This window comes from Oncorhynchus nerka, linkage group LG27, assembly GCF_034236695.1.
Source record: "Oncorhynchus nerka isolate Pitt River linkage group LG27, Oner_Uvic_2.0, whole genome shotgun sequence".
Taxonomy (NCBI): domain Eukaryota; kingdom Metazoa; phylum Chordata; class Actinopteri; order Salmoniformes; family Salmonidae; genus Oncorhynchus; species Oncorhynchus nerka.
Genome location: NC_088422.1, coordinates 48,120,139 through 48,242,034, shown reverse-complemented (window position 1 = coordinate 48,242,034; position 121,896 = coordinate 48,120,139). Strand labels below are relative to the sequence as shown.

The window sequence follows — 121,896 nt, the reverse complement described above, 5'->3', positions numbered from 1 at the left end:
ATCGATCCAGATGGTCAAGGTAATGAGTGAGTCAAGATCCGTCGGTAGTTCCTGGACTGCTAATTCATCCTTAACTTCCTCCGATAATCCGTGCAGGAATGTGTCAAACAGCGATTCCGGGTTTCAGTCACTCTCAGCTGCCAACGCATTTAAATTCAGCTGGATTTCCCGTTGTAGTCCGTAATAGTTTTCAATCCCTGTTACATCCGACGAGCATCAGAGCCGCTGTAGTAGGATTCAATCTTAGTCCTGTATTGACGCTTTGTCTGTTTAATGGTTTGTCTGAGGGCAACTATACAAGGGGTCAAGGCTGGCAAGGAAGACCGGGAAGCCACTCCCCAATTGTTTTTTTGGGGGGGGGCACACGGGGAGGTTGGTGGAGCTAACTCCCCGTGCTCACGGCAAGGAGTGTGGTACTGGTCAGGCACCGTGTTATGCGGTAAAGCTCACGGTGTCTCCAGTGCGCGTGCACAGCCCAGTGCGCTACATTCCAGCTCCCCGCATTGGACGGGCTAGAGTGGGCATCCAGCCAGGACGGATGGTGCCGGCTCAGCGAGCCTGGTCTCCAGTGCGTCTCTTCGACCCAGGATATCCTTCGGCCCAGGATATCCATTAATGAGAAGGGGATTTCCTGTGGTATCATTGTAAGAAATAATACACAAAAAAAACAAAATACTGCATAGTTTCCGAAGAACGCAAAGCTAGGCGACCATCTCTGTCGGCGCCATGTTGCATTTGGCTGCCGGCCAAAAATAATAGAATATGTTTCCAGTTTGCATAAAGTCCAGTGAAGCTCCTTGATGGCCGTCTTGGTATCCGCTTGTGGGGGGATATACACGGCTGTGACGATAACCAAGGAGAGTTGTCTTGGGAGATAATACGGTCTATTTGATTGTGAGGAATTTTAGGTCAGGTGAACAAAAGGACTTGAGTTCCAGTATGTTGTTACAATTACACCATGAGTTGTTAATCAGGAAACATACACCCCGCCCTTCTTTTTACCGGAGAGATGTTTATTCCTGTCGGCGCAATTCACTGAAAATCCCGTTGGCTGTACTGACTCTGACAGCATGTCCCAAGCTAGCCATGTTTCCGTGAAACAGAGTATGTTATAATCCCGGATATCACTTCGGAAAGCAACTCTTGCCCTGATTTTGTCAACTTTGTTAACTAGGGACTGGACATTTGCATGTAATATACTCAGAAGCAGTGGGGGAGTGTGTGCGCATCCGAAGCCTCACTAGAAGAAGTCTCCGGCACCCTCTCCTCCGGCAGCGTTGTTTTGGGACATCCTCTGGAATCAGTTCAAATGCCTTGGGAGGTGCAGGCAAATGATCCGCTTTGGGAAAGTCGTATACCTGGTCATAATGCTGGTTGTGCTGGTAAGTTAACGTCTCTCTGATTTCCAATAGTTCTTCCCGGCTGTATGTAATAACACATAACCTCTTACTAGGGTAGCCTAGTGGTTAGAGCGTTGGACTAGCAACCGGAATGTTGCAAGTTCAAACCCCTGAGCTGACATTGTACAAATCTGACATTCTGCCCCTGAACAGGCAGTTAACCCACTGTTCCTAGGCCGTCATTGAAAATAAGAATTTGTTCTTAACTGACTTGCCTAGTTAAATAAAGTTAAAATAAATTACAGGTACACCCCTACTTTTTTAAATTTTCGCCTGAAGACACACCCAAATCTAACTGCCTGTAGCTCAGGCCCAGGACCAAGGATATTCATATTCTTGGATTCATTTGAAAGAACACACTCTGAAGTTTGTGTAAATGTGAATTGAATGTAGGAGAATATAACACAATAGATCTGGTTTAGATAATACAATGAAAAAAAACACGTTTTTTCATTTTATTGTTGTATCATCATCTTTAAAATGAACAGGACAAAACAAACATTCAGATAGGATGATGGGGACAATTTCAGTGAAAAACATAAGAGGGCAACAGTACTTGTGCAAAGTTTCAGAATGATAACTTCCAAAATGAGTGTGCTACATGACATTTATCATGAAGTCACCCAGGTGTCCCACACAAGTAGCCCAAATGTACCCAAGTGGCCAAATTGGTGAAATGATACATTTTGAATGGAATAACTATATACAAAATACCAAAATGGTACTCTAACACCCCCCAAAAAATAGAGAAAAACATGAAAAAAATATATACATTTACAAAATAACACTTTCAATATTTGGAAGACCCTCAGTCCTCTACACAATATTGTACTGCTGATGCCAGGCGCCATAGCAGTCTCTTTCTGCTGTAAAGCAGAGGGTCACCAAGCATGTGGTGCAGGTGATGGAGGACTTCATTTTGCAAAGAACACAGCAACGCCTCCATGCTGTGCCCTTTTGGCCCTGAGGCACATCTATGCCTGCAGAAATAAATTTGTGCAGATGAACACCACTTGTGGCAGGAGCTGGATGAACCAGCTTCAGTGGGGGATGGACACCTTGGCACTGGGGGCTCCCATCCGGAGTCAGTGTCACTGTGAAAGATAATGTTCAGTTAGAATAGTTTCACATATGAGCCCTGTATCAACAGGTATAATAAACAGATATATATATATAGAGTACAGGGAACATAAGGTTGAATATATTATTTTAGACCTGCTAGATCTACTGTCTCATTTATATTATGACAGACCAGCTAGATCTACTGTCTATTTTATATTATGACATTTCAGCTAGATCTACTGTCTCTATTATATTTTGACAGACCAGCTAGATCTACTGTCTTTATTATATTACAACAGACCAGCTGTATCTACTGTCTCCATTTCACTTTGGCCATTGTTGTGGGCCTGCCCTCCCCTCAACAGCCTCAAATAGGCTATTTCATGTGGGGGTGGGGTGGAGCGGCAGACACACGCATCTCGGCCATACACCCTCTAATCCACAATATGTTTATATACACACACAAACATAGGCTATGGGTCATAAACATATATGCAAACATACCCCCACCCACAATGTATAGCCAACGTGTACTTTACACATTTCATTACATTTTTATATATTGCTACTAAAATTTTTAAAAATCACAAATAATATTTTACATGATTAATTTCAAACAACGGCATTAGCATGAGAAGAACTTACCAGTTCAAAACGGTGTCCTCTCCGTTCAAAAAATATTCCTCCATTTGGGAATCGCTAAACGAGTGGTCCTCCAACAATCTCTGTCTCACTTTCCTGATCAATTTCTTCTAAAATTGTGTGTACATCTGTATATCTAGACTTAGATTTAGCTTTCCCTGACTTAGTCGCCATACTGATTGATATATAAACAGCTGAAGATGCCCTTTACCAAAACAATGCTGTGCGTAACATCCGTGGCTCCTTCCGGAATGACCCTCTTTACGCTGGAGTTTACTACATGGGTTGGTCTTCCAACACATAAACATTACATATTGCAGTTTACCTCAGTTCATTGGCTATCTAACCAGCTAGATTTCAAGACGATCAGTGGTCATTGGGTTAAAATACAGTCAATTAACGAAACAGCGGTCATATCATTGGTGCACAATGATGTCAATACTTGTTGTCTTCAAATCGATTTATTTCAGTCAATACATCCCGCAAAATGACCCATCAGGTTTGGTTGTGTTACAAACAAACCAGTTGATTGCAATGAAACCAAACAGGACTGGAAAAGTCACGTTTAGTATGTGTATTTACATCGAATGTGTCGACTAAAATGGAATGAGACGGAATTCACGACACAAGCTGTTCACAAAATGTTTTGTGTTAGGCTATAAAAATGGATTTTATCAAACAAAAGACCATTCATTGTGTAACAATGAGCATTGGGATTGCAAACAGAGGAAGATCGTCAAAGGTAGACAATTTATTATATTGCAATTTGTGATGTTGTTATGCCTGTGCTGTTTGAAATAGTTGTTTTTTATGGGACTTTGTTCTCAGATAATTGTATTGTATTCTTTCGCAGTAAATCGTTTTAAAAATCTGACAACGCAGTTGGATTAGCAAGATTCTAGGCTTTCGACCCATGTGAGACACTTGTATTTTCATGAATGTTTAATATGACTATTTATGTAGCGATCATCGTATGTTGTCGAATTTAATCCCGCTAACGGGTTTGGTGCGCAGAGAGGTTAAGGTTTTCTGGGCTAACAATGTAAGAAATAATAATACTGTTTTATGTTACAGTTTCCTAAGGATTAGAAGCGAAGCTGCCATCTCTATCGGCGCCATCTTTTCCAAATAGCCTACAGTTCTTTGAAATACATTTTATTTCATATTCTGTGACTTAAGACCTTCATAAACACAACCAAATTCTTATTTTTGTGATAGAATATATTAAATGTATTTATGGTGAGAATGTTGACATTTAAAAGACCATCATTGGCCTGAAGGTGACTGCCCTCCCGAAGCATCTTAAAAGTCGGTGCCAACGGTCAGTTAACAATTCGGTGGTGCATGTAGCAACACTTCAGGCTGAGGAGTAAGTTTCACACACCCCATGAGCTCATGTGCTACATTAACAAGACAGAAAAATGGTCCAATTCACGCACTTACAGTGTTTTCATAAAGCATTCATACCACTTGACATATTCCGTATTTTGTTGTGATACTGCCTGAAATTCAAAATGGATTAAATCAATTTTTTTCTCATCCATCGACACACTATACCCAATTATGACAAAGTAAAAACATGTTTTTAGAAATGTTTACACATTTCTTGAAAATTAAATACAGAAATATCTCATTTACATAAGTATTCACACCCCTGAGAATCACCTTTGGCAGCGATTACAGATTTAAATCTTTCTGGATAAGGCTCTAAGATTGCACACCTGGATTGTACAATATTTGCCCATTATTCTTTTCAAAATTATTCAAGCTCTTTCAAATTGGTTGTTGATCATTGCTAGACAACCATTTTCAAGGATTGCCATAGATTTTCAAGCAGATTTAAGTCAAAACTGTAACTTGGCCACTCAGGAACATTCACTGTCTTCTTGGTAATCAACTCCAGTGTAGATTTGGCCTGCTGAAAGGTGAATTAATCTCCTAGTGTCTGTTGGAAAGCAGATTTAACCAAGTTTTCCTCTATGAGTTTGCCTGTGCTCCGTTCTGTTTATTTCTTATTTTGAAAAACTCCCCAGCCACTACTATGCTTTAAAATATGAAGAGTGGTACTCAGTAATGTGTTGTATTGGATTTGCCCCAAACATAACACTTTGTTTTCAGGACAAAGTGAATTGCTTTGATTAAAATGTTTTGCAGTATTACTTTAGTGCCTTGTTGCAAACAGGATACATTTTTTTGAATATTTTATTCTGTACAAACTTCCTTCTTTTCACTCTGTCATTTCGGTTAGTATTGTGGAGTAACTGCAATGTTGTTGATTTCTCCTATCACAGCCTTTAAACTCTGTAACTGTTTCAAAGTCACAATTGGCCTCATGGTGAAATCCCTGAGTGGTTTCCTTCCTCTCCGGCAACTGAGTTAGGAAGGATGCCTGTATCTTTGTATTGATAGACCATCCAACGTGTCTTTATCAATCTACCAATAGGTGTGCCCTGGTCTTTGTGGTTGAATATGTGTTTGAAATGTAATGCTCAATTGAGGGACTTTATAGATAATTGTATGTGTGGGGTACAGAGATGAGGTAGTCATTCAAACATCATGTTACACTATTATTGCACACAGTGAGTCCATGCAACTTATTATGTGAGTTGTTGAGCACATTATTACTTGAGAAGAGTCTGAAGCTTTCAGCATCGATAATCCTCATCACTCTCCAGATACAATTACCAAGTAACACACACACACACACACACACACACACACACACACACACACACACACACACACACACACACACACACACACACACACACACACAGGAAGACAGGAAGACAGGAAGAGTAAGCAGAGGAAAGACAGGAAGAGTAAGCAGAGGCTTGAAAATGAACGATCATTCCCCGTGACAGCAGACAGGCTGATTGGGAGAAACATTGTCATGTACATAAACATTTATGTTTTCGCTTTTATTAACTCATTTATTCAGCATATTCATTGGCATAACATAACGTTGCATATATAAATTCGATTTTTAAGACAGATACATCTCCACTTCATGTAGAATTGGGTCCACTGTACTGTACATTCAACATTTTGGGTTAAGTGCTTTTGTCTTTAACGTTGTACTTAAACTTAAGTTACTACTAACACTTAAGTTACTACTAATAAAAAAAAATTGCAAACTGACTGAAGTGAACCCATGACTCTGTTACTGCCCATATATTGCCCACTGTTGGCCACAAAATACCAGTGTGATCAATATCATTCTCATCTGTTGGCATTTTCTAACCAAAGGATGGCGCTGGATGCACAAGTTTACAACCCAAAGAAGAATATTCACATTACAGTAAAGATGGTGAGTAAATGAAGATTGGTCACTCAGGTCATTAACCATTGAAAAAAATGTGTAAGTTCCGGTCTACTTAATTGGGTGTATCTCCAGTAGACACCAACGCAATAGCAGCTGGGTCTGGTCTACTTAGTTAATTGGCTTACATTGACCCCCCTCCCCCCAAAAAACTATTGCGAGTGGGGTGTCTCGCTTCCTCTTCTATCTCTGATTACAGCCAGATATGTTAGGACCGCCCTCAATGAATGAGGAAGTTAGTTAGCTGCTAGCATTGTATGCTAATGGGGTTCAGATTTTTTGTTATTGTAATTAAAAGGTTTCAGAAGACATACATCACCTTCCATTAGTGCGAGGATACTTTACTTTAGGACGAAATTACTGTTTCAACGGGGAACCCGTTTTCCGAGTATGAAACAACCGAATTTACGAGTTAGCGCGTGGATATGTTTACAAAACAGGTGAAGCTCCCCATCCGAAAGTTCGCTAGGCGATCTAACTCGCTATATCAAGCCAATTAGCTTTCCAAATAGCACAACTGGAAGTAAAATGTGTTGGATAATGCCATAGTGAATATATTTTACCAATCTAGATTTAAAAATCTGGGTACAGTAAATTGCTGAAGTTATAGCTAAAAAGCTAAATTAGCTAAGTTAGCTTGCGAATGTTTTGGCGCAACCCTAAGGTTCCCCACTCGCAGAACTGTGATTACACTGAATATAAAGTATGTAAATTAGTCTGTTATTATTAGACTATTATAAATAGCCTCTAAAAAAAGACTACGAATAGAATGGGAAAGCACATGATATTCTTGTTATGACGCCATTGTGTGCACCTGTTGACGTCGTCACATTATACCTGTACACTAGCTATAACTAACGTTATAGTCAGTCTAGCTAAACAAATTGAGGGTTTGTCAACATGGCAAGTGCCTTAGCAGCTAAAATGGGACTCAACTCATTGAGAAGAAAACAAGCCAAGAACTTCAATGTCAGGATCACCACAATGGATGCAGACATGGAATTCAGTTGTGAGGTGTGTGCTCCCTTTCTGTATGTGTCAATGTGTAGCCTAGTTGCTACGAACATGAATAATGTCGTTGCTTGCGGGCTCCCAAGTGGAGCAGCGGTCTAAGGCACTGTGTCTCAGTGTTTGAGGCATCACTACAGACACCCTGGATCGAATCAAGGCTGTATCACAACCGGTTGTGATTGGGAGTCCTATTGGGCAGTGCACAATTGGCCCAGTGTCGTCTGGGTTTGGCCGGTGTAGGCCGTCATTGTAAATAATAATTAGTTCCTAACTGACTTGCCTAGTTAAATAAAATGGTGTTCTTCTTGGCTATCCCTCAGACTATGTCCCAATGGCACTATATTCCGTATGCAGTGCATTCTTTTTGATCAGATGGTCCTGATCAAAAGTAGCACACTACATAAGAAATAGGGTGCCATTTGGGACACACTAGAATCTACAGGTGTCAGTCAGTTTAATCTGTTTCAAACACAGCTGACACTCCTGTTTTACTTTGACCCTATAGGCTACAGCATTGTTTCTCAATTCTGGACAAGCACACCTGATTCAACTTGTAAACTAATAATCAAGCCCTCATTGAGTTGAATCAGGTGAGTTTGTCTTGGGCTACAACAAAAATGTGTGCTGTTGTGGTTACTCAAGGACTGGAGTTGGGAAACACTGGGCTACAGTAACTACATCATTTGAAACTACCTGTGTAATAGCAATAACTTAGTAGGCTATGTAATTGAAAAACAATAACCATGTAATGCAAGAATGATTCACAGTGTAAAATCTGCAAGATATTTTCTTCATATTAGGCTCAAGAGGAAACAACAGTATGCAGATAGATAACCTCTGTTACTCTTTTTAAGATCACTTCAATACAATCCATTAACCAAAAGAGGGTAATGAAATGTAGATGTTGTTCTCGAATCCAACTAAAGAAGAAATTATAGGCTTTAGGATAATACCTATGCAGATGTACAGTATAGAATAGGCCTAGATTACTTTTAGTCCTTTGCCTTTCAGCCACTGTAGTGCAATTGACTAACATAACAGTCAACTTAACATTGCCTTGGGACTTAGTCTATGTTAAGAATGCATCATAATAATAACTTGGAAAGGCCATCAGTACTTAACAAGTGAGGGAGCCTGAACGCTACCACTGTTGGAAATTGTTAATAACACAGACCTATAGAACATCAATTGCAGGTTTGCTTAGATTACTGTCTGTGCCTGGATGATAATTTTATAAATGATATGCTTGATAAATAGTAATTATTGAGTGTTTGCATTTTTGAAGTACATTATTAAATTGACCTTGACTGTACTTCAGTTGTCCTTAATTTCTTTCTCATATTGAGCTGATATCCTAGGCACTTTTCTCTCTTGCTCAGCCTTAATTGGCGTACTGTTAAAGTTCTATTGGTGCATTTTAAAGTTAAACAATCTGAGATTAAAGCATTTTTAATTGAGAATGAACGTGCATCTGATATGCCTCTTTGAGCTGAATGGTTATAGAAATACTTTTAGCGGCTCCCTGCTTATGAAAGATGGACTGTCTATGTCCAGCCTGAGCAAAGGCATTTGTCGCCTCTCATGACTCTCATCATGACTATTATGACTTATCTTACCCTCTGCTTTATTTCATACTGCCCTCGGCAGATGCTATTTGCTCTGTCAATCATTCACTCCACCCACATCATGAGACTATTCCCATATTTATCCTAATATCAATTCACGCTGCTATCCTGTTTTTCAGGTCAAATGGAAGGGGAAAGATCTTTTTGATCTGGTGTGCCGGGCTCTGGGACTGAGAGAGACGTGGTTCTTCGGGTTCCAGTATGATGTCAAAGACACTGTAGCCTGGATCAAGATGGACAAGAAGGTAAATCTCAGCAACAGATGGACTTGCTGAAGTAGATTGATGTGCTGGTTGGTACTCAGTGTCCCTTACATTGTTTGTGAACACTGTGAGTTGAATCGAGATGTAGTCTTCTTCACCAGCCATACATCTTCTAGGGATGTCAGGAGCCTGGCAAGAAACTGTCTGACTAATTGAGTTGTCCATGTTGTTTTGGTCTCTGTTGCAGGTTTTGGACCACGATGTGTCCAAGGAGGAACCAATCACCCTTAATTTCCTGGCCAAGTTTTACCCTGAGAACGCAGAGGAGGAGTTGGTTCAGGACATCACTCAGCATCTCTTCTTCCTACAGGTGACTACACTCATTCTTTCTCATCAACTCAATCCATATGTTTCACTGTAAAAACTCTAGGCTATTTTTTTAAATGGGAGTTAGCCACCAAGAAAGTAGCTCGTCAGTGTAATTTTCACTGATATTATCATTAATCGTTTTGGAGATACATTATGAAAGCCTCTCATTTTAAAAACTTTTCATCTAGGATCTTTGAACAAGCATGCATTTTTCCCTTTTGGACCGCCTCTTAAGAAAATCTGGTTTGGATTCTCAATTGACACCTATCAAGACACTGCTATAAAGTAGTGCACTAATTAAGGAATTTGGGACAGACAGTTCTTCTTCCAAGTCCTGCATGTACACTTCAAATCCAACTGACATGCCTCTCAGAAAATGCTGAACATGCTCATATATTACAGATGGATTTATGTGTTGGCAATCTTTCCAGTGGCTTGCCTCACCTCGCTAGCAGCTTTTAAAGAATGTTTTAAATTGTTTTTCATCTCAGAAATACCTAGGGGAATTTTGGTCAGTTAACTTATAGAAAGCTCTCAAATGTTTCTGTGAGAATCATACAGTTATATTACAGATCTTGAAACACTATGCACATACATTTATCTCTTTAGGCACTTAGTACATCAATGTAATAATACTCCACTTGTGCGCTCATGTACTTGACCAGTGATCCCATTGAAATGGGCAATATAATACACCTGCAGCTACATTACTGTTCTCTGAAGTTATATCACGGGTCTCTTCAGGCAGACTGCCAATAGAGGGCAAACTTTCACATCTACTTCCTTTGACTGCTATGGTTGGTGAGCACCAGAGCCAAAGCCCTCTCAGTCCAGAGCACTCTCAGTAATACACTTTCCCATTGTCCCTCTCTGATTGTATTCAGCCATGTGGAATCAATGTACTGCATTTTAACAGTGCCCTTTCTCCCCTGCCCTAATACTTTGAAGGGAATTCCTTCCCAGTACTGACACACTGGCACCCTATTCCCTATGTAATGCACTACTTTTGACCAGAGTACTATGGGCCCTGTCAAAAGTAGTGCACTACATAGGGAATCGGATGCCATTTGGGACATAACCCCAATTCCCTTATCCCTTCACGCGAGATGAGATTTGTTACAATGGTCTCCCTGCTATCCAATTCAACTAATCACATTTATCAATTAGGTTTTAAAGGCCCAGTGCAGTCAAAAACATTGGTTTTCCTGTGTTTTATATATATTTCCACACTATGTGTTTGGAATAATAATGGTGAAAATGAGGATAATGCCCTGTTTGAAAAGCTTTGCCTGTGTTGGTGGGATGGAGCTTTGGTTGCCCCACTGAACCTTGGTGGAGTATATGGGAGAAATGAGAGATCGGATGGCAACCCTGTGGCCCCTGGTACGGGAACACATGCTGGAGGCCCAGGAGGCCCAAGAGACAGATGGGCACAGTGAAGGGACTTTCAGCCAGGAGACAAAGTGTTGGTGTTGGTCCCCACCTCAGAATATATGTTTTTGGCCCGATGAAGTCAACTATAGGGTCAGGACAGCCGGGACGTAGGTATCTGACCCAGATTTACCATGTGAACCTGCTAAAGAAATGGAATGCACGTGATGTACTCTATTTCCCCGAAGAAGGCTACCACAGAGACCGAGCCGGCAGAGGTGACAATGGAGGAGCAGCTGAGCCAAGTCCAGAAGCAGGAGCTGAGGGAGTTGGTCGTCCGAAACCAGGATGTGTTCTCCAGTGAACCAGGACACACCGATCTGGCACAGCATCATCACCGAACCCAGGAAAAATGTGAAGTTGAGACCCATACCGCATACCGGAAGCAAGGAGAGAGGCTGTCAGGACCAAGATAAAAACAATGTTGGAAGCTGATATAATCGAAGAGTCGAATAGTGAGTGGTACAGCCCCATAGTGTTGGTGCCAAAACCAGACGGCACCATTCGATTCTGTAATGATTTTAGAAAAGTAAATAAAATCTCAAAGTTTGACGCCTACCCCATGCCCCGAATTGATGAATTGATCGAACGGCTAGGGACAGCCCTATTTATCAGCACGCTCGACCTGACAAAGGATTATTGGCAAATGCCCTTAGCTCCCGAGGCACGGAAGAAAACTCCATTCGCCACCCCGGATGGACTGTTCCATTATAAGAAGCAGCCCTTTGGGCTGCATGGGGCCCCGGCCACCTTCCAGAGGTTGATGGACCGGGTTCTCTGATCCCATTGGAAGTACGTGGCGGCATACATCGATGATATTGTGGTCCATGGGAGTGAGTGGGAGACCCATCTAAACCAGGTGAGGGCGGTAGTGCAGGCCTTACGGAAGGCGGGGCTAACAACAAATCCAAAGAAATGTTGGCTCGGCCTGCGGGAGGCTGAGTATCTGGGGTACACGATCGGGAGGGGATGTGTCAAACCCCAGGTGAAGAAAGTGGAGGCGATTCAGGACTGGCCCCGCCCCCTCACCAAGAAGCAGGTACACACGTTTGTGGGGTTGACTAGTTACTACCGTAGATTTATTCCCCACTTTGCCTCCGTAGCCAGCCTGACCGATCTGACTAGGAGCCGTCTGCCCGCCCAAGTGAAGTGGACCGAGGAGACAGAAAGCCTTTCAGGACCTAAAGGGAGCACTATGTTCTGAACCCGTGCTGGTGACACCGGACTTTTCCAAACCACTAGTGGTTCAGACCGATGCATCTGAAACGGGTGGGTGTCATCCTATCACAGCTCCAAGAAGGTGAAGAACACCCAGTCATGTACATTAGCCAGAAGCTGTTGCCACGGGAACAAAGATATTCCACAGTGGAGAAAGAATGTCTAGCGATCAAGTAGGCGCTAGAAACGCTGAAGTATTACTTATTGGGACGGCACTTCACCCTCGTAATGAACCATGCACCACTGGTTTGGATGTCACAGAATAAGGACAGTAACTCCCGGGTCATCCGCTGGTTCCTATCCTTACAGCCCTTTGCTTTCTCTGTCGTCCACAGATCAGGTGCAGCCCATGGAAATGCCAATGCCCTCTCCAGGAGGGATGCTCTAGGGGTGGCAGACGGCAGGGAGAGGTGAGGGGAGTGGTAATTGAGGGGAGATATCTTGCAGGTCGCTGGCTCCACCCCCGAGCCTTATATGGACTTTTTGCCCCAACGAGATGAGGCTGTAGGTCGTTAAGCCAGGGAGTGCTTGGGGATAAAGGAGGAAGCAGCCTGCACAAAGGGGCAGAGTAGGAGAGAGCCAAGCGCGTTATAAAGAGTGAGAGAACTATGTGTGATTACCTGTTGTGACCTGGACATTCGGACCAACCCCCTTGTATACCGGATTGACTGAGGACCCGAGTGTGAGGATTACCCCTGGAAAACGGAACGGACACCGAGAACGGCTTGTGGACTGTGAGGTGATTGGTGAATTCCCCAGTGTACCAATATCTCTAATAAACTCCCCATTTCCCTTCTATTTGTGCTGCTGGTGTTTTGTTATTGAACTTGGTGGCGTGGAACCCCACACCCTTGAGCGTGCTACAATATTTATAAAAGTCACCTTGTCCGAAACAGAACTTCACGCCAGGATAAGCTCGACCTTATGTGTGTTTGTAAAAGCCCCTATGGGAAAAATAAAAGGTGGAAAACGATTGGAACCATTTTCCTGTTTGACCGCTAGGGTTTATGACACCTCCACTGTGGGGCTGTATTAGGTCAATATTACCAGAATGCTAATAAAATATATTTTTGACGATATTGAAAAACTATCCTGTGGCTTTTTCCAAATACCCCGGTATATATGGTATGAAGTGGTGTTGGAGGGCCAGTAGGAGGCACTCTTTCCTCTGGTCTAAAAAAATAACCCAATGCCCCGGGGCAGTGATTGGGGACACTGCCCTGTGTAGGGTGCCGTCTTTCGGATGGGACGTTAAACGGGTGTCCTGACTCTCTGAGGTCATTAAAGATCCCATGGCACTAATTGTAAGAGTAGGGGTGTTAACCCCGGTGTCCTGGCTAAATTCCCAATCTGGCCCTCAAACCATCACGGTCACCTAATAATCCCCAGTTTACAATTGGCTCATTCATCCCCCTCCTCTCCCCTGTAACTATTCCCCAGGTCGTTGCTGCAAATGAGAACGTGTTCTCAGTCAACTTACCTGGTAAAATAACGAATAAATAAAATACCCCCCATGCCGATTTGAAAACAAATTCGACAGATCAATGTGATATTTGGAAATGAATGACAGCTTCTAAATTGCTTTCAACACCTCATGCGCATTGAATAGCGGTGGGGCAATGTAGCGATAGCAGCCTATATGGAGAGTTGGGGGCGTAGCTTTCAGTTTGTTTGTTTTAGCCACCCGGTGAGAGTGAGTGTCATTCCAGTTAATGTGGTCTATTGTATTCCTTAATGTACGGGATAAACGCAGACCTTCTACATTATCTTGGAAATAATGGATGATGATTTCTAAGTTAATGTACAGAATCCTGCTTATACTACAGTTGCCAAAGAAAACAATATGAAAGCACATTTACAGGTATAAATACTTTTCCCCCCCGTTGATATTACATTTTTTCTAAGCAAATAAATACTTTCTCATCTTTTGGTTGCTGGAGATGCGACCCAGTCCTTCATTCGAATAGATTGATATTTACAGACCCACTCCTTCGTTATCTGCTTTTAATGTCCATTCTAGAATGGCCTTCTAGACAATTAGAAATGAGTATTCAATAATGCTGTGGTATAGTCAAACTTAAACTTGTTCACTGCCAGCATCTGTAGTGTTACAAGCTTACTATGTTAAAGTAGCCAATCCATGGTTATAATATTGTGGCTTCTATACATGCGAAAGTCTTGTATAAAGAAAATATTTTGAAACATTATCTCAAGTTATTGAACCAATTAAATGTCTTGGATAACAGTGAAGTTATTCAATTGCTTGTAACACGATTGAATACTGTATATTTACATAAGTATTTCTAAATTAAAAAGTGAGTTGGGTTGTACAGTGCATTCGGAAAGTATTCAGACCCCTTGACTTTTTCCACATTTTATGTTACAGCCTTATTCTAAAATGGATTTAATGAAACATTTTCCTCATCAATCTACACACAATACCCCATAATGACAAAGTGAAAACAGGTTTTTAGAAATGTTTGCAAATGTATGAAAAATTTAAAACTGAAAGAACTTAATTACATAAGTATCCAGAACCTTTGTGATGAGACTCGAAATTAAGCTCAGGTGCATCCTGTTTCCATTGATCATCCTTGATTGAAGTCCCACCTGTGGTAAATTCAATTGATTGAACATGATTTGGAAAGGCACACACTCATCTATATAAGGTCCCACAGTTGACAGTGGATGTCAGAGCAAAAACCAAGCCATGAGGTCAAAGAAATTGTCCCTAGAGCTCCTTAGACAGGATTGTGTCGCGGCACAGATCTGGGGAAGGCGATCAAAAACAATTCTGCATAATTGAAGGTCCCCAAGAACACATTGGCCTCCATCATTCTTAAATGGAAGACGTTTGGAACCATGGAAGAACCTTCCAGAAGGACAACCATCTCTGCAGCACTCCACCAATCAGGCCTTTATGGTAGAAACCTGGTACGATCCCTACGGTGAAGTATGGTGGTGGCAGCATCATGCTGTGGGGAGATTTTTCAGCGGCATGGAATGGGAGACTGAGGAAAAGAGGAACAAAGCAAAGCAAGATCCAGGATGAAGAACGCTCTGGAGCAGGTTAGGACCTCAGACTGGGGTGAAGGTTCACCTTCCAACAGGACAACAAACCTAAGCACACAGCCAAGACAACGCAGGAGTGGCTTCGGGACAAGTCTCTGAATATCCTTGAGTGGCCCATACAGAGCACGAACTTGAACCCGATCAAACCTCTCTGGAAAGACTTGACAATAGCTGTGCAGCGACGCTCCCCATCCACCCTGACCGAGCTTGAGTGGATCTGCAGAGAATAATGGGAGAAACTCCCCAAATACAGGTGTGTCAAGCTTGTAGTGTCATACCCAAGAAGACACGAGGCTGTAATTGCTGCCAAAAGTGCATCAAAGTACTGAATTAAAGGGTCTGACTACTTATATAAATGTGATATTTCATAAAAGTGATTTATTTTGATGCATTTGCAAAAATGTTTAAAAAAAGAACTGTTTTTGCTTTATCATTATGGGGTGTTGTGTGTGTGTGTGTGTGTGTGTGGTAGATTGAGGATCTACTGGTAATTAGTTGAAGTAGTTTTTTGGGTTGATCCGAAGAGTAACTTTTTATACTCTAGGTCAGATTTTGTCACTCTTCTGTTTCCATTCAGGTGAAGAATAAGATCCTGGAAGAGGAGATCTACTGCCCTCCTGAAGCCTCGGTGCTGCTGGCCTCCTATGCCGTCCAGGCCAAGGTCTGTATCACTAACTCTGTTTTCTCCTCTTACAATCAATAAACCTGTCTGTCCACACATCCATCTGTCAATTCCATGCACTTGTCTGTTCCTCAGTCTATTAATCCATTTATCCGTCTATAATTAATTGAAAGCCCTGCTGAACAATATAGTGTCAAGCTCAATGACCCTCCTGACAGCAAGCCTTGGGAGTCATTTGCAAAGAAAGACTCTCCAAATGAACTTCCCCACACCATTCTGCTGAAGGATTGCATCCCTCCAAACCTGTCTGTCTCCAGATTCCCCCAACTGGATTCTCTTAAACAACAAGTTGCAGGTTTTGACAGCGGTCCTCCAGAGAAACTACTGATTCATCTTAAAGGGCTTGTTGGCTGAGTACCCACGCCTCACCACCTAATGCCAATTTAGAATCCTGGGGGTGAAAGAGGACGACTGTTGACCAAGCCTGTGTCCAACATTTCACCAGATTTCCTTTATAGTGCAGTACTTTTGACCATGGCCATATGTTTGTGGTCAAAAGTAGTACACTATATATGTAATAGGGTGCCATTTGGGACACATCCCATCTCTAATCCACAAATCACATCAGGCCAGCTCTCCTCTCCTGTCAGATCATTTGAACTGGACATGGCAGAAACGGTAACATGCTCTCAGTGGATCAGCAGTCCACGTTGATGGTCTTTTAGTTTATCTGCTTAACTTTATTGACTTCACATACATGTGTTGTGTGACACAAATTCACATTTTAGAGTGGCCTTGTATTGTCCCAGGCACAAGGTGTAATGATCATGCTGTTTAATCAGTTTCTTGATATGCCATGTAGGACAAGCTACCACTGAATGAAAAATATTTTCATATGCACCCATATTGCATAACCTCTAGTCATGTATCTTCTATATTTTTGTACAATTGTTAATATTAGTTTGACAATTAGGGGGTTTAGTCCAGTGTTAACACTTTAATATTTATCTATAATAATCAGTTCTAATGACTTATTTTCCCATTTTGTAAAAAAAAAATTGCCACAGTATTTAACAGCGGTACACAATAGGAGAGAGACATATCTCCTTTCATCGTTAATATCAACCATAAAGTAAAAGGGCAAAGTACGAGAGTCATGTTATTAATTGTCCAAAGGCGGGATGGAGAGTGAGGTAGGCTGTAGTGGGTTTGCTGGTCAATACATATACTGAACATGTAACCACAGTAATGGTGGCCAGAAAATCAATTAATAAAAATGGAATATTTACAAATTTAAACAAAAATTGTAGACCTTTAATTTTTTCCCAACATGTCAACAGACACATTACTTCAAATAAGTACAAAACATTTCAGTGTTAACTTTCTCTTTATCCCTGGTTGATGTACATTTCAGAGCCTCTTCAGTGTGGATAGGGTATAGCATACATTTTCACAGCACTTCCAGTTTGTGTTCTTCACTCTGAACTCTTTTTTTCTCCATTCCTAGGCACAGCACATGGAACCACCGTTGGCATGAAAAAAACATTCAATCTAAAACAAAGCGTAAAACGTTATAAATAATATGAAATATCAATTCAGTATGACGAATTAGCCATCCACTGTGTTATAGCATAAAATGCCTTACATGCCGTCACTGTTGTCAAAAGATTATGAACATGTTAAATTAAGTTACTAACCCAGTCAGTCCTTGGGCCACATCCAGGTTCTTTCAATGACACACAAGAAGCAGTTGTTGGCTTTGTTGAACTCTGAAATCATAGGCATGAACTGAACATATGGTTGTCCCACACAACTACATAAAAATAAAGAATATACATTTACTTTGAATTAACTGTCATTACATACCAGACATTTTTAGTATATCCTCAGCCATTTCTTTTCGCAGTTGCTCCATGTGTTTTTGTGAAGGTTCTATACCAATTTGGGAGGGGATGTTGGGAAATCCTGTGCAACTTCCTTGGCCATCTACACCAAAAAATAAAATAAGAGTTTTGTCACGTAACCGCTAACCATTCATTATTGAAAATATCACTAATCAAACCTGCATTAAAGACCCCGTAGCTGATGATGTGTGTTATTTCCCTTCCTTTCCACTTTATGTCCACCCAGTCGGCTTTTCCATGGCAGGATCTTCTCATTTTGAAAGTATTCTCTTTTTTTATGGAAACATAATGGAGTTCTGATTAGTTATAGGCTAATGAATACACAGGCCAAAACACTATTCTGATTTCCTTATCACTATAATCTAGTAGAGGTAATTTCCTTTATGTCCCATTCTACACACAGCCTAAATTATAGGTACTGAACCATTTACAGGAGAATAATAAAAGTAGCATATAGGATCCAACCCTATTCAGCTATGATTTTACCACTCAGAATCCAGAATGGATATGACAATGGGGCCAGCACAGAACGTAATACACCCTTACTACAATCTACTTTCTGATCTTCTTGACTTCTTATCTGGTAAACTGCTACTGTGTGTCAAGAAAAGAGCCCCAATTAGGGGTTAGTGTACTCCAGTAAAATAAGGTCTGGTTTAGATTAAAAACTACTGCCCTGCGTCTGTGTTCATAGGGGCATGAGAGCCTAGTCAGTGGTAGAATTGGCACTTTATTGAGTAGGCACTTTATTGGCCCAAACACCCACAGATCCACAAGGTTAAGCTTACTCTTGGACAGTAATTAGTATTTTTTTGTTTGTTGCATTGACGCATTGTGTCTTCTAACTGTCCAAGAATAGGATCCAAAGTGGTGACATGACCAAGGAGCAATTGAAATTTGAATGTTTACAAAGAGAGATGAAAATGGACAAACTTAAGGGTGTGCAATGTGTAGGGCCACTGAGTGTACATTCTGAACCTTGTTTGAAGTCATTAGGTCACATGACCAAGGAGCTATTGGAAAAAAAAAATGTAAATAAATAATTTAGTGCGAGATGTAATTCGACAAAAAAAGTGTGTGCAATGTGTGTCTATGCCATCGGGTTAGCTACAACCAGTTTTGAACGTTTTAGGAGTAATGGTTAATTAAAGAGCTATTGAAATTTGAAAAATGTGATTTGTCACTATGTTGACGGTCCCTAACTGCTGTTGGTGGACGTAAGGAAAACTACAGGCGAATATTCGTTGAATATCCAACCTGAAACTGTCGTTACCTCGGTGTATACCTCGGTGTAGACTCCTTGCCGTTCCTCAAATTATAACGTGTTAGTTGCTTACTGGACCCTGGCAATCGGTGAAATGTTAATTAGCTAATGATCCAACCACTTTCTGTTAACTAATGTTTTCCCTCTACAGTATGTGGTTCATTTTGAGGATGAGATAATTAGGTGAAAATGAGGCATTGCATGTTAAACAAGTTGATTCAGGGATCAAGTGTAGCTGCCAGGAGCTGGGCCTGGCTTAAGCTATATGCCACTATTGAGATGAAAGGAACATCACATACTTTTCCTCTTTCTCACTTTTGTTGGCACATTGTAGAACCTATGTCCACAGGCAGAAAGTGTACAGTGTAATAATGTGCAGTGTAGCCCAAAGATATTGTTTTTGTTGTGTTGAACTTGACAGTAATGTGTTTTTTTACTCAGTGAACGTTATGTTTGCACACATGTAGACTTGGGCACTTGATCAATGTCAACTATAGTGGCCACTATAATAGAGCAAAAATAGAATGCCTGTTTGTTTAATTTTATTTCTACTTTAAGATGTTTTTTTTCCCTCAAGTGCAATATTTATGTGTGGTCACAAGCGTTCTATTATAAAGGCTGTCATGGCTAATTGCAAATTAGTGTATTGTTTTTTTTCTCAAGACCTAAGTGTCATTTGCAGTAGGTCTAGGCAACGAAGAACATTGGATTGCTTTCTTTACATTTTTTTTTTTTTAGCTGTGAGTTAGGTTCACATTAACCACTTTTTATTTTACACACAGAGACTGATCATGTAGATCATATTCTTTATTGTGTAATTAGTTAAAACATGCATTTCCCCCTTGCAGGGATTTCTTTTTGCATGTTTCAGTGCAAAAAACAAAATGTCACCTTTTTGGGCCCTCAGCATTTTGTATCCCTGAAATTGTTTAATATTATAATTATTTACAAATCGATACTTGGAGTCAAAATAATATTGCGATATGTAACTACATCGATTCCCCCACCCCCCACGTGTGTGTGTGGAATGAGATGTTCTCTATGAAGAATATGAGGGCGAAGTGAGTGGGGGAAAGACAAGTGATTCTAACTGGCATGGTTTAACCTATAGACAGGTTGCGTTAAGGGCAATGTACAGATTTAGATTTAAGATGTGTAGTCTGATTTCAATGACAGCAGATACCACTGAACATAAGCAGTGGAAAGCGTAATTGACATGCAAGAGATGGAGAGCGATTGAAGGAGGGTAGACTGAAAAAGGGTTTATAGGAAGCAGAAAGGTTTGTGTATTTGTTGGTGTGTATGTACATGCACGTATGTGTGTAGGCTAAAGTATCATCCTGCTAGGCAGTGCAGGATAGACTCGTGTTTGGTATTCAGCGGGGCACCTCGCTCCAGAGACATGTTGACAGGGAGTTTCAAGCAACTGCTGCTTAAAAACAAAACGCAGGAAGTTGCCTGGCCAGGCATCCACTCACTGGCTGTAGGTAGAGCAGGGGTAGCAGAAGAAGAATAGAGGGAGTGGGGTAGCGAGTGGAGAGAGTGTGACACACCAGGCAGCCTGCAATGTAACCCCACTGTGTGAATACAATACAATACACAGAATTGGTCTGAGATACGATCGACCAGTTATTACTAGTCTGCTCTGGCAGGTGACATCGATGATTTGATAAATTGGCATATAAAAGGGATTCTTGTCAATTGAATGTCTTGTAATTCAAGGTTTAGAATTGAAATACAGTAACAACACACCCTCCTATACAACTACAACAACCAACAGTATCCAATACACTTCCAAAACTACTACTGTGTTCTTTTTCTGAATGATGATGAATTTGACATTAACCATGATTCCCTAGTTACCAGGTAGAAACTCACATTCAGTTCCAACTGATGAAAGCTAAATGGTCAGTTGCTGTTATTTAAATTGAACCTTTATTTAACTAGGCAAGTCGGTTAAGAACAAATTCTTATTTACAATGATGGCCTACCGGGGAACTGTTCAGGGACAGAACGACAGATTTTGACCTTGTCAGCTCGGGGATTCTATCCAGAAACCTTTCGGTTACTGGCCCAACGCTCTAACCACTAGGCTACCTGCCGTTATCATCAGGTCCCATCAGTTTCTGGTCCATACACAAATTTTATACCCATTTCCTTTGGCCTTTTTGTACCAGTCCTGAAACTGTGTTCCTGACACACGCGCATACACATAAACAAACACTGCATTATAAAGGAACTACCACAGTTTTCTCTAGCCCGGGGGTGGTAATTTTTGTGTCACCACTGAAGGTATTTGACATTCCCTTCTCTCGTCCATTGTTATTCCTCTCTCATTTGTGAACCATATCTTAATGACATTATGTAATTGTCACCATTTCCTGACGACCAGGAAGGGGTGTGTGTGTGTGCTGCAAGTAAATTAGTCTGTGTGTTGATGGAAGACCTAGCCCTGTTCATTTTGACCGATTCATCTCTCATCTTACGACTGTGACTTTATCACATCATAAACTTCATAAAAGGATAGAGATATACTATCATATTATCTCTATTGGCTGTTATCCTGGCCTGACCATTTCCTTTTAACTGCTTTTGCTCTCTTGACTTTGCAGTATGGAGACTATGACCCCAATGTCCACAAACTAGGCTTTCTGGCTCAAGAGGAACTCTTACCAAAGAGGGTGAGTGACTGCCATTAGTCTTTTAGCTGCAATACATAAGCACCATCGTAGTAACCTTGTAGTTTTAATTTCTGCCAGAAATGGTAAGGACATTATCAATGACGGTAATAACGTTACCGTCATTGGCGCAGTGGCTTAACCACTGGCGCAGTGGTTAAGGGCGCTGTACTGCAGCGCCAGCTGTGCCATCAGAGACTCTGGGTTCGCGCCCAGGCTCTGTCGTAACCGGCCGCGACCGGGAGGTCCGTGGGGCAATGCACAATTGGCCTAGCGTCGTCCGGGTTAGGGAGGGCTTGGCCGGTAGGGATGTCCTTGTCTCATCGCGTACCAGCGACTCCTGTGGCGGGCCGGGCGCAGTGCGCGCTAACCAAGGTTGCCAGGCGCACGGTGTTTCCTCCGACACATTGGTGCTGCTGGCTTCCGGGTTGGATGCGCGTTGTGTTAAGAAGCAGTGCGGCTTGGTTGGGTTGTGTATCGGAGGACGCATGACTTTCAACCTTCGTCTCTCCCGAGCCCGTACGGGAGAGTAGTTGTAGCGATGAGACAAGATAGTAGCTACTAAAACAATTTCTCCCCACGAAATTGGGGAGAAAATAAATAACGTTTTCCTTGGATTTCCTGGAACACATGTACAAAACACGTTTCTGTTATTGTACTGCATATATTTTGAATAAACGTTTGAGTGATTGTTGTGACTACCTATCCTCTGTTTTTTAGGTGATCAACCTTTACCAAATGACAGCAGAGATGTGGGAGGAGAGAATCACTTCTTGTTATGCTGAGCATAGAGGGAGGACAAGGTAAGGCTGCAATGTCATATACCTGTCTAGGAATAAAGGGTCTGTATTCACTGATTCCCTATGACAGTTTCCAGTGCTTAGGAGTTTTTTCCTCCCTTGCTTAGAAAGGCAGACATGAAAATGCACTTGTGGATCTACCCTCTTGCTTGTATTTGCCAGCCACATCAAAAGAACATCAGATAAAAGTGAAACAAGTGTCAACGTTGTGTTTTTTGTCAAAGTATGCAAATGTTGTTTCTTGCTGGAGATGACCCAGAAGAAGAGTCAGGTCTGACAACCTAGAAGGAGAAAAAAGCTATTTAATTAACTTTCATCACGACATTACAACGTAACTGGCTGTTTGAAGTTGCAGCAGAATATGTTTATCTGCCTAAACCACATAGTGTGACTTCAAGTGCATTTAGGGAATTACTCTCTACGTTAGTGTGAAATCCCCTGCTGATGTTGAATCAGGTGTGCTTGTGCGGGGCTACAGTAAAAATGTGTCCTGTTAGGGGTACTGGAGTTGGGAACCACTGCTCTATTACACATGATGATGCATGAGTTAGAAAGAGGTCTCTCTCTCATTGACACATGATGTTCTGATCTCGTCTTCTCTTCTCCTGACACAGGGAAGATGCTGAGATGGAGTACTTAAAAATAGCTCAGGACCTGGAGATGTACGGCATCAATTACTTTCCCATCAGGGTGAGCCTGAACATTTTCTGCTTGTTTCCAATCAAAGAGAGAGGTGTTAAGCCCATACAATAAGCCCATAGAAACGTTAGAAGCGTTAAGCTCATGGAAAGTTATGATCAACATCATCCTGGATGATTCATCCATCAGTAAGCCAATAAAAAGCTATTATCCTCAAATTAAGAAATAAGATGAAAGTTGAATCCTATATTAATTTGTACTTCAGGAGGTTGTAGTATAACATATCTGGATCCTAATATAGTGGGATTGATTTAAGCTTTATAAAAGTAATCTCAGCACCGAGAACCAAATCTAACAGTCTGTCATGAGTGACTAATATGAAAAGTGACCATGGTTTACTGCAGTATTACTACTTCAGCATGATGTTCTTTAAAGGGATAATCCACCCCAAACAGTGTTAAATTACATTTTGGGGGAAAAAAGGTTGGTAGCAACATGTGGAAATCTGTTGTAGCTCAAGTACTACAAAACCCACAATGCAATGCTCTATTTGGGCTTGCTAGCTAGCTAGCAAATGTAGTTACACACAATAATACCAGTCAATATCAGTATATGAAGTACACTGAACAAAAATATAAATATAAATGTCATTAGTAAAAATAAGAGCCAGAAATGTTAAAATGTGTCTTACATTTTTTTGCACAAATTTGTTTACATCCCAGTTAGTGAGCATTTCTCCTTTGCCAAGATAATCCATCCACCTGACAGGTGTGGCATATCAAGAAGCTGATTAAACATGATCTTTACACAGGTGCACCTTGTGCTGGGGACAATAAAACACCACTCTGAAATGTGCATTTTGTCACACACACGTTGCCACAGATGTCTCAAGTTCTGAGGGAATGTGCAATTGGCATGCTGACTGCAGGAATGTCCACCAGAGCCGTTGCCAGCGACTTAATGTAAATATCTCTACCGTAAGCCACCTCCAATATCGTTTTTAGAGAATTACATCCAACCTGTCTCACAATCACAGATCACATGTAACCATACCAGCCCAGGACCTCCACCTCTGGTTCCTTCACCTGCCGGAATGTCTGAAAGCAGCCACTTGATTCAACTGTGGGTTTGCACAACTGAAAAATGTCTGCACAAACGGTCAGAAACCGTCTCAGGGAAGCTCATCTACGTGCTTGTAGTCACCAAGGTCTTGACCTGACAATAGAGATACCGTGATGAAATACTGAGGCCTATTGTCGTGCCATTCATCCACCGCCATCACCTCATGTTTCAGCATGATAACGCATGGCACCATGTTGTGAGGATCTGTACACAATTCCTGGGAGCTGAAAATGTCTCAGTTCTTCCATGGCCTGCATACTCACCAGACATGTCACTCATTGAGCATTTTTGGATCGATGCGTACGACAGTGTGTTCCAGTTCCTGTCAATATCCAACAACTTCGCAGCCATTGAAGAGGAATGGGACAACAATCCACAGGCCACAATCAACACCCTGATCAACTCTGTGAAGGAGATGCATGAGGCAAATGGTAGTCACACCAGATTCTGATTAGTTTTCTGATCCATGCCCCTACTTATTTTAAGGTAAGTGACCAACAGATCAATCAATCAAATGTATTTATAAAGTCCTTTTTACATCAGCCAATGTGAGAAAGTGCTATACAGAAACCCAGCCTAAAACCCCAAACAGCGAGCAATGCAGATGTTGAAGCACGCATATCTGTGTTCCCATTCATGTGAAATCCATAGATTAGGGCCTCATGAATTTATTTAAATTGACTGATTTCCTTATATGAACTGTAACTCAGTAAAATCTTTGAAATTGTTGTATTTTCTTTTTTTTTCAGTGTAGAAACGTAACATGCAAACAATTTCAAAGATTTTACTGAAACACGGGACCAGCAGTTTACATGTTGCATTTATATTTTTGTTCAGTGTTGCAAGCTAGCTATACAATCGCTTAAACAAACTGCACTATCAATTTAGGAGTCTATCAGAGTTCAACTTGCAGTTTGCTCTGACCAGAGCGATTGCAGTATGTTGCTATGGTGAGAGGGGACCTTTCCCACGTTTCCCACAGACACACAGGGTGCATTGCTAGATGGTGCATTGCTAGATGGTACTTGAAGGAGAAACTAAGTTGAATAAATGCATACACTGTTTAGATTGAGCACATCTAAGCAAAATATATACTTTGTCATGACGATAAACTGATGGATGTCTTCCAGACAGGTATGACCATACAATTTATTGGTTGATTTGGCGATCTTTTGTATTTTACCCACTAATAGTACATAGGCTTTCATCAAATTGACAGGAGTATCGTCATTTTTATTTCTGGGGGTTGATTATCCCATTTAATATGGAATCAATTTCTCTCTTGAAGTGAGATAATATAGACAACTGCAGTGATCAATGTCTACTCTAAAAGACCGAGGCATTCTAAGTACCACATCAAACTTTTTCAACATGAGTAATTCATGTAGGTTAAGATGAACGGTACCTTGTATTTATCAGAGAACTGAATTAGAGCTGGGAAGATAAACTGAAAATTATCGACACTTATCGCAGGCATTTTGCTGATATTACGATGAGTAGCCTTTGAAATTAAATAAGTTTGCTAATATGGGTGATTGTTAATGGGACAATTTGATGTCTACAACCGTCAAAGTAGAAGTAGTAGTTTATCATTTAAAAAAATGATTATCCTTTAAACTTATTAGGGTTTTCCCCGAAAAAAAAAAATGTTGGTCGACTAAAAGTCGTCAGCTTAAAGTTTACAGTTTGATGAAATAAGATAAATGCCTTGAGGGTGCCAGAGATCTAGATAACCAGAAGGAAAAAACCTTAACTTGACTTAACTATTCTCCTGAAGTTGCTGGTAATTGGCTACTAATGTGGAATGCCAATTTATGTGGAATGCCAATTTATCTTACCATTTCATATACACATTTTCATGAAACAGTTTAATTTAAAGTAACGTCTTTATATCTATCATTGTCATGTGGTTAATTCAAATTATATATAAATAAACTATACAAACCTACAAAGTAAATTCTATTGCCTTTGCCAACTATGTAAAAATAGCCTACATAAAGCCAACAAATAATAACCGTACAGGTTATTATTCAACATTAACAGGAGTGCTCCAAACAAAAGACAATGACTAAATTGAGAACTCATCAATCAAATGTATTTAAAGCCCTCTTTACATGAGCTGATGTCACAAAGTGCTGTACAGAAACCCAGCCTAAAACCCCAAAACAATGCAGATGTTGAAGCACGGTGGCTAGGAAAAACTCCCTAGTAAGGCAGGAACCAGGCTCTGAGGGGTGGCCTGTCCTCTTCTGGTTGTGCTGGGTGGAGATCAAATCAAATTATTTAACTAGGCAAGTCAGTTAAGAACAAATTCTTATTTTCAATGACAGCCTAGGAATAGTGCCTGCCTTGTTCAGGGGTAGAACGACAGATTTGTCAGCTCGGGGATTTGATCTTGCAACCTTTTGGTTACAAGTCCAATGCTCTAACCACTAGGCTACCCTGCCGCCCCAATATACGATGAGTAATGTAGGGTATGTAAACATTATATAAAGTGGCATTGTTTAAAGTGGCTAGTGATACATTTATTACATACATTTTTCCATTATCAAAGTGGCTAGAGTTGAGTCAGTATGTTGGCAGCAGCCACTGAATGTTAGTGATGGCTGTTTAACAGTCTGATGGCCTTGAGATAGAAGCTGTTTTTCAGTCCCTCGGTCCCCGCTTTGATGCACCTGTACTGACCTCACCTTCTGGATGATAGCAGGGTGAACAGGCAGTGGCTCGGGTGGTTGTTGTCCTTGATGATCTTTTTGGCCTTCCTGTGACATTGGGTGCTGTAGGTGTCCTGGAGGGCAGGTAGTTTGTCCCCGGTGATGCGTTGCGCAGACCTCACTACCCTCTGGAGAGCCTTATGGTTGTGGGCGGAGCAGTTACCGTACCAGTCGGTGATACAGCCCGACAGGATGCTCTCAATTGTGCATCTGTAAAAGTTTGTGAGTGTTTTTGGTGACTGAATTTCTTCAGCCTTGAAGAGGCGATGCTGCGCCTTCTTCACCACGCTGTCTGTGTGCGTGGACCATTTCAGTTTGTCTGTGATGTGTATGCCGAGGAACTTAAAACTTTCCACCTTCTCCACTACTGTCCCGTCGATGTGGATAGGGGGCTCTCTCTGCTGTTTCCTGAAGTCCACGATCATCTCCTTTGTTTTGTTGACATTTAGTGTGAGGTTATTTTCCTGACACCACACTCCGAGGGCCCTCACCTCCGCCTTGTAGGCCGTCTCATCGTTGTTGGTAATCAAGCCTACCACTGCAGTGTCGTCTGCAAACTTGAGGATTGAGTTGGAGGCGTGCATGGCCACGCAGTCGTGGGTGAACAGGGAGTACAGGAGAGGGCTGAGAACACACCCTTGTGGGGCCCGTGTTGAGGATCAACAGGGTGGAGATGTTGTTACCTACCCTCACCACCTGGGGGCGGCCCGTCAGGAAGTCCAGGATTCAGTTGCACAAGGCGGGGTCGAGACCCAGGGTCTCGAGCTTAATGACGAGTTTGGAGGGTACTATGGTGTTAAATGCTGAGCTGTAATCGATGAACAGCATTCTTACATAGGTATTCCTCTTGTCCAGATGGGTTAGGGCAGTGTGATTGTGATTGCGTCGTCTGTGGACCTATTGGGGCGGTAAGCAAATTGGAGTGGGTCTAGGGTGTCAGGTAGGGTGGAGGTGATATGGTCCTTGACTTTTCTCTCAAAGCACTTCATGATGATGGAAGTGAGTGCCACGGGGTGGTAGTGATTTAGCTCAGTTACCTTAGCTTTCTTGGGAACAGGAACAATGGTGGCCCTTTTGAAGCATGTGGGAACAGCAGACAGGGATAAGGATTGATTGAATATGTCCGTAAACACACCAGCCAGCTGGTCTGCGCATGCTCTGAGGACGCGGCTGGGGATGCCGTCTGGGCCTGCATCCTTGCGAGGGTTAACACGTTTAAATGTTTCACTCACGTTGGCTGCAGTGAAGCAGAGCCCGCAAGTTTTGGTAGTGGGCGGTGTCAGTGGCACTGTATTGTCCTCAAAGCGAGCAAAGATATTGTTTAGTCTGTCTGGGAGCAAGACATCATGGTCCGCGACGGGGCTGGTTTTTCTTTTGTAGTCCGTGATTGACTGTAGACCCTGCCACATACCTCTCGTGTCTGAGCCGTTGAATTGCGACTCTACTTTGTCTCAATACTGACGCATAGCTTGTTTGATTGCCTTGTGGAGGGATTAGCTACACTGTTTATATTCGGTCATGTTTCTGGTCACCTTGCCCTGATTAAAAGCAGTGGTTGGCCATTTCAGTTTTGCGTGAATGCTGCCATCAATCCACGGTTTCTGATTGGGGAAGGTTTTAATAGATGCTGTGGGTACAACATCACCGATGCACTTGCTAATATACTCGCTCACCGAATCAGCGTATTCAGCCATGTTGTTGTTCGACGCTATCCGGAAAATATCCCAGTTCACGTGATCGAAGTAATCTTGAAGCGTGGAATCCGATTGGTCAGACCAGCTTTGAACAGACCTGAGCGCGGGTGCTTCCTGTTTTAGTTTTTGTCTAAAGGCTGGGAGCAACAAAATGGAGTCGTGGTCAGCTTTTCCGAAAGGAGTGCGGGGGTGGGCCTTATATGCGTCTCGGAAGGTAGAATTACAATGATCCATGGTTTTGCCAGCCCGGGTAGAGCAATCGATATGCTGATAGAATTTAGGGAGCCTTGTTTTCAGATTGTTCTTGTTAAAATCCCCAGCTACAATACATGCAGCCTCAGGATATGTGGTTTCCAGTTTACATTGAGTCGAATTAAGTTCTTTCGGGGCCGTCTGTGTCTGCTTGGGGAGGAATATACACTACTGTGATTATGATCGAAGAGAATTCCCTTGGTAGATAATGAGGTCTGCATTTGATTGTGAGGAATAACAGTACATGGCCAAGATGTTCAAACATTCATAGATGACCAGCATGGTTGGATAATAATAATCAGTGGTTGTAGAGGGTGCAACCTCAGGAGTAAATGTCAGTTGGCTTTTCATAGCCGATCATTCAGAGTTAGAGACAGCAGGTGCGGTAGAGAGAGAGAGTGTCGAAAACAGCAGGTCCGGTACAAGGTAGCATGTCCGGTGAAAAGGTCAGGGTTTCATAGCCGCAGGCAGAACAGTTGAAACTGGAGCAGCAGCACAACCAAGTAGACTGGGGACAACAAGGAGTCATCAGGCAGGTAGTCCTGAGGCATGGTCCTAGGGCTCAGGTCCTCTGAGAAAAAGAGAGAGGGAGCATACTTAAATTCACACAGGACACCGGATAAGACAGGATAAATACTCCAGATATAACAGACTGACCCTAGCCCCCGACACAAATTATTGCAGCATAAATACTGGTGGCTGACCGGAGGGGTCGAGAAACTGTGGCCCCATCTGACAATACCCCCGGACAGGGCCAAACAGGCAGGATATAACCCACCCACTTTGCCAAAGCACAGCCCCACCCCACTAAAGGGATATCTTCAACCACCAACTTACTACACTACAAATCGGAAGGATAGGTTGGAGAACGTCCATGTAATGCTTCTTAGGTTAGCAGTAAAATCTTAATCAGCCCTAGCCTTAACAGGGAGTCAGTGTAGAGGCTAGCACTGGAGTAATATGGTATTTTTTGGTGCTAGTCAAGATTCTAGCAGCAGTGTTTAGCACCAACTGAAGTTTATTTAGTGCTTTATCCGGGTAGCCGGAAAGTAGAACATTGCAGTAGTCTAACCTAGAAGTGACAAAAGCATGGATTATTTTTTCTGCATAATATTTGGACAAAGTTCCTGATTTTTGCAATGTTACGCAGATGCGGAAAAGCTGTCCTTGAAACAGTCTTGATATGTTCATCAACTGAGAGATAGGGTCCAGAGTAACGCAGAGGTCCTTCAGTTTTATTTGAGACGAATGTACAACCATCAAGATTGTCAGATCCAACAGAAGATCTCTTTGTTTCTTAGCATCTCTGTTTTGTCCGAGTTTAAAAGTAAAACATTTACCGCCATCCACTTTCTTATGTCTGAAACACAGGCTTCCAGGGAGGGGCAATTTTGGGGCTTCACCTTGTTTCATCGAAATGTCAGCTGTGTATTGTCCGCATGGCAGTGAAAGTTAACATTATGTTTCCGAATGACATCACCAAGAGGTAAAATATATAGTGAAAACACTAGTGGTCCTTAAACGGAACCTTGAGGAACACTAGACATTTACAGTTGATTTGTCAGAGGACATACCATCCAGAGACAAACATATCTTTCTGATCGATAAGATCTAAACCAGGCCAGAATTTGTCCGTGTAGACCAGTTTGGGTTTCCAATCTCTACATAAGAATGTGGTGATCGATGGTATCAAAAGCAGCACTAAGGTCTAGGAGCATGAGGACAGATGCAGAGACTTGGTCTGATGCCATTTAAAGGTAATTTACCACCTTCACGTGTGCAGTCTCACTGCTATGATGGGGTCTAAAACCAGACCGAAGCATTTCATATACATTGATTGTCTTCAGGAAGGCAGTGAGTTGCCGTGCAACAGCTTTTTCAAACCTTTCAGAGGAATGGGAGATAGTTTTTTATATTTTCTGGGTTAAGGTTTGGCTTTTTCAAGAGACGCTTTATTACTGCCACTTTTAGTGAGTTTGGTACACATCCGGTGTATATGGAGCCATTTATTATGTTCGACATAGGAGGGCCAAGCACAGGAAGCAGCTCGTTCAGTAGTATAGTTGGAATAGGGTCCAGTATGCAGCTTGAAGGTTTAGAGACCATGATTATTTTCGTCAATGTGTCAAGGGATATAGTACTAAAAAACTTGAGTGTCTCCCTTGATTCTAGGTCCTGGCAATGTTGTGCAGGCTCAGGACAACTGAGCTTTGGAGAAATACGAGGATTTAAGAGGAGTCCGTAATTTGCTTTCTAATGATCATGATCTTTTCGTCAAAGAAGTTCACAAATTTATCACAGCTAAAGTGAAAGCCATACTCTCTCCGGGAATGCTGCTTTTTTGCTAGCTTTGCGACAGTATCAAAAATACATTTAGGTTCTTATTCTCCTCAATTAAGTTGGAAAAATAGGATGATCGAGCAGCATAAATGGGATGAAATAAGCTTGTTTCTCAGAAGTTTAGCATAGGTTGTGCACTCTGCAAACAATGTGTCCACTCTGACAATGATAATGGGAAGTCTGGAATAATATTGAATGCATTAACAGAAATGACTGTAACCATAGTAACAAACATTGTAGATTAGGAATTAACGGTAAATGTACTACTGGGAATTGATATACACTAACAATCAAACGCAAATAACACAATGAAGTTATGAAACAATTTATGTGCACAAATTGGCGGGAGAGAGCGCATTCTGGAGTAAGAAGGGCATTGTGCATCTGAGTGCATGGTCAATCCGACGTCTGCATTGGCCATGGAGCATTTATGGTGATATGGCCTCAGCAGAAGTCAGGGCATTCGTACTTCTTGAGCTTCGTTGAGCAGTGCAGAGCTGTTGTCAAGGAAGTGAGTTTGTGTTTCTACCGTCAACCAATCATGTCAATGTGGAGCTATACAGAGTTGTTACAAAATTTGGGAGTCTTGTGGCGATGCGGTACGGAATTCGATTTGGCTTCTCGAGACTCTGCAATTGCGTCACACCGTCCATATGGAGCCGAATTTTCGGATCAAGCATAAATCGGCTTTTAGTCTAGGCCTCCACAATGGATTAGTTCACTGAGATGGGCACAAATAAATACACACATATAGTGTGTTGAGCAGTAACACAATCTCGGTCGACTAACAGACTAACGATCAAACAATCGACCAGTCGACTAATTGGTGTCAGCCCTAAACACATCATTCTATTTATCGTTATTGCATCAATTTATTGCAATCTGGATTTTTTTTCCATATTGCCCAGCTCTATAATTAATTGAGTTGCCAGCAGTGGAGGCTCCTGAGGGGAGGACCGCTCGTACTTCATAATAATAGCTGGAACGGAGCGATTGGAATGGCATCAAACACATGGTAACCCTGTGTTTGATGCATTTGATACTGTTCTACTCCAGTCATTACCAAAAGCTCTTTCTCCCGAATTATGGTGCCACCAACCTCCTGTGGTTGCCAGGCTGTGCCACTGCCACTACTGCCTGTCGGATAGATAGACACGAGTGTAGAACAGTCAACAAAGAGCACTACTTTGTAACGCCGCTGGTATTTATTAGCGTAAAGGAGAGTAATGAATTGTCTGTCAGAAAGACAAACACACTAGAGAAGTCTGGTAATCTCACAGCTACTGAGGGCTTTGTTTCCTCTTCTCATTCACCACCCAAAACTTCCTGGAAAATAGTGGAAAGTGTTACTAAGTCACTGATTTGGACTATCCTGGTTAAATAAATTACATGGAATTAAATGTTCTTTATTAGGGTCATTGTAAGTAATTTGTTCTTAACGGACTTGCCTAGTTAAATAAAAGGATACATAAAAATAGGGTGTGTGGGTAACTTTCTTTGTTTCATACTCACTTTCTTCATTAGTCACTCTGTTCTTTTATTTCCCCCAGAACAAGAAGGGAACAGATCTCCTGCTGGGAGTGGATGCCTTGGGTCTACATATCTACGATCCAGACAACAAGTTAACCCCCAAATGTTCCTTCCCCTGGAATGAGATTCGCAACATCTCCTACAGCGACAGAGAGGTACTGGATCGTTACTCCTACAGCCTCTGAAATTGGACCAGGATTGGGATCAGTTCCATATCAATCCAGTCAACAGGAATTAGGAATTAAACAGAAATTCAAATTGAATGTAGTTTACTTTCTGAGTTGACTGAATTTAAATGGATTTGACCCCAACCCTGAATCGAACAAGTCTGTTTTTACAGTTTGTGTAACTTCTTACTTTGAGGTTTTAATGTGTCTTGTCAACTTTCTGATTAAGTTTGCCATAAAGCCTCTGGACAAGAAAACAGACGTGTTCAAGTTCAACTCCTCCAAGTTGAAGGTTAACAAGTTGGTGAGTACAGTGATGACAATAAAACATGTTTTTTTGTTGTTGTTGACTGTATTATGTGAGAGCTAGATTCTTGCTTTTAAAGGCCCAGTGCTTGATTCTGAATGTACAAAACTCTTTCCATGACATAGCTTTCACCTGGATTCACCTGGTCAGTCTATCCCTTATTGATGTCACATGTTAAATACACTTCAATCAGTGTAGATGAAGGGGAGTATTTTTAAGCCTTGAGACATGGATTGTGTATTTGTGCCATTGAGGGTGATTTGGCAAGCCAAAATATTTAAGTGCCTTTGAACAGGGTATGGTAGTAGGTGTGAGGTGCACTGGTTTGTGTCAAGAACTGCAACGCTGCTGAGTTTCACGCTCAACAGTTTCTTGTGTGTATCAAGAATGATCCACCACCCAAAGGATATCCAGCCAATTTGATATCCAGCCAACTTGTGGGAGGCGTTGGAGTCAATATGGGCCAGCATCCCTGTTAAACGCTTATGACACCTTGTAGAGTCCATGCCCTGATGAATTGAGGCTGTTCTGAGGGAAAAGGGCAGGGTGCAACTCAATATTAGGAAGGTGTTCATAATGCTTTGTACACATTGTACATATTTCCACACTATAATAGACCAATACGAAAGAGTTCCCAACCTCTCTGCCAATAACAGACCGTTTTCAGTTTCCCCATCCCCACCCATGCCACTCTCTTGCTTGAGAAATGTATTTTTGCTATTTTTGCTATTTTTTTTATTCAAAACAATCACAGTAAGGTACTTTGTTGTTACCCAGAAATTATTTGATATTGAGATGAAAATGGCTGCATTGGACCTTGAAGTGTACTTAAACTCACCTAATTGTTCCTCTCTAGATCCTGCAGCTGTGCATGGGGAACCATGACCTGTTCTTACGGAGGAGGAGGGTAGACTCTCTAGAGGTGCAACAGATGAAGGCACAGGCCCGAGAGGAGAGGGCCAGGAAACGGGTATGAGCAATGGAGGCTGAGTCGTTGGAAGAGACATGGTGGTTTACCACCCCTACGGTCTCTGTGCTCCTCTTTCTGCCCTTACAGATGCAGCTTTTGTCCCCCTTGTTCCTCATTACCTCTGTCTCTTTGTGATCCTGACTATGTCCCTCTCGGTCAAACCGGTAACCTGCTCACGCCCCCGCCCCCGCCTCTCTCTGTCTGTGTCTAGGTGGAGAGGCAGCGGTTAGAGAGGGAGAAGCACCTGAGAGAGGTGGCAGAGAGAGCCAGGGACGATCTGGAAAGGAGACTGATACAGCTACAGGATGAAGCCCACATGGCCAATGACGCTCTGGTAAGAACAGTGGGGTGTTCCTTTTTTTAAACCTAGTGGGGTGTTCCTAGACCCAGACACATCTTATATATAAATAGATGTTTTACTTGGAAAGGGGATGGTTTACCCAGGAATTTTGGGTCCTGATGCTTAAAGATTGTTAGTCAAAATAATGTAGTTTTTGTAATTGTTCTGCTATGACACAACATGTGGTTAATGATTTGTGTGTCTTAGTCTCTTTCCCTCCCTCCGTCTTACTGCTTTCAGATGAGACAGCAGGCCCACGTAGCTGCTTTATGAATGTTTGTGAACTGCATATGAAGGCCTTGTCTCTTTACATCCCTCTATGTAGCTGCATAGTGGGGAGACAGCAGACCAGCTGAGGAGGAGGCTAAACTGCTTTACAAATGTTTATTAACTTCTATGAACATGTTATGTCTGTTTCTGTCCCCCTCTCTAGCTTCGTTCTGAGGAGACAGCAGATCTCCTGGCTGAGAAGGCCCAGATAGCTGAGGAGGAAGCGACGCTGCTGTCCCAGAAGGCTAGTGAGGCCGAGGCCGAAATGCAGCGTATCAAGGTGACCGCCATCCGCTCAGAGGAGGAGAGGAGAATGATGGAGCAGAAGATGCTGGAGGCGGAGATGATGGCCCTCAAGATGGCTGATGAGTCCGAGAGGAGGTGAGTCGAATGGATGGTCCCGTGTGCCTCAGTTGGTAGAGAATGGCCCTTGCAATGCCGGAGTTGTGGGCTCAATTCCCATGGGGGACCAGTGTGAAAATGTATGCACTCACTACTCTGGATAAGAGCGTCTGCTAAATTACAAAATTGTAAAGTAAAATAAAATGTTTCTCAACTTCAATTTATTTTCTTTGGGTGAAAAATAGCACAACCAATATGGGTTTTTAACCTCTAGTGACACCCCATCCCGGATCCGGGAGCGTAATCATCGACTGACACGAATTAGCATAACGCAACGGACATAAATATTACTAGAAAATATTCCTATTCATGAAAATCACAAGTGAAATATATTGAGACACAGCTTAGCCTTTTGTTAATCACCCTGTCATCTCAGATTTTCAAAATATGCTTTACAGCCAAAGCAAGACAAGCATTTGTGTAAGTTTATCGATAGCCTAGCATAGCATTATGTCCAGCTAGCAGCAGGTAACTTGGTCACGGAAATCAGAAAAGCAATCCAATTAAATCGTTTACCTTTGATGAGCTTCGGATGTTTTCACTCACAAGACTCCCAGTTAGATAGCCAATGTTCCTTTTTTCCAAAAATATAATTTTTGTAGGCGAAATAGCTCCATTTGTTATTCACGTTTGGCTGAGAAATCGACCGGAAATTGCGGTCACGAAAACGCCAAAAAATATTCCAAATTAGCTGCATAATATCGACAGAACCGTGGCAAACGTTGTTTAATATCAATCCTCAAGGTGTTTTTCAAATATCTATACGATAATATATCCACCGGGACAATTGGTTTTTCAGTAGGACCGATTGGAAAAATGGCTACCTCTGTATTTTACGCGAGAATCACTGAGAGCCATCAGGTGACCACTTACACAATGTAGCCGCTTACGGGTATTCTTCAACATAAATGCGTAAACTACGTCACAATGCTGTAGACACCTTGGGGAATACGTAGAAAAAGTAATCTGGTTGATAGCCCATTCACTGCTCAATAGGGACGCATTGGAACGCAGAGCTTTCAAAACAGGAGGCACTTCCGGATTGGATTTTTCTCAGGCTTTCGCCTGCAATATCAGTTCTGTTATTCTCACAGACAATATTTTTACAGTTTTGGAAACTTTAGAGTGTTTTCTATCCTAATCTGTCAATTATATGCATATTCTAGCATCTTGTCCTGACAAAATATCCTGTTTACTTTGGGTACGTTATTTTTCCAAAAATGAAATACTGCCCCCTAGTCACAACAGGTTTTAAGGGCGGGGACTGATTTTTGGGGACAAGGGGACCAATGGCAGATATTTTATGATGATAATAAATATAATTAAATTTAAACATTTTGATGGTACATTTTTCCAGAGACAGACATGTATGCATTAACAAATCAATAATACAACCAATTTTGGTTGCATTAATAAATCAATAATTACAACCCATTTTAACTTTTTTTTTAACAATGTAACAACAAATTGGTAAATCTCATGATAAACTGGGTAAATCAAGGTGGCATAGGCCTACTCACAATACAGGTGAATTCATATTCAATGCAGTGAGTTATTGAGGTCGTTTTGGCTTATTTCAGTCTATGGGGCTACAGATGACAAATAATCCGTGTTCCTTTTAATTTGGGACCATGTTAGGCCTACTAATCAACACTTTAGAGGAAAACTAAGTCACTTCTGTGAAAGAGAAAAGACACCACTTGTTAATCTTGTAGCCAGGCATTTTGGCTCAGCAAGGGAAAGTTGTGGATAATCAGCTTTGAAATTAGTATATTTAGCATTATTAGCTTTCAGTTTTAGGGTAGTGAACTAATGTTAGCGTCATAACAATCAAAGTTAGCTTTATGAATGCTGAATTTTGTTAACCTAGCTAGTTAGCAAGCAAGCTACCGGTATGTTGCTTTGTGAAGTGCTGCAGCCTGTATGGACATTGTTTTTTTCTAACAGCAGTGTTGTGTTCGAGATCACCTAAAGACATTTACATTTAAGTCATTTAGCAGACGCTCTTATCCAGAGCGACTTACAAATTGGTGCGTTCACCTTAAGACATCCAGTGGAACAGCCACTTTACAATAGTGCATCTAAATATTTTAAGGGGGGTGAGAAGGATTACTTTATCCTATCCTAGGTATTCCTGAAAGAGGTGGGGTTTCAGGTGTCTCCGGAAGGTGGTGATTGACTCCGCTGTCCTGGCGTCGTGAGGGAGTTTGTTCCACCATTGGGGGCCAGAGCAGCGAACAGTTTTGACTGGGCTGCGCAGGAACTGTACTTCCTCAGTGGTAAGGAGGCGAGCAGGCCAGAGGTGGATGAACGCAGTGCCCTTGTTTGGGTGTAGGGCCTGATCAGAGCCTGGAGGTACTGAGGTGCCGTTCCCCTCACAGCCCGTAGGCAAGCACCATGGTCTTGTAGCGGATGCGAGCTTCAACTGGAAGCCAGTGGAGAGAGCGGAGGAGCGGGGTGACGTGAGAGAACTTGGGAAGGTTGAACACCAGACGGGCTGCGGCGTTCTGGATGAGTTGTAGGGGTTTAATGGCACAGGCAGGGAGCCCAGCCAACAGCGAGTTGCAGTAATCCAGACGGGAGATGACAAGTGCCTGGATTAGGACCTGCGCTGCTTCCTGTGTGAGGCAGGGTCGTACTCTGCGGATGTTGTAGAGCATGAACCTACAAGAACGGGCCACCGCCTTGATGTTAGTTGAGAACGACAGGGTGTTGTCCAGGATCACGCCAAGGTTCTTAGCGCTCTGGGAGGAGGACACAATGGAGTTGTCAACCGTGATGGCGAGATCATGGAATGGGCAGTCCTTCCCCGGGAGGAAGAGCAGCTCCGTCTTGCCGAGGTTCAGCTTGAGGTGGTGATCCGTCATCCACACTGATATGTCTGCCAGACATGCAGAGATGCGATTCGCCACCTGGTCATCAGAAGGGGGAAAGGAGAAGATTAATTGTGTGTCGTCTGCATAGCAATGATAGGAGAGACCATGTGAGGTTATGACAGAGCCAAGTGACTTGGTGTATAGCGAGAATAGGAGAGGGCCTAGAACAGAGCCCTGGGGGACGCCAGTGGTGAGAGCGCGTGGTGAGGAGACAGATTCTCGCCACGCCACCTGGTAGGAGCGACCTGTCAGGTAGGATGCAATCCAAGCGTGGGCCGCGCCGGAGATGCCCAATTCGGAGAGGGTGGAGAGGAGGATCTGATGGTTCACAGTATCGAAGGCAGCCGATAGGTCTAGAAGGATGAGAGCAGAGGAGAGAGAGTTAGCTTTAGCAGTGCGGAGGGCCTCCGTGATACAGAGAAGAGCAGTCTCAGTTGAATGACTAGTCTTGAAACCTGACTGATTTGGATCAAGAAGGTCATTCTGAGAGAGATAGCGGGAGAGCTGGCCAAGGACGGCACGTTCAAGAGTTTTGGAGAGAAAAGAAAGAAGGGATACTGGTCTGTAGTTGTTGACATTGAGGGATCGAGTGTAGGTTTTTTCAGAAGGGGTGCAACTCTCGCTCTCTTGAAGACAGAAGGGACGAGCCAGCGGTCAGGGATGAGTTGATGAGCGAGGTGAGGTAAGGGAGAAGGTCTCCGGAAATGGTCTGGAGAAGAGAGGAGGGAATAGGGTCAAGCGGGCAGGTTGTTGGGCGGCCGGCCGTCACAAGACGCGAGATTTCATCTGGAGAGAGAGGGGAGAAAGAGGTCAGAGCACAGGGTAGGGCAGTGAGCAGAACAGCGGTGTCGTTTGACTTAGCAAACGAGGATCGGATGTCGTCGACCTTCTTTTCAAAATGGTTGACGAAGTCATCTGCAGAGAGGGAGGAGGGGGAGGGGGAGGAGGATTCAGGAGGGAGGAGAAGGTGGCAAAGAGCTTCCTAGGGTTAGAGGCAGATGCTTGGAATTTAGAGTGGTAGAAAGTGGCTTTAGCAGCAGAGACAGAAGAGGAAAATGTAGAGAGGAGGGAGTGAAAGGATGCCAGGTCCGCAGGGAGGCGAGTTTTCCTCCATTTCCGCTCGGCTGCCCGGAGCCCTGTTCTGTGAGCTCGCAATGAGTCGTCGAGCCACGGAGCAGGAGGGGAGGACCGAGCCGGCCTGGAGGATAAGGGACATAGAGAATCAAGGGATGCAGAAAGGGAGGAGAGGAGGGTTGAGGAGGCAGAATCAGGAGATAGGTTGGAGAAGGTTTGAGCAGAGGGAAGAAATGATAGGATGGAAGAGGAGAGAGTAGCGGGGGAGAGAGAGCGAAGATTGGGACGGCGCGATACCATCCGAGTAGGGGCAGTGTGGGAAGTGTTGGATGAGAGCAAGAGGGAAAAGGATACAAGGTAGTGGTCGGAGACTTGGAGGGGAGTTGCAGTGAGGTTAGTGGAAGAACAGCATCTAGTAAAGATGAGGTCGAGCGTATTGCCTGCCTTGTGAGTAGAGGGGGAAGGTGAGAGGGTGAGGTCAAAAGAGGAGAGGAGTGGAAAGAAGGAGGCAGAGAGGAATGAGTCAAAGGTAGACGTGGGGAGGTTAAAGTCGCCCAGAACTGTGAGAGGTGAGCCGTCCTCAGGAAAGGAGCTTATCAAGGCATCAAGCTCATTGATGAACTCTCCGAGGGAACCTGGAGGGCGATAAATGATAAGGATGTTAAGCTTGAAAGGGCTGGTAACTGTGACAGCATGGAATTCAAAGGAGGCGATAGACAGATGGGTAAGGGGAGAAAGAGAGAATGACCACTTGGGAGAGATGAGGATCCCGGTGCCACCACCCCGCTGACCAGAAGCTCTCGGGGTGTGCGAGAACACGTCGGCGGACGAAGAGAGAGCAGTAGGAGTAGCAGTGTTATCTGTGGTGATCCATGTTTCCGTCAGTGCCAAGAAGTCGAGGGACTGGAGGGAGGCATAGGCTGAGATGAACTCTGCCTTGTTGGCCGCAGATCGGCAGTTCCAGAGGCTACCGGAGACCTGGAACTCCACGTGGGTCGTGCGCGCTGGGACCACCAGATTAGAGTGGCCGCGGCCACGCGGTGTGGAGCGTTTGTATGGTCTGATTCACTGAATCAAGAAGACTGATTCAAGACCAGAGCAAATCGAGTCTGAGTGAAGACCGGAGGGGGACAAGGGGTCCGTGACCAAAAAAATGCGTCCAATTCAAGACTGCGCTGGCAATTTAGTCAAATCACCATAAGAGTTCAAAATGTATAGTATTTCTGTGTTCATATTTCAGAAATGTTTTTTTTAATGGTTGTTTTTGTATTACGATTGGGAGCTACTGGCTTATTATGTCAGAGTTTATGGACTGCTTGTCCTTTATCATCATGTTGTGTGTGACTGCTATCTTTCCATCGCCCATATGTAGTGGTGCCTGGAGAAGTGGGTATACTCAAATTAACAAAAAGTTCTCAAACGGCCAGCCCAGCGAAGGATTTCAGTGTTTTCCTTTTTTTTGAAAACCCCTATAGATTTTTCAGATTTTCATTCAAAACAAAACCAATGGGGAAAAAAAGTGGGTATATACGGCTTATACCTGCGTATAGCCTCAACTACACCACTGGCCCTTTGCGTTTTATAAAAAGCACTCCTACATGAGTGCACTGGTATTAGTTGCTGTCTTCAGAATCAAGAACATGAAGGCCTATAGGTTCGCCACTGCGCTAATGTGTATAATAGATATAAAGGCTGTTAAGATAATGTTTCAAGAAAGGAGAGTATATATTTGGCCTGGTAAGTGGTTTTATGCACTGATTAAATGGAAGCTGATTGAGATTTTTACTCACTGTCATAGGCGGAGTCAAGATCGAGTACAAATGTATCCGACACAGACAAGACCGAGACACTCAATATGTGGTCTCGAGACTGGACTCGAGTACAACACTGCCTAACAGTAAATTAATTAATACTTTCTACATTCTATGGGGCATTATTAAAGTGTGCTACATTTATATTCATCATGAGTGGGTAGCTGGGCAAGCAGCCCAGAGGTTCCTCGAGGACAGGCTAACTAGCAATGAGTTGCTCCGGAGGAGCTCTGCAGGAGTTTCACATGAGGCAAGTGCGCTGGCACTATAAAGGGGAGATCAGCTGCGCCAATACTCAAGGGCCGATAGGCTAATACGGCCATAGGCTAATACGGCCATAAATATCGTCCCGACCGATTATTGGTCATCTAATTGGATCCCCCAAAAAATGAAAAGAAAAACAAAGTTGAACACATGCTTTCAATGTGGTGCTCAATGGTAAAACAGTTTAAAGTTTAGCCAGACTTTTGTTGTGAAGTTAGATTAAGTTTAAATTTGAGTGTTTTGTTGTGATACAAGCAGGGCGGAGTTTAGCTTTCACTCTCATCGGTGCAAGGCATAGCCACGGCCCCCCCCTCCTGTGTAAAATGTTATTCAGGATGGGCAATCGCTACCTGATTTACAGAGTATTACTTTTTTTGTTGTAATACCGCACCATCTATTCTTGTGACCATTTTTTAAAAGTGATATGACATGTTTTTTGGGGGCCCTTTGCATTGGCTGCCATAGGTGCGGCGCACCCATTTAAGTTCCGCCCCTGGACACATGCACGCTATTGGTGCGTGGGCCAGATGTTTGTTCACCCACACCCTCCCACAATTGCTAATAACCCATCCGTAACCTCCTGAATGCTGTATGTGATGAAGTTGTTTAAAAAATATTTAAAAAGTGTTGCCTAATTTAGATATGTTCCTGCTTATCAGTTTGGTAGACTGTTAGTTAACTTGTCTATAATTAGATAAATGCAGCTTCTCTTCTGTCATTGTACACCTAGTCTACAAAACATTAAGAACACCTGCTCTTTCCATGAGCCTGACCAGGTGAAAGCTATGGTCTCTTATTGATTTCACTTGTTAAATCCACTTCAAACAGTGTAGATGGATTTTTAAGCTTTGAGACAATTGAGAAATGGATTGTGTGCTATTCAGAGTGTGAGTGGGCAAGACAAAAGATTTAAGTGACTTTGAACGGGCTATGGTAGTAGGTGCCAGGCGCAGCGGTTTGTGTGAAGAACCGCAACGCTGACGGGTATTCACACAACAGCTTCCCATGTGTATCAAGAATGGTCCACCACCCAAAGAACATCTAGCCAACGTGTGGGAAGCATTGGAATGCTTTTGAGACCTTGTGGAGTCCATACCCTGATAAATTGAGGCTATTCTTAGGGAATAAGGGGAGTGCAACTCAATATTAAGAATGCATTCTTAATGTTTTGTACACTCAGTGTATGTTGCCCTAGAAGACTAAATAAACCGTTGCTCACCGGAAGGTAATAAATGATCAAATGTCAACTAGATTGAAGCATACATCGATAAAGTTCTGTCAGCTCTCCTTTCGCAGCGCAAAGACATTTAGGGACCAGGGAGAAAATGCAATAACCCAACAACAAAAAATATGGTAAAGATTTTCTGTGCAAAATGTCCAAATGGCATCAGTTGGACCGGTTATAAGTAAATGGAAAGCTGTGAAAACAACGTAACACGTTTCTGATTAGATTTCAGTTCAGTTTGGATGCATATTTGCGGCTCTCCAGTGGCGCAATGGTCTAAGGCACTGCATCTGTGCTAGAGGCGTCATTACAGACCCTGGTTCGATTCTAGGCTGTATCACAACCGGCCGTGATTAGGGGTCCCATAGGGCGGCGCACAATTTTTATTTGATTTTATTTCACCTTTATTTAACCAGGTAGACAAGTTGAGAACAAGTTCTCATTTACAATTGCGACCTGGCCAAGATAAAGCAAAGCAGTTCGACACATACAACAACACAGAGTTACACATGGAGTAAAACAAACATACAGTAGAAACAAGTCTATATACGATGTGAGCAAATGAGATGAGATAAGCGAGGTAAAGGCAAAAAAAGGCCATGGTGGCAAAGTAAATACAATATAGCAAGTAAAACACTGGAATGGTAGATTTGCGGTGGAAGAATGTGCAAAGTAGAAATAAAAATAATGGGGTGCAAAGGAGCTAAATAAATAAAATAAAATAAAATAAATACAGTAGGGAAAGAGGTAGTTGTTTGGGCTAAATGATAGATGGGCTGTGTACAGGTGCAGTAATCTGTGAGCTGCTCTGACAGCTGGTGCTTAAAGCTAGTGAGGGAGATAAGTGTTTCCAGTTTCAGAGATTTTTGTAGTTTGTTCCAGCCATTGGCAGCAGAGAACTGGAAGGAGAGGCGGCCAAAGAAAGAACTGGTTTTGGGGGTGACTAGAGAGATATACCTGCTGGAGCGCGTGCTACAGGTGGGAGATGCTATGGTGACCAGCGAGCTGAGATAAGGGGGAATTTACCTACCAGGGTCTTGTAGATGACATGGAGCTATTGGGTTTGGCGACGAGTATGAAGCGAGGGCCAGCCAATGAGAGCGTACAGGTCGCAATGGTGGGTAGTATATGTGGCTTCGGTGACAAAACGGATGGCACTGTGATAGACTGCATCCAATTTGTTGAGTAGGGTATTGGAGGCTATTTTGTAAATGACATCACCGAAGTCGAGGATTGGTAGGATGGTCAGTTTTACAAGGGTATGTTTGGCAGCATGAGTGAAGGATGCTTTGTTGCGAAATAGGAAGCCAATTCTAGATTTAACTTTGGATTGGAGATGTTTGATGTGGGTCTGGAAGGAGAGTTTACAGTCTAACCAGACACCTAGGTATTTGTAGTTGTCCACGTATTCTAAGTCAGAGCCGTCCAGAGTAGTGATGTTGGACAGGCGGGCAGGTGCAGGCAGCGATCGGTTGAAGAGCATGCATTTAGTTTTTACTTGTATTTAAGAGCAATTGGAGGCCACGGAAGGAGAGTTGTATGGCATTGAAGCTTGCCTGGAGGGTTGTTAACACAGTGTCCAAAGAAGGGCCAGAAGTATACAGAATGGTGTCGTCTGTGTAGAGGTGGATCAGAGACTCACCAGCAGCAAGAGCGACATCATTGATGTATAGAGAGAAGAGAGTCGGTCCAAGAATTTAACCCTGTGGCACCCCCATAGAGACTGCCAGAGGTCCTGACAACAGACCCTCCGATTTGACACACTGAACTCTATCAGAGAAGTAGTTGGTGAACAAGGCGAGGCAATCATTTGAGAAACCAAGGCTGTCGAGTCTGCCGATGAGGATGTGGTGATTGACAGAGTCGAAAGCCTCGGCCAGATCAATGAATATGGCTGCACAGTAATGTTTCTTATCGATGGCGGTTAAGATATCATTTAGGACCTTGAGCGTGGCTGAGGTGCATCCATGACCAGCTCTGAAACCAGATTGCATAGCAGAGAGGGTATGGTGAGATTCGAAATGGTCGGTAATCTGTTTGTTGACTTGGCTTTCGAAGACCTTAGAACGGCAGGGTAGGATAGATATAGGTCTGTAGCAGTTTGGGTCAAGAGTGTGTCCCCCTTTGAAGAGGGGGATGACCGCAGCTGCTTTCCAATCTTTGGGAATCTCAGACGACACGAAAGAGGTTGAACAGTAATAGGGGTGGCAACAATTTCGGCAGATCATTTTAGAAAGAAAGGGTCCAGATTGTCTAGCCTGGCTGATTTGTAGGGGTCCAGATTTTGCAGCTCTTTCAGAACATCAGCTGATGGGATTTGGGAGAAGGAGAAATGGGGAAGGCTTGGGTGAGTTGCTGTGGGGGGTGCAGTGCTGTTGACCGGGGTAGGGGTAGCCAGGTGGAAAGCATGGCCAGCCGTAGAAAAATGCTTGTTGAAATTCTCAATTATAGTGGATTTATCAGTGGTGACAGTGTTTCCTATCTTCAGTGCAGTAGGCAGCTGGGAGGAGGTGTTCTTATTCTCCATGGACTTTACAGTGTCCCAGAACTTTTTTGAGTTTGTGTTGCAGGAAGCTAGCCTTTGCTTGAAAAAGCTAGCCTTGGCTTTTCTAACTGCCTGTGTATATTGGTTTCTAGCTTCCCTGAAAAGCTGCATATCACGGGGGCTGTTCGATGCTAATGCAGAATGCCATAGGATGTTTTTGTGTTGGTTAAGGGCAGTCAGGTCTGGGGTGAACCAAGGGCTATATCTGTTCCTGGTTCTACATTTCTTGAATGGGGAATGCTTATTTAAGATGGTTAGGAAGGCATTTAAAAAATAAAAATAACCAGGCATCCTCTACTGACGGGATGAGATCAATATCCTTCCAGGTTACCCCGGCCAGGTCGATTAGAAGGGCCTGCTCGCTGAAGTGTTTCAGAGAGCGTTTGATAGTGATGAGTGGAGGTCGTTTGACCGCTGACCCATTACGGATGCAGGCAATGAGGCAGTGATCACTGAGATCTTGGTTGAAGACAGCAGAGGTGTATTTAGAGGGCAAGTTGGTTAGGATGATATATATGAGGGTGCCCGTGTTTACGGCTTTGGGGAGGTACCTGGTAGGTTCATTGATAATTTGTGTGAGATTGAGGGCATCAAGCTTAGATTGTAGGATGGCTGGGGTGTTAAGCATGTTCCAGTTTAGGTCGCCTAGCAGCACGAGCTCTGAAGATAGATGGGGGGCAATCAGTTCACATATGGTGTCCAGAGCACAGCTGGGGGCAGAGGGTGGTCTATAGCAGGCGGCAACAGTGAGAGACTTGTTTTTAGAGAGGTGGATTTTTAAAAGTAGAAGTTCAAATTGTTTGGGTACAGACCTGTATAGTAGGACAGAACTCTGCAGGCTATCTTTGCAGTAGATTGCAACACCGCCCCCTTTGGCAGTCCTATCTTGTCTGAAAATGTTGTAGTTAGGGATGAACATTTCAGAATTTTTGGTGGTCTTCCTAAGCCAGGATTCAGACACAGCTAGAACATCCGGGTTGGCAGAGTGTGCTAAAGCAGTGAATAAAACACACTTAGGGAGGAGGCTTCTAATGTTAACATGCATGAAACCAAGGCTATTTCGGTTACAGAAGTCATCAAAAGAGAGGGCCTGGGGAATAGGAGTGGAGCTAGGCACTGCAGGGCCTGTATTCACCTCTACATCACCAGAGGAAAAGAGGAGGAGTAGTAAAAGGGTACGGCTAAAAGCAATGAGAATTGGTCGTCTAGAACGTCTGGAACTGAGAGTAAAGGATGTTTCTGTTTCAATTGGCCCAGCGTCGTCCGGGTTAGGATTTGGCCGGGGTAGGCCGTCATTGTAAATAAGAATTTGTTCCTAACTGACTTGCCTGTTTAAATAAAGGTTAAAAAAAATATCTACAGATATTTTGTGCTTTAACGATGGCACCTCTTCAGACGGTACTTAACTCCGCATTCTCGCAAGATGCCGAAATAATAAATCATTTCTCCGCTCCTGTTCCTGAGTCAATTCACATTGTGTATAATTTTACTGCAAGAAATGCTTAATTCTGCAGGAGTTAATATTAAGACTGTGACAGAAAAGTCCGTCACTGGCCGAAGGCAGCGTTTGGTACACTAACACACACACACTCATCGCCCCCTCCCTGCTCAGTTATCAGCTACGTTATAGCAATGTGGGTCGACACAGCGAAGTTAACTTCTATCTTAGTACATACATTACACACTTTATTCTTACCTCCAGTAACAGTTTGTTATAGTATAAACAATATACAGACAAGCGTTCATGTTTTATTTAAGCAATGTTTATTGTACTTATCAATGTTATGATGAGCACGCTGTTTGTTTCTGTTTCTCTCTCTCCGTCTCTGTAACTTCTGGGTGTGCTGAGATAAGGACCAGAGCTATGGCAATCGGGTTGGCTTTGTAGTGCCTGTCCCGAATGGCTCGTTTATGGGAATGGGCGTATTGGAAGACACCGTGTCAGTAGTGATGGGATTTTGTAAATGTGTTATATTGTATCATGATAAACAGATTTCAAAGGTGCAATGTATATAGTTCATGATATGTTTAGCTGAGTGAAAAAAATGTAGGCTTGGATGTTGGTAATTGCTTAATTAATTAAAGTGTTTGGTATGTTCTGATGGGAGGGGTTTCCCCTACAAAAGTAGCCTCAGTTCAAAGGGAGGGCCATTTTGATTGAGCTGTTGTTGGGTCAGCATTGTTTTTAAGCTGTCCCGTAATGTATACCTTTGGTGGCAGTACTGTTTTTCTCTTCCGGAATCACTATGTAAAGAAACACCCTTGCGGCTCTGCAATCATTTTAATTTGATAGCGGTTCTATTTTTCAGTTTAGCCTTTTGGCCTACTCTACACAGCAAAGACAGAGTTTATCGACCTACAGTTGGTTTCCAGATTTCAGTTTCCATTTAACCCGTCTGAACAGTATGCTACTGTTCCCTTGACGTATAATAGGTGTCACGCCTACTCCTGCTCCCTCCTGGGCTTGATGTCGCCAGTCTACTAACCACCGGTCATGGCAACCCACATTGCATACCTGGCAATCATTGCTCACACCTGCTCCGCATCATTAAGCACACCTGGGCTTCATCACCACCCTGATTACTCTCCAATCATATAGCCCTCACCAACCTCAGTCATCAGGCAGTATTAGTTCTGTTTTCATGTAACTCTCTATGTTCGTTATTATTAAACTCACCATCTGCTTCCTTACTCCCAGCGTCGTCGTTACAAATAGGCCTATTTTGAAGTCCCCGTCTTGTGACTCAAATGTGTATAGCGTCTCACAAATTACACAACTGCTATCATCCTCCTTTTCCACTTCACCAAATTCTCCCGAACTTTTCTCTCTCCCATTCTCTTTATTTTTAACTCTCCATTTCACAGCTTTTCTCTCATTAAATTAAACTCTGACGTTGTCCTTTTTGTCTCAGTGGATCGACTTGAACTTTCTGCCTGTTCTCAAAAGTGATTGGCGTGTAGGCTATTTGGTGCAGGTAAAGTTAGGCCCTGAAGCATAGACTTAAGCACTAATGCCAGATAGACTTAAAATAATAAAAGAACCTCAATGTAGCCTAATAGATATAAATAGCACAAGAATGATTTATTGATACAATTTAAAAAAAAAAAGATTATCTTTAGATTATCAACCCACCCGCCCTTCACCCACACAGTATTTCATGACCCTAAACCCATCCGCCCCACCGGTACTGCGGGTTATGATTCAACCCGTGCATTACTAACATAAATACAGAGTAAATAGAATGTGTGTAATGAAGAAATGGTAATTACATGGTATAAAAAGTGTACATGCAATGTTTCTATACAAATCGTCTATTTACTTCAGCCTCTTGCTGACCCCCTCTCTCCCCATCTCCCTCCCTGCCTCCTTTCAGGGCAATGGAGGCTGATCAGCTGAAGCAGGACTTGCAGGAAGCCAGGGACTCTGAAAGGAGGGCCAAACACAAGCTGCTAGAGATCACCAGCAAGTCTACCTACTCGGTAACAGCCTGGATACACACAGGCACACACGTTTGTGCGTTCGCGCAAACACACACACACACACACATATTCACAAAAATGTGATTGCATAAGGGCAGGCAACACACATATCCTCCTACACAAGAACAGCTCTTACACTCAGAAATCCATCCACAGAAGGATGCAACCCACACACACCCGCTTACACAACAGCCAACATACACTTACAAACCCGCCTACACATCAACCCAGCTACACAAGTCTACTCTCTCCCACACACACACACATACATATATACATATACATATATATACACTGCTCAAAAAAATAAAGGGAACACTAAAATAACACATCCTAGATCTGAATGAATGAAATATTCTTATTAAATACTTTTTTCTTTACATAGTTGAATGTGCTGACAACAAAATCACACAAAAACGATCAATGGAAATCAAATTTATCAACCCATGGAGGTCTGGATTTGGGTCACACTCAAAATTAAAGTGGAAAACCACAATACAGGCTGATCTAACTTTGATGTAATGTCCTTAAAACAAGTCAAAATGAGGCTCAGTAGTGTGTGTGATCTCCACGTGCCTGTATGACCTCCCTACAACGCCTGGGCATGCTCCTGATGAGGTGGCGGATGGTCTCCTGAGGGATCTCCTCCCAGACCTGGACTAAAGCATCCGCCAACTCCTGGACAGTCTGTGGTGCAACGTGGCATTAGTGGATGGAGCGAGACATGATGTCCCAGATGTGTTCAATTGGATTCAGGTCTGGGGAACGGGCGGGCCAGTCTATAGCATCAATGCCTTCCTACATTACATTACATTTAAGTCATTTAGCAGACACTCTTATCCAGAGCGACTTACAAATTGGTGCAGGAACTGCTGACACACTCCAGCCACATGAGGTCTAGCATTGTCTTGCATTAGGAGGAACCCAGGGCCAACCGCACCAGCATATGGTCTCACAAGGGGTCTGAGGATCTCATCTTGGTACCTCATGGCAGTCCGGCTACCTCTGGCGAGCACATGGAGGGCTGTGCGGCCCCCCAAAGAAATGCCACCCCACACCATGACTGACCCACCGCCAAACCGGTCATGCTGGAGGATGTTGCAGGCAGCAGAACGTTCTCCACGGCGTCTCCAGACTGTCACTGTCACATGTGTTCAGTGTGAACCTGCTTTCATCTGTGAAGAGCACAGGGCCGCACAGATTTGCGTTGATCTTGTTGTTCTCTGGCAAATGCCAAACGTCCTGCACGGTGTTGGGCTGTAAGCACAACCCCCACCACCCTCATGGAGTCTGTTTCTGACCGTTTGAGCAGACACATGCACATTTGTGCCTACTGGAGGTCATTTTGCAGGGCTCTGGCAGTGCTCCTCCTTGCACAAAGGCGGAGGTAGCGGTCCTGCTGCTGGGTTGTTGCCCTCCTACGGCCTCCTCCACGTCTCCTGATGTACTGGCCTGTCTCCTGGAAGCGCCTCCATGCTCTGGACACTACGCTGACAGACACAGCAATCCTTCTTGCCACAGCTCGCATTGATGTTCCATCCTGGATGAGCTGCACTACCTGAGCCACTTGTGTGGGTTGTAGTCTCCGTCTCATGCTACCACTAGAGTGAAAGCACCGCCAGCATTCAAAAGTGACCAAAACATCAGCCAGGAAGCATGGGTACTGAGAAATGGTCTGTGGTTATCACCTGCAGAACCACTCCTTTATTGGAGGTGTCTTGCTAATTGCCTATAATTTCCATCTGTTGTCTATTCCATTTGCACAACAGCATGTGAAATGTATTGTCAATTAGTGTTGCTTCCTAAGTGGACAGTTTTATTTCACAGAAGTGTGATTGACTTGGAGTTACATTGTGTTGTTTAAGTGTTCCCTTTATTTTTTTGAGCAGTGTATATACACACATACATATATATATACATATATATACAGTGGGGAGAACAAGTATTTGATACAGTGCCGATTTTGCAGGTTTTCCTACTTACAAAGCATGTAGAGGTCTGTATTTTTATCATAGGTACACTTCAACTGTGAGAGACAGAATCTAAAACAAAAATCCAGAAAATTACATTTTATGATTTTTAAGTAATTAATTTGCATTTTATTGCATGACATAATTATTTGATACATCAGAAAAGCAGAACTTAATATTTGGTACAGAAACCTTTGTTTGCAATTACAGAGATCATACGTTTCCTGTAGTTCTTGACCAGGTTTGCACACACTGCAGCAGGGATTTTGGCCCACTCCTCCATACAGACCTTCTCCAGAACCTTCAGGTTTCAGGGCTGTCGCTGGGCAATACGGACTTTCAGCTCCCTCCAAAGATTTTCTATTGGGTTCAGGTCTGGAGACTGGCTAGGCCACTCCAGGACCTAGAGATGCTTCTTACGGAGCCACTCCTTTAGTTGCCCTGGCTGTGTGTTTCGGGTCGTTGTCATGCTGGAAGACCCACCCACGACCCATCTTCAATGCTCTTACTGAGGGAAAGAGGTTGTTGGCCAAGATCTCGCGATACATGGCTCCATCCTCCCCTCAATACGGTGCAGTCGTCCTGTCCCCTTTGCAGAAAAGCATCCCCAAAGAAGTATGTTTCCACCTCCATGCTTCACGGTTGGGATGGTGTTCTTGAGGTTGTACTCATCCTTCTTCTTCCTCAAACACGGCGAGTGGAGTTTAGACCAAAAGGCTCTATTTTTGTCTCATCAGACCACATGACCTTCTCCCATTCCTCCTCTGGATCATCCAGATGGTCATTGGCAAACTTCAGACAGGCCACATGTTCAGATGACACAATAGTAATGGGCTTGATTACCAACAACAACAAGACAGCCTACAGGGAGATAGTGAGGGCACTCGGAGTGTGGTGTTAGGAAAACAACCTCAACGAAACAAAGGAAATTATCGTGGACTTCAGCAAAGGGAGCGCCCCCTATCCACATCGAAGGGACAGCAGTGAACAAGGTTGAAAGTTTTAAGTTCCTCGGCGTACACATCACAGACATACTGAAATGGTCCACCCAAACAGTGTGATGAAGAAGGCGCAACAGCGCTTCTTCAACCTCAGGAGGCGGAAGAAATTTAGCTTGTCACCCAAAACCCTGACAAACTTTTACAGATGCACTATCAAGAGCATCCTGTCGGGCTGGTACGGCAACTGCACCACCCTCAACTGCAAGGCTCTCCAGAAGGTGGTGCAGTATTCACAATGCATCACCGGGGGCAAACTACCTGCCCTCCATGACACCTACAGCACCTGATATCACAGGAAGGCCATAAAGATCAAGGACATCATCCACCAGAGCCACTCCCTGTTCACACCGCTACCATCCAGAAGGTGAGGTCAGTACAGGTGCATCAAAGCTGGGACCGAGAGACTGAAACAGCTTCTATGTCAAGGCCATCAGACTGCTAAACAGCAATCACTAACTCAGATACTTCTGCTTACATTGAGACCCAATCACTGGCCACTAATAAATGGAGCACTAGTCACTGTATACAATGTCAATCTAAATAATGCCACTTTAATAATGTTTACATATCTTACATTACACATATGACGTGTATATACTGTATTTTATACCATCTATTGCACCTTGCCTATGCCACTCGGCCATTGCTCGTCCATATACTTACATGTACATATTCTCATTCACCCTCAGATGTGTGTATTATGTAGTTGTTGGGGATTGTTCGATTTTACTGCACTGTCGGAACTGGAAGCACAAGCATTTAGCTACACTCGCATTAACATCGGCTAACCATGTGTATGTGACAAATATGATTTGATTTGAAACGTCTTTTGACTGAAAGTAACTTAACATTGCAGAGAGCAATATAATTTAGTACATCAATGGAAATAGCAAACTAAGACACACCAGCTAAGTGCATCGACCCAAGTGCATACGGTGTCTACGGATTTACAAAACGGTGGGAAACCAGGTCATCAAGCAAAGGAGTGTTGGTACTTAGACAGCAGAGGTTGTGAAGAAAAGGGTCACATCGAACGTGCATGTAAAAGCAAAAAGGCACAATCAAACAAAAGTACTTAACAATGGAAAGTGCATAAATTGGAGCACACAGAGGATGAACAAATTGATACCCTGTCAGAAGGGGACGAATCTTTGCATGTTTTGTCCATTTCAGACAATGGACACAGATATTGGGTGACACCGCTACTGGTTGGAAAAGTAGTACGGATGCAAGTGAACACTGGAGCAGCTGTATCTTTGCTGTCTGAGGCGGTATACAAGGAGAAACTACATCACCTCACACCACCGCCCACAAAGATGACGCTGAAAACATACACTGTTGAGACTGTTCCAGTGAGAGGAAGCGTGATTGTTAATCTCTACTGTAACAAACAGAAGTTAAAGCTACCAATCTACATCGTGAAAGACAACCATCCAGCTTTGCTAGGATGCACATGGCTGAAAAATATCAAACTATAAACTGGCAAGAAATTCACATGGTTGCAGAAGAGGACACAAAGCTTGAGGAAATTAAGGAAACGCGGATATGTTCAATGGAGAACTTGGCAGTATGAAGGACATAAGTTAAACTGACCATGTAACCAGACAGCAAGCCAAAATGCTTCAAAGCGCGTACACCATAAAACCAAAAGTTGAAACTTAGCTAAAAAGACTAGTCGAGAGTGGAGTATTGGATCTAGTGAATGGGCTATACCTGTTGTTCCAGTCATTTTAGATGGATCACTCAGACACTGTGGCGATTTCAAAGTCACCGTTAACCCCGTCTTCAGCAAATTTGACCACGACTCCATTTTGTTGCTCCCATCCTATAGACAGAAACTAAAACAGGAAACGCCCGTGCTCAGGTCTGTTCAACGCTGGTCCGACCAATCTGATTCCACGCTTCAAGATTGCTTCGATCACGTGGACTGGGATATTTGCCGGATAGTGAGTGAGTTTATTAGCAAGTGTGTCGGTGATGTTGTACCCACGGCGACTATTAAAACATCAATCCCCAACCAGAGACTGTGGATTGATGGCAGCATTCGTGCAGAATTGAAAGCGCGAACCACTGATTTTAATCAGGGCAGGCGACCGGAGACATGACCGAATACAAACAGTGTAGTTGTTCCCTCCGCAAGTCAATCAAACAAGCTAAGCGTCAGTATAGAGACAAAGTAGAGTCGCAATTCAACGGCTCAGACACGAGAGGTATGTGGCAGGGTCTACAGTCAATCACGGACTACAAAAGAGAACCAGCCCCGTCGCAGACCCTGAAGTCTTGCTCTCAGACAAACTAAACCGCTTCTTTGCTCGCTTTGAGGACAATACAGTGCCACCGACACAGCCCGCTACCAAAACCTGCGGGCTCTCCTTCACCGCAGCCAACGAGAGTAAAACATTTAAACGTGTTAACCCTTGCAGGGCTGCCGGCCCAGACGGCATCCCTAGCCGCATCCTCAGAGCATGCGCAGACCAGCTGGCTGGTGTGTTTACGGACATATTCAATCAATCCCTATACCAGTCTGCTGTTCCCACATGCTTCAAGAGGGCCACCATTGTTCCTGTTCCCAAGAAAGCTAAGGTAACTGAGCTAAACGACTACCGCCCGTAGCACTCACTTCCGTCATCATGAAGTGCTTTGAGAGTCTAGTCAAGGATCATATCACCTCCACCCTACCTGACACCCTAGACCCACTCCAATTTGCTTACCGCCCAAATAGGTCCAAACATGACGCAATCACACTGCACACTGCCCTAACCCATCTGGATAAGAGGAATACCTATGTAAGAATGCTGATCGACTACAGCTCAGCATTTAACACCATAGTACCTTCCAAACCTGTCATTAAGCTCGAGTCCCTGGGTCTCGACCCCGCCCTGTGCAACTGGGTCCTGGACTTTCTGACGGGACGCCCACCAAGTGGTGAGGGTAGGAAACATCTCCACCCCGCTGATCCTCAACACTGGGGCCCCACAAGGGTGCGTTCTCAGCCCTCTCCTGTACTCCCTGTTCACCCATGACTGCGTGGCTATGCACGCCTCCAACTCAATCATCAAGTTTGCAGACGACACTACAGTGGTAGGCTTAATTACCAACAAAGACGAGACGGCCTACAGGGAGGAGGTGGTGGGCCCTCGGAGTGTGGTGTCAGGAAAATAACCTCACACTCAGCATCAACAAAACAAAGGAGATGATTATGGACGTCAGGAAACAGCAGATCCACATCGACAGGACAGTAGTGGAGAAGGTGGAAAGTTTTAAGTTCCTCGGCGTACACATCATGGACAAACTGAAATGGTCCACCCACACAGACAGTGTGGTGAAGAAACCGCAGCAGTGCCTCTACAACCTCAGGAGGCTGAACTTTCACAGATGCACAATCGAGAGCATCCTGTCGGGCTGTATCACCACCTGGTACGGCAACTGCTCTGCCCACAACCGTAAGGCTCTCCATAGGGTAGTGAGGTCTGCACAACACGTCACCGGGGGCAAACTACCTGCCCTCGTGGACACCTGCACCACCCGATGTCACAGGAAGGCCAAAAAGATCATCAAGTACAGGTGCATCAAAGCTGGGACTGAGAGACTGAAAAACAGCTTCCATCTCAAGGCCATCAGACTGTTAAACAGCCATCACTAACATTGAGTGGCTGCTGCCAACATACTGATTAAAATCTCTAGCCATTTAATTTTAATAATAAAAGATTGGATGTAATAAATGTATCACTAGTCACTTTAAACAATGCCACTTTATATAATGTTTACATTCCCTACATTACTCATCTCATATGTATATACTGTACTCTATACCATCTACAGAATCTTGCCTATGCCGTTCAGCCATCGCTCATCCATATTTTTATATGTACATATTCTTATTCATTCCTTTACTCTTGTGTGTATAAGGTAGTTGTTGTGAAATTGTTAGATTACTTGTTAGATACTGCATGGTTGGAACTAGAAGCACAAGCATTTCGCTACATTCGCATTAACGTCTGCTAACCATGTGTATGTGACCAATATAATTTGATTTGACTGCTGAAAAATAACCACTACCCCTCATTGATTATCTCTTTTCTGGTTTACCTGGAGGACAGAAATTCAGTAAGAAAGGTCTGTCTACAGATGCATGTGGATTAAGATTTACAAGAACTGTAGACCATAGTGACTCACAAAGGACTGTACAGGTACCGGAGGCTTCCTTTTGGAATCACCTCAGCTCTGGCCTAAGGACCAGATACTGAGCGTGCTCACCAGGGTCCAATGCTACCTTGATCTATTCATCACCAGGCAAAGATGAGCATGAGCACCTGAGAAACCTGGACGCTACACTACAGAGACTGGAGGAGTATGGTCTGAGGGTCCAGAAGGACAAATTCACGTTTTTCCGGCCTTCTGTTGAGTACCTGGGCCACGTCAGACAGTTCAGCGCTCCACAAAGTGACATCAAAGGTGAAGGTCGTTGCAGAAACTCCATCCCCACAGAATGGGAGCTTTCGCATCACGGACCTTAAATAAAGCCTAGAGCAATTATGCATAGATGGAGCGTGAAGCACTCGCCATCGTGTTTGGTGTTAAGAAATGTAATCAGTTTCTGTTTAGCCGACGGTTCACACTGCTGACGGACCATAGACCCCTCATCTCCATCTTTGGTCCCCACACCGGTATTCCGTTGCTCGCAGCCAGCCGCATGCAGCGATGGGCATTACTGTTATCTGCTCACCAGTACGATATCAGCAGACGGCCTCTCAAGGCTTCCCTTACCTGTCACACACACTGAGCACTCCCAGGCTCATATCTTCTACTTCAGGGAAGTGACGCACACCCCAGTTACATCTGTCCAAGTGAAAAAGTTCACCCACACTGATCCAGTGATGTCTGAGGTTGTGTACATTGTCACTCGTGGGAAAGGAGGAGAGCTGTTGGACAGCCTAAAGCCTTACCTGGTGAGGAGAAACGAGCTCACACTTCAGTCTGGATGCTTGCTGTGGGGCTTTCGAGTCATCATACCGCTACTCTGAGAAGGCAGGTGCTTGAACTTCATTCAGGGCACTGTGGCATGGTGCGAATGAAGGAGATTGCACACAGCTACTTTTGGTGGCCAGGTTTGGATGCTGCTATCAAAGACAAGGCCAAGTGACGTTCTGCATGTCAAAAGATGAGCAACATGCCTCAGCTATGGGACTTCTCAGAGGAGCCTTGGCAGGGAGTCCACATAGACTATGCAGGCCCACTGGAGGATAATATGTTCTTAGTTGTAGTCGACGCACACAGCAAATGGCCTGACGTTGCAGTGATGAAGAGATGAAAGTTTTGTCCAGACAAAAGGAGCAAGCTTTAAAAACATCACAAGAGAACAGGGCCCTCAATAGACGCCTAAACACCTTCCTGTTGACCTACAGAAACACCCCCCCATGCTACAAAAAATGTGTCATTTTTCCATATAGACACACCCTATGTGTTTTTTAATAAAATCAACAATATACATTGTGCTTGTCTGATGCTTTAAGCTTACGGTTTTATGAAATAAGACAAATGCCTTGAGTGCGCCAGAGATTTAGATAACCTGACCCAACTATTCTCCTCCTGCTCTTGCTCGCTTTAGCAGATTCTGCCATTGCTCTCCTGAAGTTGCCGGTAATAGGCTACACTTATGTGGAATGCCCATTTATCTTACCATTTCTACCTATCTGGGTGCCAGTTTTGGTTTTCGTGAATCAGTTTGTTTTACTTTATAATAACTTCATATCTAAATCATTGTCATGTGGTTAATCTAAATTATATCTAAATGAAAATGATACAAACCTAAAAAGTAACTCCCATTGCCAACTATGTAAAAATAGCCAACAAATAAAAACATTGCAGGCTGCAGGTAGAAAATATCCTGAATTTAAAAAGAAATATCCTATAAATCACATAGGCCATGTGTAGTGTAGCCAATCTGCAAGGAACTTGAAACATTGTAACTATTAACTTGGGTCCTGCTTGAAGCTTGCCTATAAAATATTCTGGGCCCTCAGAGTTTCCAGTGCCAGTGAGCTTGGGACAGACACAGCTGTAGGCTATTTGCGCAAAGGATAAGAAGCATTGCTTGACTTGGCAGGAGCTCACCGGGGCTGAGTACCGGCACCTAAAATGTTCTGCTGCTTGAGTTCCAGTTCCTTTTTATAGAATATTAGCTCACATATTGTGGAGCTCCTGTAACTAAATATAAACAGTACCAGCAATCAAAATGAGTACCAGAATTGATTTCAATCCAAGCACTGATCCAAGTAATCAGGTAGGCTTATTTTATGACGTTTCTACCCAAACAGAGCATGACATTTTTCCCTTTCACACTGATTATCGAAACAGAGAGAGCTAGAAAGGTTTTTCAAATACATTGAGGAACTATTGTAATTCTCAATGGGTGTAAAAACAGACTTTGTTTGCTTGCTATTTGAGGTGAAGAAAACATTACTTTGAGAAGCTCCACAGGTCATTAGTGGTAGTGTGTTAAGCCAATCAGAAATACTATCAGATCCCCAAATGGGCACATTTATATGCCTACATTTGCACGCAGGCCAGGAAGCCTATCGCCCTACTTAAATGCGTGTGCGTCTCAACATTGACTCAACATTGACAGGAGCTCTCCAAACAAAAAGACAATGACTAAATTGACACCTCGTAAATGGAATGAAATAAACCAAAACGTGTTTCTCACAAGTGTTGTGTACTTTGCAGATAATGTGTCCACTCCGACAATGATAACGGGAATAATAATATTGTATGGATTAACAGAAATGACAGAGATTAGAAATTACTGGTGAAATATGTAATGTGGAATTGATATATGCTAAAAATCTAGCGCAAACAATTAACAGAATTAAGCTTTGATACAATAAATGTGCACAAATTGGCGGGAGAGAGCGCATTCTGGAGTAAGAAGGGCATTGTGCATCTGAGTGCATGGTCAATCCGACGTCTGCATTGCCCATGCAGCATTTACGGTGATATGGCCTCAGCAGAAGTCAAGGGCATTTGTACTTCTTGCACTTTGCGGAGCAGTGCAGAGCTGTTGTCAAGGAAGTGAGTTTGTGTTTTTTTACAGGATATAGAAAACCGTCAACCAATCATGTCAATGTGGAGCTATACAAGAGCCCTACAAAATTTGGGAGGAGCATGGTGATGCTGTATGGAGCTCGATTTGGCCTCTGGAGGCTCCGCAATTGCATTACACCATCCATATGGAGCCTCGGACCACATTTTGGGATCAAGCATAAATTGACTTTTAGTCTAGGCCTCCAATGGACTAGTTCACTGAGATGAGCGCAAATATATATACTACCGTTCAAAAGTTTGGGGTCACTTCGAAATGTCCTTGTTTTCCATGAAAACATACATGAAATGAGTTGCAAAATTGTTATTTTATTTTTACCTTTATTTAACTAGGCAAGTCAGTTAAGAACAAATTCTTATTTTCAATGATGGCCAAGGAACAGTGGGTTAACTGCCTGTTCAGGGGCAGAACGACATATTTGAATAGGAAATATCGTCAAGACGTCTAAGGTTATAAAGGTTTTTTAATTTAAATAATAATTGTATGTCAAAGAATCCTCCATTTGCAGCAAATACAGCCTTGCAGACCTTTGGCATTCTAGATCATTTGAATGTTATTCTTTGTGATCCGAACACCTCAAACTTATATTCGTCTGTCCGTAACACTTTTTTCAAATCTTCCTCTGTCCAGTGTCTGTGTTCTTCTGCCCATCTTAATCTTTTATTTTTATTGGCTAGTCTGAGATATTGCTTTTTCTTTGCAACTCTGCCTAGAAGGCCAGCATCCTGGAGTCGGCTCTTCACTGTTGAAGTTGAGACTGGTACTATTTAATGAAGCTGCCAGTTGAGGACATGTGAGGCGTCTGTTTCTCAAACTAAACACACTAATGTACTTGTCCTCTTGCTCAGTTGTGCACCGGGGCCTCCTACTCTATTCTGGATAGAGACAGTTTGTGCTGTCCTGTGAAGGGAGTAGTACACAGCGTTGTATGAGATCTTCAGTTTCTTGGCAATTTGTTGTTTCTGGCCATTTTGAGCCTGTAATCAAATCCACAAATACTGATCCTCCAGATACTCAACTAGTCTAAAGAAGGCCAGTTTTATTGCTTCTTTAATCAGAAAAACAGTTTTCAGCTGTGCTAACATAATTGCAAAAGGGTTTTCTAATGATCAATTATCCTTTTAAAATTCTGAACTTGGATTAGCTAACACAACGTGCCATTGGAACACAGGAGTGATGGTAATAATAATGGGCCAAAAAAACAAGGATATTTCGATGTGACCCCAAACTTTTGAACGGTAGTGTATATGTGTTACTGCTTGACATTCTCGGTCGACCAGTCGACTAATAACGAGAGAGAAAGATGACTTCCTTAAAAGATTGAACATTTAGTTCTGACTAACCTCCGACATTGGGGCAGAATACACCCAGGGTTAAGTCTGGGAACTGAGGCCATCTACCTTCTTTGCCTAGTTCAGAAATGGTTATTCTAAAAAGTTCCTTTATTTACATTAAGAGAACTGTTATGTTAAAAATAAAATAATATGCGAAACAGTGAATATTCACTTTTTCCTTATGAGGCATCAAAAGTAAAGGGAGAGGAATATGTTGTGCATTGATATTCTAGTATGTTCCTTTATTCCACCTGTAACGCCCACCTGATTAAATACATTGGAATGCTTGGGATGTTTTGTCTTGTGAAACGCATTAAACAATGCCCACGTTAGTTTTTACTCATGTCCAGTACTTATATTATACAGTATATTAGTTGTATAAGTAATACAGTGTGCTATACAGCAAATTCTGTCATTGATGCAGCAGCATTCACATCCAAATCTCTTTACATTAAATGACTGACTTGTGTAGATGAACTCATCACCCTTCCACCACTTAGATGTACAGTAGCTAGTCCACCTCCAGCACAGTAGCCTTTGCACTCTGCCTGCCTGCCCGCCCACAAGAGAATTGTGTTCATATATTACATCACTTCTCAGTATTACAGAGTACAGTACATAACATGCAGTACAGGGCCTGTCTCAGAGTTTCTCAGAGTAGGAGTGCTGATCTAGGTTCAGGTCTTCCCTCTTATTAATTATAATCTAAAGGTTAAGCTTATCCTAGATCACTCTTACTCTGAGACACTTTATACAGTGACTTGCGGAAGTATTCACCCCCTTTGGCATTTTCCTATTTTTTTGCCTTACAACCTGGAATTAAAATAGATTATTTAGGGGTTTGTATCATTTGATTTATGTGACATGCCTACATGTTTTATTGTGAAACAAACAAGAAGACAAAAAAAACTGGAGTGTGCATAACTATTCACCCCCCCCCCCCCCCCCTTTGCAGAAATTACAGCTGCAGGTCTCTTGGTATATCTCTATGAGATTGGCACATATAGCCACTGTGATCTTTGCCCATTATTCAAGGCAAAACTGCTCTAGCTCCTTCAAGTTGGATGGGTTCCTCTGGTGTTCAGCAATCTTTAAGTCATACCACAGATTCTCAATTGGATTGAGGTCTGGGCTTTGACGGGTGACGAGTGTTGCTTTAGCAGTATGCTTAGGGTCATTGTCCTGCTGGAAGGTGAACCTCTGTCCCAGTCTCAAATCTCTGGAAGACTGAAACAGGTTTCCCTCAAGAATTTCCCTGTATTTAGGGCCAATCATCATTCCTTAAATTCTGACCAGTTTCACCATCCCGGGGGGATTAGAGGTGTTGGGTTTGTGCCAGACTTAGCATTTTCCTTGATGGCCAAAAAGCTCCATATTAGTCTCATCTGACCAGAGTACCTTCCATATGTTTGGGGAGTCTCACGCATGCCTTTTGGCAAACACCAAATGTGTTTACTTATTTTCTTCTTTAAGCAATGGCTTTTGTCTGGCCTCTCTTCTGTAAAGCCCAGCTCTGTGGAGTGTACGGCTTCAAGTGGTTCTATGGACAGATACTCCAATCTCCGCTGTGGAGCTTTGCAGCTTTTTCAGGGTTATCTTTGGTCTTTTTGTTGCCTCTCTGATTAATGCCCTTCTTGTCTGGTCTGTGAGTTTTGGCAGGTTTGTTGTGGTGCCATATTCTTTCAAATAAAAATCTATTTAAATTACAGTTTGTAATGCAACAAAATAGGAAAAACGCCAAGGGGGATGAATACTTTTGCAAGGCACTGTAAATGGGTCTTTCTATAAATAAAGCGACCAATGTGACATCAGGGTCAAATGTTCAAAATGGATAGATATACATTTAAATATTATTTTGTTGCTGAGAAGCTCCGGCGTTATACATTTTTTCCTGCTGCTGTAGCTTTTTTGCCTTCTCACAGTCACCTTGAAACGTTCCTCTTTTAGTATACTACAAGCAAGGGACATCTCATGTCTGTTTTGTTGTAGTTTTGTCCTTTGTTTAATATGTCCTCAATTTTTCTCCCCGCTCTGCTCATACAGGAGTATAAATATACATTTTTATTTTAATACTGATTTATCAGGAGGTGCTGCATCACCCCTACTTCCTGCAACTATGCTTATGCCATTATGTAACTTTGAACTTTGAAATACGGCACACAAAATCCAATCAAATGCTTTAAAGTGTATTTTAAAACTGTCTAACAATGTATTCTGGCAGGCTATGTACAATTATAATAATATCATATACTGTATATTAATCATAAATAAAGGACAACAAGTCGGCCTATGGAATACTTTAGGAAATGTTTACCAAAAAATCTGATTTTCCCTCTAAAAATCACTTTTTACAGATTAACAACAAATGCTTAAACCATATCAGTAGACCCACTGAGTAAAACAAGTTTATATAATTGGTGTAGTTCCCCTTTAATTCAATTGTGCGCCTTGCAAAAAATGCTGTAGTTCCCCTTTAATTCAACTGCACACCTTGCAATTGACTGTTTCGCTAGGGTGTTTGTTGGCTACTAGACATGTGATGGGAGAGTTTGCTAAATTAACGCCCACCCAATTGATACCATTCTGCCAGTTCTTTTTTAAATTGCAGTCTACGTTTAATTCGGAACGTTTTTTGGGAAAGCCTTTAGAAGTGTATGTTTTGTATGCACATTGCACTCATGTTGTGCATGACGATGGCTCTACCACACAGACTCACTGTCCCATCACAAGTCAGCTAGCGTTCCATCGCCCATCACTTTTTCTCATGAACTTGACACTATCTGCTCAATGTAACAAATCTGCCATAAGTCAAACAGACAACTAGACTACAGCTGGCATTGTAATCTTACCTCAAGAATCCTCAGGAATAGACAGGCTATTTATCTTGACCCCGTAACAACACACACACAAACGTTGTCAATCCTTATGATCAACATTAATTCCAACACTTTGGCTGTTGTTCAATCGCCTGCCATATCACACAAGCTCTTTATCACTTGATTGTCATTCAGAAAAATCTTTCCTGAATCAACTGATGTAGTGTGAGAATGTTCTCTCGTAACTTAACAGCTAGACCTCAAATGCGCATCAAACAACTATTATGGATAATTATTGAAGAACCCTGTTAATGACAGAATGGATTTGAGTTTTGTTAATCATCTTTAAGTTGCTCTTTCGGTTAGAAGCATTAGATTTTACAATCTCCAACATTATTTTGGATATGTGTGCCCATGAAAACTGTTTTTACACCGTAACATAGAAAGATACGAAATGTTACGAGGTTACAGTGCACTTCCCAGATCTCCATACAAAAAGTGTCCGACAGCAAAATCCAGTTATTTTACAGGCTCAAGTTCAATGTATAATTACATTTTTAAATGCTTGGAATATGATATAACGACAAACAGTGTCATAAATGCAAGGAAAGATAGGTCGTGTTTTATGTAACACGATTAATTAACATCCAATCACATTAACCGTTACTCTCTCACAGGAAACCTTCACTCTTTCGCAGACATTTAGAAACCAAACATTAGAAACCAAACATGACCATTTGAAAAATAAGCCACGGGAGTTGTTTGAGTGAGAATGAAGACGACTGTCGAGTCGTAAGACATGTATAAAAGCAACAGACACCATTAATAAGAAGGGGCTATAAGCATCTTATATGGTGAGCTATCGACTGGCTAGGACAGGCAAGCACCATACTATTGTTGAGTACTTAATTCTTCCTGCTGCCGTGGATATGGCTGGGACAATGCTGGGGGAAAAGGCCCAAAAAACTATACAGACAATTACTTCATCAAACAACACTGTTTCACGACGCATCAATGACATGGCAGGAGATGTTTTGAAACAATTACTGCTTTGCGTACAAGCCAGTGAATTCTACAGTTGGATGAGTCAACAGACGTGGCTGGCCTGGCACAGCTCCTGGTATATGGCGGGCCTGGCACAGCTCACGGTACATGTCCGTTACGTTTATGGGGGGTCAGTTAAGGAAGACATCCTCTTCTGGAAACCAGGACAACATGAGAGGATATTTTTAAAGTACTGGACATCTTTGTGACATCAAATGGACTTTGGTGGTCAAGATGTTTTGGTATCTGTGGTGCAAAAGCCATGACAGGGAGAGCTAGTGGAGTGGTAACACACGTGCAAGCAGTTGCTCCCGATGACCACTTGGATATGCTGCAGCATTTACCGAGAGGCTCTTGCTCCCAAGGGAATGCCTGATAGCATGAAAGACGTTTTGGACACTACAGTGAAAATTGATAACTTTGTTAAAGCAAAGCCCCTGAACTCTTGTGTATTTTCTGCACTATGCACTGATATGGGCAGCGACCATGTAACGCTTTTACAACATACAGAAGTGCGCTGGTTATCAAGGGGCAAAGTATTGACACGTTTTTTTGAATTGAGAGACAAGCTTAAAGTTTTCTTTACAGACCATCATTTTCACTTGTCTGACCGCATGCATGATGACGAGTTTCTCACACGACTGGCCAATCTGGGTGGTGTTTTTTCTCACCTGAATGACCTGAATCTAGGATTACAGGAACTATCCGCAACTATATTCGATGTGCGGGACAAAATTGAGGCTATGATTAAGAAGTTGGAGCTCTGTCTGCATTAACAAGGACAACTCACAGGTCTTTTCATTATTGAATGTTTTTTTGTGTGCAAATGAACTCCTGGGTGAACTGGGTACGCAATTACGCAGGCACTTTCCCGAAATGGACGACACAAACAACTGGATTAACAAATCCTTTCATGCCATGCCTCCAGTCCACTTACCAATATCTAAACAAGAGCGCCTCATCGAAATTGCAACGAGTAGTTATGTGAAAATGTAATTGAATCAGAAGCCACTGCCAGATTTCTGGATAGGGCTGCGCTCAGAGTTTCTTGCCTTGGCAAATTGCGCTGTTAAGTCCCTGATGCCCTTTGCAACCATGTACCTATGTGAGAGTGGATTTTCGGCCCTCACTAGCATGAAAACTAAATACAAGCACAGACTGTGTGTGAAAAATTATTTAAGACCAACTCTCTCCAATACAACCCAACATTGCAGAGTTATGTTCATCCTTTCAAGCACACCCTTCTCATTAACCTGTGGTGAGTTATTCACAATTTTTTGATGAACGAATAAGGTTTTATATGTAAGATGGCTAAATAAGTTGTCCAGTCATATGGCCAAGTGCTACAAAGAAGGTCCTAATTTAGCTGCAGTTGTCCCAGAACTGAGTGGCACGTTTTGCTCTTCATTGTAATCAAAGGGCTATTATCAATAGAAAGACTGACGCATCACTTCTTGTTTTTATAAGAAACATTGTATTGGAGATTCCAAATTGTTGGTAGAGTCTTCTTACACACAGCACTGACACACACACACTTACCACTAGACAAGCCACCTGGGGTCTTTTCACAGTCCCCAGGTCCAGAACAAATTCAAGAAGACATACAGTATTATACAGAGCCATGATTGTATGGAATTCCCTTCCATCTCGTATAGCTCAAGTGAACAGAAAACCTGGTTCAAAAAAACATGTACAAAACACCTGTCTGAGTCGCACCTGTCTGAGTGGACTGATCCATTGTAGAGGCTGTGGGGATGGTACAGTCATAAGTCTAAGACTATATGGTTATGTAATAACAAAAACATTTTTTTTTATAACATGCACTTTCTCCCGCGTTGGATAGTGGTCTCTGTCCATGGTTCTGAAAGACATCAGTGCGGGTTGAATTGGTGACTTTTCCTAGACCATGTTGCTGTGTGCATAATAGCAAAGTTAACCAGCATATTGGTCGGACCCGCTCTAGTAATTTATGTCTTAATTATTTCATCAAACATTTAGCTTAAAGCATCAGACACGCTCAGGGCATATAGTTGATCTGACTAATGCATTCTAGGGTATTTTGCCTCCGTCACCATTCCGAAGTGTGTTACGTGTGTCTGCGCTCATATCAAAGTATTCATCCAAATCTGTCACTCCATCCCTCTCTCTGTCATCCTATTCTTCCATCTATCCTCTCTCGTCTACTTCTCTCTCTCTGTCACTCTCTTCTGCTGCTACTCACTATCCCCCTCTCATTTTATATTTTCTCTCTCTTTTCCCTCCCCACCCCTCTACCTCTCTTTCTCTCCTCCCAGCCCTCGACCGTCCCAGGTGATGCGATGCCTCCAGACCTGAGCTTCAGCAGAGAGAACCTGAGCTTTGACTTCAAAGACACAGACATGAAGCGCCTCTCCATGGAGATCGAGAAGGAGAAGTGCGTGACTGACCACTTCGCTCTCTCTGTCTTCTCATCCTTCTCTTTCTCTCTCTTGCTCTCTGTCTCTTCTCTCCTCTTTCGAGGAGGATAAGGGAGTGACTGACCACCTCGCTCCATCCTGCAGCATTAACAATCAGATGTACACCACTATTACAGACTTGTCCCTCTTTCCGTCTCTGTTCTATTCGTCCCCCTCTCTCTTTCTCTCTTGCTCTCTATCTCGAGGAGCTGGCTCTCTTTCTACCTGACTTCATTACTGCCTTTCTTTCTGCCTGACTTCATCCAATCAGATGTACTTACTCTACAGTAACCTTCCCTCTCTGTCCTGTATTCACCTGTCACTTTCTTCTTCATAGCTCTCTTTCTCTCACTCTTTCTCCCCCTCCTTCTCGGACTGCCTGTCTTCGTCTTTGTCAACCGCATCTCCTGCTCTTGCTCTGTCGCTCTCTCCGACTCCCTGTCTAATTCTCTCCATCTTTTAATCCCTCTTCTCCCATCTCTCAAGACGGAAAAGTGAGTCACTCACGTGCCACTCTCTCTGTCCTGCCACCTGACTTCATCCAATTAGATACTGATTGATTGTACACATGTACAGTACACCACAGAATGAGACATGTCCCGTGTGCTCTATCACGCGTTGAGCACAGAAATGTCATGGACCGTGACTCATGGGGGTACAATGTTGACGCATTCCAGTCAGAAGCACTCATTTCATAATTAATGGATATTATAGTGTACGGAAATGTCACAATACATTGATATTTGTTTGTAAAGATGTGGCACAGATTGTACTAGTTCATGATGTTTAAGTTCTGAAAATAATGATGTAGACATGTTGTTTTATCATTCGTCTTGTTTGTATATCTATAACTTCATGTTAATCAATGAAATTCAAGCAGCTATTCAAGATTTTACAACCGTTTTTTTGTCATATTCATGAATCAAAATGACAGATTGTCACATGGGAAGACTAATAACTCAACCATTTTCATCTGTGGAGGTCTTGATCAGGATTCTATTCATTAGGGCAGAACTAATTCAAAACATTGTGGAACAGAGAACGGGGAAAAAATTCTTATCCTTAAGTTTGGATAATATTTTCTTGTTTCGGCCTGTATGACCCAGGTGGAGGATTGTCATTCTTATTTCTGTGGTCCTCTCAGGGTGGAGTATATGGAGAAGAGTAAGCACCTTCAAGAGCAGCTGAATGAGCTGAAGACAGAGATAGAGTCTCTGAAGCTGAAGGAGCGAGAAACGCCTCTGGATATACTCCACAACGAGAACACTGAGAAGGGCACCAGCAAGCACAGCAACTTCAAAAAGGTAAGCCCTATAACTCCTCAGACAGACACGCACGCGCACACACATACATAGGATTACGTTCTACACAATCGTCATAAACACCTAACACTAAGAGAGGCACCAGCTGGCACAGCAACTTCAAAAAGGTACAGTGATGTCTGTCGCTAACTTATCCAGTGTCAATGACACATGCATTGGTGTATCTCACACAAACAATTGTCATACAGTCTTCTCACATCACTCCTTACAGACTGCTCCCACACACCTCATATATAGCCTACCACTCAAACACCACAGACTTGCATATCAAACATAACCGTTAGATAACCGTCTAACTACTTTCACATAGAGATTTATTCTGCTATCATCAAGAGGAATTAACAAATTAAGCTCACAACCTGAACCGTTATCTGCAACCCTCAGATTCTTTGCTAAATCTGTAAAACCATTGAGGTGAAATGTGAGCTTTGGCACATCCATACAAAATGCCTCTCCCTCCCCCTGCCACCCCTTCTGTCTCCGTGTGTAAAATAAACTTGTTTGAGTAGCACTAATTGATTTTAGCACTGAGATCAGTCATTGGAATGGATGGGAACACCTTGGGTGTTCTGAGCTTTAGCTGGGCTTAGTCACTGCTTGTTTAATTGAACTGGGGCCAGTGAGCAATACTCTTTGTGTTGGGGACTGAGACTGCACTGCCATTGCAGTGTGGCTCTCTGGTATGTCTATCTGTGTGTTTACCCTGAGAAAAATAAGGGGAGGCTGCGAAGGGGTGAGGAGAAGAGAGGAAAGGGTGCAGACGGGTTGAGAGAAGGTGGGAGGAGAGAGGGAAGGAGGCAGAGAGGGTAATGGAGTAAAGGGAGGGAGGCCCGGAGTCGACAGGGACCACTGGTTTAGGGGCCCTATAAAATCAATTATTTTTTGCCTGATTTAAGTTTTTTCTCAAATTCTATTTTCTCCGTTTTGTTTTTCCAAGTTTCAATTTCCCCCTGTTTTTTTAAAATTATTTTCGCTCTCAAAATCACACTTATTTAATAGAAAAGCAACTCAATTGGATGTTCTAAGTTCACAACAATGCTTAAATCACATCAAGAGACCACTTTTTAGGTCTGGGAATAATTTTGGACAATGTTATTTTTGGGTGTAGTTACCATTTAACTCCAGTGCAGCACCTAGCAAGAGGCTGTTGTTTAGCAGTGATGGTAGAAAAAAAAACAAATACCCACTGGATTAATGCAAATAATCCTGATATCATTCTGCCAGGTAAGCATGGTCTACTTTGTAGTTAACATTTAATTGAGAGGTTTTTGCGAAAGCCTTTTCATCTACCAGAAGAAATGTCATTAGCATCATCGCTAACGGCTACACAAAGTACTGCACATTTACAGACACAGGGAATTTTCGTTGCCTCTTCAGAAAGTTGTAGGAAATAACTATCACTAACCATGTTTCCTTCCACAGTTTTTATGCAAGTAACAGCATACTGTATGAAAAAAATCTCGACAGCTGTGATGGAAACAATTTTATAAATGCCGCCATACAATTTTTGTCGTTCGACACGGTGGGATCTTTTTGTGTCGGTAAAATTAATCATGCGAGAAATGGTGGTGGAAACACCTTTATGCGCAAATATTCATATAATAACACATATTGAAGTAAACTTGGAGTCACGCAATGATATTGTGTGTGTTCCTCCCACTACGACTCTGTAAACCATGCAGTTTATTTGGCTACAAATGAAATAAGTTATGATGAACTTCACACTGTGGGTTTCGGAAGAGTAGCTAGGAGGTAAAGATTAGGTTGATTTTCTTAGGCTGGTACACAGCTATGGACTTTGTCGTGATTGAATAGATAAAAAGTAGATAAAAAGTCTTTATTGAATAACCTTACTTACTCTTCAACACTCTTAAAACTAATATTATCTTTTTGCGAAATGGCTCATTGTAAGTATCTGTATTAATATCAGCATGATGAGGAAATGGAAAATATAATATGGTGACACACACACGTTATGTTCTTCTATCCTCGTGGGGACCTAAAATTAATGCCCATTCAAAATGATGTTGTTTTCTCTAACCTTACCATAACCTTAACCCAAACCCTAACCTAAGCTTAAAATCGCATTTGTCCTCATGGGGACGTCTCCACGAGGGATAATTTTCCTTGTTTTGCTATCCTTGAGGGGACATTTGGGGATTTTAGGTCCGTGCAAGGATAGAAGATGATAAACAGAGACTGTGCACATCCATTTCTCTCCCTCATATTGTATATTTTGATGAGCTTGAACACCCGTGTCTACAGATTTAGCTAACAGTTTAGCACCAATAATGTATTCCAACCCCCCCGACTCTAGTATTTAAGCTGGCAGTCCCCCTGATAAGATGGAAACATCCCGTTTTCAGGGGGAAAAGAAGAGAGTCTGTGATGCGACTTCCACTTTTGGACGTGTGCCTCGCTATTTACAGTCCCCAGAAGAGAACCTCCCCCGACAGTTTCTCTCTCTCGCCATGACCAGAATGCGGGGCATCCTTTCAAGTGTTTATTTTATGCCTGTTACATTAGGTTAATCGGGGACAGGAGAAAAAAACATTTTCTGTTTTACCTGACTGAATTAGGTTTCAGTTTGTAGAGGTTTTAGGGGGGGGGGGGTTGTTAAAATTCTTGTCCATCAAGAATTCCAACAGACTTAAGATAAGGTGATATAACTCATAATCACGCATTGATATCAATGGGATATTTGTTCAGAGAATTGAGTTAAAGTACATGCACAAATCTCAGCTTTGGATTCATCCCGTAGTGCTTCAAACCTCCACCACTTGCTGCTCCCTCTGATATTTTTTATTTCAATTTTTATTAGGCTCCCCGTTAGCCGACTCCAATGGCGACAGCTAGTCTTACTGGGGTCCGACACACAACGAAAAAGACATTACAGACAAAATACTTTACAATTTACAGTACATACACACAGAAAGTAGGTCACATTGGGGAGAGGCGTTGTGCCGTGTGGTACTCTCCCGAACTTCTGAGACGGTTTCAAAGTATATAGCAGAGGTAGACTAGAAAGACATGTCAGTCATCGTGACCCCCTTAGATCACAGTCAGAGCTGTGTATTTGACAGGACAAGAAAATCATGCCCATTAAGTGTCCGGCAAGACGACAACGCTCTCTATTCGATTTGTCCTCCCCATAACGTCTTTAAACGTTGAAACTTGTGTTCAACTAAGGGAACCAGGAGTAAACAAGTGTCTAGATTAAGTCAGGATTCTAAACGTGTCAGCGTTCCATAAGGATATGGTCGGGGGTTCAATCAAAATAACAAACAAACAATGACTTCAACGTGTTCTGTCAGAATGCTGAATGTAAACACAGACTGTCAAGAAGGTGAGGTGGTACATGCAAAAGCATTATCCTAGGTGGATCATGTCACCTCACAAACAGCCACATTGCCAGCTAACAAGTCACTTCTAGGTATCAAAAAACCTGTCCAAGTCTGTTTTTGTCAATGGATATGGCACCTTTACAGTCTTTGCCACTTTGAAACTAACCCCACCTGCTATTTCATGTGTGACGTAGCACTGTTGTACAGCAGTAGAACTGCTCCTGTTCAGATGTTTATGGTGTTTTGGAGATCTAATGAATGTATTCTTCTCTTACAGCTAACTCTACAGAGCACCAAGACCAGAGTGGCTTACTTTGAAGAACTATAGATGTCACCAGGGACGTGTGTGTGCGTGCTTGACTGTGTGTGTGCGTGCTTGACTGTGTGTGTGCGTGCTTGACTGTGTGTGTGCGTGCTTGACTGTGTGTGTGCGTGCTTGACTGTGTGTGTGCGTGCTTGACTGTGTGTGCGTGCTTGACTGTGTGTGTGCATGCTTGACTGTGTGTGTGCGTGTGTGTCTGTTTGCGTGCGAGTGCGTCTGTTTACGTCCGTGTGCGTGCACGCGTGTCTGTGTGGACATGTCTCTGGAAAAACTTTATCACTACAGTACATTCCATACTACGTGGCCTTTGGCTCCATTTGCTGGGAGATACTCACCACAACTGTGGTCAAACAATGGACCACTGCCTAGGTCAAAACTAATTTCAGAACTAGAGTTTACATACTGTATAGGCCAAGAGAGACAAATCATGAGTTACACTTTAATTTACATTCCACTACTTCTTACCTGATATTTACCTTAAAATAACCAAACAATACTTACAATAACTATAGTTTGTGTTATTTGTGATACATTGAAACGAACATACTATTCACCATTCACTAGCAGATAGGTAAAGTATGTTTAATTATGTATCAGTATCCTTACCACTCAAATAAGTGCATAATGAGTATTAACAGGTAAATACCACTGAAAAATTACAGTAAAATATTATCAACTCGTATCACGTCACCTCAAGCCTCTGCCTGCCGTAAGTGAATTTCTGTATAGGTGTTCTCTAGTACGAAGGTACCAAGTGCACTATATTCTGTTCTACCCTTTAAAAGCAGAGTGGAATAGCCTTTGAACTCAGACTGGGTGAAGATGAAGGAATGGTAAGAGTATTACAGTACAATAATCTGGTGTACTTCTAGCACATTTTTCCTGAATCCTGATACTGGGGACCCACAGCGATGCACATTTTTGTTGTTTTGCCCTAGCATTAACACACTTCATTCAACTAATCAGCTCCTCATCAATGCTTAGATTAGTTTATTCAGTTGGGATGGGGAAAAAATGAAAATGTGTGGGGTGAACATTTTGAATCCCCATGACCAGGATTGGGAAACACTGATCTAGCCTATCGTTGGTACTTTTGGGAAAAATGTTAGGGTTATGTTTATTTTTTAGCTCCTTGAACAAACTTGAGTTTGCATTCCATTCCATTGTATTGATCTAATACAGTGCACTCTGAAACGGTTTGCGTATTTTGTTACATTACAGACTTATTCTAAAATATATTAAATCATTTTTTTGCCTCATCAGTCTACACACAATACCCCATAATGACAGAGAAAACAGGTTTGTATAAATGTTTGCTAATGTAAATAAGGTATTTCTGTGTTTTTATTTGTAAAAGTATTCAGCCTGTTTGCTATGAGACTTGAAATTGAGCTCAGGTGCATCCTGTTTCCGTTGATCATCCTTGAGATGTTTCTACAACTTGATTGGAGTCCACCTGTAGTAAATTCAATTGACTGGACATGATTTGGAAAGGCACACACCTGTCTATATAAGGTCCCTCAGTTGACATTGCATGTCGGAGCAAAAATCAAGCCATGAGGTTGAAGGAATTGTCAGTAGAGCTCAGACACGATTTTGTCGAGGCACCGATCTGGGGAAGGGTACCAAAAATGTCTGCAGCATTTAAAGTCCCACAGAACACAGTGCCCTCCATCATTCTTAAATGGAAGAAGTTTGGAACCACCAAGACTTCCTAGAGCTGGCCACCCGGCCAAACTGCGCAATCAGGAGAGAAGGGCCTTGGTCAGGGAGGTGACCAAGAACCTGATGGTCACTCTGACAGAGCTCTAGAGTTCCTCAGTGGAGATGGTAAAACCTTCCAGAAGGACAACCATCTCTGGTGAAACTAAGATTAAACTCTTTGGCCCGAATGCCAAGCGTCACGTCTGCAGGAAACCTGGTAGGTTCCCTACGGTGAAGCATGGTGGTGGCAGCATCATGCTGTGGGGATGCTTTTCAGGGACTGGGAGACTAGTCAGGATCGAGGAGAAACATGAACGGAGCAAAGTACAGAGATCCTTGATGAGAACCTACTCCAGAGCGCTCAGGAACTCAGACTCACCTTCCAACAGGACAATGACCCTAAGAACACAACCCAGACTACGCAGGAGTGGCTTCAGGACAAGTCTCTGAATGTCCTTGAGTGGCCCAGCCACAGCCCCGGAATTGAACCTGATCTAACATCTCTGGAGAGACCTGAAAATAGCTGTGCAGTGACGTTCCCCATCCAAGCTGACCGAGCTTGAGAGGATCTGCAGAGAAGAATGGGAGAAACTCCCCAAATACAGCTGTGCCAAGCTGGTAGCGTCATACCCAAGAATACTTGAGGCTGTAATCGCTGGCAAAGCTGCTTCAACAAAGTACTGAGTAAATGGTCTGAATACGTAGTTCAGTTTTCAAAATTAAATTAATAAAAAAAACATTTGTCAGCATGGGGTATTGTGAGTCGATAGTTTTTTCCCCCTGAACAATTTCTGCCATTTTAGAATAAGGCTGTAACATAACAAAATGTGGAAAAGTCAAGGGGTCTGAATACTTTCTGAATGCATTGTTATGTGTCTTATCTGTGAAAACAGTTTATTTTTTTGTTGGCATTAAACGAGGACAGTGAACAGTGTTTTTATTTTTGAAATACTATTATTTTGCGTGTGTTGTAAGGTGCCTTTTTAAACACTATACTATTTTATAGAAAAACTGTATGTTTGAACTGATCATTTGTGAAAAATAATAAAAATTTTCAAGAATGACCAAGGTTGTATGAAGCCTTATTTTGTCAATGACTAACAACCGTAACCTGCTAAAATGGTCTTCTTCCCCTCTGCACACAATGGAGAAAATGTTATCCACGCCACTCTGAAAATAACATTATACTTTTGGAATTAATCAAATGTTATGTAACAACCTCCCACACACCCAGTTAGACATATTTAAAAAAGAAACAGATTCTCCAAATATGTAGTTAGTAGCAGTCAGCTCAGATCTCATAATGAGGACAAGGTCTGAAGTGTGTGTGTTTGCACCAGTGGTGGAAGAACTACTAAATTGTCATATCTTAGTAGAAATGACTCAAGTAAAAGTTACAGGGTAAAATACTACTTGAGTAAAAGTATCAGGTTTTACTTAAGTACAGTGGTGGAAAAAGTACTCTGTTATCAATCTTGAGTAAAAGTGAAAAGTTCAAGTAATTGCTATACATCAAATGACTTGTATTAAGCAAACAAGACAACATCTTTTTGCCAGGGGCACACTCCGATGTAATTAACAAACGCAGTGTTTGTGTTTAGTGACTCCGCCAGATCATTGGCTGATATATTGATAGGCCCATGAATTGTACCATACTACTGTCCTGCCTGAGCATTCAACATTAACCAGTGCTTTTGGGTGTCAGGGAAAATGTATGGGAGTAAAAAATATATTTTATTTTGAAATGTAGTGGAGTAAAAGTTGTACTTAAGTATTTTTACTTAGTTACTTTACACCACTGGTGTGCACGTGCCTGTGGGATGTAGGTTTTTGTGTGTGTACGCATGTGTTTGTGCATCTCTGTGTGTGAGTGTCTCCACGTGTGCGAGCTGAATGCACCCTGAGGGTGAGTGTGATGTCCTGTAACTGTTCCATAATTCCATCCTACTGTCACAAACTATGTCTTCAGCCAGCCTGTGTTCAAGCCTGCTGACTGCAGGGTGTGCAAAGTTGGGCCACCTGATGCAGAGCACAAGCAGATCAGTTGAAGATCTGGGAGAGGGATCCAGTCACCCTGCCTGCTGAAGCAGATAGTAACAGAGGTCTGTGAGTCCTTGCCAGCAACCTATCAAGCTTTTGTGTCCAACAGCACGCATTCTCACAAGTGGACTGAGGGCCAAGAATACATCCTCCCCACCCTGAATGTCACTGATGCGGGCGAGGTGCAGGAGGGTAGGGGCTGCTGTTGTCATACAAGACCCCAGAATTGAAGGAGTTCAAGGCAGTTGGAAAGAAGGCGATGTGCACAACGGGTGTGAAATTGTCAGATGTGCGTTCTCTGGAGGGTGTGAAGTCGTCAAGGTGTAGAGTTGTTTTATATCACTCACTTATACAGTTCAAGTTGGAAGTTTACATACACCTTATCCAAATACATTTAAACTCAGTTTTTCACAATTCCTGACATTTAACCCCCCAGAAATTCCTGTCTTAGGTCAGTTAGGATCACCACTTTATTTTAAGAAAGTGAAATGCCAGAATAATAGTAAAGAGAATGATTTATTTCAGCTTTTATTGCTTTCATCAGATTTCCAGTGGGTCAGAAGTTTACATACACTCAGTTAGTATTTGGTAGCATTGCCTTTAAATTGTTTAACTTGGGTCGAACGTTTCAGGGAGCCTTCCACAAGCTTCCCACAATAAGTTGGGTGAATTTTGGCCCATTCCTCCTGACAGCTGGTGTAATTGAGTCAGGTTTGTAGGCCTCCTTGCTCGCACACGCTTTTTCAGTTCTGCCCACAAATGTTCTATAGGATTGAGGTCAGGGCTTTGTGATGGCCATTCCAATAGCTTGACTTTGTTGTCCTTGACTTTGTCCTAGATGATTCCATCTATTTTGTGAAGGGCACCAGTTCTTCCTGCAGCAAAGCACCCCCACAACATGATGCGGCCACCCCCGTGCTTCGCGGTTGGGATGGTGTTCTTCGGCTTGCAAACCCCTTTTTCCTCCAAACATAACGATGGTCATTATGGCCAAACAATTCTATTTTTGTTTCATCAGGCCAGAGGACATTTCTCCAAAAAGTACGATCTTTGTCCCCATGTGCAGTTGCAAACCATAGTCTGGCTTTTTTATGGAGGTTTTGGAGCAGTGGCTTCTTCCTTGCTGAGCGGCCTTTCAGGTTATGTCGATATAGGACTCGTTTTACTGTGGATATAGATACTTTTGTACCTGTTCCCTCCAGCATCTTCACAAGGTCCTTTGCTGTTGTTCTGGGATTGATTTGCACTTTTCGCACCAAAGTATGTTCATCTCTAGGAGACAGAATGTGTCTCCTTCCTAAGCGGTATGACGGCTGCGTGGTCCCATGGGGTTTATACTTGTGTACTATTGTTTGTACATATGAACGTGGTACATTCAGGCGTTTGGAAATTGCTCCCAAAGATGAACCAGACTTGTGGAGGTCTACATCCACATGTACACCTCCAATTGTCTCAAATGATGTCAGTTAGCCTGTCAGAAGCTTCTAAAACCATGACATAATTTTTTGGAATTTTCCAAGCTGTTTAAAGGCACAGTCAACTCAGTGTATGTAAACTTCTGACCCACTGGAATTGTGATACAGTGAATTATAAGTGAAATAATCATTGAAAAAATTACTTGTGTCATGCACAAAGTAGATGTCCTAACCGACTAACTTCAAACGTTTGGACACACCTATTAATTCAAGATTTTTTAATATTTTTTTTTACTCTTTTCTACTTTGTAGAATAATTTTGAAGACATCAAATGAAATAACATAAATAACATAAATCGGATAATGTAGTAACCAAAAAAGTGTTAAACAATTCAAAATATATTTTATATATATTCAAAGTAGCCACTCTTTGCCTTGATGACAGCTTTGTGTACTGTTGGCATTCTCTCAACCAGATTCTTGAGATAGTCTCCTGGAATGCATAACAATTAACAGGAGTGCCCTGTTAAAAGCTCATTTGTGGATATTCATTCCTTTTGAGCCAATCAGTTGTTTGACAAGGTAGGGGTGGTATACAGAAGATAGCCCTATTTGGTAGAAGACCAAGTCCATATAATGGCAAGAACAGCTCAAATAAACAAAGTAATGATGGACTGTCGTGTCTCTTTAAGACATGAAGGTCAGTCAATACAGAAAAGTTCAAGAACTTTGAAAGTTTCTTCAAGCGCTATGATGAAACTGGCTCTCATGAGGACTGCCACAGGAAAGGAAAACCTAGAGTTACTTCTGCTGCAGAGGATAAGTTCGTTAGAGTTACCAGCCTCAGAAATTCCAGCCCAAATAAACGCTTCACAGATTTAAAGTAACAGACACATCTCAACATCAACTGTTCAGGTCTTCATGGTTGAATTGCTGCAAAGAAACCACCACTAAAGGATAGCAATAATAAGAAGAGACTTGCTTGGGCCAAGGAACATGAGCAATGGAAATTAGACCCGTGGAAATCTGGCCTTTGGTCTGATTTTGGGTTCCAGCTGCCGTGTCTTTGTGAGACGCAGAGTAAATGAACGAATGATCTCTGCATGTGTGGTTCCCACTGTGAAGCATGGAGGAGGAGGTGTGATGGTATGGGGGTTGCTTTGCTGGTGACACTATCAATGATTGCTTTAGAATTCAAGGCAAACTTAACCAGCATGGCTACCACAGAATTCTGCAGCGATATGTCATCCTATCTGGTTTGCGCTTAGTAACACTATAATTTGTTTTTCAACAGGACAATGACAAAACACCTCCAGGCTGTGTAATGGCTATTTGACCAAGAAGGAGAGTGATGGAGTTCTACATCAGATGACCTGGCCTCCAAAATCACCCGACCTCAACCCAATTGAGATGGTTTGGGATAAGTTGGACCGCAGAGTGAGCGAAAAGCAGCCAACATGTGCTCCGCATATGTGGGAACTCCTTCAAGACTGTTAGAAAAGCATTCCAGGTGAAGCTGGTTGAGAGAATTCCAAGAGTGTGCATAGCTGTCATCAAGGAAAAGGGTGGCTGCTTTAAAGAATCTGAAATATTTGTTTGACACTTTTTTGGTTACTACATGATTCCATATGTGTTATTTCATAGTTTTGATGGCTTCACTGTTATTCTACAATGTAGAAAATAGTTGTTGTTTTTTATCTAAATTTGCAAAAAATGTGCTTTGTCATTATGGGGTGTGTAGATAGCTGAGGAAAAATATTTTTTGAATACATTTTTGAATAAGCCTGTAATGTAACAACATTTGGAAAAAGTCAAGGGGTCTGAATACTTTCCGAAGGCACTGTATCTATTCAATGCCTCTCTTTCTCTGTCTTACTTTCTGTTCCTCTTTCTCTTCTCTCTCTCTCTGTTTGCAATTACAGACGGCTGTTGCAGCTGTGCTGTGTAGTGAGCAAACTCATCATTATCATTATCTATCAGCCATCATCTCCCTCTCTCTATCCCTGTCATCTTCTCTCCCCCAGCCCCATAAAATGTGCAGCTGTTGCTAGAAAGCTGTTTATGGGTTTCCACTGTGTTAGAATGCTAATGAGTGCTCAACGTTGAGAGTCACTAACGAGAAGCCAATAGTAAATTATTAACGATGAGATTATTATTTGGGACAGGGTGGGTGAGGGAGGCTGGACATAATGATGTTCTTACAATTCTTTATCCCATCATAATAAATCATTATCTATACAGATCTTTGGGCTCTGCCCGTGTACTGATGCATTTCTTGTTTGTTACCTGCAAATTAGTTCCTTTTCTTTACACATCCTCCTCTCTCTCTCTCTGCAGTAATCTCCTCCATCTCAGAGTGTCGTGACAGATTGCTGTTGCCTGAATGTTGTCTATTAGTCAGACTAACGAAGTCGTCCAGTGGGCCCCAGGGGGATTTCAGTCTGTTTTTAAACCCAAATAATAGTAGGATAAAAAAGTACCTCAGAACGAACTGCATGTCCGGAGGGCATTAATTAGACGGCAAGACAAATCTTTTTATTTTCTACTCTTGCCCTGTTTTACTGACCCAGTTTTAGGCTTACTAGTCTGTTGTGTTGAGGTGCAATTGAGAGACTGTGAAGGGACATGGAGGAGGAGGGAGATTTGCATAGTTTATCTGCCAGAAGCCGCCTCCTCTCCTGGGGTGCATCTAAATAGTATCAGGGTCTTCCTCTTCTCGTCTTCTCTCCTCCATCTGATTCTGCACTGACTGGACAGGTAAAAGACATGTCCTGGTACACCAATGCCATGGTTACTGTATACAGTGGGGCAAAAAAGTATTTAGTCAGCCACCAATTGTGCAAGTTCTCCCACTTAAAAAGATGAGAGAGGCCTGCAATTTTCATCATAGGTACACTTCAACTATGACGGACAAAATGAGGAAAGAAATCCAGAAAATCACATTGTAGGATTTTTAATGAATTTATTTGCAAATTATGGTGGAAAATAAGTATTTGGTCACCTACAAACAAGCAAGATTTCTGGCTCTCACAGACCTGTAACTTCTTCTTCTTCTCCTGTTGCGACGAGCAATCCCGGATCCGGGATCGTAATTATGGCCTCAAGCTCATTACCATAACGCAACGTTAACTATTCATGAAAATCGCAAATGAAATGAAATAAATATATTGGATCTCAAGCTTAGCCTTTTGTTAACAACACTGTCATCTCAGATTTTCAAAATATGCTTTTCAACCATAGCAAAACAAGCATTTGTGTAAGAGTATTGATAGCTAGCATAGCATTAAGCCTAGCATTCAGCAGGCAACATTTTCACAAAAACAAGAAAAGCATTCAAATAAAATAATTTACCTTTGAAGAACTTTGGATGTTTTCAATGAGGAGACTCTCAGTTAGATAGCAAATGTTCAGTTTTTCCAAAAATATTATTTGTGTAGGAGAAATCGCTCCGTTTTGTTCATCACGTTTGGCTGAGAAAACCCCCCGAAAATTCAGTCATTAAAATGCTAACTATTTTCCAAATGAACTCCATAATATCGACAGAAACATGGCAAACGTTGTTTAGAATCAATCCTCAAGGTGTTTTTCACATATCTATTCGATGATAAGTCATTCGTGGCAGTTTGGTTTCTCCTCTGAATGACATGGGAAAATACATGCAGCTGGAGATTACGCACCAATTTCGACGGAGGACACCAGGCGGACACCTGGTAAATGTAGTCTCTTATGGTCAATCTTCCAATGATATGCCTACAAATACGTCACAATGCTGCAGACACCTTGGGGAAACGACAGAAAGTGTAGGCTCGTTCCTGGCGCATTCACAGCCATATTGTAATGAATTTCCTCCTCTTCCTCCGAAGAAGAGAGGCGAAACGGATCGGAGGACCAATATGCGTCGTGGTAAGTGTCCATGGTTCTTTTTAATGCGTTAAGGTACACATGAACAACTGACTACAAAAAAACAAGAAATGTGAAAACTCAAAACAGTCCTATCTGGTGCAAACACAGAGACAGGAACAATCACCCACAAACACACAGTGAAACCCAGGCTACCTAAGTATGATTCTCAATCAGAGACAACTAATGACACCTGCCTCTGATTGAGAACCATACTAGGCCGAAACATAGAAATACTCAGATCATAGAAAAACAAACATAGACTGCCCACCCAACTCACGCCCTGACCATACTAACTAATTACAAAACACAGGAAATAAAGGTCAGAACGTGACACATATAAGGAGACATTGGAACACAGCGCCTCAAAAATCTGGCTCACTTCCTGTTTGAAGTTTCATCTTGGTTTCGCCTGTAGCATCAGTTCTGTGGCACTAACAGATAATATCTTTGCAGTTTTGGAAACGTCAGAGTGTTTTCTTTCCAAAGCTGTCAATTATATGCATAGTCGAGCATCTTTTCGTGACAAAATATCTTGTTTAAAACGGGAACGTTTTTTCAGCCAAAAATGAAATACTGCCCCTAGAGTCTCAAGAGGCTCCTCTGTTCTCCACTCGTTACCTGTATTAATGGCACCTGTTTGAACTTGTTAGCAGTATAAAAGACACCTGTCCACAACCTCAAACAGTCACACTCCAACCTCCACTATGGCCAAGACCAAAGAGCTGTCAAAGGACACCATAAACAAAATTGTAGACCTGCACCAGGCTGGGAAGGCTGAATCTGCAATAGGTAAGCAGCTTGGTTTGAATAAATCAACTGTGGGAGCAATTATTAGGAAATGGAAGACATACAAGACCACTGATAATCTCCCTCGATCTGGGGCTCCACACAAGATCTCACCCCGTGGGGTCAAAATGATCACAAGAACAGTGAGCAGAAATCCCAGAACCACACGAGGGGACCTAGTGAATGACCTGCAGAGAGCTGGGACCAAAGTAACAAAGCCTACCATCAGTAACTGATAGAGGAATTCTAAATTCCTTTATGTTTTAATTGCCAAAACCAATTTCGCACTCGTTTCTATTCATTAATGAGGTGTAAGTTCATTAATTATGCATGAAGTAGATCGAGACCAGTCTTAAAAGCCAGGTAAAGAGCGTTTACCCAAAATACAAAGAACATTACATTTTAAAGAAAGAGAACATAAAATGACGTCATCAGTTTCACACCCTCTCTCCGATTCTCACAAGAGCCCTTTTGTTCATTAGGTCTGGAACATCTCCCAGACATTTCTTATCTGTCTGAAAAGCCATAGCATTGCCCCACCTTTTTAACTACCCAAGAGGCCCAGACAATTAATTCGTTCTGCTTACATTTTCAGTAACAGCTCAACCAAAAACTCATACTTTTCATATCATAACATAATAGTATTAGAATAAATGGTTCTAATCAATAATGTATACATAATTAATCATTTCAACTATAATTTCCTCTAACAATCCTCCCTTTGATCAAATATTATACATTCAATTCTACATCTAGTTTTATTTAATCATAAAAAATGAAAGTATAAACGAACTGAACTAACCTTTTTATAGAGGTTTATCAGATTATCATATGAATAAACACATAATCAATAAATCAACATTATTATAAATGTTTATCCAACTCTTTTCACATCTCATTAATCAAATCTAACCTTAACTCCAACTGTTTTTAAACCTACATCAGAATCATAACTCTTCCTTCCGGATTTTCGTCACGACCTTCATTAAAAAAACAGTTTAACCTCTTGCCTCTACTTGGGACGCTTGCGTCCCAACTAGAGCTCTGGAAATGCAAATGCGCTACGCTAAATGCTAATAGTATTAGTTAAAACTCAAAAGTTCATTAAAATACACATGCAGGGTATCAAATTAAAGCTACACTCGTTGTGAATCCAGGCAACAAGTCAGATTTTTAAAATGCTTTTCGGCGACAGCATGAGAAGCTATTATCTGATAGCATGCACCAATACACTTCAACACAAAAGCACAGCAGGGGACGTAAACAAAATAATTAGCATTTCGGCGTTACACAAACCGCACAATAAAATAGAAAACAGTCATTACCTTTCACCATCTTCTTTGTTGGCACTCCTAGATGTCCCATAAACACTATTGGGTCTTTATTTCGATTAAATCGGGCCATATAAAGCCAAGATATCGTTATATGTAGACTGTGTGATAAACGAAAAAAACAGCGATTTCACAACGTAACGTCATTTTTTAAAATTCAAAAAGTAGACGATAAACTTTCACAAAACACTTGAAATACGTTTGTAATGCTACTTTAGGTATTAGTAAACGTTAATAAGCGATAAAAATCATCCATAGGCGTTGTAAAAATCATTAGCTGTCGTCTTGGAAAAAATTTCACGAGAGAGCTCTTCCGGAATGATCTGGGCGGAGACCGGAGGTAAGTGGTGCCCCTGTTTCGGTTCAACCAAGAATCAAAGAGGATTCAATTCACAAGACTCTAGACAACATGGGGATGCTGTGGGAGTTGAATGCTCGGTCTTATCTAATTCGGCTCACTGTTAACAATTGCTGGAAGTGGCGCAAGGATATTTATTTCCATTTTCTGTGATCAGGTTTTCCTGCGCTTTCCGATGTAACGCACGTTATGTAATAGCCACAGTCGTGATTTAACCAGTTTTAAAAACGTCCGAGGGTTTCCTATCCACACATTCTAACCATATGAACGTACTATATTCCTGGCATGAGTAGCAGGGCGCTGAAATGTTGCGCGATTTTTAACAAAATGTTCAAAAAAGTAGAGGGTAGGAGCAACAGGTTAATCATGGAAACAAATTACAATCTAATTCCCCTTCATCTCAACACTAGCCTAATCAAACATAAATTCCCCACAAATGACAGATCCAGATTCGTCCATTTCCTCTGTAGACATGCCTTCAGTCCTCCACGGGTCAGAACCTGGAATCGGCCCATAACGCACCATCTGTAGTGTCATTGATCTCTCCAGAGTCCTGGAAACAATAACTTTCATACATACACGCAATCAACCACGTACGTACAAAACTAACACAGTCATACAGGTAAAAAAAAAACATAACACCACATTTTTATTTTTCTGAGAACATATCAACAGCCAGAGGCCAAGCCATCACTTCACTTCTATGAACGCTCACAGCTGGGGAAAGGTCGGGTATAGGGAATCTTCAGAAGGAGTTTGACCCCCGTTCCATATGGGTCACGGTTCCTCTCCTACTCCTGTGATTGTCCGACAGTGCTAGCGTGACTTACCCTCTTACAATGTGTGATATGCACCCAGGTAGCTCTTTCGGCTAATCTCACAGCGAAGGCAGTCACCAGTAGTACTTGGAATGGTCCCTCCCACCGAGGCTGCTTCCAGTTTTTTTTCTTTAGTGATTGGAGTCAGACCCAGTCTCCTGGTTGAATCTCGTGTGCCACCTCCTTCTGTAGTTCTCCTGCTGGGCATAAAACTTTTGACATACGGGGTTGGTTAATAAAACAGTTTCTTATTCGTTCTGTTTATTAGCCCAATTTTATTTTTATTTTTATAGTTAATTATCCCGTAGGTCACATCCTATTCTAGAACACTATTTACCCATCCCCCCTTTTGTTACCTGGCTCTGCCCAGGTAACAACCTTGCCTTATTCTTACACAATGACTTAGGTAAGATTTAGTGAATTATCCTTATGTCTGACATTATCATTTAGGAGTGTCCCTTTCATTTTCCACATGTCCAATCCTCGCTTTTCTCTAAAGTCCTTACATTTCCTTAATCAATCTATCTTAATCCTAACAATAATCCTAAATCATCATAGATGTCCTATATTCCTGTTAAATGTAATACTATTTAAAACTTATAATAATCAATCAAGGTCTAATAAATGCTTACCATATTAAAAATCCTTCCTATACTAACAAGCCCTCTCCTTGGGGACCCTCAGTATTCTATCTGACAATAACATGGATTTAATATGTGTTGCAAAGTGTGGAATAAAACTTTGGTCATGGATAACAGAGTAAAGCAGAACAAAGCATTCTTATAACCCATCTGGTCCTCTCAGCTATTCCTATCCTGCACCAGGTGGGCACCATGCCACCCTTCACGACAGGGAGAACAAACATACATGGGTCATCCTCAGTCAGTCTCATCCTCCCCTGAAAGCATGCTTCACCTCAGCCTCTCCAACTGGAGCATCAAGCAAAGGCATCATGCCTGAAGCCTTCAACACATCTGTAACAGACTTCTTAAAACACGGTATGATGCAAGCAGCACATCACATCAATAACAAATAATACAAGAATTAGGGTCAGAAATCCAGTAACCACCATACCAGTATACTTACCAAACCAGGCTCCCAACCAAGAGGACAGTCAGACTCCCCCCCCCCCCCCCCCCATGGTCCTCATCTCAACAGATAGTGCATCAAGCCCATTAAGGCCCTTAGATATACTACCATCTGGACTGGTGTTATTAGGGATATACGTACAACATTGTTCACCGAACATCTTGCAGACGCCCCCCTGACTAGCAAGAAGCATATCCTAAGCAAGTCTATTCTGTATAAGACAGCCACAAATTGTCCCTACCATCAAAACCAGTCTCTGTGCCTAATTGATCAATAGCTGAATAGTCTAACATTAATTACCTGAATGGGATTTTTAACACAGTGGTGGCAGGTTCGGTCCAGGGGTGGTAGAGGAGTGTGTCTGGCCCTGGTTCGTCTGGGACCTCTGGTTTTGGCAGTACCTTAATAGAAAACACACCCACCGTGTCTGTCCCGGTCCTTTGTAGTCCGGGGGTGTAAGTGCCTGCATCAGAGAGCTTAATAGTTTTGGTGGTTAGTAGGATTTCATCATCTTTACAAAGTTCAACAGTGCTCCCAGGTTTCCCCCATATCATGGAAAACCTATCCACCTTTGTGGGATCCCATATGCTATAAGGATATCCTCTTCTCCAGTCCCAGAACTGTCCCAAGTTGGTTATCATGTAATCCCCATACGGACACCCTCCCCCATTACACAGGTAATGTCCCCCGTCTTTTGACACTCCTGTACACGGGTGTTAAAACCAAACAAAAAACCTCAATTTCTTCCCTGCCCTGTTGGCTCAAAATATGTTATCTTCCCCTATTTATTCTCAATGATGAATATGACTTTCTCTCTGTTACAATACCAACTCCCTAATAGCCCATTCAAAAAACTCCACAGCTAATGTTATAAGACGGAATCCTGAACCACTTTCTCATTTGCGGTTCAAACAGTAATTCTAACCTCTCAACCAAAACTGCTTCATTTCTAATGAATTTACCTTAAAACTAGTAACTCAATATGACCCCATTCATTATACAAATGACTCTCCCCTGAGGCTGATCAGACCTCAGAAGCCAGTCATGATAAGGTCAAAAGGCCATACCATATTAGACATAAAGATCCCTTTAATCCTTACAATAAAAATAGTCACCTGTGTGAGCGTGCCTCTAAAACCTAATGATAATTCCCCTTTGACTCAAATCAATAATCATAAGTTTTAAACATCGTCTACGGATATGTTTACTTAAATGACCATGCTACCTTTAGATACAATTAACCCGATTACATTATTATTCAATGCATTACTTTTTCTCTCTGCCGCAAATGTCGTACATTTCGCAGTGTAAGGAATCCATAATTTAATCCCCGATATTTAATAAATATGCATTCGCATTCTCTCATGGCTCCTTTAATTTACATTTACATCTCAATAAAACAACACACCATCCTCAAGGAAAAACAACTTGCCCCTGTTACGTATGTCTACGTATCAAGGGAAAAGCTCAAATGACCAAATTCAACCTAGCTACTTTCCCGAAACATATACAATTATGTTTTACTATAGAGGTTGCTTTTCACCATTAATACCCTGACACTGTTCCACATAATGGAAACAGTGCTCAAATTAACTGGTGTTACTTAAACAATCAAACCAAGAATCAATAACCATCAAAATCTATTCTCACAATGTTTTACGATTCAGACATTCAATTTCCCTTTCTCATGGCCTAATTACAGTCCAAATAAACGCCATTTACATTACATTTACATTTAAGTCATTTAGCAGACGCTCTTATCCAGAGCGACTTACAAATTGGTGCATTCACCTTATGACATCCAGTGGAGCAGCCACTTTACAATAGTGCATCTAAATCTTTTAAGGGGGGGGGGGGTGAGAAGGATTACTTTATCCTATCCTAGGTATTCCTTAAAGAGGTGGGGTTTCAGGTGTCTCCGGAAGGTGGTGATTGACTCCGCTGTCCTGGCGTCGTGAGGGAGTTTGTTCCACCATTGGGGGCCAGAGCAGCGAACAGTTTTGACTGGGCTGAGCGGGAACTGTACTTCCTCAGTGGTAGGGAGGCGAGCAGGCCAGAGGTGGATGAACGCAGTGCCCTTGTTTGGGTGTAGGGCCTGATCAGAGCCTGGAGGTACTGAGGTGCCGTTCCCCTCACAGCTCCGTAGGCAAGCACCATGGTCTTGTAGCGGATGCGAGCTTCAACTGGAAGCCAGTGGAGAGAGCGGAGGAGCGGGGTGACGTGAGAGAACTTGGGAAGGTTGAACACCAGACGGGCTGCGGCGTTCTGGATGAGTTGTAGGGGTTTAATGGCACAGGCAGGGAGCCCAGCCAACAGCGAGTTGCAGTAATCCAGACGGGAGATGACAAGTGCCTGGATTAGGACCTGCGCCGCTTCCTGTGTGAGGCAGGGTCGTACTCTGCGGATGTTGTAGAGCATGAACCTACAGGAACGGGCCACCGCCTTGATGTTAGTTGAGAACGACAGGGTGTTGTCCAGGATCACGCCAAGGTTCTTAGCGCTCTGGGAGGAGGACACAATGGAGTTGTCAACCGTGATGGTGAGATCATGGAACGGGCAGTCCTTCCCCGGGAGGAAGAGCAGCTCCGTCTTGCCGAGGTTCAGCTTGAGGTGGTGATCCGTCATCCACACTGATATGTCTGCCAGACATGCAGAGATGCGATTCGCCACCTGGTCATCAGAAGGGGGAAAGGAGAAGATTAATTGTGTGTCGTCTGCATAGCAATGATAGGAGAGACCATGTGATATGATACCCACCTAGCGAATCAGCTGCTAGTTTTTAGCATCTTTCCTGATGACTTATATACTTCTTTTTAAAAAATGTATTTCGACATTTTTATCAACTTCTGGAAAGTGACTCAACAATAATGCACGCATTTTCGTGGCGACGGAAGCCTCGCGAGTGATGTCATCAACAAGCGCTCAACCTTGACTCATATCGCAACGATTTTCAACTCATTGTAAATAATGGTTGGCTGTCTGCAACAACAGTATTTCGGGTTCGATAAACCAAACCTAATTTATCACATCTGTTGAATCCTGAATTAGAGTCTACAACATCAATCAACATCTCTCAATTCGCTAATTTTATAAAAACATTTCGATGGGCATAATGGGCATGAATTATAGTTGTCTCTTTGTTATCATTTAGAATCCATTTTGCTCTAAGTACCTGTCTCGTCTTTGACTTAGTATTTTTAATTACAACTCTATTCCCAATACGTTATTCACTTGTCTAATTACAAACTCAGACCAGCATTAGTGAGTGCACGCCTTAAAAAATGCCTTGTCTCTGGGAACGTGGAAATCCCCTTAACCCAAACGTTTACTACAAAAACAAAACCTAATAATTATGATAATCGCCTCACATTGTTTGTTTTAAATCCCTTGAGGTATCATGTAACTTATTTTTCTATCTTCGAATTGTCGTCCCACAACATTTTTTCCCACTGTCATACACTCAAACCACTGTGATTACCGTGCACTGTCCCTTTAAGATAAGATATTTTATTTGTTCCCCGCAATGAGAACGGAAATCAGATCCTTTTTAGAATACGTTACTTTCTGTTCAAATTCACTGGCGTTACCTTAACCAAAAATCAATAATCAGAAAAACAATCACAACTTTTTACGATTAAACTATTCTTACCTATTTTATAGTCCAAAGCGTTACACTATATAGCCCCATTTGAGTGTCTAGCAATTCCGTTGCTTGGCTATAGACACAAATCTGCCCGCCTTTGTAAAATATATATTCCCTATTCAGATTGAGTTCAGTTTTAAATTCTAATCATCAGAGTAAACCCAACCGAACTTCTCAATTTAATATACCCTAACATTTAAACGTACCCTGTTTTTGTGCTAAACTTCTCATGTCAATTGATTCATAAATAGCCATAACGTCAGGGCAGGCAGAAATCTAGATGCCTTTCTAAATCATTTTTAAATTCTATGTGCGTGCAGTTCTATAAATTTGTAATTTACCGTTACTTAGTTACTTCTAGTTATTATTCTGTCTGCCTATGTGTTTTCCTTTAAAAATAATCAGTATGTATTTTCCATCCTGTGAACCGCGTCCATAGAAGACTTTTGATCGGACATCACATTTCACCCATAGGATATTCCTTTTGGGACTTTCAATGTTAATGTCTCGAATCTCACTACTCTGGACTAAGTTGACCTCTCCTCCTTATTCGGCTAAACAATCCTTCCTTTTCTGATCCCGTCTTAATCTCGGGCGGGTGCGTTTCTCATGATTTAAGTTTAGCTCTTTTATGGAAATCTTACCAATAGCTTTGACTTTTGAAAACAAACATTAGTTCTAACCTTACAACCATAAGCCCAGGGTTTGTAAAGCCCTAGTATTTTCAGAGGGCTTTTAAAGAACGCTAATAATCGTTATCTCACGCCACTAATTGTTAAACTTCCCTCTCGCATGGAACTGTCATGTCTATAGATATGGTTTTTATCTAATTTCTTTAGATTTTTAATTCCCTCTCCTCCTTATTTGGATATTTCCGTAGTATTAGTTGAATCGGAACGGTGATCAATGCTGCCACTATTCCAGTTATCTTGCGCATTCTTGCCGTCCCCACGCCTAGTATTTTTACAAGATCACCGTCCTATCCCCCAGTACCTATTTAATATCCCGTCTTAATCTCGGGCGTTTTTACCTCTCATGATTAAGTTTAGTTTATTTACGGTAGTGCACATTACCACAGGTTATTTTCGAACCTGCTTCAGTGTATATCGGTTATACAAAACCCAGTGTATGATGGTCATACATACCCTGTGGGAATAGCAAGGCCCCCATTATTGATGATTTCTGAACATTTCAGAACATCAATTAAAGAGCTCAAATCCCCCCAGAATCGAGAATAAAGGCTACTTTACCTGCTGCCGGCTGGGAAAACGTTGTTCGTTTGAATCTAGTCACCCTCTCTGTCCTCTGTGATAATACGCAGGCCTGTTTCAATTTTAACCTCAATTCAGAGGTCAGGTCTTTAGTAAAACGAGTCAAAAACTCGTCCGTGCACAATTTTCAGCGTATTACCTTCAGATAAACAGGTAGAGATATTTAGATCTGGCACCTCGAAGGACCAAATTGATAGAGGAATTCTAAATTCCTTTATGTTTTAATTGCCAAACCAATTTCGCACTCGTTTCTATTCATTAATGAGGTGTAAGTTCATTAATTATGCATGAAGTAGATCGAGACCAGTCTTAAAAGCCAGGTAAAGAGCGTTTAATTCCAGAGAGTACTGACCCAAAATACAAAGAACATTACATTTTAAAGAAAGAGAACATAAAATGACGTCATCAGTTTCACACCCTCTCTCCGATTCTCACAAGAGCCATTTTGTTCATTAGGTCTGGAACATCTCCCAGACATTTCTTATCTGTCTGAAAAGCCATAGCATTGCCCTCCCCTTTTTAACTACCCAAGAGGCCCAGACAATTAATTCGTTCTGCTTACATTTTCAGTAACAGCTCAACCAAAAACTCATACTTTTCATATCATAAGATAATAGTATTAGAATAAATGGTTCTAATCAATAATGTATACATAATTAATCATTTCAACTATAATTTCCTCTAACAGTAACACACTACGCCGCCAGGGACTCAAATCCTGCAGTGCCAGACGTGTCCCCCTGCTTAAGCCAGTACATGTCCAGGCCCGTCTGAAGTTTGCTAGAGAGCATTTGGATGATCCAGAAGAAGATTGGGAGAATGTCATATGGTCAGATGAAACCAAAATATAACTTTTTGGTAAAAACTCAACTCGTCGTGTTTGGAGGACAAAGAATGCTGAGTTGCATCCAAAGAACACCATACCTACTGTGAAGCATGGGGGAGGAAACATCATGCTTTGGGGCTGTTTTTCTGCAAAGGGACCAGGACGACTGATCCGTGTAAAGGAAAGAATGAATGGGGCCATGTATCGTGAGATTTTGAGTGAAAACCTCCTTCCATCAGCAAGGGCATTGAAGATGAAACGTGGCTGGGTCTTTCAGCATGACAATGATCCCAAACACACCGCCCGGGCAACGAAGGAGTGGCTTCGTAAGAAGCATTTCAAGGTCCTGGAGTGGCCTAGCCAGTCTCCAGATCTCAACCCCATAGAAAATCTTTGGAGGGAGTTGAAAGTCCGTGTTGCCCAGCAACAGCCACAAAACATCATTGCTCTAGAGGAGATCTGCATGGAGGAAAGGGCCAAAATACCAGCAACAGTGTTTGAAAACCTTGTGAAAGACTTACAGAAAACGTTTGACCTTTGTCATTGCCAACAAAGGGTATATAACAAAGTATTGAGATAAACTTTTGTTATTGACCAAATGCATATTTTCCACCATAATTTAAAAATAAATTCATTAAAAATCCTACAATGTGATTTTCTAATTTTGTCTGTCATAGTTGAAGTGTACCTGTGATGAAAATTACAGGCCCCTCTCATCTTTTTAAGTGGGAGAACTTGCACAATTGGTGGCTGACTAAATACTTTTTTGCCCCACTGTATGTTGTAATAGAAATAAGGCCATGGTCATGAATAAATGGCACTGATTGCCACTGATTCACACCAAAGTAAACAAGACAAAACATTACAGATAAACTGGTAAAAATGGTGAGCAAGTGAGGTTGGAAAAAATACAAATATAAGTACAAACAGTACAATCAGTTAAACAGAGCTCCAAGGCCCATCCATGGCTGCGCCCCTGCCCAGTCATGTGAAATCCATAGATTAGGGCCTAATACATTTAATTAAATTGACTGATTTCATTCAACTCAACAAAATATTTGATATTGTTACATGTTGTGTATACATTTTTGTTCAGTATACATGATATACTCAGTATACAACAAAAAACATGTTGAGATACACCCAAAAGAGGGGAGGCCCATAGTTGAGCTCTCTGGACCATGGCTCTGTTGGCGAGTCAGGACCGGGACCCAGCAGCTGTAAAGTGGTACACAAGGGAGCAGAGGTAGTACCGGAGAGGTAGGAGGAGCAGGACAGGGATGTAATTGGTACCTCTGTTGTTTGTATTCTGTACACCAGAGCTGTGAGACACGCCAGATGCTCTCTTTGCTCTGCTTTCCTTTCTATTGATTGTATCCCAAAAGACATGGCTTTGTCTGTTTGGATACGGTGACAGACATGGTCAATCCTCAAGAAACAGGGAACCACATCCTCAAGTTCTGTGCGACACACACATCCCAGCAATTTGGCTTCAGTCTCTGATGCAGAGAGTTCATTTAAAGTGCTATGATGGAAATCTTTAGAGATGATTTGTTTGATACATTTTGGAATTATGTCAGGAAACATAGAACATCCGAAGAAGTCCTCGTCCAAGTGAACCAGCTTGTTGTATTTGTAGTGTTTGTGATTTGGGTACAGTGTAGTACTATCTACATAACTGCCGTATATAGTGGCAGAATGCACTACAGAAGGCAGTGCTGGTCCAGTAATATAATTTTACTGTTCAGTGTTCATTCACTGGCCCATGCCTCCTTCCATACGGCTCTCCCTATAACAATAAAATGATGGCACGTTTCCTGTTTAACATTAATAACACAAACACACACACACATACATATAGAGAAGGGGTTCTTCCTCACAGGCGCTCTGAACAGCTGAGGAAACAGAACTCAAATTCAGCTAAAAGCTACATGTTGCTTCTTTTCCATGTAGTTTCCTGTCCAAAAATCCATATTTTCAAGCCTGGACTATTTATCCAACTACTCTTTCTTTCTTTCTTTCTTTCTTTCTTTCTCTCTCTCTCTCTCTCTCTCTCTCTCTCACTCTCACTCACTCACTCACTCTTAACATTTCACTGCCTCTCTCTCATTCCCCCTCTCGAATCTCCTTCCACCTCTCCATTTTCTTGCTCTCGTTCCCCCTCTATTCTTCTCTCTCCCCCAGTCTGCTGTGGATTAGTGACCTATTTATCATTCAAGGCTCTAACTTTCTCTGCCTCGTCACACTGCTTTCTTCTTCTTTCTTTTCTCTGCTGATGCCATTCGCTGGCTCGTCCCCGCTGCTGAGTCAATGTAGCCACTTCATTATCCACTGTCTCTCTTCCTGTGTGAGTGTCAGTCTTTCTGCCTTGCAGAGTCCCGTCTTTTTATTGTGCTTAGGCAGAGTTGAATAGCTAGAGGTAGAGAGCGTTATGCATGTGTCTGGGACAGTGCTGGGTTTCTTTTATTAATCACACACCCTGTCATCGTGGAGTATTACATAGACACATGAAAGACCAACGAGACTGAATAACCCAGCTAGGTATGGAGGGGTGTAGCATCGTGCAGTGAAACAAACTGTATGAAAGTAACCATGGACTACATGTTTGGCTGTTTATACAATTCACACTTAGTTGGTAGTGTGGTTGTTTGGTTGGTTTTAGTTTGTTGGTTGAGGACAGTTTGTTAGTCTAGTTTGTGCATGGACTATAGATCTGATGTTGTTTGTGTGTTTGCATTGACTAAGTTTTTGTTAGTCCTTTCATGTCTCAAGCCACTGGCTCTCTCCAGGGCCTGTAATAACCTGTTTGCCTGTTTGTGAGTGTGTTTATTTATTGTGTGTGTGTGTGTATCTGCAGCCCTGTCAAAGCATCACAAAACACAGCAACACACTCTGCTTTGATGTGTGTGTGTATCAGTGTATGATGTGTATATTGAGGACAGGACTCTGTTACTATGCATTAGGGTGATTATGGACATTCTGATTTTTGTATCTACCAGACCTGGGTTCAAATAGTATTAGATCAAATCGTATTATTTCATTTAGCTGTGCTATAATTCAGTTCACTTTTTACTAACAACCGTTTTGCTGTTAGGGAAGATTTATCTGTTTTTGTGCGGCAGCCGATAATCATAATTGTCATTTGACATCAGATGTGTTAGGTGGCAGAACAAATCTCAAGGTCGAAGAATGGTCAGAATGCCACCTCCCTTTTGTGACACCTTTGATTTCCTGTGGGAGCAACCAGCACTTTTTAAAAGAGACAGGCTTCACCCTATCTGTAAGGGATCAAGGATTGTGTCCAGCAACATCGTGAACTATTTTAGAAACTGACAGATAGGGACTGGTAGTGCTCCAGTTCTCCCTGCCAGAATAAGCAACAGAGGACTTGGGAAGCATATCAACTCCTGTAGAAATGGCACTATGGTTATTGTGAGTAACCTAATTTATTTTCCTCTAACTCCGCCTTCAAGTGAGTTTATTCACACTGTCATACCCTACCATTCTGATAGATTAGAGAATGTGAGAAAACGAGGTTGTAACGTTAATAACTTGATTGTTATTCCATTGTTTACCTGAAGGCAGATGCCCCAGGGGCAGAGTGGCCCACACTCATTGAATATGGCGCTTTTAAATAACCTCATTACTGAGTGCAAAGTTGATTGCATGTTTCTCATTGAAACATGTCTGTCTTCAGTCTGTAGTGTCGCTCTTATGGAAGCCACCCTCCCTGACTACAGCTTTTCATACTCTATAAGCAAAGGGGAAAAGGGTGTGGGGACAGCTTCTATTTTTACTAGTGCTCTCAGCTGTAAGGACATTTATTTTGACAACTTTGGGTCTTTTGAGCATCATGCTATACTGTTTAAATGTCAGACACCAGTGTTGGCTATAACCCTTGTATAGTGGTTTCATGGTGGGTTGTATGGTGGATGGACGGTATGTGCCTGCAAGGTTTCTTTGTTTTCTGGCTGCCAGAACCACAGACAACAATGTGACGTATTCTCCAGAGGCAGGACCATGGACAGCTCAGGGAAAAATGTCTAGACTGCAGCAGAACAGCCACACCTGTCTCCAGTTGTAATCAGAGCCAAACTGCAGAAACCAATCAGGGCCTCTTCTTAACCCAGGAGCAGGTTTTCTTTTTTTGTCTTTTTTTTGACCCCGGCAGGTGAAGAAGTATGAGGTTATTGGGGAGACCGAGCATATGGTGGAGAAGGAGTTTTAACATAAGAAAGGAACTTATGATTTCAACAAGGATTGAACCTTCAAAGATTGGAGGACCTTCTACTGGTGATGAAGTGTTTGATTTGAGTTTTGTATATCAGGAACGCTGACGAAACCTGATAGTAATAAACCGGTTTAACCCTTCACATGGACTGGTCATGGGTGTTTTGTATGTGTAAATGCTGCCTTACAAAGATCTTGGGGCCGAAACCACAACATAGATGGAGAATGTGGGCAAGGCAGTGAGGATACACCATTTTTTGGGGGGAGGTTGTTTTAAGGACAGACAACCATGGAAGATCTGTTGAAGCAATTAGTGACTTCCAATAACATGCAACAAGAAGCCAATCGTCACAAGGAGTGGACCAAAATGCAGCGTGGTATGTTTCCATCCTTTTTATTTGGAAGAGAACTCAAATAAAAAAATTAAGCGAACAAACGAAACGTGAAGCTCAGAGTAGTGCTCACAGGCAACTATGCCTAGACATAGTCAAGATCCCACAAATCACAATGGGGGAATGGCTACCTAAATATGATCCCCAATCAGAGTCAACGATAAACAGCTGCCTCTGATTGGGAACCATACCAGGCCAACATAGACATATAATTCCCCTAGATAACCCACCCTTAATCACACCCTGACCTAACCAACATAGAGAATAAACAGCTCTCTATGGTTAGGGCGTGACAGTAAGCAGAAACCAATTGCTTGTTAGTAGAGGAACAAAGTGTCAACTGCAGGTGAATATGGACGTGCAAAAGTTAACTGCTGAAATCACTGCAGTGAAAATTGCTCAACAGACCGCTGGTCTACCTATCGTGGCCACTCGGTATCTGCAGAAAATGACGCCGAATGATGATGTTGAGGCTTTCCTAAAGACATTTTGACGCACGGCAGAACGTGAGGGAAAGGCCACAGATAAAATGGGCGGAAATACTGGCTCCATTTCTTTGTGGGGATGCACAACAGGTGTGGTCTGATCTGGAGGCAACAGAAGCCAATGACTATGACACACTGAAGAAGGAAATATTAGAATGGTTGGGAGTCATTGTCTCTTTGAGGGTCCAGCGGTTCCATACTTGGATGTATCAACACGAGAAGGCACCCAGGTCACAGATGTTTGACCTGGTTCCTAGCAAAAAAATGGCTAGAGCCCAGAAGCCTCAGTACTGGGGACATTGTGGAAAGAATATTGATTGACCACTACATCCGGGCCTTACCTTACGAGCTAAAGAAGGTTGTCAGCCAGGGCAGTCCCAAAACAGCAGATGGAGTGCTCAAATCCAGTCGTCTGGACAGAACCACACAGGAAAAGGGAGGCCTCAAAGAAGGAGGACGCAAGACATCTCAACTGCAGACTCCCCGGGTTTGGAAAGGAAGAATCCAAAGAGTGGATGGGGAACACGGGCGCCAGGATCAGGGTTTCCAACCTGAAGCAAAGACGAGGAATATTGGGGTTGATACTGACACCCGGGTGTGCTACCGCTGTGGCGAACTGGGACACATCGCATGGCACTGTCACAAGAAGGAGGAACCCATGCAGGTCGACATTTCCAATCTACACCACTGCCATATCATTTCGGTCCAAGCCCCCCGCCACCCACCGCACCTCAGTCTGGTACAGGTGTCGAGGGAAAGAAGTACATGCTTTGCTAGACTCCAGGAGCATGGTCTCCCTAAACAGACCATCACTATTAACCCAGCAGCAGAGGACTGCCGCTGCAACCAGGGACATCGCCTGTGTACACGGGGACATCAAAACTTACCCAACCGCAGATGTAGAGGTTAACACCACCAGAGGGCGGTTCAGAGGTAACCTAGGGTTGATTGAGAACCTACCACATCCCGTGCTACTGGGTTGCGACTGTCCATATTTTTAAGAATTGTGGAAAGAATTACAGTACAAAGGAGATGGATGTGCCAGTAATAGGGCAAGCCAGGTATCATTTACATTTTCCAGTGAAAAGAAAATGAAACCACTACAAAAGAACTCCCTGACCTATGAAAGGAAAATGAACAAATTGGTACTTACCTTCCTGACTCCCGTAGGCGACACTCGAGCTCCTGGGAGAAGGAGGGGAAGGAGATCCCGTGGGGATATATGGGTCAGAAATGGGAGAAGAGGAGGAACGGCAAGTGAGGGGCCTTTTCCTCCCGAGTTAACACAGTTTAAGGGAAGGTTTTGGTACTGCTCAGCTAGAAGACTCCACACTACAGAACGCCAGACAGAATGTCAAGGTAATAGATGGTGCACCTATAAATCCTGCTAATGTATTCACCTTCTCCATTTTTCCATGAGGAACAATCTCTTATACCAGGTGGAGAGTTTGGAAAGTAAAGGAGATATTTGTTTCTCATGGGCTAGAATGCACCCTTATCTCCTTTAGGAAGTAAGGTAGTCTACCCTTGCTTCCAATAAACAAAAGTGAAAAGACAATGCACACATTGAATCAGTTCTTCAGTTGATATAAGAAACATACTGTAAGGTTATGTTATTGATGCTAAGTGAAGAGATTACTTACCAGTTACAATGAGAATGGCTACTGTTATTGTTGTTGGAATACTCATACAGTCGGTGTTAAATCTGAAAATGTTAAACTAACTGAGAGTTAGTTCAGATTTATGGGGGGGATGAGTGTTATAGAGTGATAAATTATGCTAGGTTATCTAACCAATGGGCGGCGCTATCACCGTTCAGAGGTTGGTAACTGTTCTGTGAGCAATAGAGAGAGTTAGTTGAGTATTGGTCTCCATGATCGATAGTGATGTAAATCAGTTCCTAATAAATGACAAGTAAAGATTACATCCTGTGTCCTCAAATTACATGTTGGTCTATTCAAGATACTACAGTTTCCATCCAATCCAGGCCACTAGAAGTAGTTTTGTGCGATTTCCTTCATGTGAACTATTCCACAACGACAACAAGGAAATCCACCTAAGATCTGGTACAACGCCCTCTAGAACAGCGCTGGCACACTTGTGATTCCAGACAGACAACAATACTTAAAGTGCCCTTTGTGCTTCACGACAGATCAGCAGCTCCTTTGACTGTTTATCCACGTGTACGTGCAAGTAGGCTAGGCTGAGGTCGATTTTGCTAAAGGTTGTCGATGTGTGGTAGTAGATACTGCTCAGCGAATGACACATGGGTTAATTGTAACTTTCAAGTCTCCACATATCCTGATTCCACCATCCTTCTTAAGGACTTGTACGATGGGTGTTGCCCATTAACTCCTGCTGACCAGCTCCATTACTTTGTTCTTGACTAAAGTGTCAGCTTCGATTTGGTCTGATTGCATAAGGTATGGGTCGTGCATTCAGAAATGTTGGTTTACTGTCTGGCTTAATGCTAAGCTTCATTGTAATGTTTTTCATGCTACCCAGCTCTCTATTAACCCCATAAGGTCAATGTCCTTAAATCGAATTAGCATATAATTTAAAAAATCCCCATAAAAATGTATCCGTTTAAGCTAGAGATATCTATTTATTTATATTGGATGCGTCTCAATTCACCCCATCCGCCTATGTAACACTTCCGCATTTGCAGTGAAAGGTGACAGAACCAGAGCAGAGCTTGTCAGACCATGAGACATCCCAAAAGTTGGGTCTTCTCAATAAATCGTCTGTAGCGTCCGAATGGTTTGGCCTGCAAAGTATTATGACCCCTCTATGGAAAGATGAGACTCTCACGAGCATGATGGTGTTCTCCATTTTGACATAAAAGACTGTAAAAACACTAGATCATTTTGGATATCTGTACACAAGTATTCCCACACATAACAGAGATGTACAAAACATGAAGAACACCTGCTCTTTCCATGACATAGACTGACCGGGTGAAACCAGATGAAAGCTTTGATCCCTTATTGATGTCAGCTGTTATTAAATCCACTTCAGTCAGTCTAGATCAGCCAAACGCAACTGGCGGTCCGGGTCTGGACCCAGAGAAGGGTGAATCCGGACCGGACAACATCGCATTGTGTTATATTAAAGTCCAAGCATTATTTTTTAGACAGCTTTAAAAAATCTCCCGGGCGTAGCGGCTTCTTTAACTCTGCAACCTCTCTTTCTCGCTTTCGAAGCAACGCCCACTTCTACTAATGCCCTGTCTAATCCAATCGTGTGGTTATTTGCAAATACAAGAGGCCGAGGTCTCAATCACATTAATACAAATATCCTCCACGGAATTATAAATATAAATTATATGAAGAGTGCCTTGATCCTCCTTTCTTTCTGATAACCAGTTTACCACTTTTACCAAAGAGCACCTTCTGTCTACCAAAATCTACTATTGTGTACCTTAGCAGCGCTTCCTTTCCTTCTCCTTTTCCCCCCTTCTTTTTTCTACATGTTAATCATAGCACTTGGGTAGTGCTTAGAGGTGCTTTTCTGTTTTTTGGGGCCATTTTACAACTCATACTATGGATTTTACCCAAGAGGCTACAATATTTTCCTATTCCCATGAAGAGGGTCAAAGGATTATTACCACTACCTCATTTCTAGATAAGAAGACAGCCACAGAGAATACTGGAATGGACTTAACCTCTCTACAAGTGTCTCACGTGTTTCGAAAGCCTAGAATCTTGCTAATCCAACTGCGTTGTCAGATTTTAAAAACGATTTACTGCGAAAGAATACAATGCGATTATCTGAGGATAGAGCCCCATAAAAAACAACTATTTCAACCAGCACAGGCGTAACAAAATCACAAACTGCAATAAAATAAATGGTTTACCCTTGACAATCTTCCTCTGTTTGCAATCCCAATGCTCATTGTTACACAATGAATGGTCTTTTGTTTGATAATATCCATTTTTATAGCCTAACACGAAACATTTTGTGAACCGCTTGTGTCGTGAATTCCGTCTCATTCCATTTTCGCCGACACATTCGATGTTAATACACACACGAAACGTGACTTTTCCAGTCATGTTTGGTTTCATTGCAATCAACTGGTTTGTTTGTAACACAACCAAACGTGATGGGTCATTTCGCGGGACATATTGACTGAAAGAAACCGATTTGAAGACAACAAGTAATGACATCATTGTGCACCAATGATATGACCGCTGTTTTGTTGATTGACTGCATTTGAACCAAATGACCACTGATCGTCTTGAAATCTAGCTGGGTAGATAGCTAATGAGCTGAGGTAAACGGCAATATGTAATGTTTATGTGTTGGAAGACCAACCCATGTAGTAAACTCCGGCGTAAAGAGGGTCATTCGCCATTGAAGTTTCATACCGGAAGGAGCAACATTTACATTTACATTTACATTTAAGTCATTTAGCAGACGCTCTTATCCAGAGCAACACATGCTACGCACAGCATTGTTTTGCGAAAGCGCGTCTTCAGCTGTTTATATATCAATCAGTATGGTGACTAAGTCAGGGAAAGCTAAATCTAAGTCTAGATGTACAGATGTACACACAATTTTAGGAGAAATTGATCGGGAAAATGAGACAGAGATTGTTGGAGGACGATTCATTTAGCTATTCCCAAATGGAGGAATATTTTTTGAACGGAGTGGACATAGTTTTGGACTGGTAAGTTTTTCTCATGCCAATGCCGTTGTTTGAAATTAATAATATAAAATATTATTTGTGAAATGAAATAGCCTCTTTGAGGCTGTTGAGGGGAGGGCAGGCCCACAACAATGGCCAAAGTGAAATGGAGACAGTAGATACAGCTGGTCTTGTTGTAATATAATAGAGCCAGTAGATCTAGCTGAAATGTCATAATATAAAATAGACAGTAGATCTAGCTGGTCTGTCATAATATAAATGAGACGGTAGATCTAGCAGGTCTATAATAATATATTCAACCTTATGTTCCCTGTACTCTATATATATCTGTTTATTATACCTGTTGATACAGGGCTCATATGTGAAACTATTCTAACTGAACATTTTCTTTCACAGTGACACTGACTCCGAATGGGAGCCCTCAGTGCCAAGGTGTCCATTCCCCACTGTAGCTGGTTCATCCAGCTCCTGCCACAAGTGGTGTTCATCTGCCCAAATTTATTTCTGCAGGCATGGATGTGCCTCAGGGCCAAAAAGGCACAGCATGGAGGCGTCGCTGTGTTCTTTGCAAAATGAAGTCCCCCATCACCTGCACCACATGCTTGGTGACCCTCTGCTTTACAGCAGAAAGAGACTGCTATGGCACCTGGCATCAGCAGCACATTATTGTGTAGATGACTGAGGGTCTTCCAAATATTGAAAGTGTTATTTTGTAAATGTATATATATATTTTTCATGTTTTTTCTCCCTTTTTTGGGGGGTGTGTTAGAGATCCATTTTGGTATTTTGTATATAGTTATTCCATTCAAAATGTATAACCTCACCAATTTGGCCACCTGGGTACATTTGGGCTACTTGTTTGGGACACCTGGGTGACTTCATGATAAATGTCATGTAGCACACTCATTTTGGAAGTTATCGTTCTGAAACTTTACACAAGTACTGTTGCCCTCTTATGTTTTTCACTGGAATTGTCCCCATCATCCTATCTGAATGTTTGTTTTGTCTTGTTCATTTTAAAGATGATGATACAACAATAAAAATGAAAAAACACATGTTTTTTTCCATTGTATTATCTAAACCAGATCTATTTTGTTATATTCTCCTACATTCAATTCACATTTCCACAAACTTCAGAGTGTTTTCTTTCAAATGAAATCAAGAATATGCATATCCTTGGTTCTGAGCCTGAGCTACAGGCAATTAGATTTGGGTATGTCTTCAGGCGGAAATTGAAAAAAGTAAGGGGGTAGCTGTGAGAGGTTAAACAAGGCGTACAGAGACTTGCAACACCTTATGAAGAAAGACACCCAACTTCACCTCAATTAGATCACCTTGTCGGACTATTGGAGGAAAGGCCTAATCCCCAGAGGACTCCATATTATGAAGTTTCCAGCTAACGGAGCACAAGGTAAAACTGAATTTAGAGATAAATGCGAAGCTATTCTCAACAAGTGTTCTTTTGACCTAATGCTACTTCTAATAGAATAATCTAAAAAGGACAGACAAGATAGTCCAAACAGAAATTGAAGAAGTAGAAACGAAAATCACAGAACACAGTGACAATTTTCAAAACACAATGTGATGAGATCTTGAAAGAGAAAGTAGACATGTTCACTCTGACATTAAAGCAAGATAAGCTAAGAACATTTAGAAGAGATGCAGTAGACTATAGAGATGGCAAGGTCTTTGCCTGGAGAAAACCAACCTGCAAGAATTCAGAATCACATCCGCAGAGGAGGAAGCCTAGATCTGTTTCTTTCAACTTAATGAGCAGTGATGATGAGGATAATCCCAGACACTCGGAGGCCAGCTCCTCCCAAGATATTTTATACCAGGAAGAGGAGTCACACAGGTTCCTCAACAAGAGAGGGAGAGGACGTGGAAGAGGCCAACACAGAGGGGGAAGAAGAAATCAAGACTATCCAACCACATGGAGCAGGACCAGAACAAGGCTGTGATCAACATTTCTGGAAAACCCCTTTCTGATTATTGTTTACGGGTCTTATCTAAAGCACTGTCCTTTGCCCCCACATACTCAACTAATGAATTCAATACAAATGTCGACCTATTTAGTTTCTACATCTGAAGGCTTGGTACAAGCAAAACATCTCTCCAACTACAGACACCGGTGTCTCGGGTCAGGCAGTTTCTGTACCCTCAAAATTGTTTACGCCCAAGTCTACCTTTGTCCCATCGTCCAGAATGCCACACTAAATTAATTTACCAAGTAGGTGAATGTTGATGTGGAGAATAAAATTGACTCTAACCAAGACAGAGAGGGATGCTGTTCAATCATTGTCCAAAAATGTACGGGTTGTGGTTAAAAAAGCAGACAAAGATGGCGCTAAAGTAGTGTGGAGTAAAGACAAATATGTGACAGAAGCCAATTAGACAATGATGAATTCTAACAATCTCTTACCTTCAACCCTACAGAGGACCTAAAAACTGAACTGAAAGGGATCCTCACAGAAGCTAAGGAGAATGGCTACATTTCAGACAATTTGAGTTCAATTTTATTTTCAATGGCAGTCCACGTATGGCTTATTTTCTATCTTCATCCAAAAGTCCACAAGAATCTTGAAAACACCCCAGGCAGACCAGTCATTAGAGGTAATGAAAGCCTGACAGAACCCATCTCTAAGTACATTGATGACTTTATTCAGCCTTTTCTGACGTCACTCCCAGCCTATCGTCAAGATACCACAGTTGTGTTGAACAAAATGAAGGAATTTATCAATATAGGTAGAGCTTCCTTTTTAGTCACCATGGATGTGGAGTCTCTATACACCACCATTGAACATGAACAAGGATGGGCAGCTATGCACCATTTTTTGAGTACCCGATCTGAGGCTGAGATGCCTCCTACAGAATTCATTGTCTCACTGACTGAATGGACTCTTAATAATAACAACATCTTTGTCTTTCAGGACCGTATTCTTTACATGGGAGCTTGCTACAGCCCTTCCTACGCTGGTTTGTACTTGAGTAAATGGGAAAATGACTTAATTTTGGATCCTTCTAATAACCAGTATTTTGACCGGATTAGATGGTGGGGACGCTATATTGATGATGTTTGCCTGTTTTGGTCCGGCTCAGAAGATGAACTTATTTCCTTCCACCAATACCTTAACAACATTAACCCTAACATCAAACTAACTATGGAGTGCAGCAAGGATAACATTCATTTTTTGGACCTTGACATCAGTAAAAATGATAATGGTTGTTTGCACACATCAATCTTTAGGAAACATATAGACGGGAAAACAATTCTGAGGGCAGACAGCTTTCACCCCAAAAGGCTAAAAGAGAACATTCCATATGGCCAATTCCAAAGAGTCCGCAGAATTTGCGATCAGGAAACAGACTACAGTGTTAAATCTGCTGAATTGGAGAATCGCTTCTTGAATCGGGGCTACAGCGCTCAGGTCCTGAAAGATGCAGGTAGAAGGGCCGGATGACTTGACAGAGAGAACTTGTTTGCGAAGGGGAGTGTCTTGTGATACATCAGAGAGAGTTGACTTTGTTACAAAATACAGCACTGTAGCAGAGAACATTAAAATAATCATTAAAAATAATTGGGGAATCATCAAAGCGATACGCTAGTACGCAAAGTCTCCAGTCATAAGCTTTAAGAGATGTCCTACCCTAAATGACAAATTAGTCCACAGCTATATTCCTGGTGACTCTCAAAGAACTTGGCCAGACCACAAACCCAAGGGCTCTTTTAAATGTGACCAGTGCAACCATTGCAGAGATATTGCACAGAAAAAAATATTTTATAGACACAGCTTCTAAAATGGAGTATCAAGTCAAGCATTTAATTAACTGCAAAATCTACAGATTGGAATGTCCACAGTGCAAGGTGTTCTACATTGGACGGACAAAGTGACTCCGTCAAGACCGCTTAGCGGAATACAAGTACGCCTTACGGGTAGGCAATGAAGACTACCCCATGGCAAGGCACTACAAGTCCTTACACCATGGCAACCCTGCCTCCCTACAACCTATGGGTATTGATCATGTTCCGGCCTCAATTAGAAAAGGGGGGTCGGCTTAGACAGTTAAACCAAAGGGAAGGTTTTTGGATTTACAAACTACAGGCCACTAAATACCCTGGTTTAAATGAAGATATGGATTTCTCACCCTTCCTGTAGGGTCGTGATGGGTCCATTTGCTGTCATCTAGTGGACATTTTGCTCTATTTCCCTCAGCTATGTTTAGACTGTTGTTGTCCAAGTTTGCTGTGTTCTTATGGACTATGGAATAGATTGCTTTCCTATTCTTGGCACTTTGCCCAGTCATATTTAAGGTTAGAACTACCTTTCTAGGCATTCTGATGCTTCTAGCTTGGAGTTGAATTTTTTGATAACATATCTACAGTATTTCACTTTTTAATGTGTATAGTTTTGCTTACTAGGTGTTGTCCAATCAATTTTGCAACCACTCCCTCTTCAAATTAGGGATGATTGGAAAAAAGGCTGTTCAAAAGAGGACATTGTATAATCATTTTTTTGTACTCTCTGACAAAGACCATGCAGCCAAAACATGTCGGATTTTTAAAACTTTGTTTCCTTTGAACATGCCATACAAATAAATATATTTTTATTAATTATGTGAAGAGTGCCTTCGTCCTCCTATCATTTTGATAGCCAATGTATCCCTTTACCAAAGAGCACCTTCTGTCTACCAAAATCTACTATTGTGTACCTTAGCAGCTCTTCCCTTCCTTTGTTTCTTCTTCTTCTACAAATCCTCCATGGAAAATTGGGACAAGCAGGCAGAAAGAAACGGTAAGATTTGACCGCGTTTCACTGTAAATACCACAGATATAAGGAGCTTACTTACCAGTATCTTTGTTAATATGGCCTGTTAAAAAAAATAAAAGTTTACTCTGGCACTTTTCACGAGAGCTACGGACTCACTGCATATCAGGCACATTGGTTTTGTGCTAGTTGCAGGGAGAATGAATAAATCCTGTTTTGTCCACTCGTCTTTGAATGTAATGTTTTCAATGTTAAGCGCCATTATGACAGCAGGCATAATAAATCCGATCATCCCCTGAACACGGAGGTGAGAACAAACAAGATTAACCAACTCAAATCCCCATATGAGAAGTCCATTAAAGTACATGTCAATTCCCTGACAGGCCAACAACGTGCAATGGTGTGTTCACTGAGGATAGCTTGGGTTTTGGGAAAACACAAAAAATACATTTGCAGATGCTGAAATAGTGAAAGAATGCATGTTTGATGTTTCTGACACCTTGCTTGAAGATGAACTCAGGATTGAAAATGTGGCTTTGAAGGAGCAGGCTGGTGATTGTGACCCTGTCACTTTCTGGGGAAAGATGCACATGATGTAGGTGATGTCCCTGTTCTCTACTGCCACTATACATCGCGACCATGTTTGGCTCCACATACTGCTGTGAATCAGTCTTCTCAACAATGAACTTAATTCAACACAAATACCGCACCAGGCTCACCAATGAACACCTGCACCAGTATCTCAGAGTTGCTCTCACACCATTTGTGTCAAAGTTCAAAGCATTGGCAGGAGACAGAAAGTGTAATTTCTCTCATTAATGCAGGGCAAGACCCAGAGTGACTTATAAATTAATATTGCATGGTGAACAGTGACGTTCTGTGGATTCAGATTATTATTTTTGTTCAACTCTCCTATTCTCCATGTACTTTTATTTAATTTAATTATATATATTTTTAATTCAAGGCCCATGTACAATGGTTCACAGTGCACTTTTTGCATGGACAATTATGCAACCACTTTTGTTATTCAGCAATGTTGATGCAATGTTGCACATGTTAACATTTGAAAGAAGTTGTAATTACTTCAAATTCTTAGTCTCATTTAATGTATTTAGCGTACATTTTATATAAAAAACATTGTAGACGACTATGTTTGCTACTACGTTGTACCACAGCGCCGATAAAGGACGATATCCATCCGGACCTTAGACACCTAGGAAATTTGTGTCACTGGACCTTCTCAAATAGTTGAGTACCCCTGGTCTAGATGAACGGGAGGAGACAGTTTAAAGAAGGATTTTTAAGCCTTGAGACGTTTACATTTTAGTCAGCAGATGCTCTTATCCAGAGTGACTTGAGGACAATCATTTTCCACATGGATTGTGCCACGCAGAGGGTGAATGGGCAAGACAAAATATTTAAGTGCCTTTTGAACGATGTATGGTAGTAGGCGTCGGTTTGAGTCTGTCAAGAACTGTAAACAAAGAACTGCTGGGTTTTTCATCCTCAACAGTTTCCCATGTGTACCAAGAATGGTCCACCACCCAAAGGACATCCAACCAACTTGACACAACTGTGGGAAGCATTGGAGTCATCATGGGCCAGCATCCCTCAGGAATGCTTTTGACACCTTGTAGATTCCATGCTCCGCAAAAGGGGGTGCAACTCAATAGTAGGAAGATGTTCCTAATGTTTTGTACACTCAATGATTCCACGTGTTACATACAGCCTGAATTTAAAATGGATGAAATATATATTTTGTTTTACCCCATAATGACAAAGTAAAAACGTGTTTGTAGAATTTTTTGCACATTTATTGAAAATGTACAAAAGTATTTACACCCCTGATTCAATACATAGTACAATCACCTTAGTCAGTGATGCTATTTTAACCCATTTTAAATTCAGGCTGTAACACAACAAAATGTGGTGTGAATACTTTCTGAAGGCACTGAATACTTTCTGAAGGCACTGAATACTTTCTGAAGGCACTGAATACTTTTTGAAGGCACTGTAATCAAGGTTTGAAATTATTTTTAGTCTACAAATGATTTGTAATTATGTTCCGGCACCCTGACGATCTGCTCAAGAAAAAAATCTGCCCACGGCTGAATCTAGGTGATGATCCCTGGCCTAGACTGTACCACCAAAAATAACCGTTTTAAAATTGTAAAAACGGACTTCTTCCGGACAGAATAGTCACTGTAGGTTTAGACTTACTATGTGATGTGGGGTTTCATAACCACATCTGTATAACGAGTCATTGATGAAGAGACGGGAATCAGTCTCAGTCTTTTTTATTTATTTATTTTACCTTTATTTTATTAGACAAGTCAGTTAAGAACAAAATCTTATTTTCAATGACGGCCTAGGAACAGTGGATTAACTGCCTGTTCAGGGGCAGAACAACAGATTTGTATCTTGTCAGGGTCGGGGATTTGAACTTGCAACCTTCCGGTTACTAGTCCAACGCTCTAACCACTAGGCTACCCTGCCGCCCCTGCTGGTCTCAACACATACAATTCCCATGATGCTCTGCGGCACAACCCCAATACACAACAATAATCTTTACAGTAAAGTTCTGTGTCAGACATCTGACAGAAATTGCTGCTACATGCACAAAATAATAGTTCCAGAATGATTGACAGCTTAGACTTTCTTGTCTTGTCTTGTTTAAACAGGAGCAGGCGGTTGCAGCAAGGACTTCAACACTTTTGAGGAGGCAAATTTGTTTAGTAAGAAACACGTGTTTCTGAGCATAGGTCGAAGATCCTAAAGGGACTCATCATGTCTGTTTTGACTGTTTTAGCAACCTCAACCATGAAAATATACTGTTATATTTGACTAACAGAAATTTTATTTACTGTTTACACAGAAGCAACAAACCCTTTGCCTGTAAGACAGGTTCTGCCCTTCCTCTACTTTGGTAGGCTACTGCAAGGACACAAATTATTATGGATGGCTCTGCCAACTCGTCAGGGGCAAGGCAGAAGCCTCAGAAAAGTCAATTATCCCTACTTGCCTTTTGGGTAGAAATCGAGGAAAAATGGGTGACATTTCCCTTTGCAGCCTCCCCTTGCTGGTGTGGGTGACTAAAGGGAAGGCATTAGTGCACATTTGTTTTTAACACATGAGTGAGTTTAATTGGTCAGCTGTTTCATTGGAGCCTATCAATACCAGGACTAGTCAGCCTGAGAGAGAGCCGGATCCCAGAGTCCAGAAGTGCTTCCCAAATGGCACCCTATTGCCTTTAGAGTGCACTACTTTTGAGTAGAGCCCTATGGGCCCTGGTCAAACGTTATGCACTATATAGGGGATAGGATTATATTTGGGATGCAAACTAGCTTGTTCTGCTGGGTAAATTGCATTGGGATGGTCTGCTCTGCAATTGCATCCTCTGCCTATTTCAATTAGAATCAATAAGACCTGTGGAGAATAAACCAGAAAAAGAGAAAGGGGGTAAAAAAAAGTCAATTAAAAAAAGAACAGTGAATTGGTGTTAGGGACATTTCCTGGGTTCGAATACAACTAACTATGTTAAGGGACAGTAATACGTTTGTTGTAGTTCAGGATCAAGGCAAATAGAGTTTGTGTGTATGTATGTTGTATGTAAGTGTGTGCATGCTCTGACCTCAGGGTAAGGAATAAATAAAACTGTGGATTCTCAAATGCAAAGAACTTAAACCGATACAATATAAAATAGACAAATCAAACACTTGAATATAGTGCTGTATATCCACTTCTAAAATCCACAATACATATTTTTCTTTGGTGAAAAACATACACCCGAAAACAGAATATTATTCTGTATAGATGAGGCCCCCTGCAGATTGTGCTCTTACTGTCATTGAACAAATGTAGTCAGTATCCTCCACCATCACACCATCTGGGGAGACTTAAATACGTTTATCTCTTCAGCCTCTGTCTCATACTAGGGCTGGGGAGTCCATTACATGTAACTGATTACTGTAATCTATTACGTTACCAACAACAATATTTTTATTTTGTAAGTACAGGTACTTTTGAAAAACGAGATGATTACTTCTAGGATTACTTTTAAATTCAGAAAGGATGTTTGGGGAAAAGATATTTGACACCTTTCTGTTTTCTCAATGACATTCAAATCAGCATTGTCAAAAAGCACAAGTTTCAGTTTTTTCTGCCTGAGCGAGTCTGACCACAAGTCAGCGATCACAATGATGACACACTAAATATGTTTGATGGATCGCTGGAAAATATCAGGAATATGCTTTTGTAGTCCATCATATGTCATTCAATGGTGTGACTCCCGTCGGCATCCAAATATTATGCAACTTGAATAAAAGCCTGTAAGAACACATGCTCAAACTAGCACACTTTTTATAGACTTCAACAGCTGCAAATTATCGAGATATCAAAGCATCACCAACATACACGTAAACAATAGGCCTATAGCAAATTCAGCATATGTCATACATTTTTCACATGAAAATAGCACTTTTTGGTAGAACTCAAAGCATGCCATTCCATGAGAGCAGCATTTCCAAAACCATATACAATAAAGTAGGCTAATAAGTACTTCGTTTTTGGGTTATGCTGAGTTAACATATTTTGGCTAATATATATTTCAATGTCTTATTCTTGAAGATTAAATTAATTGGAATGACCGGAAATCTGACAGACTTTGGTTGTTAATGTAAAGATATAGGCTAATGGCATGTAGTAGAAAGCAATGAGTTAATAGAAGATAAACAACCCATAAAGTAAAATGCAACATCCACTTATGGCCAGCTATATAAACACTAATATTGATTTATCCTGCAATAGATGTCTTTTAATTGGTAATATACATTGTTGTCTTCTTCTAGTGCCTCTTAAGGGGAAATTAATCTAAAAGTAACTGAAAGTAATCAGATTACGTTACTGAGTATGGGTAATCCAAAAGTTACTGTAATGGATTACATTTAGAAGGTAACCTACCCAACCCTGCTCATGACAATGGGAGCCGGCCATTAAAGCCTCAACGAAATATCCGTCCAATTCCCTATTGTGCACTACTTTTGACTAGGGCCCAATGCACAGAATAGTGTAAAAAAAAAAAAACGGGAATCGAATATAGTATATTTTGAGGCTCTGAGAAATTGAGCTTACTCTTTTTAGGTACTGTGTATGAGTGTAGGTACTTTCACAAAAACATATTGTATAGGATTAGAATAGTGTAGTGGGAAAGGGAGAGAGAAACTCTACAGCTAGACCACAGGTAATTAATGAATCTATGTGTCTATTACACACTACATCAGTCTGTCCCTGTAGAGAACTGAATATAATTACTTTAACACAATTAATGAGGCTTTATTATCGTAATTTTCATGCAACACTCATCAATATTTTCCCTCTGTTGTTGTGTTCAACTTGACAACATGCTGGTTATGTTTTCCTCATAGCAAGGGTATATACTCATACTTACTATCGTATACAACTCAGGTGCTTTGTGGCAAAAAGGAATATATCACGGAAAGTTTTACAAACACAAAATCCAAAGTAACCGAGGTTGACGGTCTACAGTACTTAGTGGATTTAAATGTCTCAAATGTTTTTATTGTTATTGGTAAAAGGTTCACATGGACAAAGAAACAAGTGACAAGACCGAGCAATGGTGAACATGGTATATTTCTACAAATGATATCAGAGACAGGGAAAAATATACCTCCATTCCCAAACCATATAAAAAATGTGCCAGGAGTCCCCTGAGGGCACAGTAATGTCCGAGATAACAAAAATCCCTCTTCAGACCATTGAGGAAAAGAGATGGGACATCCACCCGGGTGGAGAGCATGGTTCTGAAATAAGGGAAGGTGAGGATGGTATTTGAGATTGGTTTTGGTATGTTTTTCAACCTGGCACCACACTGAAATTAAGTTTACAGTTTTTTACTAGTCCAGGTCCAAAACCTGTGCCATGCTATATTTGAAAATACAAAATGTCACTAGTCAGCGGGCTAGTTGGATATATTTTCTACTAACCCTGACATAAATGTACTAGTCGCGGGCTAACTTAATTTCCATCCCTAAAAAATATCAGATGGGAGGGGCACTTTTTATATACAACACAGCATGGATGATCTAATTGGAACGATACAGGGGTAACTTTTATTTTTTTTATTTTTAAAATGTAACCTTTATCTAACTAGGCAAGTCAGTCAAGAACAAATTCTTATTTACAATGACAGCCTACCCCAGCCAAACCCGGACAACGCTGGGCCAATTGTGCTCCGCCCTATGGGACACCCAATCACGGCCGGATGTGGTACAGCCTGGTTCTAACCAGGGACTGTGGTGATGCCTCTTGCACTGAGATGCAATAACTTAGACCGCTACACCACTTTAACCAGCTAGATGTGGCCTTGGGGGTGTGTTCGCCTATTAATTCAGAGTCAACAACAGAAGGAATATCTAAGTGGTAGCAGATTGGCCCATTTACTGATGCTGTTGTGATGTATAAATGTGCATCTCGCTAGAAATCTAATCTGCTGTTTCTATCTCTTACTCTCTCTCTGTCTCACTCACACACACACACACACACACACACACACACACACACACACACACACACACACACACACACACACACACACAAACAGTTGGTCTCCCTTTAGCCTCAGCCTCATGCTTTTTAGATTGGGAGAAATGAATTGAGAGCCTGTGTTTTCTCTACAAAGGTTAGCCTGAGTGAAACGAACAGCCTTCATAACAATAATGTTATCTCTCTTTAGTGGCTCAGTTTGTAAGGTATCTCTAGTGGATAACTGGCTTATAGAGTCATAGAGACAGTACTAACAGTGCTAAGCAGTTGAGGATACCAAGGGGCAACCTATTAAAGTCTCGTAAATACTTTTCAGCCCGTAGAGATATTACACTGCACACCTCCAAATATTATATGACATATTAATCTGTGTCTGTTAACCAACTAGATCAGTGGTTCCAAAACTTTTTATAATCCTGTATCCTTTCAAACATTCAACCTCCAGCTGCGTACTGTAAAGGTTTTCCTCCTCTTCGTCTGAAGAGGAGGTGTAGTAGCAAGGATCGGACCAAGATGCGGCGTGGTAAGTGTCCATGGTTGTTTATTTAAAAACATGAACTGAACACTCAATGAATACAAAACAATAAACGTGAACAAAACCGAAACAGTACCGTGTGGCGAACAAACACAGACACGGAAACAATCACCCACAAACACACAGTGAAACCCAGGCTACCTAAGTATGATTCTCAATCAGAGACAACTAATGACACCTGCCTCTGATTGAGAACCATACTAGGCCGAAACATAGAAATTCCCAAAACCTAGAAAAACAAACATAGACAACCCACCCAACTCACGCCCTGACCATACTAAATAAATACAAAACAAAGGAAATTAAGGTCAGAACGTGACACGTACTCCCTCAAGCACCAGGGTCAGCGTACTCTTAAATGTTGTTTTTTGCCATCATTGTATTCCTGCCACACGCACACTATACGATACATTTATTAAACATAAGAATGAGTGTGAGTTTTTGTCACAACCCGGTTTGTGGGAAGTGACAAAGAACTCTTATAAGACCAGGGCACAAACAATAATATCATAAAAATCAATACTTTTGCTCTTTAGTTAGCCATCTTACATATAAAACCTTATTTGTTCATCGAAAATTGGGAATAACTCACCACAGGTTAATGAGAAGGGTGTGCTTGAAAGGATGCACATGTTGGGTTGTATTGGAGAAAGTCTCAGTCTTAAATCAATTTCCACACAGTCTATGCCTGTATTTAGTTTTCATGCTAGTGAGGGCCGAGAATCCACTCTCACGTAGGTACGTGGTTGCAAAGGTTATCAGTGTCTTAACAGCGCGATTTGCCAAGGCAAGAAACTCTGAGCGCAGGCCTATCCAGAAATCTGGCAGTGGCTTCTGATTAAATTACATTTTCACAGAACCGCTTGTTGCAATTTCGATGAGGCTCTCTTGTTCAGATATCGGTAAGTGGACTGGAGGCAGGGCATGAAAGGGATAACAAATCCAGTAGCTTGTGTTGTCCGTTTCGGGAAAGTACCTGCGTAATTGCGCACCCACTCAACTCAGCTGCTTCGCTATATCACATTTGACATTTTCTGTAAGCTTGAGTTAATTTGCACACAAAAAAATCATAAAATTATGGAAAGACCTTTGTGTTGTCCTTGTATGCAGACAGAAAAGAGCTCAAACTTCTTAATCATAGCTTCAAGTTTGTCCCGCACATTGAATATAGTTGCGGAGAGTCCCTGTAATCCAAGATTCAGATCATTCAGGCGAAAAAAAACATCACCCAGATTGGCCAGTCGTGTGAGAAACTCGTCATCATGCAAGCGGTCAGACAAGTGAAAATTATGGTCAGTAAAGAAAACTTTAAGCTCGTCTCTCAATTTAAAAAAACTTGTCAATACTTTGCCCCTTGATAACCAGTGCACTTCTGTATGTTGTAAAAGCCGTACATGGTCACTGCCCATATCATTGCATAATGCAGAAAATACACAAGTTTAGGGGCCTTGCTTTAATAAAGTTAACAATTTTCATTGTAGTGTCCAATACGTCTTTCAAACTATCAGGCATTTCCTTGGCAGCAAGAGCCTCTTGGTGGATGCTGCAGCGTACCCAAGTGGCGTTGGGAGCAACTGCTTGCACGTGTGTTACCACTCCACTAGGTCTCCCTGTCATGGCTTTTGCGCCACATCTTGACCACCAAAGTCCATTTGATGTCACAAAGCTGTCCAGTACTTTAAAAATATCCTCTCATGTTGTCCTGGTTTCCAGAAGAGGATGTCTTCCTTAATTGAGCCCCCCTAAATGTAACAGACATATACCAGGAGCTGTGCCAGGCCCGCCACATCTGTTGACTCATCCTTTAACGCATAGAATTCATTGGCTTGTATGTGAAGCAGTAATTGTTTCAAAACATCTCCTGCCATGTCAATGATGCGTCGTGAAACAGTGTTGTTTGATGAAGACATTGTCTGTATAGTTTTTTGGGCCTTTTCCCCCAGCGTTGTCCCAGTCATATCCGTGGCAGTAGGAAGAATGAAGTCCCCCAGAATAGTATGGGGATTGCTTGTCCTAGCCACTTGGTAGCTCACCATATTAGATGCTTCTAAACAGGTCAAGGTAGGCAGGGGTCGATAACCAGAGTCGTGGGGGAAAGGTACAGGATGGCAGGCAGGCTCAGGGTCGGGTCTGGCAGAGGTTGGTAATCAAGAGGTGGGGCAAAGGTACAGGGCAGCAGGCAGGCTTAGGGTCAGGGGCAGGCAGAGTGGTTCGGCAGGCGGGCTCAGAGACAAGACAGGCAATGCTCAAAAATAGAAGAGTGAGAAAAGGAGAGACTGGGGAAAAGCAAGAGCTGAGACAAAAACGCCCTTTGACTTGACAAACAAGACAAACTGACAACAGACAAACAGAGAACACAGGTATAAATACACAGGGGATAATGGGGAAGAGGGGTGACACCTGAAGGGGGCTGGAGACAATCATAAAGACAGGTGAAACAGATCAGGGTCATCTCCCCCCCCTATAGGTGGCACATACCTAGGGTTTCGGCGTTGAAAATCCACGATGAGGCCTGGGTCCAGGATGTCCCTGGCAGGGACCCAGCACCTCTCCTCAGTTCCTTGTGTCTCCTGATGGTGGCTCCTTGGGAGGAGATGGCATCACACAGATGGCCCGGATCTGCTGGATCAGTCATGGCCAGTTCGTACTATCAGGTTTGGAGGTAAGACCCAGATGCAGACTGTGTCAGAGTAACAATGTTTATTACAGCAACAGGGCAGGCAAACAACAGGTCAAGGCAGGCAGGGGTCAGGCAGGGGTCAGGCTCAGGGTCGGGTCAGGCAGAGGTTGGTAATCCAGAGGTGCGGCAAAGGTACAGGACAGCAGGCAGGTTGGTCATCCAGAGGTGGGGAAAAAGTATAGGATGGCAGGCAGGCGGGCTCAGAGACAGGACAGGCAAGGGTCAAAATCAGGAGGGCGAGAAAAATAAAGACTGGGAAAAAGCAGGAGCTGAGACAAAAACGCTAGTTGACTTGACAAACAAGATGACTGGCAACAGACAAATGGAGAACACAGGTATAAATACACAAGGGATAATGGGAAAGATGGGGAATATGGGCACACCTGGACAATCACAAAGACAGGTGAAACAATCTGGGTGTGATAAAAGGAAGACCCAGAGTTACCTCTGCTGCAGAGGATAAATTACCAGCTTCAGAAATTGCAACCCAAATAAATGCTTCACAGAGTTCAAGTAACAGACACATCTCAACATCAACTGTTCAGGGGAGACTGGGTGAATCAGGCATTCATGATCGAATTGCTGCAAAGGAACCACTACTAAAGGACACCAATGAGAAGAAGAGACTTGCTTGGGCCAAGAAACACGAACAACGGACATTAGACATTCTACAACGTAGAAAATAGTAAAAATAATGAAAAACTCTTGAATGAGTAGGTGTGTCCAAACTTTTGACTGGTACTTTATATATATTACTCACAATACCCCATAATGACAAAGCGAAAACATGTTTTTATACATTTTTGCAAATATACATCTGATGCTGCCACCACCTTAGGGATGTATTGGCCAGGTGATGAGCGGTGCCTGGTTTCCTCCAGACGTGACGCTGGCATTCAGGCCAAACAGTTTACATTTTGGCAAATTCCAAGCTGGCTGCATAGTACCTTTTTACTGAGGAGTGGCTTCCGTCTGGCCACTCTACCATAAAGGCTTGATTGGTGGAGTGTTGCAAGGATGGTTGTCCTTCTGAAAGTTTCTCCCGTCTCCACCAAGGAACTCTGAAGCTCTGTCAAAGTGAACATCGGGTTCTTGGTCACCTCCCTTACCAAGGCCCTTCTCCCACAATTGCTCAGTTTGGCCAGGTGGCCAGCTGTAGGAAGAGTCTTGGTGGTTACAAACTTCTTCCATATAAGAATGATGGAGGCCACTATGTTCTTGGGGACCTTCAATGCTCCAGACATTTTTTGGTACCCTTTCCCAGATCTGTGCCTCAACACAATCCTGTCTCGGAGCTCTACGAACAATTCCTTCGACCTCATGGCTTGGTATTTGCTTTGACATGCACTGTCAACTGTGGGACCTTATATAGACAGGTGTGTGTCTTTTGAAATCATGTCCAGTCAATTGAATTTACCACAGGTGGACTCCAATCAAGTTGTAGAAACAGCTCAAGGATGATCAATGGAAACAGGATGTACCTGACCTCTAATTTCGAGTCGCATAGCAAACAGTCTGAATTCTGTAAATAAGGTATTTCTGTTTTTTTATTTTTAATAAATGTGGCGAAATCTCTAAAAACCTGTTTTGCTTTGTCGTTATGGGGTATTGTGTGTAGATTGATGAGGATTTGTTTTATTTAATTAATTTTATTAAAAGGCTGAAATGTAACAAAATGTGGAAAAAGTGAAGGGGTCTGAATACTTTCCGAATGCACTGTACTTGTAAGGGTTTCTCATGAAATGCCTGTGCTGGTAAAACGCAAGCAAATTATTGATTAGCATTTTTATTTTGATAAGGAAGATACCTAATTTGTGAGTTGTGACACATGCAGCAATAAGCAAAATAGAGTGTTTGATATAGTAGTCTTTGAAGAAGTAAAGCACATGGGGCATATTTCTTTTAACGAATTCAGACATTAAAGTAAATATGGACTTTATAAACACGTTGAGAAACTTCACCACATGAAAAGGGCAGATGTTGTGTTTTCACTGTGAACTTATTGCTCACCCTTTACAGGTCAATTACAGTCGTGACTTTACTTTAATCTGAAGACTTATTTATCTAATTAACTATGTTTAATTGTTACCCAATTAAATTAATCATATTAGGATCTGGGTGTCACGACTCCCACTGTAGGTGGCTCCCCTGCCTGTTCCAGCGGCGCTCTGCGGTCGTCGTCGCCGGTCTACTAGCCGCCACCGATCCCTTTTCCCTTTTCTGTTGGTTTAGTCTTATTAGTTGCACCTGTTTATTTCGTGTTTCTTGATTTGTGGTCTATTTAAGCCTGTTAGGCCCGTTTAAGGTTGTGAGGGATTATTTTGTGTTCGCTGTCGGTTGTGGATGTATTTTGTTCTCCGGATTGTTTTGCCCTGTGTGTTTGGGCTGGTCAGTGTTTCTGCGCCCTGTGTTTGGCGTTTTTGTGCCGGAGAAATAAATAATCTATTATTGAACCCTCTGCTCTCTGCGCCTGACTCTTACCTTCCACTCCTAGTAACTTGTGACACCGGGGCACCACTAGAGCAGTTCTTTACCATCTCCTGAATTAAACTCTACCAGTTCTTTACCTATCACATCTATAAAGAGTCAACTTATTAATCACAACCTCGTATCATATCACTATTCTGAACAGTTGTAACCTCATTGCATCTGCAAAAACCCAAGCGGTACTTACGATTCAGTACTACACAAATTGGTTTAATGATTTATTTACAAGCTAACTAAATGGGAACATAAGATAAACACACACACTCTGCACCTGTTATTGATTGGAGACGTAATATGCTGAATACAACAACATGGATGCTTGTTAAAGAGGAGAGGCAGAGAGAGAGAGAAGGACAGAGACACTTAACATTGCCACATTCAGAAACTACTCTCATCTACAATAACCATATACTTTGTACACGAACTGCTGCCCCTCTTTGTGTAAGAAATCATGAATGTATTTACCTGAAATGCCTGGGTTCACCGGGGATCTCTTGGTGAACGTGGCAGCCTTGGAAAAGGGGTTGGGCCTTTTCGCAGCACGCTTGTGTTGATGGCTGATGGTTTGAAATGGTTCCAACAACTCTTCTTCTGTTGTCCTTCTTTGTAGTTGTCTGGTATCTGGTGACTTGTCGTGTAGTCCTGAACAGCACTACAGTTGATTTTCATTTCATTCGGTCTGGAAAATACTTCTTTGAAGATAGGCTAGCCAGCAGTATTGATGGTTCCCCAGTGGGGTGATGAGAGTAGCGTAATACGATGGTTTGAGCAGAGTAACAGGATGGTCCTACTTAAATTAGCTTTCGAAGATACTTTACTTAGGACAGCTAATCAGCAGTACCAGTGATTGTCCAGGAAGTGAGTTTATCGTCTCCACCTCGTGTTGAGATTCAAAGTTCAAACCATTATTTTTTTATGTAATTTGTACGATTTTTTTCACACCTTTTTTCTCCCCCATTGGTAGTATTTACAGTCTTGTCTCATCGCTGCAACTCCCGTACGGACTCGGGAGAGGCAAAAGTCGAGAGCCATGCGTCCTCCGAAACACAACCCAACCAAGCCGCACTGCTTCTTGACACAATGCCCATCCAACCCGGAAGCCAGCCGCACCAATGTGTCAGAGGAAACACAGTACACCTGGCGACCGTGTCAGCATGCACTGCGCCCGGCCCGCCACATGAGTAGCTAGTGCGCGATGAGACAAGGATATCCCTGCCGGCCAAACCTTCCCCTAATCTCGACAATGCTGGGCCAATTGTGCGCCGCCCCATGGGCCTCCTGGTTGCGGCCGGCTGCGACAGAGCCTGGACTTGAACCCAGAAACTCTAGTGGCACAGCTAGCACTGAGATGCAGATGCAAACCATTTAAACACGTGGCTGAAGCTTCATACTTTTCTGGTCTAATGTGTTAATTTCTTAATACCTTTTGCTCGAAAGGTCACCACTTTGGGGTGGTGACTACTCACTGTGCAAAGTTATGGAAAACAGTTATATCATATAACTTCTCAAATCACATCCCTCTCTTAACAGAAACACTTTCATACTTTTTCAGATTACATTTACATGCACAACCCATAGCATGGAAACTTCACCTATGTAGTGGGTATATTTTCCAAGTTACAGTTTCCTTTCTAACATTTTTAATGACATCACATCGATCTATAGTGTTCTATAGATCACCTCTGACCATTCCCCACGTTTTACGTTATAAATACTGTTCCAGTATTCACTTTTGAACGTGTTGGAGTTTTAGCGGGAAAAGGTCTGTTGGTGAATTTGGAGAGAACAGGTCTGAATCTTCTCCCTTGATTTACAACAGGATGTGAGTGTAGTTAGTTATTTCCTCCTCCATCTACAGGTGAAAGGGGGTCTGATTGAAGTTATTAATTGAAAACTTGATCTGACCTATTTGGATTCTCGTGGTCAGTCATGACATTACTTATCGTGCAGTCTTATAAAAAATTGTTCCAAAAGGGTTCTTCGACTCTCCCCTTAGAACACTTAGGTTTGAGGTAGAACCCTTTTTGGTTCCATGTAGAACCCTTTTGGTTTCTATGTAAAACCCTTAGTGGAAAGGGTTCTACATAGAACCCAAAATATTTATACCGGGAACAGAAAGGGTTCTACTTGTAACCCAAAAGGGTTCTTCATGGGGTTTTCCTTTTGTGACAACCGAAGAACCCTTTTAGTTTCTAGATTACACCTTTTTTAAAGAATGTGCCTCGACATCACAGAGAGACAGGAGCTGATAATACCTAAAGTGTGACTGCTGTTGCTTTACGACTGCAGTAACTCCCACCAGAGCCTCAGTAAAGTGCAGAGAAAGAGAGGAAAAGAAAGAGACAGAAGGAAAGTGAGTGAGAAAGGGAAGTAAGAGGGGGGGCAGAAAAAGTGAGAAAGGGATAGAAAGAATGACCTACAGACAACAAAGAGACAGAGCGAGAAGGGAGCGAGAGAGTGATTTCTCAGCTGAGGTGGTGTTCAGAATCTTAATGACTCAGCAGTCGGATATGGGGATTTTCCACAGAACTCCCCAGAGAGAGAGAGAGAGAGAGAGAGAGAGAGAGAGAGAGAGAGAGAGAGAGAGAGAGAGAGAGAGAGTGATCTGCACTCCTGTTTACCCGTGATTTGAGTGGATATTCAGTCAGCTGACGGAAGAAAATAAGATGACTAGAGCCATTTTATCAATAGATAGCATATGATCTTTTTTTGATAGTTAATTTTCTTTCTATCATATTTGTGCCACAACTTCTGTAGACAACAATATCAGTTAGTACCAGAAATATTTTTAATTACAGAGTTCATTATACAGTAGCCCACTCAGTGTACTATTTGTGAATGAGTCACCATGTATGCATATATGGACACCCACGCCTCTTGTAGACACAATCCAAACAGTCGTTTTCAGATGCACAATTCAAATATTTGCTGACAGAAAGTGGTACAGTGGGTGTACACAGACTTACTGGCTGACAAACACACACACACACAAATGCACAAACGCAAAAGAGGTATGTGTATGTGTGTGTTTGTGTGCGTGGGTGTGTGTGTTTATGTGACAGGTAGGCTATAGGCAAAACAAACAGGGAGTGAGTGGCGTTTCTGCGCCTTCACTGTTTATGGCAATTAAAGCAAGAGATTGGGGACAAGGCTGAGGTGTTGTATATCTGCAGGCGGAACTCATATGAGAGGGAGGTGCCCTAAAACACCTGTCTCCATAAGCCACACATTTAGCAGGCAGGGCTGACAAATTGGCTTTTTTCCAATGCTACTTTCCTTGATTCCTCGCAGCCTCTCTCCTTGCCTCCTTCTCAGATAACACATTGAAGAATAAGGTAGAAGAAAGTGACTTTCGATCTTCTACTCTGGTTTGAGAAGGACGTGTGGAAAGAGGATGCAAGGAAAGAATAATTGAGATGGAGCCAGGGACGTCTTATGTGAAAGATGCTTCATTATTTGGGGTCTTTGAGACATTTTGTGGCTCCAGTTTACCCTCCACGTTGATCTTTTAATTACCCCTTATACATAATCACAATATAAATCCTTATTTTGACCAAAATCATTATAATACCTGATGTTATAATGAGGATGAAATTAATAAACTGATGGGCATTTGGTGGTGCATATTCAAGGTTAATGAAGGTCTTTCATGTTGTCTGTGTTCCATTCAGTTGCAAATTACCCTTAGAGAAGTGATTAACTCTGTTTGAATGATATTATGTCTTTCATGTAATCCATTTATGCCCAGATATAATTTTAATTTGGGTTTTCCCTTTTCAAAGGGGCTGAAACTGAAGTTGAGCATTGGAGTGTGTGTGGGTGTGTATGCATATATGCATATGCACATGCATTCGTGTGTGTATGCCATACAGCTGAAAAACATTAAAATGAGATCTATCATCTTGGCCTGCTTGGTACAAGGGGTCAAACAAAGAGATAAATCAAGTTTAATCCCTAGGGGGTGAAATACTGTCATACCCTAATCACACCGATGGGAAATGTCAAATGTTGACATTGACAGTTCTGCTGCATCTTGTGAAATAGCTTTAGCATCCTAGCACTTATAAATACATGATCATGAATTTCCTGACATTTTCTCGTTGACAGTGTTGATTTGTGCGCTTGTGACACACAGTGTTGTAGGACAAACACATCCATAAGTAGACATTAGCAAATGACAGGTTAGGTTGTTTACCTGATGGAAAGGGCAATTAGTGACTGACTGGGATGAATGAGATGTGTCAGCCATGGCGATGGATGGAAGGAGGGGTTGGAGGATGACACCTGTTGAGCTGTAAGACTCTCTAAGTGAGTTTCTGCTCTGAAGGGGATGACACACACACACACAGAGACAGCTGTGCACGCTCTCTCTCTCTCTCTCACACACACACACACACACACACACACACACACACACACACACACACACACACACACACACACACACACACACACACACACACACACACACACACACACACACACACACACACACACACACACACACCCCTTCTCTTTCCACTTCCACACTTTACTCTCTTCATCATCACCAGTTCAGAGACACCAGACATGGCTGGCTGTCTGCCTCAATAG

General features: G+C 42.2%; 1 protein-coding gene and 1 long non-coding RNA gene across 3 annotated transcripts; one reads left to right on the top strand and one right to left on the bottom strand.

Moving 5' to 3' along the window:
• The first annotated feature begins 6,608 nt into the window (after nucleotides 1-6,608).
• Nucleotides 6,609-74,103, top strand: nf2a (NF2, moesin-ezrin-radixin like (MERLIN) tumor suppressor a). Of its 2 annotated transcripts, XM_029638440.2 has the most exons (16): nucleotides 6,609-7,440; nucleotides 9,182-9,307; nucleotides 9,513-9,635; nucleotides 15,933-16,016; nucleotides 21,758-21,826; nucleotides 22,544-22,626; nucleotides 23,238-23,313; nucleotides 32,935-33,069; nucleotides 33,311-33,385; nucleotides 34,245-34,358; nucleotides 34,570-34,692; nucleotides 35,132-35,349; nucleotides 48,540-48,645; nucleotides 66,207-66,325; nucleotides 67,492-67,651; nucleotides 71,291-74,103. In XM_029638440.2, exons 1-16 carry the CDS (start codon nucleotides 7,327-7,329, stop codon nucleotides 71,339-71,341), a joined length of 1,776 nt encoding a protein of 591 aa, XP_029494300.1. In that variant the 5' UTR covers nucleotides 6,609-7,326; the 3' UTR covers nucleotides 71,342-74,103. The 2 variants fall into 2 exon arrangements, with proteins under 2 accessions (XP_029494300.1, XP_029494301.1); XM_029638441.2 differs by lacking the exons at nucleotides 66,207-66,325; nucleotides 71,291-74,103 and having other exon boundaries at nucleotides 6,610-7,440; nucleotides 67,492-67,613.
• LOC115111905 (uncharacterized) lies at nucleotides 16,880-18,200 on the bottom strand. The gene is made up of 2 exons (XR_010461520.1): nucleotides 17,844-18,200; nucleotides 16,880-17,746 (listed from the first exon to the last, which is right to left on the bottom strand). It is a non-coding gene; the product is annotated as an uncharacterized LOC115111905 (long non-coding RNA).
• Nucleotides 74,104-121,896: the final 47,793 nt, after the last annotated feature.

Excerpts from the sequence above, each read along its gene's own strand:
- nf2a (XM_029638440.2), top strand. The coding sequence starts at position 7,327 with ATGGCAAGTGCCTTAGCAGCTAAAATGGGACTCAACTCATTGAGAAGA. Across the intron at positions 9,308-9,512 it reads GGATCAAGATGGACAAGAAG|GTTTTGGACCACGATGTGTC; the intron begins GTAAATCTCAGC and ends TCTCTGTTGCAG. Across the intron at positions 35,350-48,539 it reads GCTGATGAGTCCGAGAGGAG|GGCAATGGAGGCTGATCAGC; the intron begins GTGAGTCGAATG and ends GCCTCCTTTCAG.